The sequence below is a fragment of the Panthera leo genome, chromosome B3 (genome assembly GCF_018350215.1).
Source record: "Panthera leo isolate Ple1 chromosome B3, P.leo_Ple1_pat1.1, whole genome shotgun sequence".
NCBI lineage: Eukaryota > Metazoa > Chordata > Mammalia > Carnivora > Felidae > Panthera > Panthera leo.
This window is the reverse complement of record NC_056684.1, coordinates 22,253,444-22,397,622: the sequence shown is the minus strand read 5'-3', so window position 1 is coordinate 22,397,622 and position 144,179 is coordinate 22,253,444. Positions and strand designations below refer to the sequence as shown.

Here is a 144,179-nt window from a genome sequence, read left to right as displayed (position 1 = left end):
ATTTTTACAACACTCTAACATAATGCAACAACTCCCTGTATTTTGTTTATCAAGTGCACACTTTTGATTTTTATCTAGCCATCGTAACACTTCCATATTATGAAAACTCTCTTAATATTTTTTCTAAGTTTACAATTCTTCCTTTTATCTTGAACTTTGTTGTTTTTATAATGTATGGGGACATTTTTCTTCCATATGGGTATGGAATTAACAACCAATTATTTCTTGAATGTGCTATCCACTTACCACTAACTTGAAACACCCCTTTTTTATTATCATAAGCCACTATCCTATCAAGATATTTGTTTTTAAAATAATTTAATAATTTTTTAATGGCGTGAAAAAATAACATAATTTACCATTTTTAAGTGTGTGGATCAGCAGTGTTAACAACAGTTGTTGTGCAACAGATCTCCAGAACTTCTTCATCTTGCAAAACTGAAACTCTGCACCCATTGAACACCACCTCCCATCCCCTCTCATTGCAGCCCCAGGCAACCACCATTCTACTTTCTGTCTCCATGAATTTGACTACTCTAGGAACCTCATATAAGTGGAATCATGCTGTATTTGTTTTGTTTTGTTTTTGTGACTGGCTTATTTCACTTAACATAAGTCATCAGATTTCATCCATGTTGTAATATGTGATAGGATTTCCTTCCTTTTAAGTTGAATAATACTAAAAATATATTTCTGGGTCCTCTAATCTGTTTATCTGTTCTATGTATCTATTTTTTTTTTTTTTTACCAATACCACTATGTTTTAATTATAATAGCCTATAGTGATAATGACACTACAGTGTCCTCTTTTTTTTATTATTTTATTTTATTTTAGAGGAGAGAGTGCAAGCAGGGGAGAGGAACAGAGAGAGGGAGAGAGAGAGAGAAAATCTCAAGCAGGCTTCAGGCTCAGTGCAGAGCCCAATGTGGGGCTCAATCCCATTATACTGGGATCATGACCTGAGCCAAAATCAAGAGTTGGATGCTTGACTGAGCCATCCAGGTGCCCCTATAGTGTCCTGTTTAAAAACTTAGATATTCTCTATCATATGAAATTTAGAATCATTTTATCAGCTTCCATAGAATTCAGTTAAGATATTGACTGAGATTTCACGTGAATGCTAGATTAATATTGGGACAATTTCATTTTATACAACTATATCTTTCATATAAGAACATAATATATCTATCTCTCTTCTTATTTACTTTTTAATGTCCTTCAGCAGACTTTGAAATTTTATTCACATACACCTTGTAGATTCTTTCTTACATTTGTGGCAGAATTTGCTGGCCATTCAAAATCTAGTTGGCTTTTCTTCTTGGGCAAGCAGCTAGACTTACTGCCCAGCATCCTTTGCAATTAGGTAGGGTCATGCAACTGGTATCTTAGTCATTAGAATGTAAACACAAGTTATGGGTGTTATTTCCAAGCCAGACCCTTAAAATATGCCCACACTTTCTTCTAAGGTCCGTCCCCCTCCTTCCCACCTGGGACGGCAATCCCCAGGGGGCATTGAAAGCAATGTGTTGTTCAAAGGTCAACTGTATTTGAAAAATGTGTATAAATTTCTACCATCTGGGGGGCCTCAGCTTAGAGAAACTAATTGACTATATACATATTTTATATATATAACCTTATGTATTTATTTTTTTAACATGAGAGTCACAAGAGAAAACATCTTTTATTCCCTCTGGGCCCAACCTAAATCATACCTGTGGTCACAATTTTGGAGGCAGGCTAATTCTGCAAGCCATTCTCCCACTTTCTCTTTCCCTCCCCTACACATTTATCCTCCACCAAAGATACCTCTAACCCCCTTGCCTGCACCCCAAAACCAGTGTGTGATAGCCAACAAAAACAGGAAAGATTCCTAGCCAAGAAAAAGACTCATCAAAGAGTGGCCTTCTTGTTCTGATCATTCCAAACTGTGAGGAGCTGATGTGACCAAACAGGGGCCCCTCTGACATGCACTAACAGTGGTTACATGGCCTTATCATTTCCTTTTGAGACTTTGAACTTCCAACAACATTCTTGGTCTTCATTTATTCAACTTTAAACACTTAAATACTTCAAAGAGCATGTGCAATGAGACATTGTTAGGCTGAAAATCTAAGGCCCACCTCTCCAAAGCCAAGTTGTTTTGAGCATGACCACAATAATCAGTTTGATTCCAAGTACAGCCAGAACCAAGAAATATATATACATATATATATATATATATATATATACACACACATATATATGTGTGTATATATATATATATACACACATATATATATATATGTATATATATATATATACACACACACACACATATATATATATGTATATATATATATATATATATATATTTCTCTTTGGATGTTTTATCTAGAATTTCAAAGTTTGAACTGAAAGTGAACTTCATCCACATCAGCTCCATTTATTATACAAACAAGCATCTCTTGAGTTTTTTTTTAACTGGCATACATAATTCATATGCTGTTCATATTTTTGTCCTTTTCAGTGTATATCTTGAAGACAATAGATGTGTTCTAGCTGATGCCTGGGCCATGTTCCATGGATTTGGATTTGGTGTTATCACAGCTGTATATTTCTGAATAATCTAAAATTTTGTCATGATTTCCTCCTTAATTTGAGAATTATTAAGAAGGCTGGGCTTGTTAAAGGGGGATAGATCATATTCTTTTTTGCTATCCCTTTATATGTAATTTCTAATTTCATTGTTTTATGAAAGGAGATATGGCGTGTATCATTTTTACTTTCAGAAATTTATAGGATTTTCTTTGTGACTGGACACATCATTGATTTTTCTGCCTACCTGAATGGGGTGGGTTTCATAAATACCTGGAGGCAGGAAGAAGAATCTTTAAGTATCTTAAAACTGGGATCAGTCCAGGCTCCTCAACATCTCAGCTGTTTGGCTTCAGGCAAGGAGTTTCAGGCTGAACCCCTGGGTTAAAAAATAAGACCTCTCATGGCTTCTGTTCCACTATCCCAGAACAAGAGCTGGGGGAACTACAGGAGCCCTACATCCGCCTCCTTTCTATGCAACTGTCTCAACAGTAATTTTTTTAATTGATATATAACTACTATATAATGTTATATTAATTTCACATTTATAACACAGAGATTCATTATTTCTATACATTACTCAATGTTTACTACAATAAGTGTACTCACCATCTGTCACCATCCGAACCATTACAATATTATTGACTATATTCCCCAAGCTATACTTTGCATCTCCATAATGACTTATTTACTTTCTGAGAGTTTGCCACACTATCTTGGAGGCCAGTACAATGACTCTGCTTATAGAAGCCCACATTCCCGGCATAGTGCCTTATATGAGGAGGTAGGACAAAGGAGAGGGAGGAGGATCAAGTGCTACTTCTGGGGTATGGTGTACTTTGAGGAAAGCAAGACTTTGAGGGTGGGTTTTTAGGACTGAAGTGTGACATAAGTGTGTTAGAATTCTAGGGAAAAAGAGCAACACATGTCCAGGATAGGTCCTTCACCACTCTGTTTCCTAAATATCAAGGTGTAACTTAATGCTAGTCATATGTCCTGGACTTGCAACATACAGCTTCTACCTATGTTATAATTAAGCAGAGGTGATAACTTGTTTATGTAAAAGACAAAACTAAGGGGGGTCTCTGGCCAGTCTCAGGCAGCGGGCAGACTACGTGTACTTCAGACTGGTGATAGTTACATGTGAATTTTGCCAACACTTATGCAGAAGTGGAGAAGGTAGAGGTGCAGTAAAAGTTTAAGAAGCAGCAGAGAGACTGGGGGCAAATCCTGATATCCAAATTTGCCCTTCCTGCCCCCAACTATTTTAAATTACCAATTATCCGTATAGAAACCTGGAGACTCTTTTAACTTTGTATTTCAATTTGTGGTCATATTTTTGTCTTAGATAATTTCCTAACATTGGATAACCTGAAGACTAATTTATTTGCTTGTCACTTTCCCATTAGAGGGTTGAATTCATTTCTGTTTTCATTACTGGTACACAGTGACTTATCCAAAATTGCTTTCACCTAAGTCCCACGTGGACGGACTGACAGCATTTTAACAAGATGGTTTTTTGCTTTGGGAAGTATTTATAATGGATAAAATAAATCTTCTTATCTTTGAAGTAGTACTTCATTTTTGCCAGCAGACATACAGGGACATAGTCATAAAAGTTGGAAGGTTAGTTTGAATGTGAGACCAAAGTAAGTCCTTTATACTTCGCTGCATGATAATACAGGATTCTTTCAGTTCAATACTGAAGTTGTTATGCAGCATTTTATTAGAAGATAAAGAGCTCCCTTTCTTCATATATATTCTATAAACTGCTGAGTTGTCAAAGTGTTCCATAAATAATGCAAGCCTCTTGCCCATCATTAACAAAAGACGCCACTAAGTGGACAGAAAATTCAATGATTCCCTTTTATGGAGATCGTAGGACACATACTTAGCACAATTTGCTGACCTTGACATCAAAAAAATAATGACTGCATAAACTCTGGCCTGGATATTTTCATATGGGAAATGGAGAGGTGGGGATTTTAAAAAGAGACATTGAACATTGTTTAAAACTCTGACTTCGCTTTAGAAGTGGTCCACTGAGAAAAAAATGGAACTATTGCTTCTCTTCCATTCAGAGCACACTCTTCTAGCAAAGGCCCGCTAGAGTCAGGAATCTGAGCTCTTTCAAGAAATCAGCTTGTAGTAAGCCCAAGTGAACTGCAAAGTCAGATCCCAGTGTGAGAAGTTATATTATCATTCATTATAGGCCATGAATCATCATTCATGTGTCTCATTTGCATGACATCAAATACACCAGTCGAGCAGATTCACTGTATATATGTCCCTGGTAATTCAGCTAGGGAAATGCAACATAGAGAACAGGTGACTTGGTAAGTTTATAAATACAAAGAAAACAGATGCCTACAGGGCAAATTTGCCTACGACAACCAGATATCCAGGAATTTGGTCTAGGGCATACTCTCCCAGCCCTAAACATTAAGTTCTGATGCTCCATTTCTCAATATTCTAAGCAGTAACAAACCTCAAGTCTTTGCTGACATCTCTGGTGAATTCATAGCATCTGGATACTGCCCATCTACTCCCTGATTTGGAATATTCCTCAGCAGTCAGTTGATCCCATATTCTGGAAAGTACAGTTGGAAAGATTGTAATGTAGAAATTCTAGTGGCCATTCCAGATTTATTTACAGCAAATGCACAAGTTAGACCCGAGGCATCCCCAAATGTCCTGTTCCACAACCAGGAATCCACATTTCACTTGTTTCTCTTACTCAAATAAGACCCCAGACTGCCAAAATTCTTTACCTGACTAAATCTGCTAAACAATCTGAAAGCTGTTAAGAATTTTTTGCCATTTTCTAATTGTATGGCCTACCATGATTAGCTTTGGTAACAAACAAATCCATGCTCTCAGAAGAAAAGTTAATGCTACATTCTAGAAAACATGCATTATCCTCTCATCTTGGTGTCTTTCTTTTCCATCCAGTTGTATCAGGGCATATTATGGGCATGTTAAAAATTGGATTTCTGGTCTTTACACCTGACCTTCTAGGTTAAAAATATCTAAGAATTGGGCTCAGAAACTTTTATGTTTTATAAGCCCCCCCGATAGTTCTGTATATGCTATAGTTTGACAGCACTTGGGGAGAGTTTTCATCAAGACACATTTTTGTCTTAATGTTCTGTAGTTCTGGACACATCCAAAGATGTTACTGCATACCACAGAGGAGCAGCCACAAAGTTCCCTGCAGCCACCAACCACCCCATCCTCAGACCATTGCAGGACTGTGCTAAGGAATGCTTGGAAAGTTGAAATGGGTTTGTGGAATATATGAGGGCTGGAAATTATGAATCTTCATGTCTGAACCTAATGTCTGGCTCTGCAGTCATGAGTTATTGTGCTTAACCTTTCCATTGTTAGGTTCTCTACCTATAAAATGGGAACAAACACACTAAAGGACAAAACTCCTTTCCAGATTTTAAAGTGATTGACTGAAGCAATGAAAGGACAGGACCTTGTATATAATGATATCTGATTTAATTCAGTAAGTGTTAGTTTTCCTCTCAATTTTTCATTTGCAAACTGATCATGGAAGTGACTCCTGGTTGGTGGGTAGTTTTGAAGATCACATTGGTTGTATGTGAAGGATACTCTCTACAGATAAGATAGCTCCACAGGAGCAGAGAACCCTGAATTCCTTCCCTTGTCTTGAAAGAGTGACAAGACCACCACACCAGTTCAATCTGAGGGATGTGTGGTCAGATGAATGAGCCCTCCAGATGTCCCTGTCCTAATCCCTGGAATCTGTAAATGCTTAAATGGCAAAATGACTTTGCAATGTGATGAAATTAAGGACTTTGAGATGGGGAGATTATCCAGGATTATCCAAGTGGGTCATAAATCCAATCATAGGTGGCCTTCTAAAGAGAAAGGCAGAGGGAGATTTGACAATAGAAAGGAAAAGCAATATGACAGAGAAGTAGGGGAAGAAAGGACTGGGTTCTGCAAGGAAAGTGTAAAATCCAAAGAATGCAAGTGGTTTTCAGAAGCTGGAGAAGGCAAGGAAATGGATCTTCCCTGAGATGCTCCAGAAGGAGCCAGTGCTGCGGATATCTCAGTGTGCTATCTTCATGAGACTCCTTTCAGATTTCTGACCATCAGAACAGTAGGGGAATATATTTATATTATTTTGAGCCACCAAGTTTATGGTCATTTGTTACACCAGCCATAGGAAACTAACACAGGTGGGTTTTTAAATAAAATTATTTCTAAGAAAGTAAGGGAAATATTTTAATAATCTACAGAGGAGAAGTACCTGAAACTCTAATAAGGCAGTTTGAACTCATATATATTTACTCCACCAACATTGACAAGACCCTCACTAAGTGCCTACCACACTGCAGTTCAATATCAGCCTGACATGATCTGCAATTGTCCATTTCCCCAGTCCATTTGCCCCACCTGAATGAAGCATCTCTGGAAAAAATGCTAACTACCTCTTCAAAATTCAGATCTAGGATAGAGCCAGAGCTCTATTTATGAGCTGGCACAGTTTATGCTAGAGCTGGGCCTCAGTGTCTCCAGAATCAGCTTTTTGGAAGCTTTTTTGGAGTTTCTCAGGTCAGCTCCCGTGACCCTGTTCTTTGAGGCCTCTGTAGGTAAGGAGACCCAGGAGGGAAGAGTAGGATATTTTCTCCCCATTCCTACCATTTTTTATACTGGCTATCTTTACCTTGTTTCCTTTTTGTCCTGTTTTTCCTCATCCTATAGAAAAGGTTGATTCTGTGGTTAAAACAAAGCTGATGCAATCCATTCAATGCACAGAGGCCCCTGGGCTAAGAATAGGATGATGGTGTAATTTATCATTCACAGCAGGACACTTCTGCATTAAAAGCAGCATTGCCAACCTGAGACAATGTATCTGCTGGAATTGGCAAGCTCCAACCAGACAGTGGCATGACCAGTCCAGAGTGGGACTGCAGCTGGGACAAGGAAAATAAAAACAGGTGGTCCTTCTGTCAGGCTTCTGTGTTCTCTCATTCACACTGAACACTACAGACCTGTGGCTGTCTTAGGCTTCCAGGAGAGCCTTAGACCCCCAAGGATCTGGGGTGGAGAAGCAGGACACTGTCCTCTTCATTCCCTTTAACCAAGAACACCATCTGATTAGAACCAGTCAAGAAATTTGTCTCAACTTAGCAGCACATACCCCAGCGTCCCATCCTACCATTCTAGGCTCCGATGGGCAACCAGAACTTTGTAGAGATCAGGGTTCTCTAGAACCCATCAACAGGTAATCCTGTGCCACACACACTGCTCCCAAGTTCTCTTTTGGCCAATCATTGGGTTCCTACTTCCTAAAAGAGCCAGCCAAAGCCTCTGGGTCATTTGCAGAATAGTCCAGAATCACACATCTGGAATGCCATCACAGACCAGACCATTCTTAATTTAGAACACCCCAGGATGCCCGGGTGGCTCAGCTGGTTAAGCATTCGATCTCGGCTCAGGTCATGAGCTCACAGTTTGTGGGTTTGAGCCCCACATCAGACTCTATGCTGACAGCTCAGAGCCTAGAACCTGTCGCATGTTCTGTGCCTCCCTCTCTCTCTGCCCCTCCCCCACTCACGCTTTGTCTCTCAAAAATGAATAAACATTAAAAAAAAAGAACATCACTTCCACTTGTCAGGTTTTTAATATTTTTTTTGTGTGTGATGAACTCCTTCCCCCTTGTGTGGGCAGAGAAAACACAGAATACCCAGTGAAATTTTAATTTCAGTTGAATAACATTTTTTTAGTGTAAAGATGTCTCATGCAGTATTTATCTCATCCTGTATTTTTATTTTCTAAATCTACTAACCCTACCTTCCCTCATTACCCTCCCCCAAACTCAAGGAGATATTTTCCAAAATCATATCATGGTTGTATAATATCAAAAATACATGTTTAAAAGCTTTATTTGCTTGTTTGTTTAGACTGGTGTGTGAAGAGGGATACAGTGGTAACTATTTCATGCCCACACAGTGAGTTCCATGAGGGAGGGGCCATCCAGTAGTATAAACCGTACGTGTTCAGATCTCCTCTATGTCTTATACTCCTGGGAGGGGTGAAAAGAATTACTATGCACAGCTGGAGATGTCTTCTGGAAGCTTCCCTAACTCCATCATCAACTCCAGACACAGAGGACATGTAGGGGGCTCAGGCATGTGTGTCAAAGGCTCCATATGATGTACAAAGTCTCCCTGACTTTGGATATCTTCCTTTGAGCCATTTCGCTAAAAGTCTGTAGCCAGAAACTTTAAGTAAATTTTATTTGTTTTTTGTTTCTTTTTGCTAACATTTAAAATTGACAATTTTTGTGCAGTTCAGTGAGAAAACTGGTGGTGAACATCCATTTTTGTGCCTTTTGTTTTGTTTTGTTTTCTGAAAAAAATGTTCTTTGAAAGCAGATACACAGTAATTAAAAACTAATGGAGTGTGCGTCTTAGGGACAAATAGCAGGAGAGGTGGGAAGGAGAGTTTACAGGCCCCAGGTGGTTCTCATTAGTCATTAATAGAATCAGCAGATTGATAGGTGAAGAAGATATGATCTCCTCTCTCACAAAGTTACCCCTGTTATTATCCAGACACCACAAAGATATGCAAGGATATTCTTAGTTCAGAAGTTAAAATCCTGAGTGTTCCAGAATCCTAGGGTTTAACAAAAGTTATACTATAATGGTATTGGTGGCCAGGTGAGGGTGGAATATATAAACTGTTTTATATATGCCAAAGACCTCATGGAAATTAGCCCATGAATGCTACCTGAATATATTGTAAATGAAAATGTCCTCCAACCGGAGACCCCCAGGAACATGCTTGCAGGTGAGCAAGGTAGGCTTATTGTCCCTTGGAGCTAGAGAAACCACACATAGTGCACCCCATGGGGAGTCACGGGGCATCTGGGTAAGAGGGTGTCAGAAAGGACTCATTACAGGACTAGGGTTTGTGTTGAATGACTCTAGAGGAGTTCAAAGAAGTGGGGCTTTCCTCTGGATCGGGTGCTGTCAGGAAGCATAATGTTGCACTCAGGTATCCTAATAAATTACATCTAGAAGGAGGGCAGACTAGAGCGAGGTGGCATTGTTCTACTTATAAAGAAGCAGCACTCTCTCACTCTATCTGGGAGAGGCGGATATTTGGCCAATTTTGTGGTTTGGACAGTGTTCCTGTTTTGTTGGTATTCAGACATGATGATGTACTGCTTTTTCTCTCATCCTGATCCATCACATGCTTGGAATGGCCTTGCCTGACTTTGTGTGTGGTATAGTTGTTTGCATTCATTGGGAGAGCACGAAGGCCCAGCTGTGAGTGCCAGGCAGGTTCCTGCCCATCAACTGGGGCTGCTTTTCTCTTTCTCAAACCCAAGCAATAATAATCAATGCAAAATATGACTACATTAGCACTCTTTTGTTTTTGTTCACTGCAGGATTATTATTATTGATGAATAAGATATCAATGTTCTTTTCTTTAGAAACACTGGAATGTTATTAAGTGGGTAGTATGATATTTGAAATTATGGGATACATAAAGGAAAAGTAATTTAAAATTCTTGGGCTAAAGACAATGCAATATCCAAAGATTCCATTGTGATGCAGCCACTGAACGAAACCCCAGGAGACTACAGAGAGGGTACATCTGTCCCTATCAGTGCAGGCACACCCTTCTCCTGAGTGTGCCTCTCTCACTGTGGTTCCCTCACTTGGGCTGCCTCTCTGCCCATAGCCCCAGGGATATCTATCCAACACCTTCACACTTCCTGGACTCCATGGAATGTTCCCCAACAGTCCTTGGCAGTGCAGCCTCCCACCTCAAGGACAGTGTATGATAAAGACATAAGATGTCCATTTCACTCCCCCCATCTACTATCTGGGCAAGATGGGTAGACCCATCCCTGCTGCTCCAAGTACAACCAGAAGCCTAGAATAACACACAAGAGGCAATCCAAGAACTGTAAAAGGTGATCAGAGGATGGAGGGCTGGTTTGGGACCCTATGAAGGAAGGAACACTGGCAGGAAAATTGGTGTCTCTCCCATCCAACAGAAGATCCCAGAACAGTGTCTGAAGGTGGCCAGATGAGTTTGCTCTTCCTCTGATTCAACAGGGTCCTTTTGACAATACTAGCTCAACACCACTAACAAGGTGGATGGATCCTGAGACCTGCCAGTGTGAACAGCCTGCACTCTTCTTTCTCACAAGCTGAGAACTTCCTCCCCACCTAGAAATACCTGGTGGATAAATAGCACCTGCAGAAGGACCCTGCCTGGGAAGCCTCTTTGTGCAGCACAGGACACCCTGCCTCACTGAGAGACACCCAGTGCTGGACCTGGGAAAACCCCTCTGCCCCTCAGGCAGCATCAGCAGGGACTACGGGAGCTCCAGGGACACCAGATAAACCCAGCAGGGGAAAATAACACGGCAGAGACTATGACACTGTCACTGAAACCACAGCCCACAAAATATGCCAAGGCATGCATGCCTAAACAGGAGACTGTCTGCTAAAAGATTTTAAAAGGACCCACAGTCCCCTACATGACAGACAAAATTTCTACGACACAAGGGAAAAAAATCACTCACCACACCACAAAGCAAGAAAATCACAACTTGAATGAGAAAAGACAGTGCAGCCAACACAGAGTGAATCAGATATTGGAACTGTCTGACAAGAACTTTAAAGTAGCCATTACAAAAAATGCTTCTACAATGATACATTTCCCTGAAATAAATGAAACACTGGAAAATCTGTCCTTCCCCTCAGCTCCAGGCTGGCAGCTGCTTTCTGTGATTCCCGCCTCTCTACACCTTAGAGTCCTTGATCACTCCTTCAGTCTCAGCTGCCTGCTTTTGTCTGTTCGATGGTTCTTCCTATGAAATCTTCCATGCTCGCATTTCTGCCTCCTGTCTGCACTGACTGGCACAGGGAGCTTTGCAAAGTTTAGAAAATACCACTTAGTGAGGTGGAGAAGAGAGTTTATATCATACTTATCTAGAAAATGCCTCAAAATCCTCTTTTCACTTTGTTTTTTTGTTTTTGTTTTTGTTTTTCATCTGAGTCCTTCTGTCCTGTCTTTGATTGTAGGTTACTAATTCATCAACCTAGTTGGCTGTGATCTTCCATCCCACATCCTGCAAACCTCACACAGTATCTCACCTTAAAAACTGGGGGGACTTCAGCTCCTGCCTTCAAACTTGCTCAGATTTTCAGCATAGTCCTCAACACCTGCCCTCTGAGGTGGAAATGAGGCGGGTATGCTGTCTCCCTTTATTCTGTCTTCAAGAATCTGAAGACAAATTGGATTATACCACTGCACTGCTGACAACTTTCTTTTTTTAAATTTTTTTTAATGTTTATTTCTGAGACAGAGAGAGACAGAGAATGAGTGGGGGAGGGGCAGAGAGAGAGGAAGACAGAGAATCCAAAGCAGGCTCCAGGTTCTGAGCTGTCAGCACAGAGCCTGACACGGGGCTCGAACTCACGAACCATGAGATCATGACCTGAGCTGAAGTCGGTCGCTCAACCAACTGAGCCACCCAGGCGCCCCTGCTGATAACTTTCAATGCCCCCTACATTGCTCTGAGGAAAAGCGGTGACACCCCAATGTCACACCTCCCAGCTCTTAACCTTACTTGATTGCTTGTCTGTCTGGTGCTGCACATGGTCAGGGGCCTCTGCTGAGCTACTGCCACTCCTATCTGTCCTTCTGGGTAACTCTGCTCATTCTCCATGTGCTGCACAAGGTTGCCTCCAGAGACACTTCCCTGGCCCCTTCTTTCCACTCCACTCTCCCAGGTCTTCACCCTGTCACACATATCCTGTCTCAATCATGTCCGTGTCCATTTAGGAGTTTCCCACCCTCCCTGAAAGCCTCCCAGCTCCACATAGATTTGCTTCTCCCCCTTTCCATGTGGGAATGTGCAGAACATGTAGTATTCAAGTACTTATTCTATGAGGGGGTCTGCCGCTTTTCATGTGTAATGATCTCCCCCTGCTGACCTGCCAGCTTCTCGTGGGGTTCACTGCCAAAGCCCTTTTCTTTATTTTTGATTTGTGCTTTACAGTACTGGGGTCTTGGAAAATACCACTTGGAAGAGACGACTGACACTGTCTCTCTAAACTTTGTTTTTTCTCACCAGAAAACATGTGGCTAGAGGCCCTTGCCCACGGGGTCAAGAGCAGTTTGTTAAACTTGAAAGGGACACCTGTGACAGAACAGCTGGGAAGCTGTTTGTTATAAGCCTTTATATATTTATTTTAAAGTTTATTTATTTATTTTGATAGAAAAAGAGACAGCATGAGTGGGGGAGGAGCAGCGAGAGGGGGAGAGACTGAGAATCCCAAGCAGACTCCACACTGTCAGCACAGAGCCCAATGCAGGGTTCGAACTCATGAACTGTGAGATCATGACCTAAGCCGAAGTCAGATGCTCAATTGACTGAGCCACCAGGAGCCCCTGTTATAAGCCTTTGAAAACAAGAATGGAGTGTTCCCTGTGTGAGATGATGTTTGATCCTGGTGAAAATAAATTTAGCTGACATTTCTGAGTGTTTCCTCTGTCCTGGACTGTATCGAGACACCTGTCTCAGCAGGCTCTGCTATTAGTCATTTACTCTTTACAGATGGGGACACTGAGGTTTCAATTAGGTGCCTATACAGAGTGTGCTGGAAGTCAGTCAGTGGGAGGCAGAGTTGGGTTTGCGGGTAAGACGGGCTGACCTGGGGTGGCCATTTCTAACCACTTCACTAGAGAAATGACTGAGGGTTTGAAGGGAATGGATTTACAAGCCACAAAGTGCCTTGGAGGGGTTTTCTTAATCATTGCCAACCCAAACTTACTAGATTAGCAGTGCCTTAACACAGCCTTAGAATACTCCTGGAAAGCTCTAACTACGTGGCCTCAGGGCATTATCCTCAGCCACCCCTACTGCCCAGGCTCCAACTGAAAGCACTTTTAGGAATGACCAATGCCTCAAAAATCATGGTATTGAAGATACATCTTTCGAAGAAAAATGGTTTCAGCACCAAATTTCATTCACAGCTATTGAAGACAGCACTCACCAGTAACAAAAACAATAAATACTTTGAATGGAAATAAAGTTGAGTTGACAAAGCAGCCATAGCATCTTCACATTTCCTATAATTCCAGATATTGAAAGAGAGGACACCATTCTTTGCTGCCGTTTCCAAGGCAGGCAGACATGTTTGGGGTTAATGAGTACAATGTTGGGACATTGAGTCTCTAGTCCTAATTCAAAAACAAGCATTTGTGAGAGACTGAGAAAATTACCAGTTTTGGCCTCAGTCTTGCTGTCTGTAGCCAAGGAGCCACCTTCTCTAGGAAGTCTTCCATGATTTCCCAAGGCCGGGATACCTTACTTCTTTTCTCTTATATCTAAGTCTCTTACTGAGAAAGAGCTCTTGTTCCAGCTAAGGGACTGTTTTTTCACATGACTGTATCTACTTTGCTCCTCAGAGCCTGGCAGAGGGGACATCATGTCATACCAAGCTGTCTTTATTAGTCTGCTGGGGTTGCTGTAACAAAATGCCATGGACTAGGCATTTTGCCATGGACATCAGAAGCTTATTATCTCACACTTCTGGAGGCTAGAAGTATGAGATCAAGGTGCCAGCAGAGTTGGTGTCTTATGAGGCCTCTCCAGTTGGTTTGCAATTGACCCTCTTCTCCACATGTCCCACATGGTCTTCCCTCTGTGGGTGTCTGTGTTCTAATCATCTGTTATTAGGACAACAGTCAGATTGGATTAGGGCCCACCTATATTGTAATCTAACCAATGTGAGTTTGCTCTCTGGTGAGTCAGAAACTGCACCAGGCTGAGCTGTCACACAAAGAAAACCTTTATTTGCAGCAAATAAGGATATCATGAGGAATAAGTTCCAAAGCCTTGACTCCTCGAGCAAAGGTGGATGGGTTCCTTTTATTTAGGGTTGGGATGAATATTTAGATATAAAAGGCTTGTCATCATATGTAGAGGTGGGCTTAAGGTCACACATGCACCTTAAGGAAACATGCCTATACATATATTGCATGTTATGTAAATGAGGCTGAGGTTCCCTGGGTGGAGATTTTAGTAAGTAGCTTTTGGTCATTCTAGACATCACTCTGTGGTCCATCTGCACAGGTAAGAGTCATGGGTGACACTCAAACTGGTCTGGGTGGTCTGGGCTGGTAGGAGGTCTGGTCTGGGCAGTTGCTATCGCTTAAGGGGAAGTTTCACTGTCCATTTGCCTGAGTTAAGAGATAAGCTGGAAAGGAGAGCTTAAGGAAAAATGTGGGACAAAAGTCAATGAGTACAAGCAGGTAGGCAGTGAAGGTCAGGTCTGGGGTCTAGCTGATGACAAACTTAACCTCGTTCTACAAAGGATTTAAGACACTCCTTTCTCAAATGCACACCCATTCTTCCCTCTACATAGAAAGCATGTGGGCCTTGGCAAATGCAGATGCCTGAGGTTGTCACAGAGGAACCAGAAGGCCAAGGATGACAGGGTATAGGGAGCAGGCTGAGGCATGAACAGTGGGCAGTCATTTTCTGAGCCTTTATTATGTTTAAAGAATGTAACAACAGTTTCTACTGTATAGTAATTACCAAAATGCACAGGAGGACTCATAAGACTCATTTTATCTCTGAAATATTCATTCCTGCAAGACTGTCTGTATCTTAAAAGATAGGTCAGTATGGCATGTCTTAAAAAACAGCTATGTAGTTAGTATTAATAGAAAGATATATGACGATACATGACCAGTTCTTGGTTACTTTCATTTACCATGGGGAGAAAAATGGGCAAACACAGTGGAGGAATACTAAGCTCCACAACTGCAGATGCTCCTTCAACATAAAGATCAACAGCTTCAACATAAAGTTAAAAACACCTGTCAGGATACTCTCAAAATATTGAGAATGTAATTTTCCACTAGCTTTGGAATTTAAGTAGAACACTTACTCTCCACACTCATTTTTCTGAATATAGGTCAAGCGCCTTAAAAAGGTGTTGTGAGTGGAGGAAAGCAGGACCAGATATGCTCCCTGCTGAAACAGCAAGAATACTAAACAGCAACAGGGAGGTAAGTGAAGTGACAAAGCTGCATGCCACACTCTTCAAAATACTGCAGCCAAGACAAGAGAGACAAGAGTGGTGTGGGTCTGCAAGGCACAGACCTTGCCTCAGTGAGATGCTTCTACATACACGTCCTATTGAAACACCTCACTCCACTTTCCCTGACCCTGCCACACCAATCTTGAGTGAGGCTGACTGAGAAGGGAAATTGTAATCCAGAGGGGAACACGTCTAGAAATCCCATGAATGCAGAATGTCCTGTTGACCCCTTGCAGATCTCAGCAGAAGCAGAAAACCCACCAGAGGTCTTCACATTGTCTTTCCCAGATGGACAGAAAAAAAAAAAAAAAAAAAAAAAAAAAAAAAGGAATGTGATATTAACCACCTACAAGGCACAATCAGATAAAAAGGGAATGTTCCCATGTCCCACCCACTGGTGGGACTAGCAGCTCCATCCATGAGTATCTTTTCTTCTCTCTGTCCTGAGCAGAGTGGGTGTAAGGATAAGGTTTGGGCAAAGCTGCTGCAGAGATGAGCTGGTGGGAGGCCCCAGGAATTCATGCTGAATTTAAGAAATAAATGAAGTCTTCTCTCAGACTTGTACCTCAAATGTTACTGGCACTTAACAGACCAACAACTGCAGCAACAAGGAAACATAAACCCTAGATCCTCTATCCTTCCTCTCAGAACCTCAGGGCAGAATAGCAGAAAAAGGGGGCGGAGTGGGCCTTCACTTCAAGCTTGAATGAGAGAATAATTAGAGATTTGGGAAAGAGGGTCTGAGACCTTCTCAATTAGAGGAAATAGAAAGCCCACCCAGAGCTGCCCAAACTAAGCAGAAGCAAGATGAAAATAAATGGCAAGGCATCCATGCAAACATGCTCTTGGAGAACAGAAAGGAAAGTGTGGCCATGGCATGTGGGAGAGGCAAAGATTCCACTCTGTAGGGACAGAGAGCCAAATGAACAGAAGGAAATGCTCCAAAATTGAATATAAGAAGTTAATGAAAAATTGATTTCAATAAAACAAGATCTAAAAGATATCAGTGAATAAAATGAAAGGCAAATTGCAGAGCTTGGGAGACAAATTGAGAATCAAACCCACCATTTCAGAACACGTGAGAAGACTGGAGACAGGTTCAGATGGATAAATCATGAAATATAGATTTAGTTATGGTATGCAAAAGTATATACGTAGCCACTTTAAACAGATAGAAAGAATAAATCTTCAATTTTAACAAAAGGAATACCCATATGCCCAAAAGAGGGGAAAGAAAACCTAAAACATAGGATGCAAAAGAAATATTAACTACAGAAATCATTTGAGGAAAATTAATATTAGAAACAAACATATCAGTTGTATTAAAATGTAAATGAACATTCAAGATAGACCTACAAAAAAGTGACTCAAAAACAGTTAAAAATAAAGTTATGAGTGAGGATATATGAGGCATTAGCTCAGGAAAGGAAATCTGGGGATCTGATTTTAAGATCAGACAATTTTGTGTATTCAAACTAGACATTTAGGATAGAATCTAAATATGATATATTAATTGTTCAATATCAGATAGGGACAGAAAAGAAAACTGAGTGAGAAGTACTGTAAATGGGGAGAGCGACTGCTCCTGCCTGACTCTAACAGGTCAGTGTCTAAGGGTAGAACTCCAAGGTCGTACTCTGGGAAGGACCCATTTATACAAACTGATTATATTAAGAAAAACTCAAACCATACCTCAATAAGTTATAATTATTACAAATAGTACAGAATGCATGGTGCTCAAAGAACAGTGTGCTACAATTATAAATTAAATTTTAACTTTTAAAAAAATCTGGGCATTTTTAAAATGCTCAAAAAACCTCAGTTCAAAGAAGATATCAAAACTGAAATTATAGAATATCTAGAAAATGAAGGTTTAAAAAAACTACATATTAAAACATGGATTGCTGTGAAAGCTTTGGTGAGAATATTCAGAGCTAAAGGTACTTAAGTAATTAAATCAGAACTAATGAAAATCAATGAACTATATATCTACTGAATAAGTTAGAACAACAACAAAGTAAGCAATAAAAATAGAAGATAAGCTGTAACTTGGATGAACCTTGAGGACATCATGATAAGTAAAATAAGTCAGTCAGAGTATGACAAATACTATATTATTTCACTTGTATAAGGTACCTAGAATAATCACATTTGTAGAGACAGTAGAATGGTGACTGCCAGGGTCTGGGGAGATGGGAGATGGGGAGTTAGCACAGAGTTGGGTGTAGAGTTTCAATTTTGCAAGATGAAAGGAATTCTGGAGATGGATGGTGGAGATGGTTGCATGACAATGTGAATGTACTTAATGCCACTGAACTGTACATTTAAAAATGGTTAAATTCCTAAATTTTATATATCCTATATAATTTTCTTAAAAAAAGAGGATCATGGGGCTCCACGGTGGTTCAGTGGTAAGCAACTAACTTCGGCTTGGGTCATGATCTCGTGGTTTGTGCGCTCAAGCCCAGTGTCGGGCTCTATGCTGACAGCTCAGAGTCTGGAGCTTGCTTCAGATTCTGTGTCTCCCTCTCTCTGCCCCTCCCCAACTCACACTCTGTCTCTCTCTCTCTCAAAAATAAATAAACATTAAAATAAATAAATAGGATCAATTTCAAGACTTACTATAAAGCTATAGTAATCAAGACAGTATGGTATTAACAAAAGAACAGGACATATTGCTTTGGGTAGTACTGACATTTTAACAATATTTATTCTTCCAACCCATGAGCAGGGAATATTGTTAAAATGTCAATACTACCCAAAGCAATCTACACATTCAATGCAATCCCAATCAAAATTGCACCAATATTCTCCTCGAAACTAGAACAAGCAATCCTAAAGTTTGTATGGAACCACAAAAGACCCCAAATAGCCAAAGTAATATTGAAGAAGAAGACCAAAGCGGGAGGGCATCACAATCCCAGACTTTAGCCTCTACTACAAAGCTGTAATCATCAAGACAGCATGGTATTGGCACAAAAACAGACACATAGACCAATGGAATAGGATAGAGACTCCAGAATTGGACCCACAAAAGTATGGCCAACTAATCTTTGACAAAGCAGGAAAGAATATCCAATGGAAAAAAGTCTCTTTAAAGTGCTGGGAGAACTGGTCAGCAACATGCAGAAGAATGAAACTAAACCACTTTCTTACACCATTCACAAAAACATACTCAAAATGAAGACCTGAACGTGAGACAGGAAACCATCAAAACCCTAGGAGAAAGCAGGAAAATCCTCTCTGACCTCAGCCGCAGCAATTTCTTACTTGACGCATCTCCAAAGGCAAGGGAATTAAAAGCAAAACTGAACTATTGGGACCTCATCAAGCTAAAAATCTGCACTGCAAAGGAAACAATCAACAAAACTAAAAGGCAACGGCGGAATGGGAAAAGATATTTGCAAATGACATATCAGAGAAAGGGCTAGTATCCAAAATCTATAAAGAACTCACCAGGGACACCTGGGTGGCTCAGTCCCTTGAGCATCCAACTTCGGCTCAGCTCATGATCTCACAGTTTGTGGGTTCGAGCCCCGCATCAGGCTCTGTGCTGACCAGACTCAATCAGAGTCTGGAGCCTGCTTCAGATTCTGTGTCTCCTTCTCTCTCTGCCCCTCCCCTGCTCATGCTTTGTCTCACTCTGTTTCTCAAAAATAAATAAATGTAAAAAAAAAATTTTTTTTAAAGAACTCACCAAACTCCACACCCGAAAAATAAATAATCCAGTGAAGAAATGGGCAGAAAACATGAATAGACACTTCTCTAAAGAAGACATCCAGATGGCAAACAGGCACATGAAAAGATACTGAACGTCAATCCTCATCAAGGAAATACAAATCAAAACCACACTGAGATATCACCTCATGCCAGTCAGAGTGACTAAAATGAACAAATCAGGAGACTATAGATGCTGGAAAGGATGTGGAGAAACGAGAACCCTCTTGCACTATTGGTGGGAATACAAACTGGTGTGGCCACTCTGGAAAACAGTGTGGAGGTTCCTCAAAAAATTAAAAATAGATTTACCCTATGACCCAGCAATAGCACTGCTAGGAATTTACCCAAGGGATTCAGGAGTGCTGATGCATAGGGGCACTTGTATCCCAATGTTTATAGCAGTGCTTTCAACAATAGCCAAATTATGAAAAGAGCCTAAATGTCCTTCAACTGATGAATGGTAAAGAAATTGTGGTTTATATACACAATAGAATACTACATGGCAATAAGAAAGAATGAAATATGGCCTTTTGTAGCAACATGGATGGAACTGGAGAGTGTTATGCTAAGTGAAATAAGTCAGGCAGAGAAAGACAGATACCATATATGTGGATCCTGAGAAACTCAACAGAAGACCAGGGGAGAGGATAAGGGAAAAAAAAAAAAAAAAAACTTACAGAGAGGGAAAGAGGCAAACCATAAGAGACTCTTAAATACTGAGAATAAACTGAGGGTTGATGGGGGCAAGGGGAAAGTAGGTGATGGGCATTGAGGAGGGCACCCGTTGGGATGAGCACTGGTATTGTATGGAAACCAATTTGACAATAAATTTCATATAAAAAAAAAAGAACAGGACAGAATAGAGAACTCAGATGGAAGCCAGTGGAACAGAATATAGAGCCCAGTAGAAGACACACATAAATATACTCAATTAATTTTTGACAAAGGACCAAAGGTAATTCAGTGGGAAAGGATAGGGTTTTTTTGTTTTTTTTTTTGTTTTTTTTTTTTTAAACAATGGATGCCAGAGCAACTGAATGTACATATGCAATACAATGGAGCTAACAGTCTTTTCAATAAATCATACTGGATATGCACATGCAAAAAAAAGAGAAAAAGATACAGACTTTACACTGCTCAAAAAATTAGCTCAAGATGAACTACAGGCCTAAATGTAAAACACAGTATTACAAAACTCCTAGAAGATAATGTAGGAGAAAACCTAGATGACCTTGGGTATGGAAATGACTTTTTATATACAATAGCAAAGGCATGATCCTTGAAAGAAATAATTGATAAGCTAGATTTCATTCATATATTTAATTTTAATCTTTTTAATGTTTATTTATTTTTGAGAGAGAGAGACAGAGACAGAGTGCAAGTGAGGAGAGCAGAGAGAGAGGGAGACACAGAATTTGAAGCAGGCTCCAGGTTCTGAGCTGTCTGCACAGAGTGCAACACTGGGCTCAAACTCACAAACCAACCATGAGATCGTGACCTGAGATGAAGTGGGTCACTTAACCCACTGAGCCACCCAGGTGCTCCTAGATTTCATTTAAATCCAAAACTTCTGCTCTGTAAAAAACAATGTTAAGAGAAAGAAAGACAAATCATAGATTGGGAGAAAATATTTTGAAAAAAACATTTGATAAAGGTCTGTTATCCAATATATATACACGAAGAACTCTTAAAATTCAACAGTAAGGAAGCAAATAACCTGATTTAAAAATGGGCCAGGGTGCTTGGGTGGCTCAGATGGTTAAGTGTCCAACTTAGCTCAGGTTATGATCTTGCAGTTCATGAGTTGGAACCCTGCATTGGGCTCTCTGCTGTCAGCCCAGAGCCTGCTTTGGATCCTCTGTCTCCCTCTCTCTCTGCCCCTCCCCTGCTCCTGTGCTCTCTTTATCTAAAAAATAAATAAACATTTAAATAACAATTGGCCCAAAGTCCTTAGCAAACACTTCTTCAAAGATAGACATATGACAAAGAAGCATATGGATAGATGCTCCATATCATTTGTCACCAGGGAAATGAAAATGAAAGCAACAATGAGATACCCCTACTTTCCTTTTTTTTTTTTTTAATGTTTATTCATTTTTGAGAGACAGAGAGAGATAGAGTGTGAGTATGGGAGGGACAGAGAGAGAGGGAGACACAGAATCTGAAGTAAGCTCCAGGCTTTGAGCTGTCAGCAGAGAGCCTGATGCGGGGCTCGAACCCATGAACCACAAGATCATGACCTGAGCCAAAGTCAGACACTTAACCGACTGAGCCACCCAGGCGCCGTGAGATAGCACTAATTTCCTAGATGGCCCAAATCTGGAAGACTGACAACACCAAATTCTGGAAAGGAAGGGAAGCAACAGAAACTCTCATTCATTGCTGGTAGGAATGCAAAATGCATTCTATGTATTCTATGCAAAACTAAATATATTCTCACCATATGATCCACCAATCGTACTCCTTGGAATTTACTCAAAGGTGTTGAAAAGTCATTTCCAAACAAAAATCTGCACATGGATGTTTATAGCATCTTTACACATAATTGCTAAAACTTGAAAGTAACCAAGATGTCCTTTAGTAAGTGAATGGATAAATAAACTGTGATACATCCAGACAATGGAATATTATTCACCTGTAGGAAGAAATGAGCTATCAAGCCATTAAACGACATGGAGAGACCCTAAATTCATTATTATTAAGAAGCCAATCTAAAAAGGCTATATACAGTATGATTCCAACTATATGGCATTTTGGGGTAAAAAAAGGAACAGAATTATGGAGGAAAAGATCAGTGGTTGCCAGATATTGGTGGGGATGAGGGAATAAACAGAGCACAGATTTTTAGGACAGTGAAACTATTCAGTGTGTTACTGTAATGGTGGGTACATGTCATTACACATTTGTCCAAGCCCATAGAAAGTGTAATATCAAGAGTGAACTTTAAAGTAAACAATGAACTTCTGGTGGTTATGTTGTGCCAATGTATTGGTTATAACAAATGTGCCAATCTGGTAGAGGATATTGATACTTGGAGAGGCTATGCATGCGAGTAGGTGGGGGTATATGGGAACTCTCTGAACCTTCCCCAATTTTTCTATACTTAAAACTGCTCTAAAAATAAATCTTACATAATAAATAAATAAATAAATAAATAAATAAAGGAAAAGGACTGAAATATTAAAATAAAAGCAGAAATCTAAAAATTATAAAACAGCAGAATTTGTTGATGGGCAGTATTTGTTAGAAGGCAAATTCATAAAAATCCAACACAACCAGAAGTGGGACTGATAACAAGGTTTTTGGAGAAAAAAAAATTACGAGAGTGTACAATTTTAAATGAGATATTGAAGAGTCAGACAAGAAAGTCTGAAGAACTGGGCAGAATTGTGGAATATTTTGCAATCCTGTGATTCCTAAATGGGGTGTGCTGAAAATACAATGATATTTGACCCCAAGAGTTCAAAAAGGCTGAAATTGTGGACAGTACCTCCCTCCTCCCAGGTGTGAGACATCAGGACCTCCTAACCATATTATGGTAAGTTCTGATATCAGAAAATCAAACCCATATGCAAATGAAGTAAGTGGTAATTAGAAAAGGAGCCAAGAGCAGTGAAGTCAAGTGTAGGGAGAATTTCAGGAGGGTTTGGGTCAGAAAGAATGTAGTAATGAGAGAATATTAAATTATGTAGAAAGAGTTACCTCCAGAAGCATGTGCCTCAAGATGGCTTCGGTTAATTAAAGCTTTAGGTTGGTCTGTTCTCCAAGTAACTGTGGCCATCATATCAATACAATGGCTAATCATGTCTGACATATCTGTGCTGCCTGGCCTGTTTGACCCTCTGGCTCCCTCTGCCAAGTGAAGCTCCTGTCCTGGGCCTGGAAGCCAGCGAGGGTGGCAGTTTCTCCCACCTGTGGCTCCTCCTTGCACAGTGTGTAAGCTGTTCCAGAACAGGTCAGGTCAGCGCAAATCCAACAGGGGCTGCGGCCAGTTCCCCCAAACTGATGAATAAATCTAAGGGTTCGGTGCTTGAAAATACAAACACAAAATCCTTGGTGAGTCAAATCAATAAAATCAGAAGAAAGGAGAAATGTACACAGTTAGAAATAAAAAACTAAGGAATAGCCACCAATACAGAGGAAATTAAAAAATTCTAAGTGCCTGTATTGTAAATCTATGCAAATATGTTTAAAAAAATTGATCGTAACTAGTTTTCTTAAAACAATATGTAACTAGGGGCCCCTGGGTGGCTCAGTTGGTTAAGCGTGTGATTTTGGCTCAGGTCATGATCTCACAGTTCCTGGGTTCAAGCCCCACATCAGGCTCTGTGCTGACGGCTCAGAGCCTGGAGCTTCAGATTCTGTGTCTCCCTCTCCCTCTGCTCCTACCCCACTCACACTGTCTCTCTCTCAAAATTAAATAAACATTAAAAATTTTTTTCTTTAAAAAAATATGTAACTAAAGGTGACTTCAGAAGAGCTTGAGGACCTAACTGGCCCCATGGGAGGAATTCAGAAACATACCAGGGGATGCCCAGACAGCCACTAGGTGCTTTCTTTTTCACTTACAAAAATGATTCTAAAACCAAGTATCTGGTTGCAGAATGTAGAGATTTTTGTTTAGCACACAAAAGCAAGCAGCAGAATGATTAATTTCAATTATCAACATTAGTAGGAAAAATCACAGGTAGGGATCATCTCAGGAACATAATAGTGGTTTGGTCTTAAATCTATTAATATAATACAACTACTAGAGCAAAGGAGGAAAACCTTCTGATCATCTCCATGGATACTGAGAGGCTATGACAAAAATCTAACTTCCCCAGAAAGCCTTAATAGTTTGAGAATACAAGGATACTTTTTTATTATGACAAGGAAAATACATGTCTTCATACAAGTTGAATGGTGAGACACTGAACCATCCCATTAATGTCAAGAACAAAATAGGTATGCCACCTGAATCACTATTATTTGACACTGTTCCCAAATGCAATTGCCTAAAAGAAAGAAATAAGGGAAATTATTGGAAAGGACAAGGCAAAAGAAAATCTTAGAAACAGTAAGAAATTACCATTAAAGTGTTTGATTATGACATTACTATACAAAATCAACTACATTCCTACACATCCAGTTAGTAAATAAAATGGAAGAAATCATTCCACTGAAAATGGTACCCAAATGATAAAATATCTAGAAATAAACAAGAAATTCATAGGCCTGTATGAACAAGACCATAAAAATTTACCAAGTGGTATAAACTTAGACTGAATACAAGCCTAGACTGTAGCAGTCTTAAGTAGGAAGACTCAATCTATAAATTCATTGTGACCTCAATTAAAAAAAAATGTGTGTGTAGGAGAGAGGGAGTTAGAGAATACAGAGGGAGGGGGATAGAAAGAGAGCAGAAGGGAGAGGGAAGAATGGTGGAGGGGATGGTTGTTTTGAAAATATTGATATTTGAATATTTGAATATTTGATATTAACATGGATAAAGCTTCAGATTTGAAAGGAATTCTTAGACAAATCATGAGTAAAAATAGCCCCAAACACTTAGAGAAACTTAGTTTACAAATGAGGTGGCATTTTGATCAAAATGGGGAAAACACTAACTGCCTTACAGGGATACCCCATTATATATTTTGTTGGCACAAGTGACCAACCATTGGGAGAGAAAACAAATGCATTTTTACCTTAATTTCCTGTAATAAATGAATTCCAGGGAGTAAGAAGGTGTAAAGGTAAACAAATGAAACCATAAGAATTTAGAAGAAAATATGAGTAAATTTATTTATAATCAGAATGGGGAAGGCCTTTTAAAACTGGAAACAAATCCCAGGATCTACCGAGGCAAATATGGATAAATTGACAACATAAAACTTAAAACTTTATATATGCTACAAAATAAATAACATCAAAACACAAATAATAAACAAATAAAAATGTTTCTAGACAAATAAAAAAATATTTTCAAGACATAAGACAGAAAAGTTCCAAAGTACACAGGCAAATTAAGAAAAAGCCAAATAACCCAACTGTAAATTGTATAAAGGACATAAATTTACAAAAACTGAAATTTACAAAAAACATCTGAAAAGATACTCCATTTATAATAAAATTAACTTAATCAGAATAACATTGCAATATAATCTGTCACCAGATTAGAAAAAAAATATTAAGTTTGATAATAGTGTTGAGAAAGCTGAGAAATTGGCCTTTTCATTACACTCTTGGTAGGTGTATCCATTGATCGGTCTTTGGGGGGTAATTTGGCAATACCTACCAAAATGTTAAATGCACATGTCCTTAAATCCAGCAATTCCATTTCCAACTTAGAATTTACACCAAGGTATAGTCACAAAAGTATGCTAAAATATAAATCAAGGATGCTAATTACAGATTTGTGTATAAAAGTAAAAACTGGAAATATTCTATATGTTCACTAATAGACTAGCCAAAGAAATTATATCCACTGAGACAATGGTATGCCAAGCAGCTATTAAGAAGAATGAGGTAGATCTTTATATGTTGTTATGTAAAGATAAAACACTAAGTGCAGAAAGCAAAGTGCAGAGTGCTGTGTGCATACCATGAGTGGTTAAAAAAAAAAAAAAAAAAAGGAGTCTCTTTCCACACCCCATTTCTCCCTCTCCTGGCCTCCTTCCCTTTCTTTTTCTTCCCTTCTGGAAATGCCTCCTAGTCCTCAGAAGCTCACTCATAGGTGGTCCCTGTGGCCATTCATGCTTTTCTTTTCTTTTTCTTGCTCGTTCTTTCTTTCTCTCTCTCTCTCTTTTTTTTTTTTTTTTTTTTTTTTTTTTTTTTACTACATGTGCATCTTTTCCTTATTATTACTTTTTAAAATGGCAGAGCATTATTTTAGTGGTCAACATACTTTTATTTGCCTTTTTATGTTTTTTTGTATAAAATACAAAACCAAAAAAGTTTTTTCCAAGGAAAAATGTTGTAGACATTAATTTTCAGATAGCAGTAACAAATGAAGCATTCTCTTAGATATCAAAACACCTCTACTGATTTCTAAAATAGAAAAAAAAATAAACACAAAAAGAAAAGATTGTGCATTGTTCATCTATCCCATGTAGAATGGGTAAACTCTGAGAACAGCCATACTCCCAATGGTGTGATGCTGGAATGCTTTTATTTAGCAACCTCCTTATAAACAAGGTATCCTCTCTGCAGCTGCACTCAGTGCTCACGCGCACACATGCACAAGCCTCCACAGAGCTTACGTGCCCACAGAGCATGCACCAAGCCTCCATATTCCTCAGTGCAAACCAATCCATGCTCATTACCCAGAAATGAGTGAAATAAATGGCTGGAGAAAGGTATGCAATCTCTTTTCCTCTGAAAATCTAATCTTCCCTCATAATATATACCCATCTCAGGGGTTAGAAGCAAATTAAAGATCCCCAGGAGCTCAAAGCCTTCTGTAGTTTTGAGCTCTGAGCAGTTACTATATGAAACAATAGAACAGGAGAGGTTCTGTTGTGTTTCCCTCCGCTGTCATTAAAAAATAAGGAGAATGGGAAAAGGCAAAGTGACTTTTGTCAGCTGGATTATGTTAAGTGGTGAACCATGTCACCACGTAGGTTTAAAATTAAAGTTTCCCTGGCTTTCAAAACACTTATCTCCAGGGACTCTACCTGCTCAAGCCACTTTTCTGGGCTAACATTGGGGTAGATGAGCTGTGGGTAAGCAGATCCCTAAAAATCAGAGACTGGAGTTACTGGTTGTATAGCCATTTTTAGCCTGCCAGCCCCTTCTGTTGACTTCCATTGGCCTTTCATCCAGGAAAGCCAGTGGCCACATCATTCCCTTCCCAGTTCCTGCCATACAGGGAACGAGAAGATGTCCCAGACCCTGCCCCTGGCCTTGACACATAAAGAAAAGCTTGGCATATTTTCATTTTATGTTGTGCACTTGTATGGACCCACAAGTTTCTAACACTAATCAACTCTAGTACATGTGAAATATCTAATATATTATTTAAAAAAAAGAAATACATAGCTGGTTTAATTTAACCTCTAGCTATTACACTGGGCTGGTAATTCTAATAGAACTCTATTTGTCCTTTGGGTGTTTCAGAATAGAGCAGACTCAAGTCCCCAGTGTCTGGGGGCAGCACAGGAAATGTGAGTCACTAGGAGCTATAGCAATCCCTCTGACTTGCCTGGGTCTAGTCCTAGTTCAGAATCAACACACATCTGTGTCTGTCCTAATTCCCTCCACAGGGCAGACTGGCAGGGCTCAGGCTGGTAAAAGCATAATTTATAAGATCAACTGTGTGTGTGTGTGTGTGTGTGTGTGTGTGTGTGTGTGTGTGTTTGTGTGTGTGTTTTAAAATGTAGGAACAGCATAAAACTGTTTCTTTCTACCAACTGTCTATGGTAGAGAAAAATAAAACCTGAATTGCAGAAAACACCAGCAGTTAGGTTTTTAGTTTTAGTTTTGTTTCCTTTGACCAATAATTTGAATGGATCTAGTGACTGCGGCTTATTATTATTATTATTATTATTATTTTCAATCTAGGTTTGTAAACAGGCAAAAGCATATGTTGAATTTTCATGTAGGCCTTCTTGGCAAGTGACATGCAGGCATGCAAACCAGGTGTACAGGCTTCCCTTGGCAGTCCTGAGCCACTCTGACCTCTCTAAAGGGCTCACCAGGCACTGGGGAATGGGCAAAATGACCTCTCAGTGGTTCTGGGGACCCTAAGGATGTTCCAAGGATATCAAGGAGCCCCTCTGAGAGGATGAAACAAAAACGTGCTGAGATCCTATTACTGAAAGGAACAAGGAGACTGTAACGACATGACTGACAGCTACGGGTACATCAGTGTCCTCACGTTTAGTGTGGCTGTGGGATTAGCACCCCAAATTATCCCCAAGCTAATGACATCACCTGTCTGTGCGTTTTCCTACATGCTGGGGACCAGAACCAGATTAAGCAAAGTCTTTGGACACAGCCTCCACGAAGTTTGGGGCGGACATCAGGATGCCAATGGTGCAGATGATGGTGAAGACGGAGAAGGCCATGAGACACAGGCGGTCCACCACGCAGGCGGCAAACTTCCACTCACTGCAGATGGCCTCGCTCTCATCCTGGCAGCGGAAGCGATTGGCAATGTAGCGGACCTCCTCCAGGATCTTGGCCAGGTCGGGATCCCCCTCGGGGGGCTGCCCGCCATGTAGGAGCTGCTCGTCGTGCGTGGGGGAGCAGGCCATGCGGCCACACACGACGCCCGAGTCAGGGGTGGGGGCGCAGTGCACACCGTCCAGGCCGCGGAAGCCGATGTAGAGCAGGTTGCCGTTGGTGGTCGGTGGCCCTGCCACCGCGCTCATCTCCACGCTGGCCAGGCTGCAGCGGCGCGGCTTGTGCTGGCAGGCCGGCCGCACCTTGTCCTCCCCGGGCCTCTTCATGCGCAGGAACCATGCGCACCAGTTCAGAAGGATGACTCTGGTCTGGGAAGACAACGGGGCAGTTAGCAGGGTGGGTGGTGAGCCTCAGCTGATCCTAACAGCAAGGTGATCCTAGGACCTCAGCCCTACTTAGTGGACCCCAAGGGTGACATGCCCCTGCTCCTTCGGGTTAAGTTTCCACAGGCAGGCAGTGCCAACGCCTTACAATGGTTGAGTCAAATGTGAGCTACGCAGATGAAGGCAATGCAGAAAGGCCCCCCAGGATGGAGTGAATTCTCAGTGGCAGACACACAGCAATCTCTGGACAGATAAGCAGGTGGGAGGCGAGGGTTATCTTAGGAGAGCCCTGCCTGAGCTGTGTGAATAAGACCAGTCATTTTCCCTCTCCAATCTTTCCTCAACTGTAACTAACAGCCATCATACCTAACTGCCTGTGAGGCACCCCAGTGTCCCATGGCACACCCTTGGAGATTTAAAGATTTTCAAGGGTGACCCTGTGACACCTATCAGATGCTGCATGAACGCCTAACTTGAAGCAGTCCAGACTGAGACACCAGATCCCTTAGCGGTGATGACATATCATTACAAAGCAGTTTTTGTTGTCCTGATGAAAAGCAAGTGCCAAGAAAGTCAACATGGGACAGGAAATTAGGGTAGTGTACTCCTAAGATTTGAGAGGTTGTGCTGTACCAACAGGTGCTAAGTGGTCAGGACATAAATACTTATTAAGTTGTTTTGACCAATGTAATAGAGTCATTAGGTTGTTTGTTTGTTTGTTTTGCTCCAGGGGCTGTGAAAAAAATCCCTGGGACACTAAAGGTGCTGTGAACCAGGGAAGTTTAGGAATCTCTAACCTAATTCATCAGGACACAGTGAAGACTGAGTAACATGGTATGTGGGAAAGTACTTGGAAAAATCTAAAGCAGGGGTTGGCAGACTTTATCTTTAAAGGGCCACACAATAAAGTCCATAAGGTCTCCATTGCAACTACTCGGCTTTGCTAATCAAGTACAAAATAGTCATAGAAAGCATGTAAAGAAGCAAACGTGGCTTTTTTCTCATAACATTTTATTTGCAAAAACAATTGGTGGGCCAGATTTGACCATCAGGGCCATAGTTTGTCAATTTCTGGTTTAAAGTGTTTTATCAACATATATCGCCCACATGCATACAAGATGCTCAAGAGAAATCACTGATCTTTGTTTTTCCCTTTAATGAAAAGAAGGGAGCCATGTGAAGACTCAATCCAGATTAAAAAAAAAAAAAATTCTTGGAAGCCTATTTAGACAAGTGTGTGAAAAGTAGGCTCTTTCCCTGAAATTATCCAGATATTGATTTTAACTTTGGTTTATGATTGTGGGCAAACTCCATCAGCAACATAGCAGGTATGTTTCACATCTATAAGTTTAGGCAGTAAGTTGTAAAGTTCATGCCTGCAGCACTTTCTTGGTAATTGTTTTTATAACATCTTATCAGAGATAACTGCAATAGACCGGTCTGGAGAAAGGTAATGAAAGAACAAGAAGGCATAAGAGCAGGTTCACTTAAGCTGTAAAGATAACCTTTCATTCATAGCAGATGGCAGTCTATATATCCTGCCCACACTCTATGGACAAACCTCCAGAGCCTGGAAAGGGCTTTTTGCAGACCCTGGAGGTTTTTCTGTGATCATTAAGGGGCAGGGCCACATGGCCCCACATGTGTCCCTCCACAGGAGGCTCCTAAGGCACGTCATTTCACTTGGGCCTCTCAGAGGTTCTGTGAAGTGAGTATAATCTCCCCACTTTACAGACAAAGAAACAGAGGCTTCAAAGAGGCTAATAAATTGGCTCAAGGTCACATAGTAAGCAAGTTACTTATGTGTTTAGACTTCCATAGCCTCATCTGTAAAAGGGTCTACAATGTCTTCCTCAAAACACCTGTGACTTCAGCCCACCCCCTACCTGCACTTCGAAGGCACAGGGAAGACTGAACCAGAGCTCAAGGGAGTGCAGTGGGCAATGAATGCGTCCAAACCCAGAGGCAACTGTGCACATGGAGAGCTAAGGCCAGGCGTGTCTGTGGTGGTGGGGGGGGGGGGGACAGGGGGTGTTTGTGCATACCCTGGGGCACATTTCAAACTAATATTATCCATGCTGCCAGGTCTATTTTGAATTCCATGGCCTGAATCATTAGCTTTCAAGGCTAAAGCATCTCAAAAGATGAAATTATCCTCTTGGCACTTATCAAACTGTGCTCATGACCTCTTCTATTAGGTTATGGTTTTGTGTCTGGCTGTGCAAATGTCACATAATGCCGCTGCACCGGCAGTATCTTCTTCATAGCAACACATCATAATAAAAGTTCCTTGGAGACTGTTTATGTTTCAAATACACACAGAAAGAGAAAAATGCAGTAGGGTATATAAATTGAAAGCGAGACATACAAGCTTCATGTTTCATTTGCAGCCATTGGTTTGGACACATTTGTGCTGAGAGGTGAATAATTAGCATATCGTCTTAATTAAGATTTTCTTTCTGGGGGCGCCTGGGTGGCTCAGTTGGTTAGGCGTCCAACTTCAGCTCAGGTCATGATCTTGTTGTTCATGAGTTCAAGCCCCATGTTGGGCTCTGTGCTGACAGCTTGGAGCCTGGAGCCTGCTTCAGATTCTGTGTCTCCTCTCTCTGCCCTTCCCCTGCTTGTGCTCTCTCTCTGTCTCTCAAAATTTAAATTTAAAATTAAAAACAATTTTAAAAAAATATTTTTTTCTGGATACTAAAGTACTACCAGGTTGGTAAAATTGTTTTTTCTTCATGTCTTAAACATAAGAAATAATAATATATATTTTTAGCTTTACATTTGCATAAATAAACACTTGAAGGATAATGGAAGAATTAATTGAAATGGCCATCAATATTGGTGGTGGAAGCAGAGTGATGGGCAGGGATGAGAGCTGATATCCTTCCTTATAATTTTACTTTTATTTTGACTTTGGGAACACGTAACTGTATTACTTATTTCAAATGGAAGGATGGGTAGACAGAAAGTGTGTCAGGGTTATAAAAGTCAGATGAGAATGCAGGTGAATGTGGACACATGTGTCCAAGCTTTTAATGAGGGCACCTTCTGAAAACAAGCCAATGGACTGCAGTGATTAGACGTGTGTGGGAGATAACACCATTTCTGGGAGCTCACTCTACTGCTGATGCAATGAGCTATGAGGAAAGTTTTTGTTAAGTGTAAGAATTTCCTATGGAAGAGAATCTAAGAGGACACAGTAACTTGGTAAAGCCATTTTTTTTAAGTAGTTTTTCTTAAGTTCACTTTTGGGTAACTGTAAATTATTGCACAATGAATATTTTTAGAAGGCCTGGAAACTCCCTGTTGCTGGAGGTTCACAAAATGCATCTTGCTTCTTGCAGCTTCATTTTAGCAAGTTGGTGAGTCCTAGACTCCTTTCTGAACTTGGATGCAAGGTTACAGATCTCCAAAGAAAAACAATCTTGTTTTCACATAAGAGGCTCCTTTAGCTCCTACTGCCCTTAGGCTATGCTCTCTGGGGAAGAAGACTGGAAGGATTGCAGGGTCCAAGTAAGTATCTTGGGTGGGGGGCATCCCTCCCCTGCCTTGGGTGTGAGGTGACGAAAGCCCAGGACCCATGTGGCCTTAATCAAGGTTTCCTGAGTGTCAGGTGAGCATCAGATACTGGACTCCTAAGGAGCACAGCATGTGAGTAGGTAAGCATCAGCCTGCATGCCAGTGCTAAGCAGGTGCTGGGAAGGTGTGGCATGCTCTGGGCTGACACAATAGGCTGTTGTATTCAATCATTTGGTTTTCATCCTTTAGCTTTCATCCTATACTCCCTTCCCCACTGGTAACTACTAACCTTTATTTTATAGGCCTGTGGTAAGTTTACATTCCTACATATATTGACTACACAGGTTATTACATGGCTCACTCTTTCTTACCCTTTTACTCCTCATTCTGTTTGGAAGATCCAATCACATGGCTGTGTGCTTATCTTGTCTGTTGCTTCCAACCACTGCACAGTTCTCTGTGGTGTACATGCAAAAAGTAGTTTCACAAACACTATGGTAGCAAAATGTACAGAGCAGTCTGTGTGTGAGCCCTCTTCTGGAACGTCTGATTGTAAGAACAATGCCATGGGAGCCTAAGAGCATGCTCACCAGAACTGTCCTCTACATACAGATCATGCAATAATGTAGATGGGTGGGGTGCTATGAGAAATATGGTTCTGTTTAGGAATGCTGGGCTGTGTGTGGGATTTTTCAGATAGATAAATCATTCCTAGAGCCTCCCTTGGGGAGGAGCCCTGACTCCCTGTGGTGAAGCACAGGAGGAACGCACCCACTTGGGCATCTTGCCGCCATCGGGGTCGTGGTGGTGATACTGCAGCACGATCACTGTCACGACCACAGAGAGGCCCACGATGATCATGGTGCTGGCAAAGTACTGGGCTGCAGAGACAAGAGACACAGGGTGAGACCCGGGGCCTCCATGGCACAATTATCACAGGGTGGCAGGCAGACCCAGATGGCGGTGACTGATTGCCTGGGGCTGGATGGTGAAGCCAAGAGCAGGGCAGGGCCACCTCCAGGCCTGCAGACTCCTGTCCACATTCCTGGCAGGCAGAGGCCAGCCCAGAGCACAGAGACCTGGTTTCCTATCCACGAAAGCAGCCTGGCCTACCTAACTACACTGTTTTGAACTCCGTCCATTGCCTCCTTCATTGAGGGTTAACAGCGACTCACCAGATGCTGAAATGATCGTTCCCAGGATAAAGGATGTGGACTGTCATGGAACTGAAAACACTTGGGTGGTGAGGGTGTGGTCACCACAGGGATGACTACAGGCTGTGAACGTGCTGGGGGTGGGGATGGAACAAGGGCAAACCTGGGCATCACCGGCTGTCTTATGAGGCCTGGATAGCTAGTATTAGGGAGAAAACGAGGCTGGGGCACCCGGTAGCTCAGTCGGTTAAGCGTCTGACTCTTGATTTCAGCTCATTTAATGATCCGTGAGTTCAAGACCCACATCAGGCTCTGCACTGACAGTGGGGAGCCTGCCTGGGATTCTGTCTCTCCCTCTGTCTCTGCCCCTCCCCTGCTCATTCTCTCTCTCTCTCAAAATAAATAAATAAACATTTAAAAACAAAAAAGTTAAGAAAATGAGTCTGGCCCCATCTAATGAGAGATAGGAGGAGGTGCCAGTTGTGTGAGGAAGATGTGGAAGGCAGTGACTTTCCAGGAGAACATTAGCTTCAGCTCTAATGGGCAACAATGGGTTTCTCCATCTTGGCCCCAAGGAGAAGCAGCATGCAGCATCCAAAACAGCCATCCCCCAACCCCCTGCCCCCATCCAGTGGCTGCCATCTGTGAGTTTACACAGGCTACTCAGCCTGTTTGGGCTTTTGGTTATTCACCAGTATAACAGGGATAGCAAGCAGTGCATTCTTTGCAGGGTTGGTGCAAGAATTAGCAATTATATGAGCCCAGGATCTAGGAAAAAGTCTGACACAAGGAAGACATTCCTTGATCAGCAACTCTGATTATTAGAACTTTGGTGTGGCTTTCAGCTCAAGGGGGGTGAGGTTTAAGCAGAAGACATTCTGGTGCGGAGGCTAAGTGTGTGACCACACACCTGGTTAAGAACACTTCCTTCTCTCCAGGCAGGAAGGAACTAACTACCCCACTGTGGAGACCAAGAGGTACCTTGGTGAGGAGTTGCCAGAGATGGACATTTGAGGTTTAAAGTTAGCATCAGGGATTTCTAAGAAAGGGAAGGGTAGTAAACAAAACTCTTACTGGTATGGGCTGAACTGTGGCCTCCTTAAATTTATATGCGGAAGCTCTAACCCGTGGTACTTCAGATTGTGACTGTATTTGAAGACCATCCTTTTAAAGAGGTGATTAAGTTAAAATGGGGTCCTTAGAGTGGGATCTGATTCATTATGACTGGTGTCCTTATAAGAACGGGAAATTTGGACATACAAAGGGGTACCAAGGATGCACCCAGCAAGACCAATGTGAGGACACAGCAAGAAGGGGGTCATCTGCAAGTAAAGCAGAGAGGCTTCAGAAGATCTCAAACCTTCTGGCATCTTGATCTTGAACTTCCAAACCCCCAGAACTGTAAGCAAATATATTTATGTTGTGTAGGCCACCCAGTCTGTGAAATTTTATTGTGGTCTCCCTAGAAGACTAATACAATGACTTGTGGAGGTGTCCATGGTCAAAGGATCCCACAGCTGAAGTCTCAACAACAGAGGTCAGAGGCCAACAGCATCACATCTTTCTAGAAATAGGCTATGCATCAACCATGCTTTTTCCCCATTGGTTCATCAGTCAAGGCAGTTTCTGCCAACTGCCCCACAGGGAGTGCTTTCTGCTGAAAGTCTCTATTGAAAGTATTGCGTTGGAAGGTAGAAATAATGGGGTCAGACCCTCAAGTTGAAACATGGTTCCTTGCTCTCTGGATGGTACTGAGAGAACTAGGAACACCCACAAAGGCTTTTCATACCAACAATTACTCTCTCTGGCCAAACTATTACACATTAAGGGAACTCCACAAAGATGAGCCTTGGCTTCTTAGTTTGTGAAGCCTGGGAGTATCCATATAAGCTCCCCTACTCCTGTCCTCCCTAATTAACCACATATGGCAGCCCTCAGGTGGCATGGGTCAACAGGAATAATCATAGACTCCTTTCCTGTTTCTGATCTCCATCACTAAACTAGAGTAGGGATTCTTATATTAAACCTAATATCCACTGTCAGAACGTTTGCTTCCCATTCTCAAAACTGGCTGGAGGTCTGATTCCCTAACCAGGAATGGAACCCTGGCTATTGGTGAGAGTACCAATCCTAACCACTAGACAACTGAGCACCCCTTTGCATGTTCCTGCTTATTCCAATCCAGAAAGGGGTATAGCAACAAGTGATGCTGTCTTCTATTTCTGCTATCCTGCCCTGGGCAGAAAGTCATGCCTTACATCTGTCTTGGCCAAAATATATTTGTCCTGTTTACATTTCCTCACAAGCTTTAACTTTATACAGAGACATTGAGGTATCTCAGGAAACAACGGCTAAGAGTTAAAATGTGAGATCCTTACATTTTGACAAAGAATTTGTGGAAAAACAATGACTCAAGGTATAGTTATAGTCACTATAGGTATATAGTCACTATAGGTATAGTCACTCCTTATGGCAAAGAGAGGATTGGGGGCTCTTCAGGGCACGGAGGACAGATTTATGCTCTGTTTCCATGCTAGGAAATCCTGGGTACTCTCTAAGTCTGTGTCTTCAAGAGAGGCCCAACACTTGCTTACCTATCAAGGGCACTGAGTCAGATGTCGCAGGCATGATCTCAGCCACCAGCAACATGAAGACAGTAAGAGAGAGTAAAACTGTTATCCCTGAAACATAAACACAAAGGTGCCTGAGATAGAACAGATTATAGGGACTCAATTCCACTTAACTGTGCCTAACCTGACATTCAAATAACTACAGAGGTATGGGGGAGGGGTCAGTGACATCCTGAAACCAGATGCAGAATTCTCTGTACATATAGGCATGGCTATTTTTTCTGGGGACTTCTCATCATTTACCAGAGTCCTAGATAGAGATAAGTTTAGGAGCCAGAATTTTAGAACAACAATACAAAATGAATTACGGAACTCAACACAAGTATGTCTCATTTTCTTTATTACACTAGGATCTAGAGGTAGTTTCATATAGCATGACAAAACAAAACAAAAACAAAAAAAAAACATGCTATCCAAAGACCTGGCTTTTGGTCTTGACTTTGCTATTTACTTTGATAAGTCACTTAACGTGTCTGAGCCTTGCACTTAAGATAGGGGTTTGAGGATGATTTCTACATGTACTAAATATGATCTTGGTAACTCTTTAAGATGTTGAGAAATTCATCTCACCATTCCAAATCTTAGTTTTCTTATCTTTGTATTGGATCTTAAGGAATCACCCTGTGGACAGCAATATACAGATGCAAACTGGTACTAGACTAAACTGTTCCCTGTCCATAACAAATGCTGGTCAGTTGCTACCAAGGAACAGGATTGGGTGGCAGGAGAGGAGAAAGCAAGGCCCCTCAGGACAGAACTCAGTAGTCTCTCCCTGGGCATTTTTATATTCTATGTAGGATCACAGGATCCTTCAGATTCTCAGGAAGGCATGGACATCCAGCATGGAGCCTAGATCAGGAGCCTGTGGTGTCAGGAAGATGCCCTGGGCTGGCAGGTCAGTGTGTGATGCACCAAGAAGGCTCTGCAACATCTCTGCACTCAGAGCCGTGACAAGTCCTGCACTGTCCACAGTGATCCCTACAGCACTGACCTGGAGGCAAGGCCTCCTGTCCTGTTGCAGACTCCCACCCAAGATCAGGACACTTACCCAGAGATATTTTCTCCCCAGAATCTGCAGGGAGCAAGAAGACGAGGAGGGCCAGCGCAGAGATGAGCACACAGGGGATGAGCAGGTTGAGGCCATAGTAGAGGGTCCTGCGGCGAATGGTCACTGTGAAGGTGACGTCTGGGTATGGCTCTTTGCAGCACTCATAGAACTTCTCACTCCGCTTGCCTGGGATTCCTCCATTAGCAGGGGGTGGGAAGGAACCATTGTCTGAATAAAATTACCCTGCTTGTTTATTTTAATGAGCATATCACACAAATAACCATGGGGTTTGTTGAGTGCTAAAAACCTGGATAATCAGTGTTTGAATAAACTATTTGTTTATTCAAAGAGGCCCAGAAAACTCCCTAGTCTTTTCTATGTAAGAACACAGCCAGAAGACAGCCATCTATGAATCAGGAAGCAGGCCCTCAGCAGACACCAGATCTTCCAGTGCCTTGATCTTGAACTTCTAGCCTTCAGAACTGTGAGAAATAAATTTCTATTGTTTATAAGCCACCCAGTCTATGGTATTCCATTATAGCAGCCTGAAGGGACTAAGACACCAGGATTATAAATAATACATTATAAGCTTTACACCATTATAAATGTAATTATTGTTTTTCTATTTAAAATCATCAAATATAGTTTCCCACGAATTGCAATTTACTGTCCATCCTGATTTTAGGAATGGAGCAGATTCTAATATAAAGATGCCGATACTAGTACTGACTTAACTACACACTTTTCATGGAAAGCATTGAATTTTCTAATTGTTTTTTTTTTTTTTTTTTTTTTTTTTTTTTTTGGTTGTTGTTCTCATTGTATAGCTCTCAGTAAATTACAGAGATTGCTGCAGGGTTCAATAAATGTTCACACTGAAAAGCAGAGTGGAAAATCCCAAACTTTTAAAGTCAGCACAGGAATAAAGTGGCTTTCTACAAGGCCACTGGTCTCATGTCTTTGCTAGACTTACCCACAAGGTCCCATTCTCCATTTGGGATATAGCCGCTGATATCTGCCTCTTGCATCTGTAGATCCAAGGACCACCCTCCATAGGACCAGGACCCAAACTTGAGTTTGCACTGCTGCACATCAAAGGGGAACCAGCGCACATCAATGTAACAGGAGCTCTTGAATATGCCTACGTGGACAATGAAAACGGCCAGAAAAACTGAAATGGAAGGTGACTAAAATGGAAGGTGACTGCTTTAAATACACAGCATCTCACACTGTTGGTGGAAATGTAAACTGGTGCAGTCATTAAGAAAACTGTATGGAGATTCCTAAAAAAATTAAAAATAGAACTACTATATGATCCAGTGACCCCACTTTTGGGTATATATCTGAAGGAAACAAAATAATTACTTGGAAGAGATATCTTCACTCCCATGTTCATCATGTTCATTACAGCATCATTTGCAATAGCCAAGACACAGAATCAACCTAAGTATTCATTGATGGACAAATAAATAAAAGCAAAGATTATCAGATCTCTCTCTCTCTCTCTCACGCGCACATACACACACACACACACAATGGATAATACTATTCAGCCTTAAAATAAGATGGAAATCTTGTCATTTGCAATAACATGGGTGAAGATGGAGAGCACTGTGCCAAGTGAAATAAACCAAAGACAAATACTATGTGATCTCATATGTAGATTTTGAAAAAAAAAAAAAAAAAAAAAAAAAAAAAAGGAAACAACTGAACTCACAGAAGTGTTGAAATGCCAGGAGCTGGGGGTGGTGGGGAAATGGAGAGGGGTTGGTCAAAGGGGACAATCTTTCAGTTACAAGATGAGTAAGTTCTAAGGCTCAAATGTACTACATGCTGACTCTAGTTAAAAATATCATATACTTGAAATTTGCTAAGAGAGTGGATCTTAAACATTCTCATGGAAAGCAAAACCAAACTCAGCCATGTGAGGGGATAGATATGTTAACTTGATTGTGGAAATCATTTTACAATGTATATGTACATTGTCATCATGTTGTACACCTCATTACATTTTCATTTGCCAACTGTACTTCAATGAAGCTGGAAAAAAATTAAAATATAATTAATATATTTTAAAATACAAAAAAATACAGGGGCGCCTGGGTGGCTCAGTCAGTTAAGTGTCTGACTTCAACTCAGGTCATGAACTCGTGGTTCATGAGTTCAAACCCTTGCATTGAGCTCTGTGCTGACAGTTCAGAGTCTGGAGCTTGTTTCGGATTCTGTGTCTCCCTCTCTCTCTGCCCCTCCCCCACAATGCTCTCTCTCTCCTTCAAAAATAAATATATTAATGTTTAAAAATTTTTAAATATAAAAAATATATTTTTAAATTTAAAATATAAATAATTCAAATAAATAAATACATACATACAGAACAATCCCTTGATTTCGATCCTCAATATGCTGTTCATAATATGCAGTGCCTATTCTTCATGGCCTAGGAAAGGGCTGACGAGTTATACAATACATTACTTATGATTTCAGCACGTCTTTTTAAGGAGGGCCTCATGCACACATTGTTCTGACCCACCTGTGTTCCCTTCGAGAGGAGGTGACGTAGGCTTCTGGGCATCTAGACTAGGGGTGAGTAGAGAAGCATTCAGCCCCTGCTCCTCCAAATTACAGCTAGCCTGTCCAGAATAAGCTTGGAAATTTTTGGGAGATGTCTAGAAAGAAAGCTTGGGTGAAGCTTTCTTGCTTTTTTTTAAAATTCAAACACAACACCTTTATGCTCCATCAAAGACTGTTCTGAGGGATTTCTGTGCAAAGAATTAGAAGTTCTGTAAAATTTCCATGCCTGTGTATCTTCAATCTCTAAATAATAAGAAAGAAGAATAGAAAAAAATCCCAGAGAAATTGATAGAAATGACAAAGGGTTTAGAAGCAGAATATGAAAGGGACGTATGTGTGTGTCTGTGTCTGTGTGTGTTTGTGTGTCTCTGTTTGGTGGGGGGGGGGGGGGGGGCGCAGCGTGGGCATTTTCCTTATGTTAAAAATTGAGAAAATACTTGGTTATCTAGAAATGTATGTAGGGAATAATTTTAACTAGTTTAAATTCTAGATTAAGAACAGAACAAAGACTGGTAAGTTTAAATTGAAGGCATAGCGCTTGGGCACAAGTGACAGTTTCCATTGAAAAGAGTGATTCCAGGGGCACCTGGGTGGCTCAGTTGGTTGGGCATTTGACTTCGGCTCAGGTCATGATCTCACTGTTTGTGAGTTCGAGCCCCACGTCGGGCTCTGGGCTGACAGCTCAGAGCCTGGAGCCTGGTTCAGATTCTGTGTCTCCTTCTCTCTCTGCCCCTTACCTACTTGTGCTCTGTCTCTCTCTATCAAAAATAAATAAATGTAAAAAAAAAAAATTAAAAAAAAAAAAAAGAAAAAGAGTAAGTCCAAGCTAAGACAAGTTGGGAGTGAATTTCTTCCAGGTCAGAGAGGAGACCAGATAAACCCTTCTAGGAATTTATATGCCCATGTACTCCTCCCTGCCCAGAGAAAGGCCAGAAGGCAAGAGAAGGCACAAAGAGCTAACTAAGGGTGCCTCTATTCCTGCGGACAGAGTCAGCTCTGTACATTTCTGCTACTAAATTTAAAAAAGAATGAATGGAGGAAGGGATGTAACAGCTTTGCAAACACAACCCTCACCCCACAACCAAGTTAGGAGAGGGTAATAACTTCCTATCCCCTCAAGTCCCTTTATTTATTTTTTTTAATTTTTTTTTAACATTTATTTATTTTTGAGATAGGGAGAGACAGAGCATGAACGGGGGAGGGTCAGAGAGAGAGGGAGACACAGAATCTGAAACAGGCTCCAGGCTCTGAGCAGTCAGCACAGAGCCCGACGCGGGGCTCGAACTCCCGGACCGCGAGATCGTGACCTGAGCCGAAGTCGGACGCTTAACCGACTGAGCCACCAGGCGCCCCCCCCTCAAGTCCCTTTAAATATGATGTTCAGTGTTACACCCAATGTTCATGGGCATCTGGAAGTCAATACAGACACTGCCCTCCCATTAATGGGCTAGATCCCTTCAAACCTACATTGCCTGTAGAAAATGTAACTCTATAACTGAATTATTCCATTTCTATGAAATGGCCAGAGAAAGAGAATCTCTAGTGACAGAAAGCAGATCAATGGTGGCCTGAGGCTGGCAGTGAGTATGGGGATTAACTGCAGACCAGCACAAAGCATCTTTTCAGGGTGATAAAAAATGTTCTAGGAGCGCCTGGGTGGGTTAGTCAGTTAAGCGTCTGACTCTTGGTTGCAGCTCAGGTCATGATCTCATGGTTCGTAAGATGGACCCTCATATTGGCTCTACACGCTGATAGCTCGGGGTCTGTGTGGGAGTGTCTCTCTCCCTCTCTCTCTGCCCCTCCCTTGCTTGCACTTTCACTCTCAAAATAAATAACCTTAAAAAAAAATGTCCTAACACTAGATTGTGGTAATGGCTGTACAACTCTGTGAATTCACTAAAAATCATTGAATCATGCAGTTAAAAGCAGTGAATTGTATGATATGTAAATTATACTTCAATAAAGCTGTTATAAAAATATGAAATAGAAAAGAAGGTAATTTCATAACCAAGTCTCTATTTCAAATCTTGTACCCAAAACATTTTTTTTTTTTTTTGCCTGTGCTTCGTTACATGAACAGAACATCATCCCAGATCTGTTCTACATGACCCCCAGGGCACAGTCTTGCTGCCCCAGGCCAGAAAGCTCCAAACTTCTCCTGCCAATGTATGGAAGACTCCCACACTCACAGCACAACATGCCTGTCCTTACCAGGCTCCTGGGGCCATGGAGGCTGGGACACAGGAATGAAGCCTCAGAGGGGGCTATTGCACACAGGCAGCTTGGGGCTCAGGAGTACTGCTTCTTGTAGCTGAAAATAGCTTCAGCCTTCAAAACAATCTGCAACACCATATTCTTGTATACTGATGACTACTGGAGATCGTTTTTTAAAATAGCCCTCATAATAAAAGCTGCAACTCACAGCCTGGTGAAAAAGAATGTCTGTGCATGTGATGGAAGGCTCATCCCATAGCTTCAGTCTCCAAGGGGCCTACTGTTAGGTGGAAAGCCTGCTTGGGCTGGGGGAGGGGTGAAGGAACTGGGGAAAGTAAAATGGAAGCACGTGCTTTAAGACAGAAAACCTGAAAATCTATAGCTCTTCAGTCTGTACAAACATTATTGAGAGTTACCTGCCTTTGATGGATTTAATCACTTACACATTCATTTATGGAGAGGTACCTGGTTGATTAGTGGTGATTCTAAGGTGTATAAACATGGAATCTGCCCATGGGATGCTTATCCTCCACTAAGGAGGAAGAGCATTTAAGCAACAACTCAGGAGGCAAGGCCAGCTTTGCTGTGCTGTGAAATGAATAAGAAGGTATACGTGTGGTGTACAGTGTGTGTATGTGGGGGGGTGTGTTGTTGGTGTGTGAATGTGTGTGGGTATGTGTGAGGGAGGTATGTGTGTGGGGTGTATATGTGGGGTTTGTGGTATGTGTATGGTGTATAATGTATGTGTGTGTGTGTGTGTGTGTGTGTGGTGTGTGTTGTGTTGGGGGTGGTAGGTATGTGGGTATAGTGTGGCATGTGTGTATGTGGGGGGTGGTGTGGTGTGTGTAGGTGTGTGTGTGGTGTAGGTGTGTGTGTGTATGTGGGGGGTGGTGTGGTGCGTGTATGTGTATGGGGGAGGTATATATGTGCGGTGTTTTGTGTGCCTGATGTTCTATAAATTTAATCCACAGTGAATGCAAGTCCCCCTTGTCAGGTCATTTCCCATTCTCCTTAAAACCTGGAAGCTGGGCAACCCTGGACATTTTCTGGTAGGTGGTGTGTAATGTGTATTCATGTATGTGTTGTGCAGGGGGTGGTAGGTGTGTGGGTGTGGTGTGGTGTGTGTGTGTGTGTTGGTGGTGAGGTGGGAGGTGGTTGCAGATTGCCTGGGAGCAGGAAGTTAAATGGTTGCAGTGGGGAAATAATCCTGGAAAGAACATGTAAAAAATCATCTCAAAGATTTCTAAAACTCTGTTAATACCTATATGCCTCAAAGCATTAAAACCCAGGTTCCTCATGCTCTATATTATTCAGTGAACAGCCCAGGGCCCAGTGAATTGACAGAAATGATGGGCTTTTGGGAAAAAAAAAATCAATTCCAGGAAGCAGTTAACCATCAACTGGTTGGGAAGGAGAAGAGAAGCTCAGTTAGGAATAAGTCATTGATGAGCCCCACTTTGAAATCACTTGCTCTTATACCCAACACCCAAGTCCTCTGTAACACACACACTCAAGAAGCCAGCAAGTCCACCATCTTGCCCCAACACCTGAAGAGCAGCACCTGCCAAGATATGCAGTCTGGTGGGAGGGGAAATGGCGAGCTGAAATGGGTGGAGAGAATGGCCAGGGTTGCCCAGCTTGCAGGTTTTAAGGAGAACTGAAAATGACCTGACAAGGGGGACTTGCATTCACTGTGGATTCAATTCAAAGAACATGAGGCACACAATAAGAACATACGACACATGCCACCAAAGACAGTTTGAGCCATGACCCCAAGACAAAAAAAAAAAGGGAAAGATGGCATCATCAAGTTCAGGAAATACACGCAAGCACACAGGGAAGAAAACAGGAAGGGGTGGTTGTGAATGAGGCAAAGGAGGCCCACCACTAGTGTGAGCAACCATTGGGGGATTAGCACCCCAAACATGCTGAAATTGTCTAACTACAGGAGGACAAAGGAAGTGGATCTTACCTGGAGGGAGGTACTGGCAATGCCCAGAAGAATTAACTAACACGTTGGTGTGGAATGTGGCATCAAATCGCTCATCAGCACTAGAAACACAAAAAGGATTTAATGAGTCAGCACTGCCAGGCAGTGGGTTTCCCATGCCCTTAGGTCTGTCGTGACTGTGCTGGAATAGCTCTGGCAGGTGCTACTCTTCGCGCTTGGGTCATGCCACCATTCACAGCCTGCCTGGGAGATCTCAGAGCAGAGGTTGGTAGAGGTCAATGTCCACCACCACCCCCTCATTTCATATGAACTGTGATTTTCATATGCATATAAAACAAAGTTCTTAGCAAAAGTCAATCCTGAAGACAATTTCATGGGACAGGAGCAGATGAGAAATTTCTATCTATCTGTAGGGTAGAAGCTCTCTGCCATTGACAGCCCCATGCAGGCATGGATTTTGATCCACTGTCCTCAAAGCTCCAGTTCCAGTCTCCTGAATGTGCCCAATGCTTGGTTGATGCTTATCCAATACATCTTGAATGACTGAAGCTGCAAGCGCAGGAGGTTGCCAGGCATAGGCAGAGCCCAGAGGCATACTGGGCACCATGAATAGCAATGACGGGAATGTGGGCAGGTGAAGAGAGAAGAATTAGGTATAAGTTTTAGATAGATCCTCCCCAGGCCCCTCCCGGCCCATGTTCAGAAACTCCTGCAGCCAGCAGTTAACAAATTCTATAAAGGGGATGGGAAGAAGACACAAAACAGGAAGAAAGAACAACAATTAAAGCCAACAGCACTTATTATCCATGACTTTTATTTTCTGTATTATGATGCTTTGCTGACCCTGGATGAAGTGTGCCCCCCTTCCACTCCCAGGTTAGCCAGTTCCCAGAGATAGCAGACAACTTGTTCACCAGTGTATCTCTCAAATGCAAACCATCAAATCCAGAGCCCACACCCCAGCCACCTCCTTTATCAGGGTTTCATATTCTAGGCCTCTATCCCTCTGCCCTAATAACCAGAGGGCCAGGTACCAGACAGCTAGGGACAGCCCCTATCACCCAGAGCCCGCTGAAATTATTCACACTGGCCAATCTTAACTCTGCTCATCCTGCCTCACCAGTTCCATTCCACAGAAACCACAACAAAGGCTCTTGCCCATGTTCCCCCTTCACTCCGTCTGCCTCCTGACCCACCCCGGTGTTTTCTTGTGTGGGTCTGCATGGTGTGCTATGCCTCCTGTTTCTAGGGAACTGTGAGTAAAAACTGCTTCCTCCATGACAGCTACTTCTGTGTCTGCATCTCTTAGCATACCTCATTAAAACAAATCCTGGCTATCCTTAAATAAAAAGAAACAGAATTCCCTCAAGAAAATACAGGCAGCCGGGTCAAAACGCTAGCACCAAGGAGTTAAATTCCTCTCCTTTTAGCAACTGGGGACCTGTAGTAAGGCTGCATACTTCTGCAGAGGCTGGGGCAGCCTTTTCTAATCCTGAGGTCCTCTGAAAGGGAAACTCAGAGTCACAAGATATTTGAGGACAGCACTCAGCATGAGAGACACAATTAAAGACACAGAAAAGATCCAAGAAGAAGAAGTGAATGAAAGGAACAAAAAAAATTTGCTCCTTAAAAAATATCCTCACAGAAATTCAAGAGGATATTGCATTTAGTAAAACACAGCAATACGAAAATTAAATTTTGGCTTATGAAATAAATGTTTATAGACAGGTAGGAGGTCTGGCTGATAAGAATTACAAAGATGAAATGTGAGACATTGATGAAGAGGGCCTTCAGAGTACAAGGCCAGGGGAACTCAACAGCTGCTGGAGAAACAACAGGGGCAATGGGTGGGAGGGAAGGGCCAAAGAAATCACACAGAGAAATTCTAGGGCTGAAAGAAACCAGTCAAGCATGAAGGCAAAGAGAGGCACCTTCAAGAACATTAAAGGCCTTACAGAGCTTGTGTCCCACATGCTAGATTTGAGGATGAGCTCTAGGAAAATGAGGGTGAATACTGAAAAAGAAGAAATAAACTTTTGAACTAAAACTAAGTATCAGGGCAGGTGGGTGGTTCAAAGGGTTAAGTGTCCAATTCTGGATTTCAGCTCAGGTCCTGATATCATGGCTCAAGATTTAGCACCTGCATGGGGCTCTGCGCCGACAGAGAGGAGCCTGCTTGGGATTTTGTCACCCTCTTTCTGCCCCTCCCCTGCTTGTGTATACGCTCTCTCTCTCTCAAAATAAATAAATAAACATTTAAATAAATAAATAAATTGGGGTGCCTGGGTGGCTCAGTTGGTTGAGTGTCTGACTTCAGCTCAGGTCATGATCTCATGGTTTGTGAGTTCGAACCCCACATCAGTCTCTGTGCTGACAGCTCAGATCCTGGACCCTGCTTCAGTTTCGGTGTCTCCCCCTCTCTCTGCCCCTTCCCTCTCTCAAAAATAAACATTAATTTTTTTTAAATAAAAAATTATAAATAAATAAATAAATAAATAAATAAATAAATAAATAAATAAATAAAACTAGGGATCAAGAAAATGGATTTCCATGATGAGCTGTGCAGTGGACCTAGAAAAGGCACAGAGGGGGTGTGTTTACACATTACAGCAAGATATGAGGTGTCTCTGAAGAGACTGAAGTAGATTCAGAGCAATGAAGAGAAGAAATAAGCTGGAAAACACCACAGATTCTATTAAAGACACATTAAAAAAATCACTGTAATAAGAAAAAGAAATGTCAACCACAAACTGCGGAAAACACTGTACAAAAAAAGTCAGGGTTTGAATATGAAACAAAAATGTGATGATGTGCAGAGGAAGAAGGAAGAGAGAGAGACTAAGCCACCACAAAAGGATAATCCTTTGAGATGAAGGACACACCCACCTCCTTAACTCTGAGCACACACAGGGAGAAGGAGGAGGGGGCAGGCTCAAGGTGCAAATATTCTTTGCTTGACTGTGGTCTGTACCCCACTGTCTCAATGAATCACATGATAAACAGGGACTAGGCACAAAATAGCTGAAAATGTGGACCTTCACAAAATCACTTTATATCATATCATGATTTTCAAACTGAGTTCTCAGGAACCGTGAGATTCTGTGGATGTGCTTTGGAGTTTCTGTAAATGTTTATTCCAACATCTCATTTCCTTGTATTTAAAAATGCTAATAAAAGTCCAAACCCACTCAAATTTTTACAAAATTTTAACTCTTCAGAATAGACTACCTACCAGTGGATTAATGCATGTGGCCCATTTAACTCCTTTTTTGGTGGAAGTTTAAGCTAAAACTTCTCTTGGCATGGTTATGCTGCATTTATAAACCTCTTGTGAATGAGTTACCCAGTAAGACTTCAGTTTTGCACTGCTCTTTTTAAAACTTCACATTTGAGCCTACAATTCCAACTCAGAACCAGCACGTTTCCACCTCTGTAGCTACAACTGAGAGCACTGTGCAATTCATGACAGAGGATACATAGTTTTGCTTATTTTAAGCTTGGGTTTCTTCTCTGATTTTTACATTTATAACAAAGACTGTGAGCATCTGTTAGATCAGTGACTCAGTTCTGGAAGGAAAAAAAAAAAATTCCTCCAAGCTCTTCCTCCATACATTTGGATCAATTTAATTGAAGACTCTTGAGATCATAAGACAAATGAGTAAAATCAAGATAAAAATCTGTTTCCATTAGCCAACAGTTTACCTATGTGACTCACTGATTTTTAAATGCGGTCCAACCAAAATAGAATATTGAAGACAAACAGAATTGTAACTCTGTCATCATTATCAAAATTCAAATCTTAATATTTTTTTGGCAGTTTTAGAATTCTTTTCCATTTTATACATAAATGATATAAAAGTAAACTCCTGTAATAATTGTATGTTAATACCACTTATCTGTTTTGGCCATGATAACTGGAGATAAAGTTTGAAAAAGGGCCCTATTGCTAAAAACTGAGTCTGAAAACAGCTCTCCAAGGCAAGTAATGAAGTTCCTATGAAACATGAGTAGCCGAAACCACTGCAGTGACACAGGAGGTGACAGTGTCAGTGCTGTTTGGCTTCCGGCCCAGCACTATGTGCATTCAGTGATGTACAATGGGGGGGGCAGCAGATAGTGACCATGAGGCCATGTGGTAACACAGCCTTGCAGCCAGCAGAAACTGATAACCATGGGTTGGGATGGGTCCAAGGACTCAGTTCATTCCTCTTTCTGCTCTGTTGTGCATGTGAACCTTTCTGTATTAAACAGTTTGAATATATATACTAATATATACTAGAACACGATGTGCTCACAGAGTTCTTGACAACTTAGGCACATGGCCCCTTCATTACCTTCGAGGGCTCCTCTCTCTAGCTGCCTGGGTCCTTGTCCAGCCAGCGAAGGGCAGACAGGCTCCCACCCCCACCACTGATGGGGCAACAAGGGCAATGGGCCTTGGCCATTGAAAAGTGACCATGGACAGGAGGGATATTTAACCTAAACATTCAGGGTTGAGGCCCTATGTCCTTAGTGGGGTGGTCAGGAAGAAAGGGCATCTGGATATGCTCTAAAGATGGGCAGAACTCCAGCAGGTGGAAAGGAAAGTTGCTATATCCCCAACAGAAGGCATGATCTGATCACATATCTGGAGGTTAACTGGACAGAGGGAAACTTCATGAAGGTGTGGTTCGTCTAGACCCTGAGGTGAGTGAGGTATTGCCCCAACACCTTATCTTAGCACTTGCCTCAGCAGCAAGGCTAGCATGGAGGCTTGAGAGCAAACTGTGGGTGGCTATGACTGCAGGATCCAGGAGTCAATCAATGCTTATGGAATTAATTACAAGCTGTGCTTTCAGAAGCCATTGAAGGCACGGGCCAGCAGAGGTGAACCCTGGAGGTATGGGATTAGATTCCTTCCTGTTTTCCATTCCTTAGGGCTTGCTCTGTGCCTAGTTCCACCCCTGACTCCTGGCCTGGGAAGCAGAGCCTCTGAACCCAGCTCAGTGCAGCCTCCTGCTTAGCCTGCCCTACAGCAGTGACCCCCACTGAGGAGCATGGAGGAGCTCAGCCTCAAGCCGGGGAAAAGAAACTGAACATGCCACCCCCAGAATCCTTTGGTCCTGGAGTCTGGCTGTCAGTGCCCTGAGAGAGAAGAACAGGGTGACCAGCCATCAAGAAAGCCCAGAAAGTCAACTCCCAACAGGCCACATACTCACTAAACTATGATTCTACATACAGGTAATTCTGAAAGAAAGAGGAAAAAAAAATCCAGGGTCACCCTGCTGTACCAAAGAGGGTAGGCACTAGGTATGTGGGCTCATGAAGACTCTAATGAATAAGGATTCATGTACAATCCGCCCTATTCCCTCTGAGCTCACATTGTCCTTGAAAGAAGGATGGAAAAGCAGAAGAGATGAAAAATGATCTCAACTGTTCTTACCACAAAATGAAATAATGATTATGTGATGTGATAGAAGTATTAGCTAATGTTACAGTGGTAATTAAATTGCAATATATATTTGTATCAATACATTGCACACAGTAAACTTACATATGGTTATAGGTCAATTATATCTCAATAAATTTTTTAAAAAATAAAATAAAAACATTGGAAGGAAAAAAAGTAAAGGGGGAAGAAACAGAGAGCCAGTCTATCTCAAAAGACAGTGGATCAAGGTATCATTTATTTTAAATCTCTTTTTTAAAAAAGCTATCAATTACATGTTAAGACATCTCTGATATAAAGTATGTTTAGATTTCAGAGGGGAAAACAGTCTGTTTAGAATAGATGAATTTTGTTTCAAAAGAGAGTAATATGAGACTCTTAAATACAGGAAACAAACTGAGGGGTGATGGGGAGGTAGGGGAGAGGGAAAAATGGGTGATGGGCACTGAGGAGGGCACTTGTTGGGATGAACACTGGGTGTTGTATGTAAGCGATGAATCATTGGAATCTACCCCAAAACCAAGAGCACACTGCATACATTGTATGTTAGCCAACTTGACAATAAATTATATTGAAAAAAAAGAAAAGTAGTAAGTCCTTTTTCGGGATACTTTTAGTTCTGTATTTTACTCTAAAATGTTAACGGTCTACTACCAGCAATGTGGCCAGTCACAGTCTGTGAACAAAAAGTCTTGAGCAGAACTGAAATTTTATGGCCATTTCTACCTGTCAGAGATCCCAGGGGACAGATATCTGGGCATCAGCTGGAAGCTTCCAGAGCAATATATTCAATCCGTTCTTTATCCGCCAATTTACATGTTAAGTGGCATGTAACATGGATGTTATTATAATAATTGAATGTAACATTGGATGGATTATAACCATGTTATAAATAAGAAAATGTTATTACAGTATGTATCAAGTTTCTGAGCTCCCTATTTTGTTCCTTGAATTATATGACTATGTCTGACCTAGTACAATATCATCTTAATCACTACAACATAATGACATGTTGGTATTTGGCAGAGTAAGTCCCCCAACTTTGTTCTTTTAAACATTGTATCACTGGAGCACCTGGGTGGCTCAGTCTATTAAGTATCTGACTTCAGCTCAGGTCATGATCTCATGGTTATTGGGTTTGAGCCCTGCATCAGGCTCTGTACTGCCTGCTTGGGATTCTCTCTCCCTTCCTCCCTGCCCCTCCACAACTCACTATCTCTCTTTCTCAAAATAAATAAACTTAAAAAAAAAATTTTTAAATGTTGCATCACCTACCCTTTACTCATCATTGTAAATTACAGGATCCACTTGTCCACTCCCACTAAGACCTTGTTGAGACTTCAGTTGCAATCACATTAAATTTATAGAATAGTTTGGGAAAATTGGGCATCTTTGCAATATTCAATTTTCATATAAATATGATATAACTCATCATTTATTTTGGTCTTTCTTATATTTATTTTTATTGGTACTTATAAACACTTGCAGATATTGGAAATAAAATTTGTTAAATTACATTTTCTAATTGTCACATGGGTAAAGAAATACATTCAATATTTTTACACTTGTCTTATATCCAATATATTTTGTCTAGGTAGTCTCTAAAAGTTTTTTTTTTTTATGTAAAGAAATTGCATATTCTATGAATGATGATAATTTAGTTTATTCCTTTCTAATACTTGATGTTTTATTCCTTTGTTTTCATTACTACTTAAATTCATACCATTGTTAAGATATGTGATGACAATGATTATCCTTATTTGTTCCACATACAGAAACTTCTAAATGTTTGAACTTTAAATGGGTAAAGACCTTAAATCAAGTGAAATTAAGTTTTATTCTATTTCAGGGTGCCTGGTGGCTCAGTTGATTAAGTGTCTGACTTTTGATCTCAGCTCAGGTCATGATCTCATGGTTTGTGTGTTCGAGCTCCTCGCTGATAGTGAGGAGTCTGCTTTGGATTCTCTCTCTCTGCCTCTCTCTCTGCCAATAGCCAGCTTGCCCATGTATGCTCTCTCTCTAAAAAAAATAAACTTAAAACAAAAGTTTTATTCTATTTCACAAGTGGATATTAAACACTGTCAGTTGATTTTTCTGCACTTACCAAGATGATCACATAATTTTTCTCCATTCTGTAAATAGGATGAGTCATATAAATGGATTTTTCTAAAGTTAAACAAAACTTATATTTCTAACAGAAAACTAAATTTGATAGGATTTATTTTTAATTATTGCTAGATTTGGTGAGCTAACATTGTAGTTAAGATTTATACATGTATATTCATAATTGACATTATACACTAGATGGAACTTGCCTATAAAACCCACCTTTTCCTTTCTTTTTCAAAACATATTAACCAAGAAAATGAAATTGCAGGCTTCAGATGTGGAGAAAATGTTTGAAAAAGACATACCTGATAAAGAATATAATCTAAAATACACAAAGTACTCTTGAAACTCAACAATAAGGGGGAAAAAAAAAACAACCTAATTAAAAAATGAGCCAGAAACCTGAACAGAGACATCAACAAAGATATACAGATGTCAAATAAGCATAAGAAAAGATTCTCCACATCATATGTCATTAGGGAAATGCAAATTAAAATGAGAAACATTTCTTAGATGGCCAAAACCCAGAACACTGACACCAAATGCTGACAAGGATATGGAGCAAGAAAAACTCTGATTCATTAATAGTGGGAATACAAAATGGTACAGACACTTGGGGCTATAGTTTGGCAGTTTTTTTACAAAACTAAACATACTCTTACCACACAATCCAATAATCATACTCCTTGGTATTTACCCAAAGGAGCTGAAAGCTTATGTATGTAATACACAAAAATCTGCACATGGATGTTTGTAGTAGCTTTATCCATAATTCCCAAAATTTGGAAGCAACCAAGATGTCTTTCAGTAGGTGATTGGATAAATCAACTGTGTTACATCCAGACAATGGGAAATTATTCAGCAAAAAAAAGAAATGAGCTAACAAGCCATGAAAAGACATGTAGGAACCTTAAATGCTTATTACTAGGCCAATTTGAAAAGGCTACATATGTAGGATTCCAACTATAAGACATTCCAGAATAGGCAAAACTGCCAGGGGTTGTGGTGAGGGAGGGATAAATAGGTGGGGTAGAAAATGTTTAGGGCAGTGAAACTACTCTGTGTGATATCACAATGGTGGATATATGTTATTATACATTTGTCCAAACCCAGAGAATGTATATGAAGAGTGAACCCTAAATGAAACTATAGACTTAGGTAATAATGTTGTGTTAATGTAAGTTCATCAATTGCATCAAATGTACCACTCTGATGTGAGACGTTGATAATGGAGGAGGTTATGCAAATGTGGGGGCAGAGGATATAGGGGAAATCTCTGTATTTTCCATTCAATTATCCTGTGAACCTAAAACTGCTCTAAAAAATAAAGTCTAATTATTTTTAAAAGTTGATTTATTTTTGACAGAGAGACCACAAGCAGGGGAGGGGCAGAAAGAGAGAGGGAAGCAGAATCTGAAACAGGCTGCAGTCCCTGAGCTGTCAGCACAGAGTCTGACAGAGGACTCAGACCCACAAGCTGTGAAATCATGACCTGAGCTTAAGTCTGACGCTTAACCTACGGAGCCACCCAGGAACCCCAATAAAGTCTATTTTTAAGAAATATATATTGATTCAATTTTCTTGTCTATTTTTTTCTATTTTGTCTAGAACCAGCTTCTATTTTTCTAGAAAAAGTTAATTCTGGCTAAATTTCCAAATTTATTGGCATAAAGTTGTCTATATTAATCTCACTTGTTTTTGTTTTTGTTTTTAATATATATTAAATTTATTGTCAAATTGGTTTCCATACAACACCCAGTGCTCATCCCAACAGGTGCCCTCCTCAATGCCCATTATCCCTCCCAACCCCCATCAACCCTCAGTTTATTCTCAGTCTTTAAGAGTCTCTTATGGTTTGGCTCCCTCCCTAACTTTTTTTTTTCTTCCCTTCCCCTCCCCCATGGTCTTCTGTAAAGTCTCACTTGTTTTAAAATGCCTGTTGGAGGTTATAAACCCTTTACATACCTAATAAACATTTGTTTGTATCTTCTTTATTTCCTAAATAATTACTCTGAGGTGTGTTCATTTTATTAGTTTTTAATTATCTTTATTTTTTTATTTTATTATTATTATTTTTTATTTTAGAGAGAGACAGCGAGCATGAGCAGGTGAGGGGGACAGAGGGACAGAGAGTCTTAAGCAAGTTCCACACTCAACATGGAGCACAACTTGAGGCTCGATCCCACAACCCTAGCATCATGACCTGAGCTGAATTCAAGGGTCAGACGCTCAACTGACTGAGCCACCCAGGCATCCCTATTAGTTCTTTTTAAAAAAAGTTTATTTCTTGATTTCTATCTTACTTATTTAATGTATTTCTACTCTTTGTTGTCCCTTCTATTTACTTAATATTAATATTTTTCTAACTTCTTGAGATTGGTGATTAACTCACAAATTTCCTTTTAAAATGTTTTCTTTTTGTTTTTTTATTTTTATTTTTTATTTTTTAAAACTTACATCCAAGTTAGTTAGCATACAGTGCAACACTGATTTCAGGAGTAGATTCCTTAGTGCCCCTTACCCATTTAGCCCATCCCCCCCTCCCATAACCCCTCTAGTAACCCTCAGTTTGTTCCCCATATTTATAAGTCTCTTCTGTTTTGTTCCCCTCCCTGTTTTTATATTATTTTTGTTGCCCTTCCCTTATGTCAATCTGTTTTGTCTCTTAAAGCCCTCATATGAGTTAAGTCATATGATTTTTGTCTTTCTGTGACTGACTAATTTCACTTGGCATAATACCCTCCAGTTCCATTCACCTAGTTGCAAACAGCAAGATTTCATTCTTTTTGATTGCCAAGCAATACTCCATAAAACCTTTTCTAATGTAAATATTTAAGGTTACATATTCCCCCTACATACACACAGAAACAAAGACACATAGACACACACATACACTCTCACACTAAAGATATTTAGTTCTCCAGATATTTACTTTTAGTAAAACAAGGATAAATCTATTCCTATATCTGTGTCTATGTATATCTCTATTAACTATTATATTTATATATTGGGTAAGTCTTGTTAACTGTGTAGTTAAAAACTTAGATATCCTTGGTTTTTTTTCCTCTTCTTAAACTATCAATTACTGAAAGAAGTACATCAAAATCTTCTGCCATAATTATGGATTTGTCTGTCAATTGTCTTTATTTGTTTCAAAGATATTTTGTGTTTATTGCATACATACATGTGAGATTTGTTATATAGTCCTTTTTTAAATGTTTATTTATTTTGAGAGAGAGAGAGAGAGAGAGAGAGAGAGAGAGAGAAGGGGAAGAGAGAATCTTAATCAGGCTCTGCACTGTCTGCATAGAGCCTGATGTGAGGCTCAATCCCATGAACCATGAGCCAAAATCAAGAGTCAGACACTCAACTAATTAAGCCACCCAGGTGCCTCATGATTTGTTAGAAACTGTTTCTCTTTTATCACTGACTTTACCTTGAATTTTAGTTGTTCTTTTTTCTTACAGTGTGTGTTGTGTTTTTTTGTTTTCTTTTTTTTTTTTTTTTTTTTTTGTGGGGGGTTGTTTTGTTTGTTGCTGTTGTTTTCCTGTTGTAAATACAGCCATTCTCATTCCTGGTTCCTGTTTGTCAGGTATCATCTTTTCATTTTTTACTTTTTATTTTAATTAGTGTGTTTATTTTTGTCTCATGTACTTAAGTGCTTTAGTTCCATCCAAACAGCCAATAGCTGGATTTTTAAAAGTATATATAGTTGGGAAACTCGGTACTTTTACCTAGCTACCTAATCCATTTACTTTTATCTTCTATGTTGCTAATGCTTGGTTTTATTTCTACTACTTACTTAATTTTGTGCTTTCAGTTTCTCTCTCCTTTGATTGTCTCCTTTCTTTGGGTTTCTTGTGTTTTCCTTATTTTTCTCCCCACTTGCTCTCTACCTGTTTGAAAGTTCACTATATTCTTACGCTTCTGATGGTTATTCTTATATTTTTAATGTGTCTTACTCAAAAATGACAACTCTATGCCCTGCCAGAGCAACTTAAGTACAACAGTGTTTTACCTGCACTTGCTCTCCAAGTACTGCCTTCCACATAATTATTTCCAGCATTTAATCTCTTTGCTTTTAATACCTCCAAGTTCATCATTATTATTTTATATATTCTAATTTGTTTGTATTTACCTGACTTTTTAACCAACTTCTTTGCTTACCATTCCTTTTCAAACCTTGTTCCTAAGTGTTTATTCTGGTAGTTTCCTTAGTAGTATTTCTGGCAGTTTCCCACTGCATGGGAAACTTTTTTAGTCTTTGTTTTCCTGAAAATGTCTGATTTTGCCCCTCATGTAAAAAATGATTTGGCTGGGGAAAGACTTCTAGGTGGATAATTATTTTCTTTCAGTACTTAGACAATATTCTCTCTCTCTTGTTTTTATTAATGGATTCTACTGTGGCTTCTAAAAGGTCTGCAGTCTAATTGTCACATCTTTGTTAGTAAGCTGCCCTTTTTTCTTTCATTGTTCCCAGGATCTCCTTAGCTTTGAATGATCTGCAGCTTTTAGAAATGGTATGTCTAGGGGCTCATTTCCTACTATCTACCTTTCCTCAGACTTGTATGTCCTGAATCTGAGGATTTATGTTTTTCATCAATATTATTAAATTTTCAGCCACTCTTTTGGAACACGGCTTATGTTGAAAAAAAGTGTTGTTTCAATGAAAAACTGTATCCTTGCTAACACACGGTTCTGAGTTACCCTGTCATTGTGTTTGAGCTATTTAGCAGTGCTTTGTAAGCTCCAAGCAATTGATAGATGTATAAATTATATGCTGTCTGGTAGTGATTTAACTGGTGGTGATTTTACTTTCTGTGCGTTGTAGATAAACAAGTTTTGTGTCCACCTACAATTCCTCTCAATATTCCCCTCCTCCATATAAATCTTCCTGATGTAACTTCTCCTTTGAACTGGCTCTAACATCTGTCAGTTATATAAGTAAAATAAATTCTTTAACATGTGTTCGTTTTTTATGTCTATATACAAGTCACAATTTTACCTTTCTTCTGATTATTTTCAGAATAATCTCATGAAACTTCTCCCACATTCTATTATTTCCTTCTATTTTACTAGCAAACATGTGTGGGAACACTAATCCTACATATGAGAGGGACCCATACTCCATGTCTTGCAGAATTAAGTACATGGTATCCCTTAGATTCATGCTTGCATATCTGCTTTCTGCATGACCTCAGACACACTGTGCTTTAATATGATTATGATCATGATTATTTATTCCTATTTTACTCTATTTGCAAAATAGGAATAATAATAATACCTTTCTCATAAGGTTGTTAATATATGTAAGACATCTGGACCAGGACCTGGCACACAGAAACATCACAGAAGTGTTAGATTTTTTTGCAATTATTCACTATTCTTTTCATATTTTCCATCTATTTAGCTTGCTATAATTCATTCAGCAAATAGCCTCTTCTTCGACTATGTCTCATGATACCCAATGCCTCCACTGAGTTTTTAATTTTGATGGTTAAATTTCTCAATTCTATTAATTCTGCTTGACCTTTTAAAAAATGTTTTTAATGTTTATTTATTTTTGAGACAGAGAGAGACAGAGCATGAACGAGGGAGGGTCAGAGAGAGAGGGAGACACAGAATCTGAAGCAGGCTCCAGGCTCTGAGCTGTCAGCACAGAGCCCGACGCGGGGCTTGAACTCACGGATTGTGAGATCATGACCTGAGCCGAAGTCGGACGCTTAACCGACTGAGCCACCCAGGTGCCCCTTGCTTGACTTTTTAAAGCTGCTTTAAAAAAAAAATTCTTTAATGTTTATTTATTTTTGAGACAGAGAGACAGAGCATGAACAGGGGAGGGTCAGAGAGAGAGGGAGACACAGAATCTGAAGCAGGCTCCAGGCTCTGAGCTGTCAGCACAGAGCCCGACACAGGGCTCGAACTTGTGGACCATGATATCATGACCTGAGCCAAAGTCAGACGCTTAACTGACTGAGCCACCCAGGTGCCCCTTAAAGCTGCTTTTTAAATGGTACATTCCTCTTTTCTTGTGTTTTCAATTCTTAATCATGTTTAATTCTCTTAAAAATATTTGTTAGTTTCAATTATCTAAAGTTTAGATCTAAATCTATTTGCTGTGTTTTCCATTTGTTCCAAGTGAGTGGTTTCTTTGTTTTATAATTTTAATTTTCAATTCCTCTTTAGCAGGGTTTTTGTTTTTGTGTATGTGTATACTTTTTAAGTGAGTTCCATCTTACTTTCTCTGCTGTTTCATTCCTTATAGAGTCTTTGTACCATTTTCTGTAAGAACAAGAGCTCATGTTGGTGTTGATGCAGAAACAGCATTGGTGGGAGAGGAGGGCAGGGAAGTGAGGGGACAGTGGGAGGAAAGAACAGAGTCCTGTGGCTTTCCTGTCACAGCTGTACAGCCTTTGTCCATGGACACTTCTCCTTGTCCTGCCTTGTACTATTTGTCAGACTGCAGAAGTCACATGGCTCAAACACAGATTTACCACCTATGGAGCTTGAAGAGGGCACATAGAAGCTTCCTAATGGGACAGACTGGAATGAACCTTCAGCCCACTAGACCCAGAAGGCAGCTTCCCCCAGCACAGCCTGAAACAGGCAAACTTCTTTTTTCATTTTCCTGCACTGAAAAGTAAGTGCTTTCTTAGTCCACTTCTCACTGACAGCAGCATTTCCACACCATGCCAGCTTTCTCAGTTTCACCCCACCTCTTAGGGGGCAAGTGAGAGGAAGCACATGTATTACTCCTGCCTCGGTGGGTGATTAGTTTTGTGACACAGAACAGCTCGTTGAACTCTCCAGGGCCCCATGTGGGAAAGAGAGAGATGATCTCCGTTTTCCAAGGTCTGCTTGTGGCCTGGGCATTCCTTCTAACACAGTGTTTTAGGTAGCCTATATAAATTGATGTGAAGAAGTCAATGAAAGAAGAAGTGATTTTTCATTCCTGAACTATGTAGCCCATGACACCTTTTCTGACTCTAGATCTATGAAACAAAGAGAAAATTGGAAAAAATTAATCACCCTTGTCAGTGGAAGACAAAGTGTTCTGCCATTGGTATGACCATGTATTAAAAGACTATAAATTATATGCAGAAATTCGCATATGTGTGTGTGCAGGGTGACTAGAAAACACGATGGTAAAGGTAACAATATCCAACTCTGCCCACCTGTACTCCAGAGATCTCTATGAGCTTGGGAACCCCCTAAATAAAAGGGGGCCTGAGTCCTTACTAACGTAACTGGCTAAAAAGTGACCACATTAATTTTTTAAGGGAGCTTTTCTCTTCAGATTGAAGATAGTAAAGAAACTGATCAACATTAATCTGAATGATTAAGATGCCTAAATAAACTAAGCATATGTTTTCAAAAACTGCCACTTGCTATGACATATTAAAAAAAAGATAAAAAACATTATTTTTGCCTTCAAGAAGTCAATCTAAAGATTTCCTGCCCATAATGATACTATTTCTACCAAAACACTGAAGCAAAAAGGTTTATAATGAATTATAAAAACCAAACTTGGTTTACATTAAGTGGAATATAATACTGGGGCCTAATTTCTTTTCTTTTTCCTTTTCCTTTTCCTTTATTTCCCCCTTTCCTTTCCTTTCTTTTTTTTTTGAAAGTGTGCAAAGTTTAGGCCAAAGAGGTAAAATAAAAACAGCTGTTGGGAATGAAGTGAACCTAATTTTCTTTAGAAGTAAACCAAGTTGGTATAACATGCTTGGAAAAAAATTTCACAAAATACAATAAGAGCATTTAATAGCCTTAAAAATTCCATGTTTGGTCTGGAAAGTTATCTAAGATTAAAACAATTATAGTCACAAATGCATTTATTACCATTTTGATAGAATAAAAAATAGAGCTCAGACTTTCAGTTATAGAAAGACATACTTTTAACTATTTTCTATCGACTGATTTTTGTCCCCCTCCACCCCTCACCAATCCACATATTGAATCCCTAACTCCCAATGTGACTGTACTTGAAGATAGGGCTTAAAGGTTGAAAGGAGGTAATTAAGGTTAAATGAAGGCATAAGGATGAGGCTCTAATCCAATAGGACTGGTAACCTTATAAGAAGATATCTCTCTTTCCATCTTCCTTCCCCCCACCCCGACTCCTATTTATATGCCATATGAGGACACAGTGAGAAGGCAGCAATCTACAAGCCAGGAAGAAAGCTATCAACAGGAACGGAATTGGCTTGCTCCTTGATCTTGGACTTCCAGCCTCCAGAACTGTGAGAAATAAGTGTCTCCATTTTTATGTATCCATTAAGATCACTTTGAATTATTCTTGGGAGCAGCACTGTATATAAATAAATAAGAAATAAAATTTAATAGCTTCAGGATTCAGTCTAAAATATCTACTTTAGTACAAAAAAGAAAAAAAAAACAAAACAAAACACCCGATATATAGTACGTTGTTATGGCAGCTCAAGTTGACTAATCCACTATTCCTTCCATGATTTATGACTAAAAACTCTGAATATAATAAATAAATATAAGGAGACACGAAAAGTGCATAGAAGAAGGCAGAAGGAATGACATGAGGTCCCTATATGTTCCATTTGCCTCCTATATTCCAAACTGGGTACTTGAGAAGCACAAATGGGCATAGACCAAAACCAAACCAAAACAAAACAATAAAGCCCTGAGAAAAAGCCTTCTCTGTGTAGCCCAGTGATCAGAAGGGCAGCCAGTCACACAGAAAACTTTTAGACAATATTTATGTCTCAGCTAAACACCAAAGAAAATCACGTTCCACTACTACCCCATCAACAACAGCCAAGTGAGGACTCTAGACTTCCAACCAAATTATATATACCAAGAAAATATTATCCAAAAAAACAAGAACAACTACATTATCATCAGATAAAGTAGACATTAGAGGAGAGATCATTACAAAGGGTAGGCATAAATTTACACATTGATAAAGTCTCAGTCCACCAAAAAGACATAGTAATCATACATTCTTTCCACAAAGAAGCTGCAGAATATGTGAACCAAAACCATATGGAAGTGAAAAAAAAGGAACAGACAAATCCACAGTTACAGTTGGAGACTTCAACACTCCTCCCTCAACAACTGACAACAGGACAAATAGAAAATCTGCAAGGATACAAAAGAACTTAACACATCCTCAACCAATAGGACCTAATGGACAGAAAATCCTTTCCCTAAAAACAGCAAAAACACATTATTTTCAAGACCCCATGGGACATATAATAAGACCATATCCTGAGCCATAAGACAAATCTTGACAACATTTGTTAGAACTGAAACTATACAGAGTGTGACATGTGCCCACAAGAAAATCAAATTAGAAACAAATAACAGGAAGTTAACAGCAAAGTCTCAAAACACTTGGAATCAAAACACCAAATTTCTAAATAATCTCTGAGTCAAAGAGGAAGTCTAGAGGGAATTCAAGACATACACTGATTTGAATGAAAATAAAAAATGCATATCAAAACCTATAAGATGTAGGTAAGGTGCCCACAAGGAAATTTATGGTAGCAAATGCTTACATTAGAAAAAAGTCTCAATTCTATAATCTGTGATCACCCCCCAAGGAACTGGAAAAAGAAGAGAAAAATAAATCTATAGTAAGTAGATGGAAGGAAATAATAAAGATAGGAACAAAAGTCAAACAAAGTGAGAAGAGAAAAAAAAATAGGGAAAATCAATGAAACAAAAATTTACTTCTGTGAAAAGATCAATAAAATTGACAAACCAGTATTAGGAATGAATCTGAGTATAGCACTATATGCCCTGTAGACAACAAAAGAATGATAAGGGAATGCTATAAACAACTCCTTATACATAAATTTGACTGGCTAGGTGAAATACACAAATTCCTCAGAAAGCACAAACTGCTAAAATTTAACCAAGAGTAAACAAGTAAGATGAATAGTCCTAAAACTATTAAAACAAATTAAATTAATAAACACCAAAAACTCTTTAATTAGTTCTCTAGATCCTGATGGCTTTACTAGAGTATTTTATCCTATGATTAAAGAAGAATTAATACTAACTCTATAACTCTCTCCCAGGAAGTAGAGGATGAGAGAATGTCTATCAACTAATATTAAGAGGCTAAAATTATTCTGAAATGAAAACCACAAAGACAGTATCAAAAAAAACAAAAAAGCAAAACAATAAAAGAAGAAAGAAAGAAAGAGAAGTGGGGGGAGGGGGGGAAGAAAGCTACAAACTACATTCCCTCATAAATAGACACAAAAACCCTTAACAAAATGTTAGGAAATATAATTCAGCAGCATGTATAAGTAATCACACATATATAACCAAGAGGGGTTTAGTCTATGGGTACAAAGCTGGTTTAGTATTTTAAAACTGATCAGTGGCATCAATCATATTTAAGAGCCTAAAGAAGAAAAAGAACATGACTATCTCAATTGATATGGAAAAGAGAGTGGTAATATTCAATACTCATCCATTAAAAAAAAAAGTTCAGAAAACTGGAATATAAAGGAACTTCCTCAGTCTAATAAAGAACATTTACAGAAAAAAACTAAGCTAGCATTATACTTAATGGTAAAAGGACTGAATGCTTTTCCTCTAAGATCAGGGACAAGGCAAAGATACCTTTTTCGACACTCTTAGTCAACATAATACTGTATGTCCTCACAAGGAAAATAAAGGAAATAAAAGGCATAAAGATATTGTGTATGTGTGTGTGTGTGGTGTATATATATATATATATATATATATATATATATATATATATATGTATATATATATACACATATATATATATATATATATATACATACCACATCTTAGACACTTCTCCAAGGAAAACATCCAGATGGCCAACAGACACATGAAAAAATGCTCAGCATCACTCATCATCAGGGAAATATAAATCAAAACCACAATGAGATACCACATGACACCTGTCAGAATGGCTAACATTAACAACTCAGGCAACAACAGATGTTGGCGAGGTGTGGAGAAAGAGGATCTCTTTTGCATTGTTGGTGGCAATGCAAGCTGGTGCAGCCACTCTGGAAAACAGTATGGAGGTTCCTCAAAAAACTAAAAATAGAACTACCCTAAGACCCAGCAATTGCACTACTAGGCATTTATCCACAGGATACAGGTGTGCTGTTTCAAAGGGACACATGCACCCCCATGTTTACAGCAGCACTATCAACAATAGCCAAAGTATGGAAAGAGCCCAAATGTATATTTTTGAGAGAGAGAGAGAGAGAGAGAGAGAGTCAGAGAGACACAGTGTGAGTGGAGGAGGACAGAGAGAGAGGGAGACACAGAATCTGAAGCAGGCTCCAGGCTCTGAGCTGTGCACATGGAACCCAATGGGGGGCTTGAACTCACAAAACATGAGATCATGACCTAAGCCAAAGTTGGACACTTAACCGACAGTCACCCGGGTGCCCCAAGGTAGGATTATTTTTTTTCTAATGTTTATTTATTTTTGAAAGAAAGAGAGAGACAGAGCATGAGTGAGTGAGGGGCAGAGAGAGAGAGAGAGGGAGACACAGAATCTGAAGCAGGCTCCAGGTTCCAAGCTATCAGCACAGAGCCCGATGTAGGGCTCGAACCCACGAACCGGGACATCATAACCCGAGCTGAAGTCAGACACTTAACCAACTGAGCCACCCAGGCGCCCCAAGGTAGGATTATTTTTTTAAAAAATTAGAAACTTTACCAAATATCCAACAATGGTCAATTAAAATACATCTTCTCAATGGACTATTATGTCACCATTAAAATGATGATCACGAAAAATCCATGGAAACATGGAAAATGTTTATGATGACTGAAAGATGAAGTCATTACAATCACCTAAAAATGTATTAAGTGGATGGACTCAAGGAAGACATATAAAATGAAATTTAGCTGTTTAGGGAAGGGGGGACAGAAATTAAGCATTTTGACTTTGTCATGGCCATTAATGATAGTATTTTGAAATATGAAGATGTCTGCCTTTAATTTGCCTTCAATATGAAGTTAGCTTTCATAATAAATAAGGGTCAACAAAGACAAGATAAAAAGTGACAACATGTATTGGAAGTTGAGAGAGAACTGCAACCTTCACACCTAGATGCTACTGCCACAGATCTTCCATAAGCCTTTTATTTATTTATTTATTTATTTTTTTTCTTTAAGAGAGAGAGAGAGCAAGTGAGCATTAAGGGGAGAGTGGCAGAGGGGGGAGAGAGAGAGAGCGAGAGAGAGAGAGAGAGAGAGAAAGAAAGAATCCTAAGGAGGATCTGTGCTAGGTGTGGAGCTGGGCTTGGACATGGACTCAATCCCATGACCCTGGAGTCATGACCTGAGCCAAAATCAAGAGTTGGATGCTCAACTGACTGAGCCACCCAGGAGTCCCTTCAGTAAACTTTTTAGAGGAACCATCTGGAAGACCATAAAATGGAATCCACACTATGTTCTGCTTACCAAGAACATCAAAGGACTATGTTATAATCATAACACATCTTACCTGTTGATTACAAAAATGAGTAAGGAATCCTGTAATGAGTCACTAAAATTGTCTAGCATTAATGCATCCCTGGGAAAAATAAGAAGCACTAAGTAAGTAAGTACCAGAAAGAAACATTCAGATGGTTAAAATCAAGTTCTCATTGGTTCTTTTGCCATAGTCTCCAATGGCATGAGCACAATTTACCATTCAGTTGGTCTTTTTCTCAACAGCAATAGGGAGACAAGAATAAAATTGAGGTTAGTGTATGGGCTGAAATTCATAACTTCCAGCCACCAAATCCCTGCTGGCTTCCATCTAATTAAAGGAATGCAAGCTGGTATTAGTGCTCAGCAGGCAGGGTCTTCCAAAGTTTGGCTTGGGGACCATATGTGGCAGATTCTTGAGCTGTACTTCACATTGCTATATTTGACCCTGAGGAGGTAGAGATGATGTCTCCATTGTTAACAAGTACTCAAGGAGCTTCTTAAGTCAGAGCAGAAGTCAGAGAATCAAAACAGAAGAGTCAAAGTGGGCAGCAGAATGTAGAATGCTCTTAGGATTCAGAGGGCCACCAAAGGAACCACTGAACAATCTGAGAAGTTTCAAAGCTAATCTACTGTTTCATCATGGACCCTTTGACCGGGTGCAAAAAGACTGCAGACATGGTTCTAGAGCCTGACCTAGGAACCTTCCATAGCAGTCCTGCTACTGCATCCTGCTTTCAATGTCTGGGTGGCCACGTTGGAAAGAGGGTTGGGAAGAACACACATGCCATTTCACTCTCTTTGAGATGCTTTGGTGAATTTTATAGTTTTCCTCACAATGGTATGGCACATTTGTACCAGGTTTTTTCCCTCAGTATCTCACAGTTATCTTTACTATTGTAAATGAGGTCTTTTTACTATCTGCTGATATGTAACTCAGCTGCTATCTCTCTTCCTTGTTGAATTCTCTTATTAGCTCAAAGTTTGTCAGCTAATTCTATATTTACACAAATAACCAACTAGTAGCAATGACAGTGTTATGTCTTGCTCTGTAATATCTAGATCTCTTATTTTTAATTTGCTCTGGCTAGGGCCTTCCAACAGACCGCTGGCAGCAGGAATATCTGGCATCTTTGCTTTATCTCTGACTAGAATGTGGATCTGTCTAACTTTTCAACAGTTAACTTTATGTTTGTTGGAGTTTTCTTGTGGATAATATTTATCCAATTATAAAAGTTTTCTTCTAGTCTTAGTTTATAATGTGTTTGGATCAAGAATTTAGCTGAACTTAATATATTTTTCTGTCAGTTGAGATTTTTTTCTTTGTTTCCTTGTTTAACATGGATATGTAGTGAATTCCATTAGCAAGCCTATCACGTTAATCCATCTTTGCATACCTGGGATAAAATTTATTTGGTCTTTTTCACTTAATGCACTGCTTGATTTTATCTGCTAGTGTTTCATTTAGAATATCTGCATTCCATATTCACATGCAAGATTTGTTGATAGTTCTCTTCTATTGAGATGTCTTTGCCATGTTAATTTATAACAGTGGTATAAATTTTCCATCTTTTATCCATGTTCTAGAATAATTTATATAATGTAGATTTACCTATTCTTTGAATATTTAAAATTCAAATATAAAAATGTATTTTTTAAAATGTAAATATTTGCCTATCTTTTACATTTTTAAAATGTATTTTTAAATCTATTCTGATTTTCTACCTTTTAGGTATACTCAGTAATTTGTATTCCCCTAGAAAATCACCCATTTAAATGAGATATTCTGTGTGTGTGTGTGTGTGTGTGTGTGTTCTTTCATTTAGTCATTTAGGTTTTTTTATGTTTTTAAAGAACTAGATTTTAGTTCTGACTTTCTTGTTTCTAAATGTGTGTTTGTTTTGTGTCTTTAAATTTTTTTTCTGCTTATCTCTTCATTAATTCCCTCCTTCTGCTTTCTTCAGGTTTTTTGGTATGCATTTTCTAACTTTTTGAGGTACAGGCTTATTAACCAAATTTCAAACTTCCTTGTTTCCTATTTTGTAGGCATTACTTTTACATATCTCCCTGGTCTTGCTATGTTTGCTCTCATTATCATTCATTCCTTAAAAGATATTTCTTGAAAGGTTCTATATACTGAGACTAATCTGAGAGTTTCTTTAAAAAAATTAGGTACAAATTATAGATACATATACAAAAATAATACTATATCATAATCCCCTTGTTGTTATTTCTACTTTTATGGCATTTGATCAGAGAATATGAGCTGTAGGAGATCTGTTTTAGAATATACACTAGATATTATTTATAACTCAAAAATAATTTTTATAAATATTTCAAGGGTATTTAAAAATGATTTTTGTTTAGGGGCGCCTGGGTGGCTCAGTCGGTTAGGCGTCTGACTTCGGCTCAGGTCATGATCTCATGGTTTGTGAGTTCGAGCCCCGCATTGGGATCTGTGCTGACAGCTCAGGGCCTGGAGCCTGCTTCTGATTCTGTGTCTCCCTCCCCTCAGCTCCTCCCCTGCTCACACTCTGTCTCTCTCCCAAAATAAATAAAGGTAAAAATTTTTTTTTAATATTTTTTGTTTATTGGGTACAAATCTATTTCTTGGTTCAGTCTTATCAATTATTTTATTTAATCCTATTAACCATACTTATTTCCTAAAATTCTGGTTTTCTCCATTTCTCCTATATATTTTATCAGTATTAGTTGCAAATATCTTGAAGCTAGATTGTTTGCCATGTAATTGTTCATAACCACTTTGTTTACTCAGTAAATTTTCCTTTAATCAATATAAAAAGATTAATTTTGTCCCTGTTCATGCCTTTTTTTTAATTTAAATTTTAGTTATGTTGTTCTTTTCATGCCTTTTATGTTTTATTTTTTATTTGTTGAATAAGAACACTGCTAAATCAGGTGTCTTTTTTTGGCATTTTTAATACAAACCTTTTTCAATCCCTTTAATTCTGCTAGATCATTTTTATTAAAATCTGTCTTCTGAATATAGCACACCATTGGGTTTTTGTTGTTTTTTTTTCTTTTTTTAATTTTATTTATTTTAGAGAGAGAGAGAGCATGAGTGGGGGAGAGGGGCAGAGGGAAAGGGAGAGAGAATCTTAAGCAGGCTTCAAGCTCAGCACAGAGGCTAACCCTGGGCTTGATCCTACGATCCTGGGATCATGACCTGAGTCAAAATCAAGAATTGGATGCTCAACTGACTGAGCCACACCAGCACCCCTGTATGCCAACTCAATCAGAGGGTCTATTTTACTTTAGGGATTGTTATGGGATTTAAAACTATTTGCATTTTTGTGATTAGTGACTACATTAACTTATTTCTGCTTTTCTATTGTCATTTTACCATACTTTCTTATATTATTTCTTATTTTTCTATTCCTGAATTTTGGTGTACTAGTCAATTTCTTCTCATTATTTGTTTTATGTCTAGTGGTTTGGAAGTTATAATACCAGTTCTTCTCTAATATATCTACTCAAATATGCAACACATAAATTGTACTTTTTTTTTTGCCATTTTGTACATTTAACAGGGGTATCTTTACCATACACAAACCACAGAACAGCAAATTTCCATGCCACACTCCTCTGTATCTCAATCTCCTACTGACCCAAACCTCTTAGTTATTATTTTATTTAAACATATTATCAAATATTTAAACTTAACTATGACTTTTAGTGTTTTCCTTGATAACAATTCATGAATATGTTCCATGCTCGCTCCTTTTTTTGGGTTTCATCCCATTTTGCTAAGTATATCCTTGAGTATGTAAATCACTCAAGTATTCACAAATTTGAAACTACGTTAGTTTTTGCCTGGGTAGTTCAGTTCAGTAAAACATTTTCTTTTGAAAAGAATTTCTCTCTAATACTAGAAAGTAATGCTCTATTAACTTGGGCAAATTTGTTTCTTGTTACAATGATTTTTCACTTTGAGAGCTTTGATTTTTCTCTCATCCTCAATGTTTTTAAATTTCAGTGTGATATTCAAGATATATGTTTCTTTTTTGTTTACCCTGCTTAGTATTCAGTATGCTATTGGCACATGAAGAGACAAATACAACCATCCTATTTTAATTCACTGAGGAAAAGATGAAATGCTCATTAAATCATGTTCAATCATTTCCTAGTCTTGAAAGTGAAATAAAGGGAGACTCTTACCTCATACCATTTATGAAAATTTAAAGAAAAAAAACCCACAAAATACAAAGGAACCTCTTTGGTTTACCTTAGTAGTTTAGTTTCATATAAACTTTTTGAAGTATTAAATGGATGCATATATAATCTTCTAGTATGGGATCCCAAAGCCATAGAGGATACATAAATAAAATAACGAAATAGATTTCATTCACTAAGAATGCAAAATTTGTTTTAAATAAAAGACCATGAACCATACTAAAAGACAACTTAAGCAATTATCATTGAATAATCCTTCATGAAATTTTGGTATGGAAAGTGAAGGACAAAGAAGAATGATAATCTCTAGGCTAATTTGTTTCTCAGGCCAAAATCCATGTATATCTTAATGACTCATACCCAACATTCCCACCCCAAACAACCAGAATGTATGTATGTATGTATGTATGTATGTATGTATATATGTATGTGTAATGTATGTATGTACTTGGTGTTGGGAAGAATAATCAATCCAGTGTAAGTTCCTAGCGCTATTACCCGAGTTCTAACCTCCAGAAATTCCCTACTGGGGACCCAGGTAATGTCCCCAATAGTGTACCTGTTCACTGTAATTTGATGTTCTCCATGTGCTATTTGCCACACTAACTTGGGGGGATAAAGCATGCGTACAGCACATGGTCTCTCTGACAGAGATCACTAGCCAGCAGGGAGGGAGGAGAATGTTAAACCTGATTTTTCCATGTGGCATGCTACTTAGAAACACCAAGTCCCCATGGCACACAGTGGCCCAGGTAGGGACAGCCCCTGAAGAGAAGCCTGGCCAGACTGAACTGAATTCCTGATTATAGTTCATCCTGACCTTATCCTATTCTTCATCCCCTTCCTTGCATTCAAAGCACATATCTGCAACATTTGATCTCTTGTAGGATTCTTCCCCACCACTTCTTTTAAAGAGGTATGTGTTATGGCCTAACTTCATTTTTTTCTCACGAAAATGCCCTCTCTTGGCACCCATGTCTTAATCTAACTGTTCTCTCTAGATAGCCACTGTCCCAAAATGAGGATACCACATATATTATTGTCTAAACTGAGTCACTCTTAGAAGTTAAAGAAGCACTATTCACAGCTGTGCCAGGACAGCAGACTAAAAACCCATGACTGTCTCAGGAAGACAGTCCCGGCCACCATCCCATAAACAACTACTCCCCTCTGCCTTCTGGATGAGGATCTCCCTCTTCCAGATCTTTCTAAGATGCCAGATCACTGACACACATCATTTCTCCCCTGTAAAATGATCTTCTGAGCCTTCGTCAATATCCACGAAGAAGGCGTTAAGCACTGGGAAAAGTGAAAAGGCCTGGAGTCAAGGCTGTGGTTCTGCGTGCAGGTCATTTAGTCTCAGAAACAGATGAACTGGGGATCTTAATTCCCAGCCATCAAATCAAATCATATGAGGCCACCCAGGGTAAAGTGATTTTTTAATGATTACAAGTGCCTCCAGGACACTGAATATGTGTCCTCTTAGAAGCACAGCATCTCACACATAGTAGGTCCTCAGAAAATTCTCCTGAGCTGAACTGACAGCATCAACCACATCACACCTGTGGCACTGCCCTGCAAGTTAAAGTACCCATTTCTCCAGGCTTTCATACTCTCCATGGGGCATGTTCTGCTGGGGCAGTGCATTCTGTAGGTCAGTCTCCCAGGGCTTGCTGGGGAGAGCCAGTTTCTCTTTCTTGCATCTCTTCCTGTGAATAACAAACTCCTATGTGCTCCTCCATGCAGGTGGCTTTGAATACAGCCCTGGGTGGGCAGTGGAAATTTGCAGGGACCCCCACAGCAGTCTGAGAAGTGCAGGCAAGGGTTGATCTTGGCCCCCACCACTGTGCTACCTGTCCAGTCCTCTCTCAGGCAGCTCATGATGATGACTGAACTTTCCATTGAATTCCTGTCTCACATATTTATTACACAGACCCTTACAATCATGTTGGCTCTGTGTCCGATGCCACTAAGATCAATAAGCTCATCTCCAAAAGCCACGCTCTTGGACTCAATCAGTCTCACAAGGCCCTCAGGGTGCAGGGAGGGAGCGGGCACTCAGTGGACTGGCCCCATGCCATAGGCAGAAAGACAGTTTGCCTGGGCCATCTGGATGCAAAGCCGTCCGTAGAAAACTCTGCTTGCTGCAGCACCTGGCCCTCTGTTTGAAATTCTGCTCAAACCCTTGCACAGTGGTTTGCATTTTGTCATCCCACTCTGGCTGGCAAAGGATTTGGTGAAAGAAAAGTTGGATGTCAGATGCTCTGAAACCGGGAAGAGACAGACTCACCTTTCCAGAATGAAAGACAAAAGAGATGCCCAGAGAAGGTCTAAAAGCAGAGTCAACTCAGAGGGAGTGAGAGAGGAATTATTTTGCTTTTTCTAAGTTACAGAAAAATAAAAGAGCTCTAAAAAGTATGACCACAGTCAGGCCAGCCTAGGGACATGAGACTCTGGAGTCAGGCACACCCTGCTGGGTGACCTTGGGCAAGTGGCTGGACCTCTCTGAGCACCAGTTTCCAGCCCTGAGAAATGTGGATGTAAAGACGGACTCTGGAGCCATCCAGCCCTTTGCAGAAAGAGTGGAACCAGGCAGAGGTGCTAAAGGTTCACTAGGGACAGTCCATGCTGTCCAGTGCAGACAGGCTGGGCCCTGAGTCAGCCTGGGGCAGACAAGTATCTGGGCTGACAGTGGCTGAATGACGACATGTGTTCGTGTGCCCACCCTCCATCAACGTTTCCAAGAAGCTAGAGGAAATAACAAAAACAAAACACATCTACCACCATCATCTTGGAGAAGTGTACAAGCAGAGAAGAACAGATAACTTCTGAACAAAATAACCATGGAATGTGAATCAGTTGATAGCAGAAGAAGAAGTCAGATGAAGAATATGAATAAGTATTTTGACAATTATTCAGAGCAAAAAAAGAAATGGAATTCTACCAAAGGATGAGAGCCTCTCTCATGTCATTCATAGTAAAAGCCAAGACCTCCAACACTTGGGCCACACCCTGTTGTTTCTCTAACCTTCTCCACCCTCGCACTCCAGCCACATCACCCCCTTGTGTTCCTCGGCAGACCCAGATGGCATGTTTCCATCTCAGGGTGGTCAAAAAAGATCAATTTGTTTCAAAGATAAAAGCATGACGCACAAATATAAAATGAACATGTGTCAAAGTTTTTTAAGTCATTAGTTAATGAGGGAACAAGCAAGGTGTCAAAAACCAATTCCAAGAAGCATCCAAAAAGCTGACACATACAAAGGCAACCAAAACATGGATGAGATATGTTAACAGGAATCAGTCCACCAAACAAAATCCATTTGCTTCTCTATGGACTGGAGCCCTTTGCATTACTATTGGTTTCCTAGAACTTACAGAGTTGGAAAGTAGTTCAAAGACCATGACATAGTCCGAGATAGTTTCTGATAACCTGGAAGGTGTGTGAAACCACACATAACATGCCATAGGCTACTGGGTCATCTTTCTCTTGTCTGTTTTGTTCTCACATTTCAAGCCTTTTCACAACCTTCCCTGAAAGGCCTGTGCCCTTGTTATTCTTTCCATCAAGAACGTTTACCTCGTTGATGCTCTATGACTTGTTCCTCCACCTCCTTCTGGCTCTTCTGTTGGGCTCACTTCCTACCCTAGGCTCTACCACTCCCTACATGCTCTCCATGCTTTCTTTTTCTTGGAGCCCCAGATATCTGGCATGTGTGCTCCCCTCTTCTATTTGTCTACAGCACAGGGATTTTTGTCTGGCTTGGTCACTTCTGTGTCCTCAGATCCTAGGACAGTGTGTGATAACAGCACATAAGCCTTCACTAAATATTGGTTCAGTGAATGAACAAATTAAAAACAAACATCAAAGGGGCAGGGGTGAGAAAGGGGAGGGTTGGACAGACAGTTCAGAGGATGATTTTGGAGATGCACACGTAGGTTGGCCGCTTCCACTCACTACTTAAAAACAGGTAACTGCTCCACTCTTTTCCCACCACACCTTGTTAGAAACAGCCTCCCTCCAGATTAGGTCTGAATATTTGATAATGCATATCATGCTATAACAGCACATCATAAAACCTCATTCTCTGGGAGGTCCAAAGCTGCAAAATTATCTTTGCTTAACTGAAGATTCATGCCACATCCAAGAGCTCATATTCTTTTGGTAATGGCCTCCTGTTCCCATCCCCAGCCCCAGCCCAGACATGATTGAACTTTGGGCCCTTGAACACCAACTGGTTAACCTTCTTCAAGAGGCATTAAATTGAATAAGAGACTTGCTCCCTAAGATCCCATTCTTTATGTGGACTGATGTGATACCATGATAAGACATGAAGCCCACAATACGGCTACAGCCACTCACAAGGATGCAGGTCCCGGCTCTTCTCCATTATCTTTGCTACCTGTCTGTCTCCTCTCTGCTTTGGCTGAGAAACCCCCTAAGTCCTTATGATGTTCTCCTTCCTACTCACTTCATTGCTGTCCTCCCCATCAGGAGTCAGGATTGGAACTTCAATCAGGCAAAGGTGACAACAACTGAAACTTGAGTGTGAAACCCATGTGTGCTGTAGCTAACCACGTCAACAGCTGTCCTTATCAGACCCAAGGCCCTGACAGCTGCCTTTTCCAACCATCAGCAGCCCAGCTTGAGGCTTGAGGTTCTGGCCACCAGCACACATTCGGTCCATGCACGGGGCAGGCAAGCAGAGCCGGTGTCAGGGAGCTGCCATTCCTGGAAGCAACTGTCAATCTATGACAGAAGGCAATTGACAGACAAACACCACAGAGGTCTCCAGCAGGAATGGGTCCCCACTGCCCAGAGCAGCAGCTTGCTTTTTAGCGCATTTTTAATGCATATACTATCTTCCCTCCCTTCTCTGAGTCACTTCCTGTCCCAAATAAACCATGCGCTGAGAGGCACCTGGGTGGCTCAGTTAAGCATCAGACTCTTGGTATCAGCTCAAGTCATGATCTCATCATTTGTGAGTTCAAGCCCTGCATCGGGCTCTGTGCTGACAGCGTGGAACCTGCTTGGGGTTCTCTCTCCCTCTCTTTCTCTGCCCCTCCAGCACTCACAGTGCTCTCTCTCTCTCTCTCTCTAAAATAAAAAATAAAATCCATAAACCATATGCTGAAGTACTTGTTGTAGACTGACTTCTGGGTGAACCAGATCAAGCCCCTCATCGGGCTCTGTGCTGACAGCGTGGAACCTGCTTGGGGTTCTCTCTCTCTCTCTTTCTCTGCCCCTCCAGCACTCACAGTGCTCTCTCTCTCTCTAAAATAAAAAATAAAATCCATAAACCATATGCTGAAGTACTTGTTGTAGGCTGACTTCTGGGTGAACCAAATCAGTGAGTCACTGATCAGCACACAATCATTAACCCTTATCGGCTGGATCACCACGTTCCACCCAGGTGTGTCCTGGATACATCACCCCCTCTCCAGGCTCTGCTGTCAGCCACAGGGTCATGGGAATCTGTGACAGAAAGAGGGTTACAGCCAGAGGACTCTAATCTCAGAGGCAAACATGAGTCTGCAGATGTGCAAATGCAGCTTTGCACAGGCTATAAGAAAGGGGTGGTTGATACCTCATGTCCTACCAATACAGAGCCAACAAAAACATCTTCAAATACACTCATCAACAAAGATTCCACTATTATTACGGGATTTTCTGACTGAGCAGCTTAAGAATGGAGAAGACCAGAGAGGCTGAGGTAGCTGCCTGCAGTTTCACAGGGCAGGCAGGGGTGGCCAAGGTGTCACTGCAGTTCAGGCTTTCTTCTGCAAGCTGACTGCTGATAAGAGTGAGGCCTTTCATTCCGTCCAAATGGGAAAATCATGAAAAGCTATCCACAACTGCTACTCACTTTGAGCAAGACTATGTTCAGAAAAATCCTTGAACTGCAGGCTTAAAGTAAAGCAGAATAAAGCAACCAAGAAAGTACTGGGATCAGCATCCGGCAGGGATGCTTTTATCAGCGCCTGTCCTCTCCTCAGAGCAACCCGGCCAGCTGGCTGGCAGCACTGTAACTTGTTCACCATCCATCAGGGAAATAAAGCAGCCCATCCCAGAAATGATGCCGAGATGGCTGCTTTGCAATGACCCAACCTCTTCAAAGCACAGAAAAATGTATTATATCCCCAAAACCATTAGTGGCTCAAGCTTGGACTCCAATATCAAACCAGAATAGAGCAAGAAACGTGATGGACGTGTTTGTGATGCTTCCCCTAACCTGAATCAATGCTCCCTTCAAAATCATGGCTTATGCAGAATGATGGCATGCTCCCCTCCTTAAGGAAAAGCTCCCCCTGCAAACACAACAATTTAATGAACCATCACACAAGCCTACTGAGAGAACATACTATTTGGAGTGCCTGGAAGCTGGCAGAAAGTATTAAGCTCAACATCTCTCAAAATCTCCAATAACAGAATATCAGAAGGTCAGGATCCTATTAAATTCAAGCCTGTTTTTGCTACTTTCTCTGTCAATTTTTTGGCTCAGGCCCAGGTTCATATTTTCCAGCTTGCCAATATGATTTCCTTCCTTCCTTCTCTTGTTGTTCTTAGCAGTGCTCATGTCACAGAGACCCATGCCCTTCCCCCTTTCTCTTAATTCCTGCATCCCTGCTTCCTCCTTCCATCCTGTCTGTGCACATATATTTATTAAGCACTCTCTAGACCCCCAGGGGGGTGGCAGAGCCCATGTGCCACAGGGGACAGGAATGCCTTTTCTGTAAGGCATGGCAAAAAGACACAACAGGGACTCAGTGGAACAGGGAGTCAAGCTGAGGTCTGAGGGATGAAAGAAGGGTAAGCATTCCACACCAAGAGGGGAGCTCACAGAAATGTCCTGTAGTGAAAAAGAGTCCAGACACACCAAGGAGTTGAAAGACAAACATCTAGCCAGGAAGCAGGAGGTGTAAGAGGCAGCTGCAGGGGTGGGCTGGACCACTCATCCCTGCCAGCCAGGCCACATGACTTGTGTCCAGACAGTAGAGGGAAGCCAGCGAATAGAGGCAAGGGATAAGGAGATCACTCTGTGTTTGGAAACTCTGTCTGCTTGCCTACCTACCCTCCGTCTCCTTCCTACCAGTCCCTCCAGCATGCACTTAACTGAGTGCTCCTTCATTACAAATGTTTGTTTTGGTCCTTCATTCCCCCCTCAACTCTAATCTGGCCTTCCTGTTTCACCTCTTCCCTTCCATAGAGCACACCTTCATCTTCCTTCCTCCCCCCCAACCTGTGTGCCCTAGAAACGTGAGGCTGACTTCTGCTTCCCTGATCAAGGCTGAGCTCCTGCCTACTCTGTCCAACAGAGTGCAGTGAAGGGGCTGTTCTAGGATTCGTATGCTCAGTTCATAAGGAGCCTGGTGGCTGCCACTTCCTTCCTCTCTGAACACTTCTTGCCACACACTGGGGGTTGCCTGCATCCTGTGGAAAAGGCTCATGGAGGAAGCTAAGGTGGCACAGGTAACTGTCCCAGCTGTGCTCCCACCAATGGCTGGGGGGTGTGGCTCTCCACATTCCAGCCCATCAGAGCCTCAGCCCCCTGCTTTTTGCCAACAACTGACTTAAACAGACAGGCCACCACATGGGTCAGTCAGCCCACAGTGTGGTGAGAAGTCATATGCATACATTTTTTTTTAAGACACTAAGTTCAGGATAGTCTCTCAAACAGCAAAAAATAACTGACACTGTGTCTATGACTGGCTTACATGTATTCTGTAACCTGCTTATCCTACATCATGTCTGTGTGGACATGCAAGCCATATATTTAACAGTTATTTCAGAAAGGAAGTTCTATATCCCATTTTTCAGAAAAACTAAAGCAGAAGAGGAGGCAGCCTGTACAGATTCCATGATAGAAGCTGGTGGATGTGGTCAATGGGGAGATGAGGAAAAGAGGAAAGAGAAAAATAGTTATTTAGAGCTCAAGGGGAAACATGAGAGGAAAGGGGCTCTGGGACCATCAGCTGGGTCAGATGTGTGTGTGGGGGGGTGGGTACCATTATTTCTGAGATCCCGCTCCCTGGTGACAGCAGGTGGAGACTGCATCTTTGCTCCTTGAAATTCAGTTTGCATAGAATACATGGTAACTCTTCCTTAGCCAGAACATTAAAAGCATCAAACATTTTATTTATTAGGTTTTGAGGTGCTACATATAAGTGATAAGAAGCACCTCTATAACCTCATGAAGTTTCTACCACATTGTAATATCTATTCTTGATTTCAAATGAAAAAGAACTAAATTAGGCACAATGTAAAAACATTATTGACATTTCTTTTTGAATTACTCTGAGCAGAAATCCTCATCACCATGTCTATAAATGCACAACCACCATCACTGAGCATTCAATCTTTGCCAAGTACCACACTAAGCATGCTAGGTGCATCCGCAGAGTTATCCCTTCCAAACTCTGAAGCTGGCATCTCCCCCATTTTTCAAAGGAGGAATCTGAGACTTAATGTTTATAACATACTAAATATTACAGCTACAATTTATACCCAGACTTCTCCAATGCTGACTCTTTGTCCTTAAGAAGTCAACTGCAATGCCCCTGTTATGGGCTGAATTGTGTTCCCCACCCCCCCACTCCCGCCAAATTCACATGCTGAAGTCCTAGTTCGTATGTTGAAGTTCCACAGTATGTGAGTGTATTTGGAGGTTTTAAAGAGGTAGCTAAGTTAAAATGAGGTTGTTATAGTGGTCCCTAATCCAATGTGATGGTAGTTGGCACAAGAGTAGATCAGAGAACACAGACATGTGCAGAGGGAAGGCCATGTGAAGACACAGAGAGAAGATGGACATCTACAAGTTGTAAGAGAGGAGACTCAGAAGAAACAAAACCTGCAGACACCTTAATCTTGTATTTCCAGCCTCCAAAATAAAATGTATTTCTGTGGTCTTTTGATGTCAGTGGCTGGGAAACTAATGATCCAAAGATGAGCCATGGGGTTCCATGTGCTTCACCTACTCCATTGGGGACCACTTACTCTAACTTTAGACATGTTTCAGAGCTCAGGTGTCTGAACTAATTTAAGAAACTGAAGAGTGGCAGCAAATCAGAAGGGAATACTATTCTTCTAGAAACAAGCCCAATTATTCAAATGAAATGTAACTGCCAGCAGGAAAGACAGAATTAAAAGTTGACACAAGAAATGAAATCACCCAGCCTCCTAGAAGCAGTCAGTGTAGGACAAACACATCAGCTGGTGACAACCAAGGACAGTAGCCAATGGTCACACTGTTTTCTAAGTCAGGAAGGCATGGGACTTCCTTCTCTTCCCGGTAGGACCAAATGCAGCAGTTGTAATTAGGAAGTTATCTTTCTTTAATATTAAGCTTGTTATCACATTCTAAACCTTACTGGGAAGAGATGTTCTGGATCCCCTTATTTTGATTATGTAGCTTAGCAGAAAAAGATTTAGTGCTTCTAGAAATTTACCTTGCCTGAATACCTTTTAGGCATCTGGTTTACAAATCAGACTGTCCTGGTTCACAATGAATCCCTCATTTCTTGACCTCAGGAGCAGGATTCCTGTTCCTAATCCATATTAGAATATGACTATTATCTGTCTTTCTTCTATCAAGTACTCCACCTGCATCACAAGCTTCTGAGCACAGCTAGAGGTGATGGTCTTCATGCACTCAGCTATAGGCAGCAGGACTCTCCCAATGCACAATGGGAATACATCAGATGAGGACCTGGGTCCAAACAGTGGACTCCAGTCATGCATGTCAAGGGCCAGCAACTTATGCTGTGACCATAATTGCTGCCATTCAGGTGTAAAGGTAATTCCACATGTAAAAAATGCCTCAGTGCCAATATGCACAAAAGTATATATGTACCTATAATGCACAGCCCTATAGACATGTGCTCAGGCAGAGTGCTGGGTAATGCAAGTCTTCATGCCAAGGCAGAGAACATGGGAGAGGGGGACAGAATGTTTCTCAAAGGCCTGGCCATTTACAAAGCATCATGGGCAGCAATGGTCCCAAATTACAGATCATGGGTCTGGCATTTCGATGAAATATTCAAATATGCTTGGTTGTTATATATATGCAAAACTAAAATCATTTCTCCTTTTGTCCAGTGTGCTTACCTGTTATAGAGAAGAATGTCTGGCTTCCAAATCAGGCCATCTGGGAAACGAACAGTCTTCACCCCCGGATATTCTGACATATTCCATTGTAAATAGTGATCTGTCCAAGACTAACACACACAGACAATGACATTAGCAGCACTTTGCTTCCTTGCCTACTAATATTTCTTATAAGGGATTATTAGATACATTCAAAGCCAAAAAGAGTTCCAGATACTATTTACATAATTGAATTGTTATCTATAAAATATAAGGAAACTGAGAATTAAGTAATCTCTTGCAAAATGACCATGAACAGCATAAAAATCACATTTAAGATCCTGCTGTCACCATGACCACATTCAAACAGTAGCATTAAAGTTAATTCCAGTCCACTGCATGCCCCGAAGGCTTCCCCTCCCACAGCAGATGGGTTTTTTTCCTAGCCAAATGAGTAACTGTTTTGCTTTCAAAGTTCTCCACTGAAAGGACACTTTGGAAAAATAAATTCACTTATTTCAATTGGAATATGAACTAAGCTAGAAAAATTAAGAATATTTATTTCCATGAAACAACTTTTTGCAGCTGCTGGGGAACCTCTCAGAAGCTTCTAAGGAGGATGTGTTTTTGGACTGGAGTTCTTATTTTCATGCAGGAACAGTGCTTCTGATGCCACAACCCCAAAATGCAAACACATGGCCTTGGTGGTAAAACACTGAATCAGGACAAGGGTGAAGATGGGGACTCAGGAAATAGTCATAAACACACCAACACAGGTGCATCTGCTTGACGTCAGGTCCAAAATTGGTTCTTGAGTGACCTTTGCCAGAGGAAGGCCCATGCCTGGGGTCCCTTGTCCAAGGACCACATAGCTCAGCCCTACCTAGGGTCCACTAGCTCTGTAAAGACTGCTCGGGTAAGATCCCACCTACAGCTGCTATACAAACAGCTCCACCAAGCCAGGGTTGCAGGGTTTGGACTCAGCACCTCCTACAAATGTGCCATAATCAGGGCAGACCCCCAGTAAAGGCCCCATCCTGTACCCAGTCTCCCTGGGGCCACCCATGATCTGGAGCTCAGACCTCAGATTTAGAAAGGTATGTGATGCAACACTTCCAGCTGGGATCTAGGCAACTCCCCATAATCAAACATATCATTATTTCTGCAGCAAAACGTGCATACTGATACTAAGTAAGAAAAATAAATGCCTCCACTGCACATCTATTTCGGTTTGATTTTAGACTCAGTGAGTTTGATGCAAAGTTACAAAAACAACATCAAGGGGGACAAAAACCCTTTAATTTTCAAAGCTATTGAGATTTGGGAATTGTAGCCAAGGGGTTGTGGATCACAGAGCACGTCCCAGAGATCCCACCATCCTCTGGAGAGGACAGGCAAGCATCCAAAAAGGCTGTTCCAGTTCTGGGACCATATGAAGTCAGATGAGAGGGAATAGCCAGGTGAGTAATGTGACTTTATAGCCATGGGCCTCTGAGAATGAAGATCCGTCAATGTATAATGTGGTGAAAAATCACTTGGAACATTTAGGATAGAGCCACCCTACTGATGTTTCTAATTGATGTGGGTAGTTAGTAGAGGGGAAGGGAGGAGGGGAGAAGAGCAGGAAGGATACACAAGGGGAGGAGAAGGACAGTGCCCAGAAGGGCCAGTCTTGTTGAAGCTGGTTTGCAGGAATGCCTAGGCATGAACCAAACTGTGTTTGCTCCAGCCTGCTCTGTCTCTGTACCATTTGCCCAGTGCTCCCTTCTTTTCTCTCCCTTGTCAGGGGGATAAGCCCTTCCACACTCAACACCTGTGCCTTCCTTACCAGGATCTCATATCTCACCCTGGGATGCCTGTCACTGTCACTATTGCCACCATGCTAATCATGGTCATAGGGCTCCCAGAGCGAAGGTGGGCATGGCAGGCAAATGCCCATCTCCCCCACCTGCTGAAATGATGGGCAGAGCAGGGAGGAAAAGCAGGGAAGTAGAAACCCTTGGTTGGTCAAACCGCAACCTCTTCAGATGGCACGTGTGAGCTGCACAATACTTCCCCAGCAATTTCACATCTCCTCAACCCAACCCATCATCTTAGCTGCATGTGTCCCATGAGTATATATCCTGACCATTTGGTTTGTTCAGAGTCACATGTACACCTTGCTTGCCATGATCCAGGGATGCCAGCATGATTACTATTCCTATTTATAAGAGGAGACCGGGGCACAGAGAAGCAACATCCTTTCAGTCAGACACTGGGTCAGGACTCAGAACTGCATTATTTGACTTCAAGAAGAGTGATCAGTAGGCTCTACCATTGATGTTTCTTCCAACCCAATCTCTCTGCACTGGCAGTTAGGGGCTGTTCATCCTCTCTGAAGGAGCCCCCCATCTGCTCACTCAAAAGCCAACCTGGGTCTCCCCCACCCTCAGGAAAGAAAAGGGGGGCTGCAGAGAGCTGTGGAACTCAGGCACATCTGGGTTTACACCAAGGCTGTGGCAGAGACCAGCTGTGTGAGCTCAAGCAGATTGTTCAATTTTTTTTTAACGTTTATTTATTTTTGAGACAGAGAGAGACAGAGCATGAACGGGGGAGGGTCAGAGAGAGAGGGAGACACAGAATCTGAAACAGGCTCCAGGCTCTGAGCCATCAGCACAGAGCCTGATGCAGGGCTTGAACTCACGAACCGCGAGATCATGACCTGAGCTGAAGTCGGACACTTAACCGACTGAGCCACCCAGGCACCCCTCAAGAAGATTGTGAAAAACAAACAACCCAGGGCACCTGGGTGGCTCAGTCGGTCAAGTGTCGGACTTCTGCTAAGGTCATGATCTCAGGGTTCAGGAGTTCAAGCCTCACATCAGGCCTTCTGTTGTCAGTGTAGAGATTGTTTCGGATCCTCTGTCTCCCTCTCTCTCTGTCCCTCCCCAGCTCACGCTCTCCCTCGCCCATCTCTCTCAAAAATAAATAAACATTAAAAACAAACAAACAAACAACAACAACAAAAACATGGGCCCAAAATTACTTAGGCCAAGTCACCAAACTGAGGCTTAATACTTAACTGTATTTTCAACCTCTCACAGAAACCTAAGTCTTAAAGGGCCAATCAGGAATTTTCTGATCAGCCTCTGTGAAGTCATCTGTCGCCACAGGGCCCTCTCCATCCCTCAATGGAAGATGAGATATAATCTGCTTGATAAAACCCCCTGCCCCTCCCCCAAAGATAAGGTTACCTTGCCTGAAACAATCCTTTCTTTTCCCTTGCTTATAACTTTCTTGCCCCACCCTCCTTCCTATAAAAACTTTCCATTTTGTACAACTTGTGTGAGCTCTCTCTACTTGCTAGATAGGGTGCTGCCCAACTCACAAATCCTTTAATTAAGCCAGTTAGATCTTCAAGTTTACTTGGTTGCATTTTGTTTTTTAACAAGGTAAATACCCACTCTGGGAGCTGCAGCTTCCTCACAGGTGTCTGCCTCACAGGGCAGGACGGCACTGGAAGGATGAAATGTGTGCAGCAGCAGGTAAGTCATGTGGCCCTGGTAGGCCCATGACAAATGATGGCTTAAAAAAAAAAAAAAAAGAGGGATTCCTCCATTTCATAAGATACTATAGGACAGGAGAGCTGTAACAACCAAGCTACAGCTAAAGGTGCAGAAGCCTCATCAACTGGGCACTGGGAGCCGGAGCAGGAATGTGGGGGCTGTGTGCCCTGGGAGCAGGAGAGCCCAGGACGCCACAGGTTTCCATGAGCGTTTCTGAAGAATGGATGTGTAAAGGGGCTTGTGAATAATAATGTTCCAGAAGGAGCTTTTGTATCCTCTTAAAGCACTCACTCCCCACTCAGATCCCTGGAGGGCAGGAGGCCCTGCACAAAATCTTCCTACAGACAGTGTGTGGCAGGTTGGGCAGCTGATAGTGTCAGTCTAGAAACGCCAATACTCCCAGACCATCTGGAAGAGTCTGTGATTTTCCTTCTCTCCCTATTTCTGTGGGATCCCTTCTCATTTAATCTTCAAGATATGACTATGTGGGGTTCTTAAGGGGACATACAAGGGAGGAAGGGGCCCTTGATCTGAGATGTACCATAAGAACCCTAATCCTTCCATGGGTCTCAGAACTGGCCCCCATTAACATCTACCTTGAGGCCATAGGAAACTTTAAGTTTGTGTGCATGTACATGCATGGAAATATTTATAGCAGGATAATGAGAGAGAAGAAAGGGAACATTTTCTTTGTTTAAAAAAAAAAGTACATTATGGTATAATAAGAAACATATTTGGTCTATGTCCCAGGTTCTTGGCACATGGTTTCTAAAACCTTGGGAACTTCCTGAGGATAGGAGTGTCTCTTATTATTCATATAGAGCACCTTCTGAGCCCACCAGAGGTTATTCTATTGAGGTGAGGTGACTTAGGGTGGGGGCCCGAGATCACCTCAGGTTGCCAGCATGCAGCCGGTCATCAGAAAGATCAAGCTTTGATTACAGGGTGGGAACCTTCAGCCCCACCCAACCTCAGTCTCCAGGGAGAGGAGAGAGAATGGGGACTGGGTTATAAAAACTCTTGAACCACAAGATTCGGAAAGCTTCCAGATTGGTGAATACATCCAAGTGCCAGGACAGTAGCCCACAGAAGGCATGAAAGTTCTGGGCCTCCCTCACACCTTGCCCTATGCATCTCTTCCATTCAGCTGTTCCTGATCAGGATTCTTTATAATAAATTGGTAAATATAAGTGTTTTCTTGAATTCCATGAGCTGTTCAGCATTCAAACTCAGCTGGATAGAAGTGTGGGCAGCCTGGACACCCCTTTTGCACCTGGCATCGGATGGGGTAGTCTTGTGAGATTGAGTCCTTAACTTGTAGGATCTGATGTTAACTCCAAATAGAGAGGATCTACCCAGTTGGTATCCAGAGAATCAGAGAATCAGTTGCTGGTGTGAAAGACAGCATGTACTTGGTGTTGGAAAACTCCATATAAACATGTTTTGGAAATTCTTCCAGTCAACCATTTTGATCTCAGATGAAGAAAGTGGGCCTCCTTCTTCCTCCTGCCCCCAACACTTTTTCTCTCATTGTGACAGAATGATTGAAATCACCATTAACTATGGGTCATCATGAGGGCCCTAAGCAAGCCACTGGCTAGCCTGTGTGTGAACCTAAGGTGTGGCATTCTCAGAGATGAAGTGGTAGAAAATGCAGCAATTAAGTATTTTAGAAATAAACATGGTTTACAACCTAGCATTCTATAGTGTGAATGCTATTCATTCCATAATTAGAATCCATAATCAGGAAACAAAAAATAGGGAATAAACATAAGAAGGATGGAAAATGTAGTCAGAAGAATGGTTAAAATTCCATAAGAGAAGCCAGATTCTTTTGAAAAGCACAGGCAAGTCTTTGGATGGCTCAACCATCTCTTCAGAAACTGAAATGCTGCTGCCACTTCTTCTTATAGATTAAATCAGATCATATCTGACAGGCCTCCCAAAATGATAAAACTAATCTACAGAGAAACTACCCCAATTGCTTCCTGCTAGGAATAAGAAGAGGTATATAGAACAGCAACCTTCTCTTCCTTCGGGTTATTTAAATAACCAGAAAGTCCTACAAAATCAAGGGGAAGTGAAAGAAAGGAAAACAAAATAACAAACTGTAAGTCAAAAGAGAATTTAATTTATTTTACTTTTCTGCCCTTCTATTCTGACTGTATAGAAAATCTCTAATTTGCAGAATATTGACCTCAGAGTTTAAATACCCTGGGAAAAAGATTATTCAGATTCAGATTTTCAGAACAGCAATTCAGCAACATGAAGCTCTGGGGAAGAAAAGTGGTTGAAGGCAATTTCCTTGATTTTCTGTCCTCTCCTGTCCATATTTCTGCCTCCCTTGGGTCTTCTGCCTTGTTGGTCTTCAATATGGAGCTTCACTTCTTATTCATACCGTTTATTCAGGCTAGGTCAGGCTAGGCTGGTCACCAGCTGGAGAACATAACAAGCAGGAATCTAGGTGATGGTGGCTTTATAAATGGCCCCGGTGCAACTTCCAAGGCCTGCCATGGTGACATTCAAGTTCCTTATTTCCATGCTGTGGCCTCAGAGGAATTCCAAGGCTTTCCAGGGGGAAAGAGCTTCGATTAGGTACCTGTTAAGGTCTGTTCTAAACCCAAGATGCCCATGATTCCTTAAAATTCATTCAGAAGCCAGTGTTAAAGCTGCTACATGAGCTACAGATGCCACCTTCCAGATAAATATGTCACCCCTGCTTTGTAAGGACACATGCTAAAAAGGCACCCAGCATGTTTCCAGGTGGTGGGCATGTGGAAACAAGTATTAATTAATGATGCAACACCTACACACACCAATGCTTCCTGATCTTCACATTTATAAGGGTCTATGCCTTTCCTTCTCTCCTTTCCATTTCTGTAAAGCAGAGATTTTTTCCACCTCTGAACTCCACTGTCCACACCACCAGCTGGCCTCCTGCCATACTTCAAGGGAGTCACTTGTTCACAATATTTTAACCTTTTTGTTAGGCTGTAAATTGCACAGCCTGATTGTAAATGGCTTAAGAGAAGAAATTGGGTCTCATCCATTTCTGGGTTCCCCCTCATGTGACCTACTTCAATGTCTTCCCCGTAGCAGGCATTCAAAAAGATAAGGTGAATAGGTAAGTGAGATAAAAAGGTGATTTTTAAAACAAATGAAGCTGTGGACGTTTTTGCAAGTGCAATAATGAATTAGAAATAAGCTGTGCTTGAAAGAAATTTAGAGGTCTCCAGTGACATCCTCCAAAGCAAGCATGCTTATTTATGGAGCACCTGAACTCAATGCAATAAGTAATAATCTAGTTACTTTTTTCCTAGAAAACAACACTCTTTGAAAAAAAAATGCCAAATCATATATGTTATTAACGATCATTTGCTTACTGAGGGATAAGGATATAGGCATCAGGAAGACAGACCTGTCTCTGACCTAATATGTAGTGAGCATATTAGGTGTTTCTCTCTTTATAAGAAAAATGTCAACAGCAGCTCTGTACCATAGAAAACATGGGAAATGCCTGGTTTTATATAAAAAAGGAAACATTTGTACTATCTCCCAGAATTCCCAGAGCTTACACTACAGTGTTTAAATGTGAGGTGGAGTTGGCTTTATTTTGTATCATAATATCTTAGCCCTTCCTAGGTTCACCTTGAGTTTTTTGTTTCATTCATTCATTCTACAAAACTTACTCATGCCTGCTGGGGGTAGAGTAGTGAATACAACGGGAGTCCTGCCCTCCCAGAGGACACATTCCAGGTGGGGGATGAGAACTCAGAGCCAGAGAACAAATAAACAATACAAAGTATGGGACAAGGGCTTTAAAAACAAAATGAAGTAGACTTAGGGAATACATGTTGTGTTCCCCCAAATTCCTATGTTGAACTCTAATCTCAGTGTGAGGGATATCAGAGGTGGGGCCTTTAGTAGGTAATCAGATCATGAGGAGAGAGCCCTCCCAAATGAGATTAGCACCCTTATACAATGGGACAGATCCCTCCCTAAGAGATTAGCACTCCCATTTCACGTAGTGAGGACACAACAAAAATGCAACTCAAAAAAGAGCTCTGAATAGAACGCAACCATGGTGGCACCTTGGACTTCCAGCCTTCAAAACTGTGAGAAATAAATATCTGTTGTTGATAAGTCACCCTGTTTATGGTATTTTGTTATAGCAGCCAGAAAGACTAAGATACTGAGGTGAAGAGAATGGTATGGGCTGGGGGTAGGCAATGAGGGTTTGAGATAGTAGGGTTTGAGAGGAACTCAGAGAAGACCTCACTGAAAAGGTGATCTTCAGGTAGATACTACTAAGCAGTGAGAAAGAAAAGCAAGTGGTTCTTGGGGAAAGAGGCTTCCAGGCAGGGGGAGCAAATGCAAAGGCCCTGAGGGAGATGATGTGTATAGGGCAACAAGCAGGGCAAGGAGCACAGCAAGAAGAAGAGGGCTGGGGAGCATGTAGAAGAAGTGAAGGCCTGGCATGCAAAGTCACAGACCACCTCAAGGACCTCAGCTTGCTACTGGGTGAGACAGGAGCCCCTGGAAGGATCTGGGTCAATGAGGCTTGTGGCTAAGCCTTCTTCTTCTCTTACTTGGATCACGCTGACTGCTATATTGAGAACAGACATCGCTAGTGGAGGTAAGGGCTGAAACACAAGGCCCAGCTATGAATCTCCATAGTAACATAGGTGAGAAATGATGCTGGTTTAGACCAAGGTGGAAGCAATGGGGTTGATGTGCAGTAGTTAGAGCTTGGCTCTATTTTGAAGGTTGAGATCGGAGGTAGGTGTGAGAGACTAGAGCTAAGGGTGACTCTGAGGCTTCTGATCTGAGCAAATGAATACATGGAGTTACCATTTATCCAAATGGAGACAGCAATTGTAGGGGCCAAGGGCAGGCTGCCCAAAACGTGCCACTTTGTCATACTGATTATTTTAAATAAAAGTTAATTACGATACAGCTTGTTCAAGAGGGACACTCAGACCCTCCACTGTCCCCCTGAAAGCAGGAAATAAATCTACCATGTGAGAGGTGTCCTCCCTCAATTAGGATGTAGAGACATCCTTATCACCAGAGATAGGGAATTTAGAGCCAAGAAGACTATATAAACAATCCCTGTGACTTTTTACTAATTTACCACCCCAGCCCAAGTTCCTCTTAGAATTCCTTACTAATTAAAGCTCCCAAAGTTAAGGCTTTTTGTCCTGTTAACTCCTCACAGATTTATCGTGTCTTTGTCTGAAAAGTTTAAAAACTATCTGCCTTTGTCATTTCTTTAGGTGTCAAAGTTGTCAAAGTCATTATTTGGCCTCCGTGTGCACATAATAAAACTCTGTTGTTTTTTTTTTTTCTCCTGTTAATCAGTCTCATGTAAATTCAATCTTAGTCCAAGTGGAAGACCCCAAAGGGTAGAGAAGAATTTTTCCTTCCCTTCACTATAGAGGGAACAAGTGAGAAAGGGAAAGAAAGGACACACTGGATTTAAGAGCCTACTGGGTGCCCATGTAGGGGCACCAGGAAGGCAGTTGGGTTGGTGCTTTAAGCCAGGATACTGGGTGCTCCAACTCCTGGGACAAGGAATGACTGCACAGAGATGAAGAGACTAGCAGGGGGAACTCAGGAGTCACTAGAGAATTAGGAGGAAAACCTAAGGACAGGTAGCCAAACACTAAATGTAGAAGAATTTCCAGTAAGAGGGACCAATCCACTCTACCAAATGTTCCTGAGAGACCCAAGGTAAGAGGGAAAAAATCGATCCCTGGAAAAACCAGAATAAAGGTGTTCTATCCTTGGTGGAGAGTGGAAAGATAGGACAGGTATTGACAGGTAAGGGACATCAGGTATCACCTGGGGTGATGGCGAAGTTCTGCTTCCTGATGGGGGTGGGACTGAGGAATTGAAAGCATTCCTGGCTATTCATTGACTGATACACTTAGGATCTATACATCACATTGTATACAAAATTTTTACCTTGAAAGAAACCCTGGTCAAAGAGCTGCCTGAAACATGCAGGTGAAAATGCACCACTGTCTGCTATTCCTCTTTGAAATGAACTAAAAAAATAAGCTAGGCTGATAGAAAGATGGATAAATAGCCAAATGGGATAAAGTAAGAATTAAAAAAAAAAATGCTAATTACAGAATCTAAGAGGTGAGGCTATAGACTCCCCATAAATTCAAATGTTAGGTATGTTTGAAAATTTTCATCAAAAAATTAGGGAAGGGGCACCTGGGTGGCTCAATCAGTTAAGTGTCTGACTCTTGATTTTGGCTTAGGTCAATGATCTCAGAGTTAAGAGTTTGGGCTCTGTGCTGGGCATGGAGCCTGCTTAAGATTCTCTCTACCTCTTCCTCTTCCTCTGTCCATCTCCCACTCAGGCATGAACTCTCTCATTCTCTCAAAAAAAAAAAAAAAAGAAGAAGAAGAAGAAGAAGACGAAGAGAAAAGAAAAAAGAAAAGAAAGAAAAACGGGGGGAAAACATTATTTAGAGTATAGCATTCACAACCTGGGGGTTAGTGGTTTGCTCACCCCAAGTCAGCTAAGGGTGAGTTTAACTGAGAATTCATGGGAAGAGAGTGGGGATGTCTGGGGAGGATGCTGCTTGAAGGAACATTGCTGTAAAGGTAAGAAGGAAAGGAGAGTCACTGGGGAAAGTTAATGGAGACAAACAAACTGCAGTTTGTATGCTAATGAGGCCAACCTCTAGACGCTATTAGGACATGACTTTAGAAGCAACAGGGACAACTGTGACAGTAAGACTCTCAGCAGGCCCCAGAAGAGGGAACCTCTTCCCAGGAGGGAGGCGCCATCTCCAAGGGGAGAACAGACCCAAGCCCACGTGCCCAGACAAAAGGAGGGAAGCTAGAGCAGATGTGCACAGGATGAAAATAGGATGTGCTTACTAAAGAATGTTGTTTTACTGGAGAATGTTATGCTAAGTGAAATAAGTCATACAGAGAAAGACAGATACCGTATGTTTTCACTCTTTGTGGATCCTGAGAAACTTACCAAAGGACCATGGGGGAGGGGAAGGAAAAAAAAAAGAAAGAAAGAAAGGTTAGACAGGGAGGGAGCCAAAACATAAGAGACTCTTAAAAACTGAGAACAAACTAAGGGTTGATGGGGGGGGGGGGTTGGAGGGAGGGGAGGGTGGGTGATGGGTATTGAGGAGGGCACCTGTTGGGATGAGCACTGGGTGTTGTATGGAAACCAATTTGACAATAAATTTCATATTAAAAAAAAGAGACAGAAAGGGGATGTGGGAGCAGGGGGTAAATGGGAATTCTCCACACCTTTCTTTCAATTTTGTTATGAACCTAAAACGACTCTAAAAAGATCAAGTCTTTTAAAAAAGGGAAAGTAGTATATACATTTCAAAGGAAAACTTAAAAAAAAAAAAAAAAAAAGGAATGTTGCTTTAAATCCTGCAGGGAAATTCTGCAAAGGTTCTACTTTATTCATTACAGGCAGGTTCTGTGAGGCATCTCTTGTATAGCAAAGCCTGCTCCGGGGACATACAGCAGATGGCTTTAAGTGAATCTGTTTTCTATTCCCGAACTTCCACTTGCATTCCCACCAAAACTCACCTGCCCAACAACCACCTGGCAATATTCCTTTCCCCACATTTACTACTCTGATTTCTGCCTTACAAAGAAAGGGAATTTCCCTCACCTCAACTCCTATCTTGGGAGATTGACCCAAGAAGCAAACAACAAAAGGCAGATTCAAAATACCAGTGTCTGTGTAAATTGTGTTAAAAATCAGGTGACAAAAACTTTCAAAGATCAGGCACGTTTTAATTCCTTGTTTTCAACAAAATTGAATGAGAAACTAAGCAAGCTGTCAGCTAATACATTCCAATGAAACTATTTTATTTTTGTCATGTAATCTGGAAGAAGTTCAAGGAATTGACTAATGTTTTAACAAAATGTCTTTCATAATGAACGATACACTACTACATCTATTTTAAAAAGTCATAGAGGGGCGCCTGGGTGGCTCAGTCGGTTAAGCGTCCGACTTCAGCTCAGGTCATGATCTCACGGTCCGTGAGTTCGAGCCCCGCGTCGGGCTCTGGGCTGATGGCTCAGAACCTGGAGCCTGCTTCCGATTCTGTGTCTCCCTCTCTCTCTGCCCCTCCCCCATTCATGCTCTGTCTCTCTCTGTCTCAAAAATAAAAAAAAAAAAAAAAATTAAAAAAAAAGTCATAGAATTGATGGTGAAATCTGCATTAGTGTCTCATTTCGTAATAAAAAAAATCATCGTCTACAAACATATGAATTAATTTAAAACAAAGCCCCATCTTTGGTAGAGACATGAATGCCACCGTGATGAATTAAGAACCAATAATCATTGTAATCCTAAATCAATCCAAAAGAAAAAAAATTAACACTTATTGTCTAAAAGAATGACTTTATGTAAATATCTACATTTCAGAGAACCAAGACAGAGTGATTGATAACCTGCAAACATGAAATTACAGAACATTAGGATAAGTTCTGTGTGAAAAGTGGCATAGCAATACAAGTGCAATAATAAAAGGAAGGGACTGTGCAAGACATCTGCAGCTAGAAGGCCTTCTTTATATAGGAAGGCCTTCCTAAATGAATGAGATGGGCATCAAATCATTATGGTATTTAGTTTCCACTTAAAATAGAGACTAACAGTTTTACTTTTAAATGCCAATATTTACAATTTGCTGGAAAAGACATCATTTGCAATTCATTAAATTTAGGTGAGGATTTTACATGTCAAGCTAAAAATCCATGAATGGAATACAGCATTTCAGAATTCTTGCATTCTTAGTGCTCTTGCAGAGCACTAAGCATGACTGTGACAGCCTCTGGCTTAGGCAACTCTCTAGGATTCCCATTATGCGCATCTAGAAGGCATAGAGAGTGAGGCGGCTGCCCCTAAACCCTGGGGACCAGTTAAGGTGCAGGTTACAAACAGGTTACCAACAATGTAGATCTTCATCTTATTACTTGTTTTGCATGAGTGCTTTTAAAATTTCCCCAAATCACCCTGTAGGAAATACACGCATTCACTGAGCCCTGTAGGACGCAGTGAGAAATACCCAAAAGTGGATGTTCTACTTCACATAAGTTGGCATGTGTGGAGTTAGGGAGGACAATCCTGACTCTTCTCAGGGTCATTTCAAGCAGGAGCATCTGAGAAACCACAGCAGGAAGACCCACGGGAGAGGACTGCCCTTGTCTCAACTTACCATTTGCAGCCAAATGTTGGTAGTTAGAACTTGGTTCTTCTCATCCTTCAAAGAAAAAGAAAGAACCATAAATATTGCTTATATGGTTTACAAAAGAGGGACTGATGCCATTATTCATGCAGGAATCATACTACTGGGGCTGTGGGAATGCGTGGAAACTAGGAGGAACCAAGCACTTCCAAACACACTCAAGCAGCATTTCCCCAGAGCTAAGCTTGTTCTCTTTATTCTGAAGTAACAGACATTTATTATAGAGCACTTACAAAATGCAAAGTATAAAGAAGAAAATTAAAACCCACAGCCCCACCACCCAGAGATGACACTTCCTTATGATTTAGCTTACTTTCCTTTGTACTCTTTAAAATAATTTATATGCTTAAAAAATAAAGTTGGGTACAAATTCCAATTTTTTAAAGTCAAGTTTATTACCAGAAAGTATAGAGTTTTAAACAAATATAAATATCTCATGCTTCCCTCCCCCAGGAAAGGGAGCATGACCTATGACAGCTGTTGTACCATATGCCAATGGTAGTGTGTGGGCCACATTTCTCCCTGGTCCCTGTGGATCTGCCTACCTTTTCTCTCACCTTTTATCTACCAGGAAGTATTCCTGGCCCTTGACACACACTTGCAAGGTAAATTCTGTCCTAATGAGCAAACCAAGTTTCAGAAAGGTGAGGTGACTTTGTGAAGGAGCTATTCAAACTTGGATCTTTCTGACCCAAAGCCCCTTTTTCCACATTTCTGAACCACCTACGGGTGGCATCCAGAAGAGTGCCAAGTCTGTGCTTTAATCAGAGCTTGGGATAGTGTACTAACCATGACTTTGTTCCAGCACAGGACACCTAAAGAAAATTCTAGTCAACAACAGCCTTTCCAACTGGGATGCAAGCAGTGTTTTACCACAGCTGGTTGAGCCCAACATGGCCTAGCAAAAACCAGTGTGCACACACCAACGACCAAGTTCCATGCAATACTTATACTGAGATAGTGGTATTCACTACTTAGCACTCAATTCCCACCCAAAGGACTCTACAAATTGACAACTGCCATTCTCTCTAAGAGAAAGTATTTATTAATGCCCTCAAGCAGAGTGCCTAGAAGCTGAGACTGTGAGCTCCTCCAGCAGGAATTACCTGGTCCTGTTATGGCATACACAAAAACAATCCCAATGGCAGAGAGAACATGGCATCTGCTGGGGCGTGGTCATAGGGAGGGATGCAAACGAGAAACAAATGCTGCTTCTCATTAAAATAAAAAATGTATTGAACATGTAAGGAGTTGGCAAAGATTACTTGATGCATCAATGGCCCTGGCCCAGCAACTCACACTCTGAGCACCTTTGAAAGGTGAAACTAGGAGGTAGGGAGGTATCTGAATCCTGAAGAAAGAACAGGGCTACTTGAGGAGGGACAGGGAAGAATGTCCTAGTAGGGTCTCAGGACACAGCTGAATCCAGAAGTAGATGTCAGTTTGGTTACAGGAAAAATACATTCTATTTTCCAAAATAAAACATGGCAGAGTCTTCTGGGTGGAAAAAGTTATGGAGCTAACATTTCTCTGTACTCTGTACTAAGCGAATGGTTCCCGACGGAGCCATATATTTGAACTGCATGAGTACTCTAGTTCCGGTTCAATCTCCAATATTATTTGAAAGCATCAGTGAACTCTTTTAGGACATACATCTGTTGTGTCAACTTATTAAGGAGTTGTTGTTTTTAATGGACTTAAAATTAGCTGGTGTTCCACTTGGGTGGCTTTCCTTCTTTTAATTGCATCTGTGTCTTCAGCTTCTGAGAAAAAGGCTTCTGTGGTTTGGGAGCTCAATTACTACCAATCTAATTAAAAGGCTTTCTTCTTTCCAACATTTGAACTGAAACCTCATTAGAGTGAAACGGAATTTCTGTGGTGTGTAGCAGCATGGGACTAAAGTGCCAGCATTTCAAACTAATCAACACTGAGCAGCAGCCAGCCACTGCTGGAGAGCACAACGATGCCAGGTAAGGGAGCCTTCCGTGGAGATTTGAGAGGACCAGCCTGCAGATCAGCAAGGAGGCTGCTGTTGGCATTCCCAGAGTAGGTCTCTTTCCTCCCAGCTTCTGTCCCAGGGCCACCGGCTGGCTGAGGCTCTCAGCTCTCTCAGTCCGCACAGAGACAAGGTGTCCTACCTCTTCACCACCCCTGAGATGCAGCGTCCTCTCCACACTACACATTGAATGTTAGCATTCCCCTGAAATTCACATGTTCAAACTCAACCCCACTGGGACAGTATCTGGAGGTGACCTTTGGAAGGAGATTAGGTCATGAGAGCAGAGCCCCCAGGAATAGGATTAGTGCCTTATAAAAGAGACTCCAGAAAGCTCCCTCACCCCTTCTGCCACATGAGGACAGAGGGAGAAGATGGTTCTCTATGAACCAAGAAGCAGGTTCTCACTAGATACCAGATCTACCAGTGCACGGATCTTGGATTTACAAACAGCATCACAACTGTACGGAAGAAATGCATGTTGTTTAAGCCACCCGGTCTGTGGTATTTAAGTTATGGTAGCCCAAGCTGATGAAGACCACACACAGTCTGACCTCCACTAAGCTCCAGATGGAGCTCTCTGCCCTCCTTCAGCTGCACTGATCAAAGAATTAAGACCAAGGTTCTCAGTGTAGCACACAGCCTTTTCTACAAGCCATAGTCCAGCCATGTGCTCATTCATTCATTCATTTATTCATTTATTCACTCATTCAACAAATGTTTGCAGAATACTTCCTGTCTCACGCATTATGCTATCCAGACATGTAGAGTAGGAATTGAACATTGTTCTTGAGCTCATGGAATACAAAATGTGAGTGGGGGGTGGGATTACACAACTCAACAATGATATAATTTCAAAAGGTGATAGTAAAGGAATGAGACACCTTCAGAGAGGATGACAGGGGTAGAGTCCCAAGGATGAGCCTTCACTTTTACACCCTATGATATTGGAATACTGAAAAACACAGATCCCTCATGCCATCACCTGCACCACTTGCCCTTTAAGAACTCACTCCTCCTCATCTCCCAGGGCCTGCCCTGTCCCACACCTTCCTCCTTTCTCCTGCTCCAGGCCAGGCCCCCCCAGCAGGCAGCCCTGGACTGAAGTTGCCTCCTGGATCACCAGGGATTCCAGCACAGAGCCAGCAACCCAGACAGACCTTGGCTTTGCATAGGAGAATGAAAGTCAATGAGGAGAGGCAGATTTCAGTTCAACATGAGGAAGAACCTCCCTGGCCTAGAACAGTTCAGCCTACTTCAGAAAGGATGTGGCAACCAGCTCCTGGAGTTATAAACACAGAGGACAGCCACCTACCTGGAAAGGACACTTTCATCCTTCGGTGGCCCTCTGAAGGTGTAGTCCTGGTGACCTAGGGCCTGTGCAGTCTACAGTGGCCAGGTCTCCTACACACCCCAGTGCCCACACTTACACCCCCTACACCAGCCACTTGGCCTTCCTTCCTGCCACCCTGAGGATAGCCAGTGTCCTGCTTCCTGAGCCTTCTGCAAGAGGGCCCAAGGCACAACTTCAGCCTGCATTCAACCGCCATGCCTCAGGGTTTACACATCGCTGTGCATGATGAGGTGATGTGGAGAACTGGGCATGGAGACTAAGCCTTTGGTTTAGAAAGCTGGCAGATGGATCTGCAGTTCCCAGATGTCTCTCTGGCTTCAGGCATTAGGATGTTCCTGGAAGAACATACAGGGGCTCCACTCCCTCTCCCAAAATCTACTTATTCTACCCAGGAGGGAAACTTCCTTCCCTCTTATCTAAACATCCTCCACTGACAGCAAAGCCACCAGCCTCCTGTACTGCGCTTGAGCTTGTTTAAATCCTGAATCAGCTGATGAAACTGCATTCAGTAGTCTCTTTCCTCATGAGTTGGATGTCACACTGGTCAAACACTGGGGTTCCTGTGGGAAGGAATCCAAACCCCAGCCCAAGGGCCTCTGAATAAATAACCAGCAAGCAGAACAGAATCTGAATATGGTTTCAGTGATGACCCTGCCTGGCAGGACAGCATGGTGGAGCAGACCCCATGCAGAGGAAGACCCTCCAGACTCCAATCTCAGCCCTCTAATCTCAGGCACTCAGTTTCTGTGGGTTTCAATTTTCTCTCCCAGAAAATAAGGAGACAACAGCTTTCCTGACCACCGCCCAGAGTGGGAGAGGCGAGGGCAGCCTCATACAAGCTGTGACATGTGACTCAGTGCCAGTGGCTGTTCCTGTGGGGCTGCCCTCACACATACGATTCTCTTGCAAGACCCACACTCCTTCCTACCCCTGGGACCACACAAGAGGAGACACGACCGACGGTCGCCATGGAATCACAGGATGCCCTTGTGACAAAGCACCCCCATAGCCAACTAGTCTAATGCCTCATTTAAAAAAAAAAAAAATCTGAGCACTTCAGAATATAATTCAGCCTTAAAAAAAGATGGAAATTCTGCTATTTGTGATAGCATAGATGAGCCTGGAGGACACTATCCTAAGTGAAATAAGCCAGACATAGAAAAACAGGTACTATCTGATTACACTCACATGAGGAATCTAAATTAGTTGAACTCACAGAAGCTCAGTGTAGAAAGGTGGCTACCAGAGGCTAGGGGAGGGGGAGAGGGAAGGCCTTAGTCCATTGGGACAAATGTTCAGCTCTGTAAGATAAATAATTCCTAGAGATCTGTGCAGCATGGAGCCTATACTTAACAATGCCATATTACATATTTAAAAAAAATTTCTAAAAGGGTAGATCTAATGTTAAACTTTATCACAGAAATTAATAATGATAATAAATAAATAAAGAGGGCTGGAGGGAATTTTTGAAGTGATGGCTATGTTTATGATACAGATTTTAGGGAGGGTTTCACAGGTATATGCTTGTCTCCAAACCTGTCAAATTGTGTACATCAAATATGTACAGTTTTTGTACATCAATCATACTTCAATAATGTTAGTGTTTTTTTTTTTTTAAAGTACACTTTGATTTAAGTAGCTATGCTTTTTTGAATCAATCTCCCAGAATAATCATGTATCTGTTTTGAGTACAATGGTTCTGATAATGTGTAACGTGCTACCTCTCATTTCATATAGCAATTATTCTTCTGGAAGTTATACAGAAACATTATTCAAAATTATTTTTCATAGTTCCCAACACTTTCTTTTTGCTTTTGTGTAGACACTGAGAAAAGGAGATAACAATACATCTCACTTTGTCTAAGTTCTTGTTTGCAGAGAAAATTGCTGGATAACATAAATTCCTATTCATGTAGTCTTTGTAGTTTATAGCAAGGATTACTTCTTTTATCAAATTTAATTTTACACCAACCATATTTTTGCCCTAGTTTTACAGAATAATAAACTGAGAGTCCGTGACTTCCCCTAAGTCAGCGAGATCGTAGGTCTGACAAAAAACTCATACCCAGAATAAGAAATAAACTCCTACATATCAATAAGAAAAAGGCAGACAATCCAAGAGAAAAATGGGCAAAAGATGAACAAGCACATGATTTTCACCACAAAGAATATCAGTAATTACATAGCTAGGGTACCTGGGTGGCTCAGTCAGTTGAGCATCTGACTTTGCCTCAGGTCATGATCTTGCAGTTCATGAGTTTAAGCCCCATGTCAGGCTCTGTACTGACAGCTTGGAGCCTGGAATCTGCTTCAGATTCTGTGTCTCCCTCTCTCTCTGCCCTTCCCCAGCTAGTGCTCGTTCTTTCTCTCTTTCTCAAAAATAAACATTATTTTTTTTTTTGAAAAAAAAAAACATAGCTAAACCTTCAGTAGACATTTGGATTCTTGCAAATGTCATGCGTGGATGTGTGCATGCACGCGCACACACACACACACACACACTTTTTTTAAACTATATCAGTCTTGTGACAACAACCCAGGAAAATCAGTACTATTATTATTCTCATTTACCAATTGAGATAATGGGAAGGCTCCCAAATTTAACCTAATATGTCTCCGTTCTGCTCCAATGTTTTGCAGTGAGCATATATAACCTTTATAATCAAGAGAGAAGGGGTGAATAAAGATAGCATCTGTAAACAAAGTAAGTTCCTAGCCCTAGGTCACACAGCTCAGTGTAGAATCTGAGATCCAACCCCTTATCTTTACCTGTTTATCTCAACACCTGTATTTGAGGCACCATGAGACTCCTCCGAATATCACAACAGTGAGCACCTTGGTGATGCTAATAAAAAAATGGTCCCCTTTGGTATCTGTATAGCAGAGAAATTCTCAATTACTGTATGGAAACCTCTGAGGTTCTGAGATGCTTTAGAGGATCAGTGAAGTCAAAACTTTTTCCATAATCATTAGAAGTTTTTAGGCTGTTTCCCCCTCATTTCCTCATGAGCAGTGGGGAGAGCTTTGCAGAGACCATATGGCACATGATGTCAGCAGCAGACTGAATGCAGAGGCAGATAAGAGAATCCAGCTGTCTTCTATTAATCTTGGTATTTAGGAGATTTACAAAATATAAAACAATGCCACCATTCTCAGTAAAATTGTTTTGCTTGGGAAAAATGGTTAATTTCCACAAAATATTAGTTACGTTAACAATTTGTAATTGTTTATTACAATTTAAAAATGAGTTAATGAACTTGACACATTTTCTTAGTTTTCATTTCTAACATGGTAAATATTGATAGATATAATCCACATAAAAATGGGGGGAATTCTCAATAGCTTTTATGAGAGCAAAGGGGTTCTGAAGCTTAAAAGTTTGAGAGCCACTGGTATAGGGCTAGGCATTCGTAAGACACCCTGTTTCTTGTACCTAAAGACCTGGCCCTCTCAGGGTGCAGACCCCTATTCCATCTTTGTTTTCATTTGGGGTTGCTCATGATCTTTGTCTTGGGAGTGCAAATCAAAAATCTAGGTATCTATCACAAGCAGACCTGGTTGGGTCACCATCAAGCTGTGTAGACTTGGAGTAGTCATTGAGCTTTTCTGAGACTCGGTTTCCTATATGTAAAAATAGGAAACTGAGGGGCACCTGGGTAGCTCAGTTGGCTTAAACATAGAACTCTTGGTTTCGGCTCAGGTCATGATGTTGCAGTTCACAAGACTGAGCCCTGCACTGGGCTCTGTGCTAGCAGATTCCCTCTCTCTGCCCCTCCCCAGTTTGTGTTGGCTCTCTCTCTCTGTCTCTGTAAATAAATAAATGAATAAATAAATAAATAAAAACAAAAAATAGGAAACTGATTGCCACATCTCCAGCAAGTTGCAAGGATTAAATGAGTACCACACCAAAAGTGACGAAAACATAGGAAAACTTTCCAACTCTCAATTATCAGAAATAAGTTCTTCCAACACAAAGGTACTGGAGAGGCTTAGAAAGTTTGTCCCAAATAGGTAACATCTCTCTACCTCCAACTGCCTACCTTTCAGTGTGGTGTATCATTACATTAGTTTTATTCTCACTGAAATCTGGGCCTATGAGGTTAATGTCTCAATGTCAGCATTTAATTTTTGTAAGTTTATTTATTTTGAGAGAGAGAGGCAGAAAATGAGGGAGAGTGAGAATACTAAGCAGGCTCCACACTGTCAGTGACAAGCCCAATTCGGGGCTTGATCTCACAAACTGTCAGATCATGACCTGAGCCAAAAATCAAGAGTAGGACATTCAACCGACTAAGCCACCCAGGCACCTCTCAACACTTAATTTTCTTAATGGGTTAAGGATTATTCTGTGATGTATGCATGTTCAGATATGAATCTTTTCAAAAAGAATGTATGCAACACAGTTTCCTTCAAGCATTGGATCTAACGTCCCTCCACCAGCTACCCAGCCTCACAGCAGGCTTGGCCAAGGAATCTCACTATTTTCCTACCCAGGTTCTGGAACCCCTTAATCATCACTTACCTGTTTAGAGATATACACTTATTTCTAGCAGTATTTTTAAGTACTAACAAATAAAGGAAATGTGTGTGCTCTGTCCCTTTAAAACACAGCACTCTGAAGAGCGTGATACCGTAAATACTGCTCCAAAGAACTCCACAGAGACAGGCTATAGTCCTTGGAAAATTGTCTCTAGAACTCCCCAAAGTGATTTAGGACCCTTTTATTCTATTTTTAGCTACCAAAGTTAATCCTCCATGTCTCTAGAACACTGTTTTCAGGAGCAATTCAGAAAAAGACTTGAGGAAATCTTTAAAATCATGCCAGAGTATATAACAGATACACATTTTTTTCCTCCCAATAGGTCAGTGTGTAATTCTTTACTGACTTAATCCCAGGTAAGACACATCATAATGAAGGGTACAAAACTGACCCCATCAGGCTGACTCCTTTGGGAAGTATGCATGCCAGGTGAACTAGTGACAAGTGTGTCTCAGGCACTTAGGTCCTTGCACCTATGGTAACTGATTTTCTTTCCCCCATAAAACCCACTGCCCAGTGCAATATTGAAGGGACTAGGGCCCATCACTGAGCCACTCCAGCTGTTTGTGTGTGAAGGTATGAGAGGGATATTCTAGGGAAGTGACCCACCCTGACGGTGTAGCCATTTGGTTCCCGCTGGGTGGACCCCATACCCAGCATTGCCCAGGTTCCCCAAGGGAGGCATGGAGTTTCAAGTGTACTTTTAACTGGGACTAAAAGGTCTTCTTTCCACTTCTGTAAAAGGAAGGGCCTCCTTATCTCCCCCAGAAGACCCAAATCTGGAGGAACAAAGCTGTGAAAGGGGATTGTAAGAGTGAAACCTAACAAAGACACAGCACCTTGAGTTAGAAGAGCTGAGAGGTGGAGGGGGTGGTGGAAGGAGGAAGCAGGAGCGTGGGAAGAAGATTATGGAGTGCAGGAGAGGCAGAAGGGCTCCAGATGCACTCAGTGACCCCAGAATGAAGATTTATCTCAACTCTCCTTGAACAGACACAATAAATTTCCCTTTTACACTTAAACCATCATTGTAACTGAATTAGTGTCCAAGCATTGCCTTCACTGTTTACAACAAATGCAACACACATAACACATTATCTCCTACAGGGCTAAGAGTAAACAACTGCACCCACTGCCAGACCCCACAAATGCCTGAGAAATTACAGAAATGTGTGCAGCTTCAACACCAGGCTTTTCCAATGAAAAGCAGGAACTGGTCCTGGCACATCTTATCACAATTGGGGTCCTCTAAAGACATGAACTATAGATACAGGGATCCCAACATAACACTCCATGTGGAACTGGTGCAAAGGTGTGTTCAAAAGGCCGAAGGGAAGGGGATGATGTACGTGAAAGGAAGGAGCAGGATGTAAAAACAGTAACATTTTTCTTTGTTGTTATTTGACATTTTTATTACATTTTTTAATGTTTACTTATTTTTGAGAGAGAAAGAGAGAGAGAGAGAGAGAGAGAGAGAGAGAGAGAGAGAGAGAATATGAGCAGGGGAGGGGCAGAGAGAGAGGGAAACACAGAATCCGAAGCAGGCTCCAGGCTCTGAGATGTCAGCACAGAGCCTGATGCAGGGCTTGAACTCACAGACCACAAGAGCAAGACCTGAGCCAAAGTTGAACACTCAGCCAACTGAGCCACCCAGGTGCAATTTTTATTAAACTTTTTAATTTTTATTTATTTTTGAAGGAGAGAGAGAGAGACAGAGACAGAGAGAGAGAGAAAGAAAGTGCCAGCAGGAGAGAGGCAGAGAGAAAGGTAGACAGAGAATCTGTAGCAGGCTCCACACTGTCTGTATACAGCCTGACGCAGGGCTTGAACTCACAAACTGTGAGATCATAACCTGAGTTGAAATCAAGAGTTGGACACTTAGGGCACCTGGGTGGCTCAGTTGGTTAAGCATCCAACTTCAGCTCAGGTCATGATCTCACAGTTCGTAGGTTCAAGCCCCATGTCGGGCTCTGTGCTGACAGCACAGAGGCTGGAGCCTGCTTTGGATTCTGTGTCTCTCTCTCTGTTCCTCCTCCGCTCATGCTCTCTCTCTTAAAAATAAATATTAAAAAAAAAATTTAAGTTGGACGCTTAACCAAGTCATCCAGTGCCCAGTTATTTGGCATTTCTAATATTTCTACAAGTAATGTAGATTAATTGGTTTAATGAATTAAGGTAAAATAAATAAGACCAAAAATAAGGAAAATGATATAAAAAATAGCTCGCCACCATTATAATACAGATTATTAAAAATTATGGGTATACATATCATGAGGGTAAGTCCTGGGCAAGTTGAAAAAAAATCTGGAATGACAGCTGCATAAACAAAATATAGCAGTATATGAATGAATGGATGGATACACTTTTTTTAAAATAGCAAATACAAGGAAGAAAGGAAGGCAAGCAGATAGGCACAAATAAAATATAAAATATAGTCTGGAAAAAAAAGCCCAAACAAGGACATGCTTCCCATGAGTTCTTTATACAATATAACTTAATAAAGCCTTGAATCAAATTAAACATGATTTCAAAGACAAGATCATTAAATAACCAAATGAAATGAAAGGGAAACTGCAGAGTTAAATAAATAAACTTAGAACCAAAACAACATGATTACATAGCTAGTAAATTAGACACAGAAAGGGACAAAACAGAGCAAGCTAAAAATTGAGTTATTGGCATGAAAGCAAGGCATGAGATAATCACAGTTTGTGCAGAGGAAAAACACAAAGAGATTAAGTCAATTAAAGAAGAGGTCGGAGATGGAGGTGACACAGGAAGACAGGACTAGAGCTGAAATGGAGAACAGACACATGAGAAATAGTAAGGGTTCTGGGATAATGCACAGAAGACATACTCCTGGTCCTGGTGAAATGGTAGACTCCATAACCTTAACACCATTGTGCCATAAAACACCTAGAAATTCTGAAATCTCTTAAAATACAAATCTAAGCTCATAAAAAAAAGCACAAGAAATCCCCCAAAACAAAAAATTCAAGAGGGACGTAAAAAGCACATTGTGAGTGCACAAGTTGATGCTGGCAGAGCTCTGTGACTACTTACAGTCACAGAGTGAATGTGAATGGTGACTACTTATGTTCACAGAGAGTTTGAGCAGTGCCTTGTTGGTACTGAGGACAAACTTTGATTCCACAGGTAGAGGGGAGCTGAACCAAACCCCCACACCTCATTCATCCACGTGACACAGGCCACAATCCTATGGACACCCCTACACTTTCATGGATTTTATCTCCAGGAGCCCCCCGCGTCAACCAAGTTCTCATGAAAACTATGCAAGAAAAATCATCTTGAAACTCTGACATGGGGAGGGAAGGAGCAACTTTAGGGAAATAGGCCATCCAGCACCTTCTCAGCACAGGCCTATCCTCCAGACTTTGTGAGAGGTTTATTCCTGCTGGGAAGAGGACATCCTGCCCACATCAGTACCCTGTAGTCTTTCTGTCTCACCAGAGTGGGAGAGGGAAGAACTGTATCACCAGGAAATACCTGAGAAGTTCAAGCCCAGGAGCACAGGCCTACCAAAAGACTGAGATTTTATCATAAGATTACAGAATGCTTCCTCTCCCCACCTTTTCACCACACCAGAAGGCTCCAGTAGGACACCAGTGGGTACAACTGAAAGAGTTACAGACTCTCTGCCCAGGAGTGCCAAGGGAAGGCCAAGGTTCGGGGAGGGGAGACAAAAATATGGACACTAGAAGAATGTACAGCTACAGCAAACAGTAAAGTGTAACCGTAGTCAAACAAACATAAATTCTCATGCTAAAGGTGTATTTACTTCAATTCCTATTACCTTAAAGGTCATTTCTAGCTTGTGACAGAAAAACCAAAAGGCAACTAAAAGATAAGAAAAAAATAATCCAAAAGAGACAAAGCAAGGATCACAACAAGGCTCTGACATCAAATTTCAAACGCCACTCAACTGTAAGACATATATATTTTCCAAAAATGTTAAAACGTGAAAAAAATAAACATCTCATAACTGATGGACTATGGTGTAAAATGTTATTTTTACAGATAATGAAAGATAAAGAATGAAAAGTAGCAGAGACTTCTCTAATCCATCTCAACATCATTCACTCCAATGTTCGAAAAACAAGTGGGGGCAAAGAGCCTACATGGGAGTTCCTTCCAGAATCAACATGGAGATTTTTATACATTATCTGAAAGGCAGAGAAATTTCTAAGTTTGCAGATATTCTTAAACTCATTCAAGCAGAGAAGGCTAATTGGGAATAACCTATAGGAATATGTTGCTAAACTATAGGAATTACAAAAACAATGAATTTCATTGTGGTGATGTCAGAGAAATAAACAACTGCAACTCAGGAAAAGAAGTTGAGAATCCTTGTCACCCATTCTCCAGTAGCATGTTACCCTGCACACCTCAATCAAGGATTATAAAGGCACGCCTGTGTGGCTTGGTTAGGCGTCTGACTTCAGCTCAGGTCATGATCTCATGGTTCAGGAGTTCGAGCCCCACGTCAGTCTCTGTGCTGACAGTTCAGATCCTGGAGTGTGCTTCAGATTCTGTGTCTCCCTCTTTCTCTACCCCTCCCCTGCTCATGCTCTGTGTGTGTCTCTCTCTCTCAAAAATAAATAAACATTAAAAAATGTTTTAAATAAAAAAAGGATTATAAGAAGCAAAATGGGAATACTTCCCTCTTCTAAAGATTTCAACAAAATACAACAGGAACAGAAAAGATGGACATTTAAAGCAAGCAAAGATCTAGTAAGAGAGAGGCAAGATAGTGGGGGCTTCTGTAAAAAGAGAAGCCGATATCTACTCCGAAACCCCTTCAGAGGAGTCAGAGGTCAGGTGGTATCTGAGAGCAGGGGTGGGTACAGTCTGTACAGTGGGTCCCTGACACATGAGCATGGGGGAGTGAACACCATTGAAGTAGCAGGTCCCTCCCACAGCAGTTGACTCAAAATGTCTTCCTCTTCAAGCTAATTATGGGACTAAATGCCCAGTCCTGGTGATGCACTTTTATTAAGTTCCTACTCTCTGCCATATAGATACCTGAGGGAGTAGCAGGAGCACTGAGCATTATATGGCAACACTTTACCCTCTATAGAGGCTCCACAGGCCCCACCCTGACCTAAAGGTGGCCCAACCCGCCTGTTCTGAGTTTTTAATGTTCTCATTAATGTTGCTACTGAGGCAGCCCCCAGTGCCAACTCTGAGCCTAGGAACACAGTAGCAGAGGACTTTGCATTTGAGGTTCCACCCTTTAAGGAAACTGGGCTGGAGTTGATGAGGGAAACAAAGGCAAGAGAAATGTAGCTTAAATTAAATCTCCCTACAGCTTGCAGCCCACTGATAGACACCTGAGGCATACAGAGCATGACCTTCCTCAAGGAACTCATGGCTGCCTTAGTGCCTTAATGATTTTGTTTTATTAAAGACTAAAAGTCTTTATCTTAACAGCAGCTACCCCTTAAGGTATTCAAAGCCTTGCTTCAAAATTCCTTGGAAACTTACTTTATCTCTATTGGCTCTCCCTCCACAAACTTAAAAGTATATAATCAGTCACTCCTCACAATTCCAGTGCAGCTCTTTCTGCCCACAGGTCCTGTCCCTGTGCTATAATAAAACCACCTTTTAGCACCAAAAATGTCTCAAGAATTCTTTCTTAGCCATTTGCTCATGAGCCACATTTCAAATTTCATCAGGGTCACCGTGGAAACCTGAGGGCTAAAGAGTACTACTCAAAAGATGTACATCAATGAAGAGAAAGCACTACAGTGCTCTCTCACAGATTCCTGGTTCACACTGTTACCACAAGGATTTTGAGAAGTCTCGAAGAACTTGTGGTTTACAATGGAACTATAGGATCCTATACAATCTATAAATAATGAGTCCTCTACAGATCTTTAGGCTCTAATCCTTTTCTTACAGACTTGTATGTAGAAAGCTAATAAATTACCAGTGCCCAGAAATAACTTGGCAATTCATTCTAACTAATCACTGCAGAGTTCTAACACTAAGAAAGGAAATTCTATACCTCTTCCCCAGCCCAAAAGTCCATTTCTCCTAATACACAGCATATTCAGATGTCCTATTCTATAAGGAACAATGAGGAGCTAAATAAGCCAAATTCAGACTATTCACAGACCTCATTTCTTCTTCTGGGAAGTACAATGAAGTGATTCATGCCATAAAGCACACTATACCAATTACCAAGAAAAATGTTCCTATCACAAAATCAGGAACAGAATGACTTTGGAACTTTTTTGTAATTCCAGTGATTAAATAGTTTGCATGAAGTTCCAAAGTGTGCCCTTCCTTAATAAATGACCTTTTGTTATGTGTAAGCCACTTAATATGTCAGGGAAATTTTTTTCATTATAAACCCTGAATTAGCTAGATAGAAAATGCTCAGTGCAGGGGATGCTTGAGTTTGAATCTACAATTACAGCTGAATCTCTATTCCACAATTTCCCACCTCCTCACCTCTATCTACAATCATGCCTTAACCTGTAGATCAGAATAAACTTGCACCTATTTTGTACTCATTGTAATCTAGAACAACAATTGGTTTCTCTTCAATATAACAAGGGAATGCATTTACCCTAACTTAGATTTCATAGACAAATTATTAAAAAGGATTAGGTTATAAAATAAGAAGAGATCCCCAGGGAAGTGCCCCTTTGACATTTCTTAAGAACTTTCAGTAACTTCTGAAAGTTCTCTATAGTCTTCCTAGTTCACAAAGACACATCTTACCCTCCCCTGACCAACCACATGACTCAACACTCACTTCCTCCTCTGCCCCCAGAAGAACCTTCCCAAGATGCAACCGGAATTGTTTTACCAGGAGTTTAAAGGCACTCCTCTGTTCTCCTGTGTTTCTACAGTCTCTGATGGTGGTCAACTCCATCAGAAAGGCCTAGGGGAATGATGGTTAAGATAATTAGTACACACCTTCTCTTTCTGCTTTTGAAAACTGAATAAACACACTAATAAGACAGAAAATCTTGCCCAATAAACTCACAAATAAAGAGGGAAAGAATAAAATCACAAACATTATGAATATGCATTGCTGTTTTGGCTGAGGGGTAAAATGAGGCTTCCCAAAATATACAAATGGGGAAACAAGTGGCAGGTTGCCATTGAATATGCTTGTTTTCTCCCATTGTATTGGATTAATTCTAACATCAAATTTATAAATAGTGCACAAAACTTTGAAATATTGCTACATGTTCACATCCTGGACTCGTCCTCCTCTGGGTGTGGGCTCATGGATTTTTCACTGTAGATAGTAAGATATGATCCTGAGAAAGAAAGAATTATTGGTTTCCACAACTGTAGACCATTTTCTTAAATCTGTACTAATGCAAAGGTGTATGTATATAAAATAAACCAAATCTCCTTTTAAGTATTTTAAAATGATGAGATGTAAAAGCTGATGACAGTATAGTGAAACTGGCAGTTTCCAGCACTGTGAGTCAGTTTGTAAACTGTTATGTACTTTCTTCAAAGAAACCTTTAAATTTGCCTTTATGTCAAAAGATTTAAAAAAACAAAACTATTAACTTTTTGGGCTAATTCCACATCTAAGAAATAACCTTAAAGAAATAGCTGGGAATCATAATAAACAAGTAAGTCCAAAGGTATTGATTATGTAATGGATAGTGCCAACAATATTATAAACAAGTTAAATGCCCATAATAAATTGCAGCACATCCATAAAAGGGAAGAATATGTAATTAATTATTAAAATGTTTTTAAAAGAATGTAATCAGGGTGCCTGGGTGGCTCAGTCAGTTGAGCACTGGACTCTTGATCTTGGTTTAGGTCATGATCTCATGGTTCCTGGGATTGAGCCCCACTTCAGGGCTCCCCACTGTTAGTGCAGAGCTGCTTGGAATTCTCTCTCTCTTCCTTCTCTGACCCTTTCCTGCTCACACACATGTGGGCGTGCTCTCTCTCTCAAAATAAATAAATTTTTAAAAAGTTAAAAAAAAAGAATGTAATCATATGAAAAACACATTAAAATATAAAATGGGAGAAAAGCACCCTATAAATTGTACTTATAACATTTTCCATTGTTTAAATTCTATTCTGTGATCCTCATATTTCTCACTCCCTGTTTAGTCATGAATATGATCTGATCATTTCAATATTGAACTGATCTCTTAAATCTTTCTTTACATCCAACCTGCTTTACTAAGAATTACTTGACCTCTCCAAATAAAATATATGCAGGATGTGATACTGACCTTACATATACAAAACTACAGGAGTTATGATTTTTATCTGATTTTTTGATAGTATATATTTTGACTTATTATAGAATTTTTAAATGCTTATAGCAAGAGCAATAAAAATGCTTAAGTTCCAGAAAGATGGAATAGATATACTTGTTCCCATTATTACCACTAAATAAAACTAAAAGCAACTAAAAATTCTGGATATTACATGTAAAGTAAACACAAGAAAACTCTTAAAAGTATACAGGAGAAAGTAGACTGCCTATAAGCTTTAGTACCCATGGAACAATACTGCAGTGACTTTCCTGGGTTTTATTTTTGATTCTTACATCCCATAAAGATAATTTGGAAGCCATGAGTTTCATTTCCACTAGTCAGTAAGCCGGGGTGGGGGTGGGGGGGCAGAGTAGGAACTCCGTATCTGTCCAGGAGTAAGGAGGAGTTTATCCTTTTTGCCTCCCCTCATGTCAACAGAAGCCAAGCAGGAAATCTCAACTTCCACCCTCACCTAGCAGTTAGACAATGCCCCTTCTTCCTCTGCTAGAATGGTGTCAGAGAAAGCCAGGTAGCTAGAAAGTTTAAATAAGACCCAGAGTCTCACAACATAATAACAAATTGTCTAGGTTCCTATTGAAAACCGCTTATCATACAAAGGACCAGGAAGATCTCAAAGTGAATTTAAAAAGGCAATCAAATGTTGCCAACAACAAGATGACAAGCAAAATATGTCAGAATTATCTGCTAAAAATTTTAAAGCAAACATCATAAAAGTACTTCAATGATCAATTACAAACATGACAGTAATAAATGAAAAGATATTCTCAGCAAAGAGATGGAAGATGTAAGTAAGAATCATAAGAACTTCAGAGCTTAAAAATAAAATAACCTAAATAAATGGATAGGCTCAACACCAGAATGATTGAAGAATGAATGAACTGGAGGATAGACCAATGGAAATTACCCAATTTGAAAAAAAAAAAAAAAAGAGAAAAATTAAACTAAGAAAAAGAAAACATAAAGCCTCAGGGACCTATGGGACTACAACAAAGATATAATAATTGTACTACTGGAGTCGTGAATCAAAAAGAAGGTGTAACTGAAAAAGCACATGAAGAAATAATGTCGGACACTTCCTAAATTTGACAAAAGAAACAAATCTATAGATTCAAGAAGTGAGTAAACTCCAAACAAGGTAAATCTAAAGAAATCTCCACCAAGATACATCATAATCAAAAACTAAAGACAATAAAAAAACTTTAAAAACAGCAAGATAAAAACAATAACTTACCTATAGGGCAAAAGTAATTTAAATGATAGTGTATTATTTACCCTAAACCATACTGACGAGAAGGAAGTGGCATAACACTTTGATATGTTAAAATAAAGGTGAATTCAGAATCCCATATCAAGTGAAATATATTGGTCAGGAATAAAGGAGAACTCAAGACATTTTCAGATGAAAGCAACTAAAAGAATTTGTTGCCTATTATCCTACCTTAAATGAATGGATAAATAAAGTTCATTAAACAAAGGAGACACTGAAAGAAGAAAACTTGGACATAAAGGAGAAAAAAACAGAGCAAGTAATACAATACAGCTTTATTTCTCCTGTTAAGTTTTCTACATTGTGTTTAACGGTTGAAACAAAAATTATACAATTGTCTGAGATGGCTCTAAATGTATGAAGAAGAAATAGTAGAGATGATTATATTATTTTTTTACACTAGTCAATTTATTTTATTTATTTTTTTTTCATTTTTAAAAATTTATATATATTTTTTTTCAATATATGAAGTTTATTGTCAAATTGGTTTCCATACAACACCCAGTGCTCATCCCAAAAGGTGCCCTCCTCAATACCCATCACCCACCCTCCCCTCCCTCCCACCCCCCATCAACCCTCAGTTTGTTCTCAGTTTTTAACAATCTCTTATGCTTTGGCTCTCTCCCACTCTAACCTCTTTTTTTTTTTTTTTCCTTCCCCTCCCCCATGGGTTTCTGTTAAGTTTCTCAGGATCCACATAAGAGTGAAAACATATGGTATTTGTCTTTCTCTGTATGGCTTATTTCACTTAGCATCACACTCTCCAGTTCCATCCATGTTGCTACAAAAGGCCATATTTCATTCTTTGAGATGATTATATTATAAACAAGCGATGGTAAAGGATGCAAACAGAGGTAAGACTTCTATGCTGTACTGAAGCAGGTAAAATGACCACGTCAGTAACCAATAAGCTATTTCTACATAACATAATCCTAGACACCCACTAGAAATTTATACAAATAATTTTGCTTAAAAATACTATTGATATGGGGTGCCTGGGTGGCTCCATCAGTTGAGCACATGACTCTGCATTTTGGCTCAGGTCATGATCCCAGGGTCATGGCATCAAGTCCTGCAACAGTCTCCATAATGAGCAGGGAGCCTGCTTGGGATTCTCCCTCTGCCCCCCCCCCCACCCCTCTTCCCTGCTCTTGTGCTGTCTACCTCTATCAAAACAAACCAAAACAAACAACAACAAAAAAACACTTTTGATAAATCAAGATTAAATTCCAAGAAAACGTTTAAATAACCTATAGAAAGTCGGTAAAACAAAACAGAAAAATGAAAAAAAGAGAGAAACAGAAAACAAAAACAAAGTGACAGACTTAGGCACTAACATATCATTAATTATATTAAATGTAAACAGCCTAAATACAGCAATTTAAAGACAGAGACTGGCAAAGTAGATTTAAAAAAGTGACCTAACTATGCTGTCTACAAGAAACTTACATCAAAATAACAATACAGGAAAGTTGAAAGTAAAAAGAAAGAAAAATAAATAGCACGTAAACCTTATCCAGATATATCAGAACTGGCTACATTAGTGTCAGATAAAATAGCCTTCAGGGCAAAGAAAATTGTTAGAGACAGATAAGGGCATTACATAATGATAAAAGAGTAAATTCACCAAGAAGACATAGCAATCCTATATGTGTGTGCACAAAACAACAGAACTGCAAAACACACAGAAGAAAAAAACTGAAAAAAAAAAAAATCAGAGGAGAAACAGAAACACCCACTATTATAGTTGGAGCTCTCCATACTTCTCTCAGTACTTGAAAGAACAAGCAGAAAAAAAATCAGCAAGCTTACAGAAGAACTTAACAACAATACCTATGAACAGGCTTTAATCAACATTTATATAACACTTCAACCAACAATAGCAGAATACTCTCTTTTCAAGTGTCCATTGAATGTATACCAAGATAAATCATATTCTGGTCCATAAACAAACCTTAAAAATTTTAATATAATTGAAATCATACAAAGTGTGTGTTCTCCAACAACAATGAAATTAAACTAGAAATCTATAATAGTAGGACAATAAGAAATTATTCAAAGGCTAAAATGCTGAAAAACATATTTCTTTTTTTTTCAATTTTGTAATGTTTATTTATTTTTGAGAGAGACAGAAAGAGAGTGTGAGTGTTGGGTGGGACAGAGAGAGAGAGAGAGGCAGAGAGAGACAGAATCCAAAGCAGGCTCCAGGCCCCAAGCTGCCAGCACAGAGCTACCAGAACAGGGCCTGACACGGGGCTCAAACCCACAGAGTGTGAGATCATGACCTGAGCTGAAGTCAGACACTCAACCAACTGAGCCACCCAGGCACCCCCTGCAAAACATATTTCTAAATAATGAGTGGGTCAAAGAGGAAGATACGAGAGAAATTTTAAAAAATACATTGAAAATGAAAATATAACATCAAAATTTGTAGAAGAGAAATGAAGCAGTGCTGAGAGAGAAACTTATAGCATTTGAATGCATACATGAGAAAAGAGGAGAAGTCTCAAATTAATAATCTATATTACCACCTGAAGAATCTATCAAAAGAAGAGAAAAATCACCCAAAGCAAAGATAATAAAAAAATAAAGAGCAGAAACCAATACATTTTAAAACAGAGAAAATCAATGAAACAAAGAGATAATTTTTTTGAAAGATCAATAAAAGTAACATACACTTAGCAAGACCAACAAAGAAAAGAAAGAAGACAAACATCAAGAATAAAACAGGATATGAAAAGATCCTTCAGACAACCAATAGATAATAAGATAGTATATTACAAAGAACTCAATTCATGTAAGTTTGAAAGTTTAGAAGAAATAGACCAATTCTTCCTCCCACCTCCCTCAAAAAAGAAAAAGAAACTATCACAATGCATCCAATACAAAATAACATAAAAAGCCCAATAACTAATAAATAAATTGAATTTGTAATTTTAGAACTGTCAAAAATGAAATCTCAAAGCTGAGATGATTTCACTAAATTATACCAAACATTTGAAGAAGAATTAACAGCAATTATATGCTACTGCTTCCAGAATTAGAAGAGGAAGACATACCAACATATTTATGAAACTAGTATTACCCTGAAAACAAAATAAAAGTACAAAAGATAAAACATATGACAATATCTCTCATGAACATAGACAGAAAAATCAGTAACAGAACGTGAACAAATGGAATTCAGCAATATAAAAAAAGAATGATGTGTCCTGACCATGCACAGTTTATTCCAAGGATTTGATGCTTATTTAACATTTAAAAATCAGTCAATATAAAAATCAAAATATTAACAGGCAAACAAGAAAAATCATCCAATCATATCTACTGCATCAAAATAAGCACTAAACTCTAAAAAAATAATAATAAATTTAGAAATAAAAGGAGTAGAGGGGAATGCCTTCAACTTCTTAAGAAACATCTATAAGAAATCTACAGCTAACATTATATTTAGTGGCAAAAAAAAAAAAAAAAAAAAAAAAAAAAACAATTTTTCCTCCAGATCAGAAATAAGGCAAAGAAGTCTGCTGTCAATACTCTTATTCAACATAGTGCTGGAAGTTCTAGCCAGGACAGTGAGTTCAAGATAAAAAAAAAAAAAAAAAAAAAAAAAAAAAAATTAAAGGCATACATATGGAGAAGGGTGAAATAAAGTGTTACTATTTGCAGAAAACATAACTGTCTGCACAGAAAACTCCAAGGAATCTACAATAATAGCTCCAATAATAAATGAGTTTAGCAATGTGGTAGGATACAAAATGAATACACCAAAATCAATTCTATTTATACACACTAGCAGTGAACAAAACATGAACAAAATTTAAAAAATACATTACTACTTATATTTGTTTACAAAAAGAAAGGAAAGAATAAATGAAAGGAAGGGAAAGGAAGAAGGAAGGAAGGGAGGGAGGTAGGAGGGAGGAAGTAAATCTTATAAAATATCTGCTGGACATATATGCTATAAACTACAAATATGGGTGATAAAAGTCAAAGATATAAATAAATATGTAGTCATAACATATTCATGAATTAGAAGACTCAATACTCTCTAAATTTATACATAGATTTGATGCAATTTATATCAAAATCTCTGAAAGATAGTTGTAGATATTCACAATATTATTTAAAATATATATGGAAAGATAATAAGAAACAAGAATAACTAAAACAACTTTGAAAAAATGTGAAGAATTATCCTCTACTATATTTCAGTTCTTATTAAACAGATTCATTAATAAAGACTGTGTGGTATTTAGCAGAGGGCTTACCACACAGATCAATGGAACAAAATAAAGAACATATTTGTAGACCCACAGTAGTGTGGTCAATTGATTTTTACAAGAATGCAAAAATTCAAGAGATAAAGGATAATCTTCTTGACAAGTAGGGCTGTAACAATTAGATATCATATTTTAAAAATTAAATGTAAATATCATAACTTATAAAAAAAGTAAATTGGATCACAGATTTAAATGTAAAATGTAAAATGTAAAACTTTAAACTTTTAAAGAAAACATAGGAGAAAATCTTTAGGACCTTGGGCTTGCCTTTTCACTTTCTTATAGTAACTTCTCATGTTTTTAATTTTGACAATATCCAATGTATTTTTGGTTTTATTACTTGTGCTTTAGACGTTAAGAAACCATTGCCTAATCCAAGGTCATGAAGAGAAACTACTGCCCAATCCAAGGTCACAAAGATAGACCCCATTTTTTTTTTCCAGAGCTACATAGTTTTTAGCAATTACATTTAGTTTTTTGATACATTTTGAGCTAATATTAGTATATGGTATGAGGTAGAGGTCCAATTTTATTTTTTTAACATGATATCCAATTGTCTCAGAATTGTTTATTGAAAACTATTCTTTTTTAAAGCTACATATTTTTTTATTATTATTTGATTTTGATAGAGAGAGAGCAAGCATGAGCAGGGGAGTGAAAGAGAGAGGGCTGACAGCACAGAGCCCAACACTGGGTTTGATCTCATAAACTATGAGATCATGACCTGAGCCAAAATCAAGAGTTGGACACCCAATGGACTGAGCCACCTAGAAACCCCTATTAAAAAATTCTTACTCATATTATCTTGGCACACTCATCAAAAAGCAATTAGCCAATAATTTATAGATTTCAAGATCCTCAACTCTAATCCTTGGATCTTCATGTCTAATTTTATGTAAGTATCATACAGTCTTGATTACTGGAGCAAGTCCTCCAACATTTTTTTCAAGATTCTTTTGTCCAAAAAGAGTCAGCTAGGAATTTGACACAAATTGCAATGAATCTGCAGATTAATTTGAAGAGTATTCCCATTTTAACAATACTAAATCCACAGATATGGGATATCTTTCCAATTATTCAGTTATTCTTCATTTTTTATTGAGGTATAATTGCATATATTAGTTTCAGGTATACAACATAATGATTCAATATTTGCATATATTGTAAAATGATCACCACAATAAGTCTAGTTAACATCCATCACCATATATAGTTACAAAATGATGTGGAATTTTGAAATCTGAAAATATATTAATTTCTTCTTCATTTTGGAAAGATAATTTTGAGAGATATACAATTCTTAGTTGAGTCTTTTTTCTTTCAGCATTTTGAATATTTCATCCTACTGCCTTCTAGCCTTCATGATTTGTATAGATAAATCAGCTGTTAATCTGAGGATACTTTGCATTCTACTGTTTTCAAGATTCTTTCTGAATTTGGCATTCAATAGTTTGATTATGAAGGTTTTTTTTTAAGTTTTTATTTTAATTCAAGTTAGTTAACATACAGTGTTAGTTAGTTTCAGGTGTACTATATAGTGATCCAACAATTCCATACTGGTGTTCATCATGACAAGTGCACTCCTTAATCTCCATCACCTAATTAACTCATTCCCCTCACCCACCTCCCCTCTGGTAACCATCAGTTTGTTCTCTATAATTACAAGTTAGTTTCTTGGTCTCTCTCTCTCTCTCTCTCCCTCCCACCCTCCCTCTCTTCTGTTCATTTGTTTAGTTTCTTAAATTCCATATATGAGTGAAATCACATGATATTTGTCTTTCTCTGATTTAATTCACTTAGCATTATACTCTCTAGATCCATCCATGTTGTTCCAAATGGAAAGATTTCATTCTTTTTTATGGCTAAATATCATTCCATTGCATATATCACATATTCTGTATCCATTCATTTATCAGTTATGAAGTGTTGATCTTGTAGTTCACTGAGCTTTTTGGATGTATAGATGCATGTTTTTCATCAAATTTGGAGCATTTTCATCCATTATATTTTTAAATATTATCTCTTTCCCTTTATCTTCCCTCATAGGACTCCCATTTTACATACATTGATACATTTGTTGGTGTCTCACAGGTCTTTGAAGTTTAGTTCATTTATCTTCATTTGTTTTTTTCTTTTTAAGTTCTTCAGACTGGATAGTCTCATTAGTTTACATTCAGATTCCTAGTTATATTCTACCACTTGCTCAAATCTGCTGTTGAAACTCCCTGGTGAGTTTATCATTTCAGTTACTGTGATTTTCAACTCCAGAATTTATATTTGGCTCCTTTTAATAATTTATATCTCTTTATCCTGTATGTGGTGAAACATCATTCTTATTCTTATACTTTCCTTAAGTTCTTTAGACATAATTCTCTTTAGTTCATTGGACATATGTAAAACAGCTAATTTAAAGTCTTTGTTTAGCATATCCAATAAGTGGGCTTCCTCAGAGTAGTTTCTATTGATTGCTTTGTTTCTGTATATGGGCCATACTCTCTTCTTTTGCTGCACATCTTGTATATTTTTGTTGAAAAGTGGACACTTTATATAATATAATGTCACAACTCTAGAAATCATTTTTCCCTCCCCCAGGTTTGATCTTGTTGTTGTTTATTTATTTGTTTAGTCTGTATCCTTGTGTGTGGCCACTGAAGTATCTGTTCTAGTTAATAATGGAATAGAGATTTCCTTAAACACCTGTAACAAGTAAGTCTCCTAATCTTTGTCAACAGGCTCTGTGTATGTGTTGAAGTAAATTTTCAACAGTCAGGCAGGCAGCTGACTACTTTTCTTTGACATTTACTTCCTGCTTGCACACAGCCTCAAGGTCAATCAAAGGTGAAAAGTTAGGGCTTCTCAGGTCTTTGCTTAGCATGTGCATAGCCTTACATATGCTTTTTGGAGATTTTCAAAGACCCTATCGGCATCTAATTCCCTAGCTTTTACTATTAGTCTTTTGGTTAGATTGGTATTTTCCCCACATGCCATCCATTGACTCAGGCAATTCTAAGCTTAAGCAAATGCTTCTAAAATTTTCAAACTGGAAAACGCAACTCAATAGCAAAAAAAAAAAAAAAAAAAAAATCCAACTTAAAAAATGAGAAGATTTGAATAGACATTTTTCAAAGACATATAGATGGACAACACGTACATTATAAGATGCTCAAAATGGTCAACCATAGGGAAATGTAAATCAAAACCACAATATCACCTCATACCTGTGGGAATAACTCTTACCAAATCAATCAAACAAACAAACAAACAAAAAAACCACAAGAAATAAGAAATGGTAGCAAGGATGTGGAGAAAAGGAAACCTTTATTCACTTTTGGTGGGAACATAATTTGGTGCGGCCACTATGGAAAATAGTCTGGAGATTCCTCAAAAAATTAAAAATAGCACTACCATATGATCCAGCAATTCAATGTTTGAGTATCCAAAGAAAATGAAAAACCTAACTCAAAAAGGTATCTGCATCTCCATGTTCATGGCAGCATTGTTTACAATAGCCAAGATATGTTTACAATAGCCAATAGCATCCTAAGTAACTGTCCATCAATATATGAATGGATAGGGATATTGTGGGATACATATATACAATGGTATATTATTCAGCCATAAAAAAGTGAGATCTTGCCATTTGTGTCAACATGGATAGACCTAGAGGATATTATACAAAGTGAAACAAGTCAGACACAGAAAAACAAATACCATATGATCTCTCTTATATGTGGAATCTAAAAGGAAAACAAAAAACAAGCTCATGAATACAGAGAATATGTGGGGTTGGAGTGGGGGGAGAAATGGGCAAAAGGAGTCAATAGGTAAAAAGAAAAAAAAATACAAAAACAAAGAAATTATGATGGTACCGAAGGAATATAGAAATGAAAGTCAGAGGAAAAAAAAATTTTTTTCAACAAATGCTCCCATGGAAAAGGTCTTATGGACTGTAAAGATCTGGATTAGGTCTGTTAAAGATAGCCTTGAAAGTAGTGTTTACTAAAGAATCACCAGACGGATCAAATAATGGCCATTCTCTGACAATGAGACTTTTAAGGAACCCTAATGCTGTTCTGTTCCCTTCAGTGCTGGTAAGCTGATGGCTTTGAGCATGATTGCAGACTGTCGGTTTCAAGGCTCCTGGACAGCTGGAAATATGGGGAGGGAAACAGGGCAAGTTACAAAGCTCACTCTTCCTAACAAGATTCAGTTGACTTTTTTTTTTTTTAATTTTTTTAACGTTTATTTATTTTTGAGACAGAGAGAGACAGAGTATAAATGGGGGAGGGTCAGAGAGAGAGGGGGACACAGAATCTGAAACAGGCTCCAGGCTCTGAGCCGTCAGCCCAGAGCCCGACGCGGGGCTCAAACTCACGGACCGCGAGATCGTGACCTGAGCTGAAGTCGGACGCTTAACCGACTGAGCCACCCAGGTGCCCCACAGTTGACTTTCTTTAATAAATGCTCCGCCAGACTTCTACAAGCCTTTGGTTAATTTCCAAAGCTTTTAAGAAGTTTCTTTTTTTAATTTTTTTAATGTTTTTTTTTTTTAATTTATTTTTGAGATACAGAGAAAGAGCACAAGCAGGGGAGGAATAGAGAGAAACAGGGAGATACAATCCGAAGCAGGCTCCAGGTTCCGAGCTGTCAGCACAGAGCCTGACATGGGACCCAGACTTGTGAACTGGGAGATCATGACCTGAGCCGAAGTCAGACATCCAAATGACTGAACTACCTAGGTGCCCCAAGAAGTTGTTTTTATAAAAAAAATTTCACTTTTCTTCTTGATTTTCTGGAGGAGAGAATTCTCAGGGGTTCCTTACTCTACATTTTCACTTATACCCTTAAGGCACTCATATTTGACCAAGTTCTTCATAGGGCTCTGGCACATAGTCCTGGTTCAATACCACCATTCAGAAAATTCTTATTAAAAATGAAATTGGGATATAAGCATGCATTCTCTTCTTCCCAAATTAAAAAAAAAATGTTAACAAAATGTGTCAAGAAATAAATTCACATTTATAATAAAAGACAATTATGAAAGGTGAAAGGAGACACAACATAAACATCTTGGAATCTGAAACCTAAGTGGACAAGAAATGATGATGACTTGTCAGAGTCTGCAAAGTACAAATCAAAGTAAACATAGAGGAAGCTGAGACAGGACCCAGTACAGGTCACAAATTAAAGGGAGCAGCTAACTGTGACACTAAAAGTGTAGATGGGGTTAAAACAGGAGGACTGGAGCAAAGTATTTATAAGAATCATTTAAATGCCCCAATATACTCACATTCACATCTGGCAATTGCTCCTCCCTGTCCTGGTAGAATTTTAGAACTTTACTCTCTGGGCTTTGTATGAGACACATAGGTTCAACAGAGATAACACACTGAAAATAGCTGTGGGGTTAAGAGTACTTGACTTCCCTAGCCCCTGTCCCTTCCTGGCTCCCAGAACTCTGTCAGGCTCATACTGTCCAGGTTGCATAATAGAAATATTTTCTCGTGGCAAACTGAAAAGCTCCAAAGAAAAGATCTAAAAGTACTAAGGTCCACAAAATATCTTCCCAGCCAGACCATGCTATAGTGAAATCTACTCCCCCACCATCACCAAGATATTCATGGATACATACAACACCACTCTTACCGAAGATCACCTCACTATAAGAAAGCCTCTAACATGAAAAACAGAGACCAAAATAAGCAAGGAATAAGGAGACTCTGAAGAAACAGACAATATGAGGAGCAGATGAAAACTTTCAAAACTTTAAAAAAATAACTTCAGAGATGGAAGAGAAGCTATGGCATCAATGCAAGAAGAACAAGTTTCAACAAGAAGCAGACACTACCAACAAGAAACATTCAGAATGCAAAACAGAGCTCTTGAAAACTGGAACATTGGAAGATAGAGGACAAAGAAACAACAAAATTCTGAGGAAACATTATTTAGCTTATTCCCAGCTAAACTATCCATCAAGTATAACAAAAAATAAAGTCACAAAAAGACCTTGCTTCATATAAGCATATTCCTCTATGCTCCCTTTCTCGAACTGCTACTGATGGTCACCATCCATCAGAATGAGAACAGAAACATAGAAATACATCATGGGTTCCTGAAAAGGACATAACTAGAGAATGAGCAACAGAAATTCTGTACTTGATAGTTGTGGCATAGTAAAAAAATAACACACACACACACACACACACACACACACAATCTTTGTTCCATGTTCCTGAAATTAGTTTTAAAACTTATTAGAATTTCCTGAATGATAAGAATGATTTCATTATGCTAATGAAGCACTTAAGGCAAAAGCAGGGGATTCCCTAAAAGGATTCAGGATGGAGGGTGATCATCAGAAAAACCCTAGATGAGAGTAAAGGGCTGGAACTTTCAGCTCAGCCTTCAAGGAGGAGGAGGATGAGATGCTGGAAATCGAGTTCAATAATGAGGCTAATAATTTAATTAAGGGTGCCTACAAAATGGAATTTCATTACAAATTCTAGACAACAGAGGTTGGAAGAATTTCCTGGTTGGTGTACAGGGAGGGTGACATGATCTGGTTTCTGTGTTTGGGACCCTCCTAGACCTTGCCCTACATACTGCTTTATTTGGCTACTCCTTTATATTCTTTATAATAAAACAATAATTGCAAGCGTAGCATTTTCCTGAGTTGTGTGCATTGTTCTAGGAAATTATCAAACCTGAGGGGTTTTGGAAAGCCCTGGCAGAAGTGCTGATAGCCTGGAGACCCCACTTGTGGCTGGTATCTGAAGGAAGAACAGTCTGGCTGGGTTCTATGCCTTTATCTTGTCAGATCTGATGCTAACTCTGGGTAGTTGGGATGAGAATTGAATTGAATTGTAGGACACCCCATTGGTATTTGAGATTTGTTGACAGAACCCAAAAGTTAAAGAAAATACCAGTGTGACAGCTATGCAGCAGACCTAGGGAACAACCAATTTAGTTTCAAACAGGAAGACAAAATGCTTCAAAAGATATGTCTCTAAGAACCTGAAAAATAAAAAACAACATGTGTCTGAACATAAGAAGTACAATTTATACTTCTACTAAAACGTTTAGGGATGAAACAGTGCTTTTTACACGAGAAATTCAATGACTGGAAAAAGATAATAACATTAGCTTTGAGGAAAATAAAAAATTATGCTAGAAAATAAATACAATCACAGTCTACTACATGGCTCAGATGTAAATAGTAATTTCATAATTATATTTCATACTGTATATTAACTTAACCAAAAATGATGATATAATTCCATTGAGAGAAAATGGGAAGAAAGGGGGAAGTGTATTACTTGTTTGGGGGTGGGGAGTGAATGGAGAAATAAATCTTCACTTCAGCATTGGGAAGGACTTAGATAGTGAACATAACTCTAAACCAAAAGGTAGTGGTTATTGCAAGCATTTCATTTAAAGATATAGATGTGAATCTCAAAGAAACAGCTAAGAAATGAAAGTAGTTGCTTCTGGGAAATGTAAATGGAGGCAGATATATAAATAAGCCACAGAGATTTATTTCAGTGCTTAATTTATGTGCAAGAATTATATTAACAAAAATACAAATTTTTAAAAGTATCACCACCTACAACAGTACTGTGACATTATCACAGCAAGTATTATTATTTTAAGGGACAGTATCCAAGAGGTGTGGCAGCATTCCCGAGCTCACACAACTTAGGAGGGTTTGAGCTCAGACTGACTGATTGATTTTCAGGGAGGGGAGGAAGGCCTGAGGGAAAAGAATCTCAGTCAGGCTCCAGTCCCAGCGTGGAGCTGAAGGTGGCTCCATCTCACAACTGTGAGATCATGACCTGAGCCAAAATCAAGAGGTAGACACTTAACTGAGCCACCCAGGCACCCCTGAGCTCAGTTTTAAACTCTCTTCTTATGATGTCAAATCTTGTGTATCTGTCTGAATCTACCTAGCAGAAACTTATAAATAAGTGAAGTGTTTTGATATCACCAAAGGGAAAAAGATTAATTCTGACTAGAAGAGACCAGGAAATCTCTTTATAGAAATGTCATTTGAACTAGGCCAGGAACCATTTCAGACTGCTCTTTACAGGCAGGGTAAGTGCCTAGACAATGTTCCTCCCTTCTCTCTTGCCTTGACTTGGCTTCTGGTCTGGGCTGGGTGAAGGATGCAGTAAGTACAGTCCACTGCATGACTCCTGATGCAAGGGCTGCTGAGCTCTCAATAGTTTTTAAGCCATTTGTAGTTTCTCAACACATGGCAGCTCCACTTTTACAATTACCATGAACTCACACCAACTTTGGTGTCCAATTAACAAAATACAGTGAATAGCAGTTCATTTGCAGGGCTGCAGCAAGGAATAAATGCAGAGCCAGGTACTGACATTGGTTACTGCTGTCATCCCTCTGATCTTATAATTCACAGTGAGCATCCAGAGCCCTCAAGGCCCACAATGCTCCTCAGGGTACACAATTCTGCCATCACCCCTTGACTTGTATGCTCTGTCCTCCCAGTGGACTTTGAATACTTGCTTCAATGCCTTCCCACCTCACTGAAGCCACCTTCCCTCCCAGGCCAATTGCAGATGGCCTCCCTTGATGAGTGCATTAGTCAGCATTCCCCTAAAAAAAACAGTAACTATAGGACACACACACACACACACACACACACACACACACACACACACACACACGAAATTTATTATAGGAATTGGCTTACACAATTACAAAGGCCAAAAAGTCCCATGACCTGCTGTCTGCAAGCTGGAGAACAAGGAAAGATCTTGGTATAATCCAGTCTGAGTCTGAGTCTGAGTTCAAAAGCCCAAGAACTAGGGGCCAATGGCATAAGTCCTTCCAGAACTGTGAAGTTGGAAAACCCATGAACCAGGAGCACTGATGTCCATGGGCAGAAAGTGGATGTCCCAGTTTAAATATGGAGAACAAATTCACCCTTCATCTGCCTTTTTGTTCTATTAGGGCCCTCAATGAATTGGTTGATGCCCAGCAGCATGGATGAAAGTAATATTCTTTACTCAATCTCAAATGCTAATCTCTTCAAGAAACACCCTCACATACATCCCTATAAATAATGTTTTACCAGCTATCTAAGCATCCCTTACCCAGTCAAGTTGACATAAAATTAACCATCACAGTGAGCCTCCAATAGAGGAAGATACAATAGTGAGTCCACTGTTAATATCTCCCTGTTGCAGCATTTTCCCATCTAATATTTATCTATGTCTTTTTATCCACTAGTACCTGAGTAGTTTTAATTTAAAAGTGGCATAATTTGATTAATTTGAAATTAATTTGGAAGTGGCATTTAGCTGGAATTTTGAAAAATGAATCTGGGCTTCCTGTTTTTAAAGGTGCATCTACCCATCTCACAGTAGTGATTATGGATTAAGACTGGCCTTGTTTCTGTCATCAAAATTCTGTCATCAAAATTTCCCCACAGTGTTTTTGGTGTGTTTCTTGAAACCATCTGTATATATTACTGGAATATTCAAGTTTCTTTGCTTCATTTTTCCCATTCAAGGTTGAAAATTTTATAATTTTCTTATAGTGCTTATTTAAATTTTTGAAAAAAATATTTTCATTCATATATACATTGAGAGAGTAAAAGAGAGATCTGGGTTATAGACTGCTATTAAAATTGCAGGGATTGTTGTTGCCTGACACTTTAATTAGGTTTAATGAGATTATTTTTTTTTTATCTCTGACTACTTGTATTTCTTATACCCCACCTATAAAGGTTTGATTAGGGTTTGCTTTTTGTTTTTGCATAACTAGAATGCATTGGATAGCAATTCTTTTAAATAATTTGTGGGTGGTAAACCTTGAATCCTTACATATTTGAAACTTTTTTTTTTCTTTTCTACTTGACTTTGTAGAGATTTGGGGGATAACAATAATCAGTTTCTCATCTAAGCTTTGGCATTATAGCCCATTGTCTTCTCAAATCCAAGGTTTCCTCCTAAGATGACAGATGTCATTTTGGCAATCATCCTCTGGCAAAATGATTTTTGCCTGTTCTGCACGAATTAAAGATTTTCTTTTCCTTTACTTGGCGTGTTAAAATTGAAGTATTCAGTGTGACTTTTTCATCTAAGTTTTCATGTTTTCCTTGAACTCTAGAAGGTTTTGTTTTAATCATTTCTTTATTATTCTTACTTCCCATTTTCTCAGTTATCTCTTTCTGAGATATATAGTAGACTCAAGTCAGAATTTATTCTATTACCTACTGTCAATCAGTGATTTCCAAACACAATTTCCCACTGACAGGCTTCTTGATAAAAGGGGATCTAGGTCTAGAGTGGGAGATACACAATGAACTTGTGACACCTCATTTTATTTTGTGCTAGAAACAGAGAAAATATCCATGGTCACAGAAACCATGCCAAAAAGACACAGGAGGTAACCCGACATTTTGAGCATTTAGAAACATTCACTGCAATGAAATAAAACATATCAAACATCCCCCAGAATAATTCAAAATGATAACAAAATCTCATTGGTCACCCATTTAAAATCTTGAATATTGCATAATATATTATTTAAAAATCCCCAAATTAAAAAAAAAAAAAAAAAAAAGGAGAAGACCTGGGCTCGAACCCCAGTTTCTCTGCGTAAACAAGAATGACCATAATAATATAACATGTAGTTCACATGATTACTGAAGAGACAAAAATAAGGTGTGTGACAGTGTTTGAAACTTTAAAGTTATATACGTACAGATGATGACATTTTAAAGATCTTTTCAAATACAGACATTGAGCTATACACCCAAAGTCAAACCATCAAAGCTACTTATAGGTAGGGGAACCAGACCCTGAATCCTACCCACCTCAGGTCTTACCCACCTACCCACAGCCTTTTCCAGATTTCCTGGCAGATACAATGATAATGTCAGAAGGACACTCATTTTCAAAAAAAATAGATTTCTGAAATCAGTGCAATCTTTCCCATCTACACAATGCTACACCATGTATTCCATCTTGCTATTCATTTCCTCTGAGATTAAGTTTCAAGCACTTTATAAGCATTTCTCTCTAATCTGGTATGCTATTTGGAAAAATGCAGGAAGCCAGTGGAAAGATTGTTTGTGAAGAGACTTCTGTGACCAGCTGCTCCCTACTGGTACAAACCACTACTGGAAAGGAAACGCATTTCCTATCATGAATATTCCCTTGCAGTTTTTCATGTAATCCACTGCCCCTAATTTTCTCTGTCATAAGCAATGAAGGTGCCATCTGTATGTTGCTGTTTTAATACACACCCAATGGTTACTGACAAAGGATCATCCAAGGCCATGCCTGTTACATTAATTGCTCCATACATGGGAAGAAGATGAAGGGTCCAACTGTCCTGACTCCCTCTGAGGGAAATAAGATAAGGAGAAACTCCCTGTGGCTATGGACTGTATTCCAGTTCTGTTCCAGCTTCCAGAGAGCTGCTTTAAAATCCTCTCTCATTCCTGGGACCCTAAGTCAGAAAATACAAATCCTTGGCCTAATGACTTTGAGAAAAAAGCCCTTGATGCAATATTCTGGAACAATAAAACACATGACTACTAATATAAAGAACAGGGAAGTCTCAAAGACAAATTTAGATAAATTCTCCTGCTTTAGCTATCTACATGGCTGGCTCTTTATGTCACTTAAAAAAAACAAACAAAACAAAACAAACAAACAAAAAACAACAACAACAACAAAAAACCAAAAACCTATCTCCTGACTTCCAATTGCCTCTAGGATATGCCCCTGAAAAATAACCAGAAATATCTGAATGTTCACAAATACCAAGATTCTATGGACTTTGCCCATTTTTAATCAACATACCTGTTATTCTTTAGTTTTCATCAATCAGAATTGTATTGATCCTCAATCTACAGATATTTGAGGCAAATATAAAATACTGTTGTAAGTGATTCAGGAACAATTTGCTGAGTATAACTATAACATTTAATGAAAAATCTAAGAGTTACATTTTAGTTTTAAAAAGAAAACCTTTTAAAGAAGTTTTTAAATGTTGAGGATTTTACTAAGTATTTGTAAAGGTTTTGCCAATTCATAGAAATAGACACATAGATCATTGGAACAGAATAGAAAACCCAGAAATAAACCCATGATTATATGGTCAATTAATCTTCGACAAAATAGGAAAAAACATCCAATGGAAAAAAGACAGTCTCTTCAACAAATGCTGTTGGGAAAACTGGATAGTGATACACAGAAGATGAAATTGGACCACTTTCTTATACCATACACAAAAATAAATTCAAAATGGATGAAAAACCTAAATGTGAGACAGGAAACCATCAAAATCCTAGGGGAGAACACAGGCAGCAATCTCTTTGACCTTAGTTGGAGCAACATCTTACTAGATATGTCTTCAGAGGCAAGGGAAAGAAAAGAAAAAATAAATTATTGGGACTTCATCAAAATAAAAAGGTTTTGCACAGTGAAGGAATCAACAAAACTAAAAGGCAACCAAAAGAATGGAAGAAGATATTTGCAAATGGCATACCTGATAAAGGGTTAGTATCCAAAATATATAAAGAACTCAAACCTAAAAAAAAAAATAATCCAATTAAAAAATGGACAGAAGACATGAATAGACACTTTTACAAAGAAGACATCCAGATGGCCAACAGACATATGAAAAGATGTTCAACATTACTGATCGTCAGGGAAATGCAAATCAAAACTACAATGAGATATCACCTCATTAACAGTCAGAATGGCTAAACTCAAGAATACAAGAAAGAAACATCAAGAAGCATCAGGTATTATAAAGGATGCGAGAAAGGGGAACCTTCTTGCCCTGTTGGTGGGAATGCAAACTGAAAAAACTGATGCAGCCACTCTGGAAAACAGTATAGAGGCTCCTCAAAATGTTAAAAATAGAACTACCCTAGGGGGCGCCTGGGTGGCTCAGTCGGTTGAGCGTCCGACTTCAGCTCAGGTCATGATCTCACAGTCTGTGAGTTCGAGCCCCGCGTTGGGCTCTGTGCTGACAGCTCAGAGCCTGGGGCCTGTTTCCGATTCTGTGTCTCCCTCTCTCTAATCCTCCCCCGTTCATGCTCTGTCTCTCTCTGTCTCAAAAATAAATAAACGTTAAAAAAAATTAAAAAAAAAATATCTTTAGAACTACCCTCAATCCACCAATTGCACTACTAGGTATTTATCCAAAGGATACAAAAGTACTAATTCAAAAGGATACAGGCACCCTAATATTTATAGCAGCACTATTTACAATAGTCATTTTATGGAAACAGCTCAACTGTCCATCAAATGATGAATGGATAAAGAAAAGTGGTGTATATATGCAATGGAATGTTATTCAGCCATAAAAATAATAAGATCTTGCCATTTACAATGACATGGATGAAACTAGAGATTATTATGCTGAGCAAAATCAGTCAGAGAAAGTCAAATACCATATGATTCCATTCATATGTGGAATTTAAGATACAAAACAAATGAGCAAAGGGAAAAAAGAGAGAGAGGAAAACCAAGAAGCAAACTCTTAACTATAGAGAACAAACTAAGGGTTACCAGAGAGGAGTTGGGTTGGGGATGGGTTAAGTAGGTGATGAGGACTAAGGAGTACACTTGTAGTGATGAGCACTGGGTGCTATATGGAATTGTTGAATCACTATATTGTATACCTGAAAGTAATATTAACACTGTATATTAACTGGAATATAAATAAAAACTTTTTTTAAAAAAAGCTTTAACCATTTAATTTTTAAATTAATTAATTTAATTTTTAAAACCCACAAAACATTTCATTTAATATATAAGGTATGAATATAAACTAAAGATTTTTCAAGCTTACGTACCAGTAAGTTCATTATCTCATTACAGGCTCTCTTTGAAAATAGTATAGAAAGATTTTAAGTTGCTTAGGACACTTTGGGGAACTTTATTTTGATTTTTCTTCATATCAGATTATAAGCATCCAAAAGAAAGAGAACAGAAAATCCATTTCCATCTCATTTAGGAGCCATGAATCTTCATCATGAGACCCCACTTTAAGGAACACCCTGTCATTCATCATAAACAAACTTATCCTGAAACTAAAAATTCCCTACTGAAAATTTTCAAATAATAGTGCTTTAACCCTAACAGGAGTCCAAAAGTATTCGATAATATAGTAGTTCGTTAGAGTAAATGTATCACTTTCTACAGTGGCTACTTTAAAAGAAAACATTTATTTACATTTAAATAAACTGTATATGTAATACATATGTGAAAATGCTTATTATCTCATTCTTGGTAAATTCAAGGGTGTTGCCAAGGACGAGGAAATTATAACTTCTACCTGTATTTTTTAGACAATACCTTTTAAGCATACATTCAACAGGTCACAGAACGCCATCTGAAGGGCATGGTCATACAGCATTCCAAGGAACTGCACTAATATAAGAAAATGACAGAAACAACTGTGCCCAAGTGTTCACTGCCCAATCAGTTTAAAGGATCCCTTTAAATATCAAAATGTATTACAGAAGTATCAACATGGACATGTGAATCAAACAATGGATTAAAAATACAAAACAACATATTTATGCCATTGGCTAAGTTGCTGATAAGAATATCCTGTAAGTTTCCAGTTTGAGATGTCAGCCTAAACACACCCATTTATTTCCCCTTTCCCTCTGAGACCACTGAAATTAAAATAAAGGAGGGAAGTGGTATAAAAACCCCCAAACAAAGAGAATGGGAATTAAATCATAAATGGAATCATAAATAAAAATATTTCAATACATTACAGGAAAACAGCATGTGCATGGAGGCTTGGCGACTGCAAAGGTAGAGTGAAGGTAGCCGCTGCTAAATACTGGAGAGGGGACTGACTGCAGGGTGGGAGGAGCAGGTTTGCTGAGTGGAGCCTCACTGAGTTCAGAAGTGAACTGAAGGAGGCAAGGTGGATGGAGTGGAGCTGACACAGGTGAATGACAGAGAGCTCTGGAAAAGAGAGCTACCAGCTCCCTTCTAAGAATAACCGTTAGCCAGGGTTCCTTCTCAATACAGTCAAAACCCAAACAAGTGGATTGGTTAGAGCTGTGGAGTCTAATATGGTAGCCACTAGGAAAAGGTGGCTACTGAGTCCTTGATAAGTGACCACTGCTGAAATGTGCTGAGTGCAACATACACATGTGATTTCTAAGACTCAGCTCTGCCCTCCCCCAGAAGTGTAAACCATCTTATTAACAATGTTTCTGCATTTGCTATGTGTTGAAATGTTAATAATTTTGATACATTAGGTTAAGTAAAATATATTATTAAAATTAATTTCACCTATATGTTTTTAAGTGTGGCCACTAGGAAATCTAAAATTACATCTGTAGCCAACATTATACTTCTATTGGATAGTAATGAATCAGAGAATAAAGAAGTTAATGTGAGAAGAGATGCCCCTGAGGCAAACCATCCAGCTCTTTGGCATGTAGGGGCTTCAAAAATTTTAACAGTCCTCACTCAGGCCCTAAAACCAGAGCTGAAAGACACTAAATCCTACTCTCAAATATAGCACTTCCACCAATGCTTCTCTTCCCTAATTTTAAAATACAAAAAGATGGGGCGCCTGGGTGGCTCAGTCAGTTAAGCGGCCGACTTCGGCTCAGGTCATGATCTCGCGGTCCGTTGGTTCAAGCCCCACATCGAGCTCTGTGCTGACCGCTCAGAGCCTGGAGCCTGTTTCAGATTCTGTGTCTCCCCCTCTCTCTGACCCTCCCCCATTCATGCTCTGTCTCTGTCTCAAAATAAATAAAAAAAAAAAAGTTAAAAAATTTTAAAAAATAAAAATAAAAAATAAAATACAAAAAGAATTCTAAGAATCAGAAGTCATTTTAGGAAAGCTTGCCAAACAAACAAACCGTAAAAATAAACAGAAAGACAAATAAATAAATGAGTAAAATTAAAAGAAAAGGAATAAATTACCTTAGAAGAAATAATATAATCCAGTTTAAAACACATAAACTAAATAAAGAAATGAACAATAATCTTCAACTGATATCATTTGAGAAAGGTGATCAACTGTATAATAAACAGAGAGAATAATAAAAGGAGGATCCACAGAATAAACTGCATGACTAAAGATTTAGAAAAAGAAAGGTATGATATGATTTGGTAAAGAGTATAAAAAAAGACAAATAGGGGCGCCTGGGTGGCTCAGTCAGTTGAGCATCTGACTTCGACTCAGGTCATGATTTCGTGGTTCAGGAGTTTGAGCCCCACATCAGACTCTGAGCTGACAGGTCAGAGCCTGGAGCCTGCTTTGGATTCTGTGTCTCTCTCTGCCCCTCCCCTGCTCATGTGCGCTCTCTCACACGTGTGCGCTCTCTCTCACTCTCTCTCAAAAATAAAAATAAATAAAACATTTAAAAAGAGAAGAACATTTGAATCAGTAGACAACAGATACACTCCACCCCACTGAATGGCACAGAAGCCACAGCATTGGACCCATACAGAAGGAAGTATAGGCTCAGAAAAATGGCTTTGCAGACAATACAGTTTACATTGTCACAAAATCATAAAGACTGCTTTAAAAAAACAGAATCAAATTGCAGAGAAATTAAATATGATTAAAAGAGAGAATGTAAGGGGCGCCTGGGTGGCGCAGTCGGTTAAGCGTCCGACTTCAGCCAGGTCACGATCTCGCGGTCCGTGAGTTCGAGCCCCGCGTCCGGCTCTGGGCCGATGGCTCGGAGCCTGGAGCCTGTTTCCGATTCTGTGTCTCCCTCTCTCTCTGCCCCTCCCCTGTTCATGCTCTGTCTCTCTCTGTCCCAAAAATAAATAAAAAAAAAACGTTGAAAAAAAAAAATTAAAAAAAAAAAAAAAAAAAAAAAAAAAAGAGAGAATGTAAAGGTTACCAACATGGAGACAGAAGGAGTTAAAGAAAAGTAGGGACAGAACTAGAGTGCTTACAGAGAGGGAAACCCAATTATGGATAACAGAAATGAAAAAAAGCCTTAAGAACTATCTTTTGAAGGTATAAAAGTGATCAGTGAAAATGACAACAGTGGTATGAGAGTAGAAGGGGGGAGCTGTGGTGAGTGAGCCAAGTTCATATCCTGTCATAACAAGAAGTCAATAGCAAGTGGATACAGTTGATCAATCAAGGAATAATAAATGGAGTATTAAAACAGGAGTCATAACCAGAAACAGATCACTGGAGGTCTCTGAGGAATGAACAGCAATGGGAAATGTGGGGTTAGGGGTTAGGGCTTCTTATAAATCCTTTACTGTTGGCTCTGTAACTGCTGTATGTCATATCGACATGTTTAAGTACTTAAAAATGTCACAGCCTATACATTTTATCCATATTATACACACATTAAATAACTGAAACATCTATCTGAAGGCAGACACAGTGGATACACAATGTCCAAGTGTGATATAGTTCAACATTCACACAGCAAATACACTACAATCCTTTATCTTTTAAAAAACAAAAGAAATTAATCATCAGTCAAGATTTCCACGAAACTACTTTAAAAGTGATACCCTTTAAACTGTACTAAATTAAGAGACACCTGGGCAGCATCTGACTCTTGATTTCAGCTCAGGTCATGATCTCATGGATCATGGGATGGAGTTCCGCATCGGGCTCTGCGCTGACAGTGTAGAGCCCGCTTAGGATTCTCTCTCCCTCACTCTGCTAGTCCCCTGCTCCTGCTCTCTCTCTTTCTCTCTCTCGCTCTCGCTCTCTCTCTCTCAAAATAAAATAAATAAACATTAAAAAAATAAACTATGCTCAACTAAAAATCAATTCTAGGTAGATGGTACATAAAATATGAAAGGTAAAACAAGAACAACAAAACGCCTCTATGGGAAAATATCTTCATGATGTTGAGAAAAAGAAAGAGTTTTTAAATAGGACACAATAAGCATTAAACATAGAAAATAAGGTTTCATGAGTTGGGCCACATTATAATGAATTGCTGTTCATCAAGACAGCATCTCTCTAGAAGTATATTATACTTTGATTAAAGATTTACAAAAGACAGAAAGAACAAACATTAAAAGACCAAAAAGACAAGCCAAGAGTCTGAGGGAATATCTGCAAAAGCATATAAGTGCCTAAGGACTCATATCCATAATACAGAATAACTCATACAAATCAAAAAGGAAAAACAACACAAAACAAAAAAAAATAGAAATGATAAAAACAGGCAAGAGACATGAATAGACACTTTTCAAAAGAAAATAATCAAGCTGAAAATTAGGAAATAAAAATGTCCTTGACTTCACTGGTAATCTAGGAAGTACTAATTAAAATCACAAAGAAGAAGGTCTGCCAAGGTGACTCAGTCTGTTAAGCACCTGACTCTTGATTTCAGCTCAGGTCATGACCTCTCGGTTTGTGAGTTCGAGCCCTACATTGGGCTCTGCACTGACATTGTGGAGCCTGCTTGGGATTCTCTCCCTCTCTCTCAAACCCTCCCCTGCTCTCTCTGTCTCTGTCTTTCTCTCTCTCTCTCTCTCTCTCTCTCTCTCTCTCTCTCTCTCTCTCTCAAAAATAAACAAACTAAAATCACAAAGAAGGGGGCCTGAGTGGCTCAGCTGGTTAAGGATTGGCTCTTGATCTCAGCTCCAGTCATTATCTCAAGTTTCATGGTGTTGAGCCCCACTGAGCCTGCTTGGGATTCTCTCTCTCTCTCTCTCTCTCTCTCTCTCTCTCTCTCTCTCTCTCCCCTGCTCATGCTGTCTCCTCTCTCTCTCAGAATAAATAAACATGTAAATAAATAAATAAATAATAAAATCCCCACCCACCAGAATGGTGAATAAAAAAGATTGAAAATACCAAGAGTTGGTGAGTATGTAGAGCAATAAGAATTTTTCATACACTTCTGGTGAGAATATTAATTGGTATATAACCATTTTTTAAAACATTTGGGGGCACTTAGCCCAGTGGGCTAAGCAGCCAGCTCTTGATTTCAGCTCTGGTCATGATGTCACGGTTCATGAGTTAAAGCCCTACATCGGGCTCTGCACTTAACAGCGTGGACCCTGCTTGGGATTCTCTCTCTCTCTCTGCCCCTCTCTGCTCTCTCTCTCTCTCTCTACATCTCTCTCTCAAAATAAATAAAATAAACACTTACAAATAAATAAATAAAACAATTTGGCTTCATTTGGAAAACTTAAAGATATTGCTACTTTATGACTTAGTCCATTTCTATACATATATGCATGTGATAGGCAGAAATGCATACACATGTGCATCAAAATATATGTACAATAGGAATATTCATGGCAGAGTTCTTATTAATAGACAAAAGCTGGAATCTGAATATCCATCAACAGAATAGCAATAAAGATGAATAAATTATAATAGGCAACAACTTGAATGCACTCTCACAAAAATAAAATTGAGCAAAAATAACCAGACCCAAAAGAATACACACCATGTGCTTGCATTATTCCACCTGCATAAACTTCCAGAGAAGGGAAAAACTAAATCGTGGTGCTCAGTGTCATACTAATGGCTTTTCAGTGAGAAATAAATGCAATTTTCTTACTTTATCGATATGCCTTCTCCCTGGAATATAGACACTACCTCTTTTACCCCAAGTCAGGAATCTTTACAATGATCTGGGAGTAAATTCCCCACTTTGAGAATCATCTCACACAAATGGCATTTGTTAACTATGACAGTTACAATTCCCTCCCCCTTTACCAACTTCTACCTGTCACTGGGACAGATCAGCTCCTTCATCTACTACCTGACTTGGGGCCTGGAGTCAGCACATGTCCAACACTCTCCCACAGCCCATTCTCCTTCAGTGACTTTTAACCCAGAATGTGGGTTTTTGTACAATTCCTTATTTAATATCATGTTAGTTTTATCCAATTATTTTGGCAATCTGAGAGCTGTGATTCCTTAGCTTTTTCTGTAACTTCTAGCTTTTTTTTCATGGAAACTTAAGCATACTATATGATATCTCATTTAGAGGTACCCAAAGAAAATATTCGACAAGGAGAGATAAGAACGTGTGTGTGTGTGTGTGTGTGTGTGTGTGTGTGTGTGTGTGTGTGTGTGTGTTTATATACACATAAATAGGTACACAGACCCACTATTTTTATAATAGTTTTAGTTTAGGGGAGTTGTTTGTTTTTGGTTTTTGCTAAAATGATTTATAGCTAATGTTGACTGTCAATAAATTACTGAAATAAATACCATGGGAATTGCTATTAGAAGGTTCCAAATGACTCTCCTTTTCTCTGAGGAGTAAAACACTACCTAATCCTAATAAATCAATAAGAGAACAGAGATTTTGGTTGGCATCCCTCCATAACAAGACTATTTCTCTTCCTTTAACAGCATGTCAAGGATGAATCAGGAACTCTGAGAAAACTGAACCCTTTGGGGAATACCTTCAGTGGTAGACCTGAAAAGCAACATTTACAAGAAAGATTCCTTTAGTAAAAGTGTCCATACTTCTCAGTTTATAAAGCTAAAAAATTTGTGTGTTTATTTATGTCCCAAAGCCATAAAGAGGTTTGAGAGGGATAAAATCTCCACCATAATAAATCTGGATCAATTATAAGGACGCATTATAAACATGCCTTAATTTAGAATTTCAATTCTGCTACTATCAATGATGAACAAAGTGGTTCTCACGAATCCTCCAGTTAGAACAATTAGGATGGAAAATGCAATGATCACATGCATAAAAACACCAGAGAAATTAATAGAGCAATGAGAAATTGCAGCACCAAGATCCAGAAGGAGAGGGAAGCCCTGGGTAGATAACAGAGTTTGGGGCACCTTTTGGGAACCATTTGATGATTCCTGAAACAATGCCTAAGAGACCAAAAAATTAAGCACATCTTGACAGACTTGAGAGCTAGGGGAACCAAATAGGAGCTCAAGTTCCACTGAAAAGAAAGAAGACTCTAGCAAATTCTTTATATTTATATCTAGGTATGTATAAGCAAAAATCAACAGCAGAGCAGCCCTTACAGGGATGGAAGTCCAGGCCCTCATCATCTCAATGATTAACTGGATTAAGGCAGTTTGTGCTTGTGCTGGTGCCATGACCCAGATGTCGGCCAGAAACAAACATGAAAGTTGATAAAGATAGTATCCTCAAGACCCTCAAATTATACCTACAATTCTTCATATGCACTGGGACAAAATAAAAAGGCAACCAGGTTTAGAAACAACATCATGAATCATTTCATGTAACTTAAAAGTCACATCATGAATCATTTCAATATACACTTTTTAAACGATTTCTAAAATAAAAAGAGGGACAGAGATTGAACATGCACTAATGTGAGAAATGCAGGATAGTGGAAAATGAATTTGATTTTATTTTAAAACTCATATTTGTTTACTACATGGCATATTTGGGGGGAGGAGTTAATATGGCAGAGAAGTTGGGGGACCCTGGGCTTTCTTTGCATCACTTTAAAATTAATGCCTGTTAATATGGTTTAAGGTGTTGTAATGGGGTTATACACTTTTTTTAAGTTTATTTTTGAAAGGGGGGAGGAGAAGAGTTAGATGATTAACCAACTGAGCCACCCAGGAGCCCCCACTTTTTTTTTTGATAGAGAGAGAGAGCATGTGTGCAGTGCATTCACAAGCAGGGGAGGGGCAGAGGGACAGGGGGAGAGAGGTTACCTTAAGCAGATTCTATCCCCAGCACTAAGCCTGATGTGGGGCTCATACTCATGAATGATGAGATCATGACATAAGCTGAAATTGAGAGTCTGATGTTTCACCAAATGAGTTACCTAGGAACCCCTAAACTTTTAATTTTTAAATATTTCTCTACACACTCTATAGAGAAAAGAGACCATGAACTACACCAGAATGGCTTGAGTAATGGTAATTTGGGTGATGATTTTCCCCTCGGGCCTTTTTGTTTGTTTGTTTCCTACACAAAATATATATTACCTTTGTAGTTTTAAGAAATATGTATACAAACATTAGGATACTTAATTGAACATTGGGTTTTCTTCACACATGATGTTCAAGATGTACAATTTTTACAGTTAATATTTGATAACATTAAGTTAGAGTTATAGCATTTTACATAGTGGCTGGTAGATGAAAAATTCTAAGCCTGGCAAAAGCAAAGGCCCCGTGAGGATGTGTCAGGTAACACACAAGCCCTTAGGATATCAGGCTCCACAACCATGCCCACCACTGGTAGCAGCAAACCCCAAATGCATGACCACTTAGTTCAACTGTCTTGTGACTAACGCTTCTAAAAGGCTGAATCTAAAAGTAAAATCTATAAAACACCAAAAATCATTTGTGCATAATTATGCGTTTTACATTGTATAATAATTATGTGTTGATTCACATTACTCATTTTAAATACTTTGCCTTCTGGACAGGCTTTCATAACTGTGCACATTTATTTTATGCAAATCAACACTTAGAATGGCCTTAAGATGTATGCATACAGGTGAATGACTAAATGGCACAAATAAAGGAGAAATATTATGGAAACTGTTGGCAGTTTAGAACCCTGCATTTGCAACACTTCAAAATGATTTCTTGTGTCTTATCTCATTCGCAGCCCAGTTACAAACCCACGAAGTAAATTAATAAACTCTGTGAGTCAGAGTATGCATTTAGGAATAACTCAGGCACTTTTACGTAACAAATTTATCTATGTAGCTACATGAAGTTTATGTAAACAGTTATACATCACAGATTAGCTATGCAAAGTGTCTTTGGAATCTGTCCACTTTTCACTTTCCCACAACGTGGGAAGTTTCGACCTCTTCATCCCTTGCCTACATACACTTCACCTCCTCTCCAAACAATTCCGTAGACATACTGCCCTCAACATCCTCTATCTAAATAAACACAGATCTGGTTACATCCCTCCTCTCCTTAAAAATCCACCAGACCTTCCCACTCTACACCTAGCACTTCACCAAGGAGCCTATTAAATAGCTAGAACAGACCAAAGCAGGTAAAACAATCCCTTTGAAAACACATGCTTTGTCTTTAAAATGTATGCATCTTTTTTTTTTTTCATCCTAATCTATAATTTATACTTGTTGGATTTAATACAAATATCACAGTTTGGATTGTTTCCATTTCTAGGAAAATATGCTATGGCAAGCTGATCTTACAGCTTCACAAATCCCCTGGCACACTGCCTCCTCATGCCCTCTGAGATACCCAGACGAGGGCAAAAGCTCAACTCTGCAAAAGCATACACGACACATTACACTCTATTCCCCTCCTGTCTCTGAACTCAACTCATAATCCTACCAAAAAAATAATCCTATCCTTCACCCTGCAAGGTGTGTTTCTAGAACATAATTCTTACAAAAGAGTCTGTAAAGAAAAATTAGTGGTTTGGTCAATGCTATATCCCTCTTTTAGAAATTCTCAATAAACATAAGGACATTCAATATTCTAAGAAGTCTTGCAGTAAAACTTGTAGTGAAGGTTAACCAGGAGACAGTGCTTCATAGAACCCATCTTGCTGAAGATATGCTGCCCTCCACCAAAATCTGTCTTTCCTCATCCTGCCCCCATCACCTGGAAAGTCTCTCCTACTTTATCCAACTGTCAAATTCCTACTCATTTTTAGAAATCTAACTACCTCCGCTTTGAAACCATTCCCAGCCATGCTAGCTGGAAATAAATGTTTTCTCCTATGTGTATTTGTAGCACTTTGTATAGGCATGTATGTTAAATTACACACGTCGTAGTCTTGGATCTCCATGTCAGTCTCCCCAGCCAGATTGTGAGGAGTTTTAAAAGTAGAAACCATCTCTTATTCATTTATGAATCCTCTGAATCAAGCAATGTTCACAAAAACAAGTTCAGTAAATATGTGTGGAATAAATTGGTGAAAGAGAAATGATCTTTCATGAAAATAAGATATGCAACATCATATGCCAACTCTCCATCATTCCATCCAGGAAACCTCTGCTGGCAAAAAGGGGAACAATAACAAGACTTAGGGGGAGGGATAATGGTCTCTAGAACAGCTCAGTCAGAGTGCATAAATGACCCCTGTTACCAGATTTATAAAGAGAATTTTGCACCAGTCAAGACTGTCACATGAATCCTTTATAAGAGCCACTGTGTCTCTGTCCAGGGTGCTAAGATTACAGCTGGAAAGCCCTGCTTCAAAACCAGGCAGAGTCAATTCCAACTGGAATACAAATGTTTGCATATTTCATTACTTCTGATACAGAGACTTCCTTTTCACCTAGTATCTCAGGACAGTCACACTCAATCAGTTACAGTTCAGCCAGTTTAAATAAATCAAGCTAACTATTCTGCAAAAGTAGTTATCAATTCTAAAGGAGGCAAGAGATGCAAAGAACTTGCAAGTCAGATGTGGGTTTTCCTTGCAGCCCTGCCTCTAACCAATGAGCAACTTTGGGCAAGTGACCACAGCTTTCTAGGCATCAACTTCCCAATCTCTGAGTTGAGTAGCTACATAATTAAGATTGAGCAAACCTTCAGTGAATCACTAGCGTATGTCAAGCACTTTTTCTTATTTAATCCTCTTGAAACCTGGTGAAGTGGGTATTACCATTCTCACTATACACATGAAGAAACAGGGATTAAAGAGGTAAAGAAATCTGTTCAAGGCCACACCATGAGCTAGCAGCATTGCCTGCCTAGGAAGTTCAATGGGGTCATGGCTGGACAGCCAAGGTGAGATCAAGGCTTTTTTCCCTCCCACCTTCCCATTACCTCACGCTGCTAATGGCTGTCTTCACGTGTTTCTCTAATACTGTAATGATGATGATATCCAGTATTCATGATTTTTGTTTTTTTTTTTAAACTTCCTAACTTGACACAAGTTTGTGTTTTATTATTTGTCACATTGTGTAACTCAAGTTTATGCCTAAACTTCTCATAAGACCCCCAAATCCCTTATATAACCTGATTCCTTAAGGGTCTCTTAAAGAGTCAAAAGCACTCAGAAAGGCTTGCAGCTGCTCAGTGAGTGGTCTCCTCTCCAAAAGAGATGGCCAGCCTTAGGAGGACAGCTTCACTTGCTCACTGTTCCTACTCCTTGGCTAAGTAGCCACTGTAACTTCACATACCATCCAGCCAGCACAAGGACCACTCAAGAGAGGCAACTGTGTAGCATACCCATGGTAAGTCCGTCTTGCTGGCTGGAGCCAATCCTAGGCAAATGGGACAGTGGGAGGTGGGTTTCACCTTCCCAGCCTATCATGCACCAACTGTGGAGTGTGTTGACTGGTCCTTTATCGTGTGTGTAGGGGATGGGGTGGGGAGTGCTGTTTGGTTTGGTATGTTTTACTGAAAATGACCACAGTCATGTGCTAACTTTGTGGTCTCTCAAAGTGCATTCACATATTTAGCTCATCAGTGACCAATGAAATGCTATCATGCACAGTACGGACTCTGATCACTTATAAAACTTACCTAATAGCAATCATCCACAAACTGTCAAATCCAGAAACCATCAAGGCTCCCAAGTACAAATCGTGAACCTCTTGAAGTAACAGAGAAGTTGCTCTGTAAAGTACTTGCCTCTCCAAACACCCAGAGACTTTTGCCCCTCCCAAGGCCTCTGCACTTGCATTTCTCTGACCTGGCTTCATTCAATGCTACAGCTTCTTTTTCAGTCTCTCTTCCCCTAACTCCAACTCTTCATCCTTTCCCCTCTCCTGTAATCCAAGCTCTGTAAACAGCAATTTTTGCAAACTGTATGATGGCACTTGTCTTTCTTTACAGCCCTCCTTTCATGATAAGTTGACCATGTCATCACATATGCATTGAATATTTTAAAGCATAGTTCTATCTGTAGGAGAAAGTACACATTTAACACAGGTGTAGTATGGGAGAGGAAGGCTTTCATTGTGGCAATTCTAACTAGGTTAAGTGATGCAACATGCATCAGTGTGGTAGTGTGGGTACTCTTTGTAAAATTATGAAATATCACATGTCTTCTTACACCACTTATCTGAACCTCTCTGGTGGCTCTTAGCACTTTCTGTGTGGAACTTAGGCCATTTGCACACCTCTTTCCTCCCTGAACACCACCATCCCTGTGTCCCACTCTTACCCTCATGTGCCCCAGAACAGAATCTGATGCCTTGTACAGACACCGCACAGAAACCCATTTTTAACAATGAAATGCTTTTGTAAAATATTTGTATTGTATGAAGGATATGACAATGAAAACTGAACCTTCAGAGCAGTCTAGAAGAGCAAGAAAGAACTTGTCATACATATGATACAGATTTGTCAACTGAAATGAGCACTAGCAAGTCCACAAAGAAAAAACCCCATGGGGCTGAGAGCAGCTGCCTGAAGGAACAGACAAGTGCATCTCGGGTGTGGACCCAAAGCTGGACTACCAGCACTACTCTCACCAGTAAGGGGCCGGGGAAAGTCCATTACTGGTATTGTGGTGAGGGGCGTGTAAATGCTCACAGCTGGCCAACTGCCTGGACACATTAACCAACTACAAAGCCCAAGGCCAAGCCCCTACCCAAAGAAATTACATACCTCAGGCACCAGCAAAGTCTAGAGATGGCTAAATTGGCACGGACTGCATGCTAACGCTTAGCACATAAGGAGCACTAAAATGTGATCATTTGGACCTTATTCTTGCTGATTCTGGCTCAGGTTGGGGATACTTTCATCCTGAGTTTCTAAGCTGAGGGAAAGGTGGGACTGAAGTACCCATGCACAAGTAGCTGGGGCAGTGGAACATGCTTCACGGGGTTCCTCCTCGATTGGTGGGGAAACCGAGGCACGCAGCAGATGGGGAAACTGAGGTAGGAAGCAGAGGGCAGGCCCAGGTCGGGAACAGAGCGCGGGCCCGCCTCACCCTGAGCCAACTAGCGCGTCCAAGCCAAGCCACCCCGCCTGATCCTTCTGCGACCCCTCAGAGCCCAAGGCGGGGAGAGGGCAGCCCTGTGGCCGGGGCCAGGACTCACCACGTCCATGATCTGCAGGAGGCTGAGGGAGAAGTAGACGGTGAGCGGCTGCGAGTCGTTGGCCACGGGCCTCTCCAAGGGGTTGTAGTTCTTGACCAGCTCCTTGTAGAGCTTCCTCTGGAACTCGCCTTGCAGGGACACTTAAGGAGAGGAGAGCCCAGCGGGCTGCTCAGGGAAGGCCACCGGGGGTGCACCCCACGCCCCCTGCCCGCGGACCCCCACCGCCCAAAGCAAGCACCCCAAACGAAAGGGGCTCTCATTCCCAGGACAGCCCCCGGCAGCGCCGCCCACTGTCCCTCGCTGGCGCGAGCCCCCAAACCTGGCCCGGGCGCGGGGCGCACGGAGCAGGCAGGATGCGCCCGGGATCCCGCGGAGGAGGAGTAGAGGACTGGGAGATCCGGCGGCTTTACCGTGCAAGAGCGACGCGGCCAGCGCCAGCCACACCGACCGGCGCATGTTGGGACTCTGAGCTGCCGCGGCCGGCGCGCCCAGCGTCTTGCTAGTCGGCCCGGGCCTGCGCCTGCGGCCGCGGAGCCGCCTCTCCCGGCTCGGCTCGCGCGCCTTTAAAGAGCCGAGCGCGCGCCCCCGCCCCGCCCGCCTCCGCGCGCTTCTCCACGTGACGAGCCCCGCCCCCGCCCCCGCCCCCACCCCAGCCAGCCAGCGGGGCCCTTGGCGGCTCGGCGGCCGCCCAGGGAACTGCAGCCCGCTGGTATAAGTGGGAAGTGCGCTCCGGAGTACTGGTTACAGCCAGGGCACCCCGCCCCGCCTCCGTCTCCACCGTTGTCCCGGTCCCTCTGCATCACACCTCCGGCCGAGCCAGGGGCTGTCCGAGGCCAGGTTCTGTCTCTCCCTTTTGTCCTTGGTCCCCACTCCGCTCCCTCCTGCTCTCAGACAGAAGCTGCACGGGTCCTTGAGAGAGAGCGGGACAATTCTGGGGTCCAGTCCTCCAGGGTCCTCCCCTCCCTTACGACAGTGGCTGGGTGACAGCGACTAGGAACCAGGCTCCCACAGGTTGGGACGTCTCTCCAACCAGACAAAACAGACATGAGAGGAAGCCCCCCTCCTACCTCCCGCCAGGGTGTTCTGTCAGCAACCATTTGCTGGGCATCACCAGTCCGATTCTCATCTAGGTTCTCATCTAGGTGCTGGGAGAAGAGGGGAAATCTCTGCCTGGGAGACATTCTATACGGGAGGAGAAACGCCGCAGAAGTGTGTGATGGCAATCCCAGTGGACACCCTCTTTATGCCTCGTTCTCTTTTAAAGGAGATTTAAAATTGAAAAGTTACTTCCCACCCCTTTCTGGAAGGACAACCAAAACTTGGTGGTGTGATTTAGGCTTTTATCCTTTTCCTTCTCCTTCTCCTTTTTAACTCGGGAGAGAGTTAATTGACATGGGGAGGCTCAGAGTAAACATCAGTCAAATGGTCAGAGGCTAAGTCGAGTCCTAGACCTTAAGGAGGGGGCTTGGATTTGGAAGAGGAAGGAGGTGAGGATAGGGAGGCGGAAAGCTCTGTCCCACTAGCTCTCTTGCAAGAAGGTTGCAGAAAGCTGAGTGCAGCAGGTTCCCTGAGCCCACGTAGGGGGCGCTGCCCCAAAGTGATCTACACCAAGAACTCAGGCAGGTTGGACCGGCAGAGGCAAAGCCCACATTTGGGCACTGCATAAGACACGGGATTTTGGATGACATTAAAAACAAACAAACAAACAGAACACTAGAAAAGCTCACCAAAACGTGACTGCCTTTGAATTTACCGGAGCGGCAGGAATGGGTGACTGAGCCAGTTATTTGATTTGGGAAAAAAACAAAGAAATGTGACAGCCTTGCAACGAAGTGTCTGATAGCAAATTCACACCTGTTAACTGATGCATGTATAAGTAAATAATGAGTGTAAACTTTGAACTAAGAGAAGGTCCTAGAGGAAAGAAAGATTGATTCTTTCTGGGGAAGAGTTCATAGACATGACAGCCAACCAGGGCTTGCCACAAAGGAAGGGTCCAGCCAGGAGAAGGGAACACCAGAATAGAATTTCCTGGTGAGCAGACAGGTATGCTCTTAGCTTTAATCGAGCTCCTGAGTTCTGCAATCTGGCAGTCTGGATACACACAGAACTGGCACTGGTGAAGAAATGAACTAAAGGGTTTCAGCTGCTGGCAAAAAGGGAGTCAGAGAAAGAAAATAATATATCAGAATAGAGGGGGCATAGGACACAACAGGGAGATTCTCACCGGCATGCCATCCCCACTGGTCATCTGAATGCAACACTAGCTCTCAAACACATTTCCTGAAAGTGTCTAAAAGCCCAGCCTTCCATTCTAGAGAGACATGAGCCTAGAGGGGCCAAGGGAATTCATATACCTTGAGTTTGGCCATTAGGATCACCTTCCTAAAAGCATAAAAACTTCTTTTGTCCCTTGTACCCATAATATCAGAAACCTAGAATTAAACTTTTCTCTAGTGGGACAACCAGTCAATGAGTTTTTATTTATGTCCTATGTTCTTTTAGATGCCTGTAGGACCTACCAGCACAATCCACTCACACAGTTTACAATTTAGAGCTAACATGAGTGTGGATAAATAAATTTCAGTCTGTGCTGTGCCAGTAAATAGGTCTGTGAGTGTGGCTGTGTTCATCCCCATATAAGACTCAGTTTTTTCATTTGTAAAATAAAGAAAGGAGTGGGACTTTCTGGGATTGAGCTGACAGAACTGCAGGTACCCCTTTCACTCCCATTCCCAACATGAATGGTAAGTAAAACGTAAGAGAAAATTAATACATACTTGTGCTTAGAAAGGCAGGGACCAGAAACAAACCCAGAATAGTTACTCACAAGCTGGTGCTATTATCATAGTCCAGGAGAGGGGCATATCTAGACGCGGGCTCCAAGGATAAGAGTCTTAAATTTTAACAAACCTCAATGAAGCAAACTGGTCTTGAGTCTATGAGAGGTGGGGGACTGGAACAAAAATATCCAGATAAATCTAGAGCCTGCAAAAATCTCCCCTTTCATGTAAAAATAGACCAGCAAACCCTAAACATGACCAAGGGTAATGGGAGGAAGCATGTTTTCTGCTTTGAGTCTGGATAGGCGGAAAAGGTAACTATACATTTATAAAACCAAAATTGCAGGGGCGCCTGGGTGGCTCAGTCAGTTGAACGTCTGACACTTTATTTAGGCTCAGGTCATGATCTCGTGATTCATGGGTTCGAGACCCACATTGGGTTCATCTGTGCTGTCAGCGCAGAGCCTGCTTGGGATTCTCTGTATTCCTCTCTCTCTGCCCCTTCCCTGCTCCCTCTCTCTCTCTCTCTCATTCTCTCTCTCAAAATAAGTAAATACAAACTTCGAAAAAAATGCATAGTGCTTAGGTGTGTGCCCAAATATATACAACTCACATGGTTTAGAATTCAAGAATCCCTCTGGGAACAGCTTTTATAAATTTACACACATGGAGCTTAAAAAAAAAACTATGACTTTCATGAAAATGAACTCCAACTAAAAAATATAAAACCCACTCCCAAATAAACTACATCCCCTATGAGGCAATAGCCAATAGTAAGTGAAAGTACATAGACCACAGGCAAAAAAAGTTAGTACCCCACAATTTGAGATAAGAGGATGATTTGGGGGAAAAAAAACTATAAAATAAGTATGTTTACAATGCCAAAGTTATTGAGTAATATCAGCTGCAAAGTAATCCACAAATCCTGTTGGCATAACACTATAAAGTTTATTTCTCTCTCATACCATAATCAAAAAGTTCCAGTGACTTCCCTAGGTGGCTAAGCTCCTCAAGTCTTTTAAAGATACAAGATCCTTTCAACAACTGGATTGACTGTGTTCTGGGGACCAGAGGAATGTGCTCATTGAAGTCTGCTGGAGCCTCAACCTTTACACAGCCTGCAAACAAGTAGAGGCGTACCTGGACCAGGACTGAAGTTGCTTGTATCATCTCTGCCCACATTTTCTGGCCAGAGCCAAGTCTCTTGATCACAACTTCAAGCAAGAGAAGCTGGAAAGCAATCTTTTTATCTGTGCCTGGGCAGAGAGGACAAAGGTAAGCAGTATCAGTAATATGGCATACAGGTGATAAAATAGGAATTAATAGCATAAGGAGAGAACAAACCACAGAGGAAAAGAAACAAACAGAAAATAAAACATGAGCATCTAGGAAAAAACCCATAACAATTAAAATTGAAAATCTAGCAAATGTGTTAAAGAGGAGACTGACTAATGATGAAGAAAGCATTGGTACTCTGGGAGCAAGAGCTGAAAAATGTACCCAGAAAATCACCTGGATAAGAAAGGTTAAGGGATAAGAAGGATAGAATAAGAACTCATCTACTAGGAGTCCTAAAAAATATTAATAAAAAGAATACGTGAGAAATTATTTAAAGAAAAAATGACTAAGAGATGCCTCAGTGGCTCAGCCGGGTAAGTGTCCAACTTTGTCTCAGGTCGT

General features: G+C 40.3%; 1 protein-coding gene across 1 annotated transcript; it reads right to left on the bottom strand.

Moving 5' to 3' along the window:
• Nucleotides 1-28,100: 28,100 nt before the first annotated feature.
• Nucleotides 28,101-140,172, bottom strand: CHRNA7 (cholinergic receptor nicotinic alpha 7 subunit). Its single transcript, XM_042940474.1, has 10 exons — nucleotides 140,127-140,172; nucleotides 139,717-139,856; nucleotides 91,032-91,076; nucleotides 78,287-78,396; nucleotides 44,010-44,089; nucleotides 38,226-38,393; nucleotides 37,253-37,447; nucleotides 36,169-36,255; nucleotides 33,192-33,301; nucleotides 28,101-28,886 (listed from the first exon to the last, which is right to left on the bottom strand). The coding sequence occupies exons 1-10, from the start codon at nucleotides 140,170-140,172 to the stop codon at nucleotides 28,368-28,370; spliced, it is 1,500 nt and encodes a 499-aa protein (XP_042796408.1). The 3' UTR covers nucleotides 28,101-28,367.
• Between the last annotated feature and the right edge of the window lie 4,007 nt (nucleotides 140,173-144,179).

Bases quoted from the DNA above. Each gene is read 5' to 3' on its own strand.
- CHRNA7 (XM_042940474.1), bottom strand. From the start codon at position 140,172: ATGCGCCGGTCGGTGTGGCTGGCGCTGGCCGCGTCGCTCTTGCACG. The intron at 38,394-44,009 runs GTAAGATCCACT...TTGTCCACGTAG, and splicing joins TTGCCAGTACCTCCCTCCAG to GCATATTCAAGAGCTCCTGT. The intron at 28,887-33,191 runs GTGCGTTCCTCC...TTGTCTTCCCAG, and splicing joins GCGGCAAGATGCCCAAGTGG to ACCAGAGTCATCCTTCTGAA.